The sequence below is a fragment of the Poecilia mexicana genome, unplaced genomic scaffold (genome assembly GCF_051168715.1).
Source record: "Poecilia mexicana isolate PSO_F unplaced genomic scaffold, ASM5116871v1 scaffold_3, whole genome shotgun sequence".
Taxonomy (NCBI): domain Eukaryota; kingdom Metazoa; phylum Chordata; class Actinopteri; order Cyprinodontiformes; family Poeciliidae; genus Poecilia; species Poecilia mexicana.
In genome coordinates, this window is record NW_028263372.1 from 6,944,994 (window position 1) to 7,087,273 (window position 142,280).

Below are 142,280 nucleotides of genomic sequence, written 5' to 3' on the forward strand. Positions count from 1 at the left end.
ACAGAGAAAATCAGTGGTCAATTTTTTAGTCATTTTTTTTCACCATAGTTGTTCATACATTAAAAAATTTAATAGTTTTGAGCTAAATATTCAATTTGCAAACTAAATATTTAGTTCCAAACTAAACATAAGTCTGAGCTAAATATTTAGTTTACAAACTATTTAGTTCTAAATTCAATATGTAGCTTAACCAGAAATTTAGTTACAAATTAAATATTCATTTTCCAAATTAAACATTTTACTTCCAAACAAAGCATGCAATTTTCAAACTAAATAATTATTTTCCAAATTAAATATTTTGCTCTGAGCCAATTAGTTAGCCTGCTAAGTAAGTATTCCACAAGCAAGCCAAATATTTAGCTTACTTGCGAACTAAACATTTAGGTTGCTAGCAAAATATTTAAAGCTAAAGATATTTATTATTAGTTAATTACACTAAGCATTTAAATATAAATGTAGCAGCATAAATGATGCGCTGCCACTTTAAGGCCAATTTCAGCTGCTGCATATAAGCAAGCCTTCACCTGTCATGAGGCTGCTTGCGTTGTGACGTCAACCAAATCTGCTTCCTTTGTTTGCACTGTTCTGGGTAAGCGTGGCTGTTTTATTGTTTGTTGGCTTTAATAATTGCTAGTAATACTAATTGGTTTATCTGCTTAGCCTCCTTTGCTGCACCTCTAATATTTGGACCGATCTGTCCGTTTATTCATTTGCTGACAGTAAGGTAAGGGCTTAGCGTGGCTAAGTAGCGTCTATCCATGTAAACAAAACCTTCACATAGCGTTTTCTTACAGTTGCACTACTTCTGGGTGGAATTGGGGATCTGATTATTTGGCAGTGCAGTCATTTATCAGTTCACAGGTAAGCGGCTGCTGCAAGTTATGTTTTTGTTAGCAGTTGTATTAATAATTTGCTCTATTCTTCTTAGCCTTCTGACTCATCAGCATTGCACCTGGAGTGATGCTCGCTGCTGTTTTGCCTACTTAGAAATTGTTTTAAAATACTAATCTGCACTTTTCTTGGCGATAAAGTGCAACATTGTAAGGCTATTGTATTACTGTTTTACTTGTATTGTTTTATTTTCTTGTCTGTCTTTTAGGGACTAAGGCTTCTGTGGTGGCGGTGGTGACCCCTGGTGGCGGTGTCTTGTCTTGTGTGTTTTGTTGGAGCACCTTTTTTTTTCTTTCTTTTGTTTGCCGTGTTCTTGTAGTGTCCAGGGTGGTCCCTTTTTCTGCACTGGATGTTGCCCCTTCCCTCACTACTTCCCCCATCGGTAAGCCTCAGTTTCCTTTGAAATTTAGACATTTGATTATTTTGTTAAATGCATTCACTGTTTTAACCATTCAATTTCTCCGTAGATTATTAGAAATTAAAGATATTTTGAAGCTTAATAAATTTTGTAGAACTTTCTGAATCTTGTCTCCTCATTTCCAGTAGAACTTACCTGTGTCCTTACTACATTATATTTTCCTGGATTTATTCCAGGTGGCGTTGTTGGTTATCATAACCTTTAATATTTTATATTTGGGTTCATATTAAGAAAATCCACCCCCCAGGTTGCCACAAATTGGCGTTGTTGGCAGGATCTCTGCTGTGTAAAGGGAGACTTGATTCTTTTTTTTATTTTTGGTTTTGTTTTGTTTTTTTGTTTGTGTAGTGGCATTGTGTTTTGTTTGCTTTGGAGGAGAATTGTATTGTGTGTGTACAGGCAAAACAGCAGCGAGTCCATCTAATAAAGTATCCAAATCATGGAGGAGGAGGAGATCCAAGAAATGCGGGACTTGATTGCCCAATTGAAAGCAGACAACGAACAATTGCGTCAGGAACAGTCACGCTCTGCCCCAGGTACTTCTACTGCCCCTTCTACTTCAAGCACATCTCAGAGTGCTTTGCCCGCCCCGGATCCCCTTGTGTCAGAGAGGTTGGTGTTTGTGCCTCGTGACAGGAAATGTCCGATGTTCAGGGGAAGATCAGGTATAGGGTTAAATGAATGGTTGGAGGAGGCTGAGGTCTGTATGAGGGCACGTCACTTATCACCTGTTGATCAGGCTTTTTATTTGTATGATCATTTGGAGGGTGAGGCGCGAGAGGAGCTCAGGTTCCGCTCTAGTGCTGAACGGACTGATCCAGCTTGCATTATAAGAGTGCTAAAAGAGGTATATGGTTGTACTGATTCCTATGTCTCGTTGCAAGAGGCTTTCTTTTCTAGAAAACAGCAAGAGGATGAAACCCTTCAAGAATTTTCACTTGCACTAATGGGATTAATGGAGAAGGTTAAAGCCTCTGCACCCACTAACATGGTTAATGCTGATGTATTGTTGAGGGATCAGTTTGTGGAACATGTTCTAGATGGTCCACTGCGGCGTGCATTGAAACAGTTTGTACGGGAGAAACCTGCAGCTACCTTACTTGATGTCAGGGCTGAAGCTATTAGGTGGGAACGAGAGGGCTCATCTGGTGGTAGTAGGGCCCGGAGTCTTTCAGTTCCATCACTTGGATTTCAGTATGCTGTCCAAGGCACTGCTCAGATTAATCCAAGGGATCAGGGGTCAGAATTAAGGGCACTGCGTGATATGTTGGCACGTCAACAAGAGCAGTTAAATCAACTTACTCAGAGCGTTGCCTCTCTTAGTCAAACTCATCAACGGAGTCGTCCCCCTCGTAATGTCTCTATAGTCTGTAGACGGTGCCAACAGCCAGGTCATTATGCTAGGGAATGTGACGGTGTACGTGTCCCTTCACGTTTTCACTCTCAAGGCTCTCAACAGCCCTCTAGTTCCTTGCCTCATAACTCTGCGGTCTCGGAAAACTAGTTCCCACTGAATTGTTGAGCCGCAGTTCGGGTGGGGTCACTATTGGCTCAGTCGCAGCACCATGTAATGGTAGGGAAACACCAGAGCTTGTTGCATCGTGTCCTCATTTAGATGTGTGTTTGGGAGGTGTTCGGGTGCCCTGTCTAATTGACACTGGTTCTATGGTGTCAACCCTTACAGAAAGTTTCTTTAAGGATCATTTTAGGTCTGGGGGCCCTGATGGTTTACGCCCTTGTCACTGGTTGCAGCTTAAGGCAGCAAATGGGTTAAATATCCCCTACCTTGGCTACATAGAGCTTAGTGTTGAACTTTGTGGCAAAGATATCCCAAACTGCGGGGTTTTAATTGTAAAAGATCCTCCTGGCAAAGTGCCTCCCACACCAGGTGTTTTAGGCATGAATGTAATCCAAAAATGCTATCATGAGCTTTTTGTGCAGCATGGTGCAGGGTTGTTTAATCGAGACAATGTCCCACAGGCTCCACATGAAATCTGGCCTGCATTGCAAAAGTGTCATCAAGCAAGCTTGCAGGATGCATCCGACTCTGTGGGGAAGGTAAAGGTGCGGGGTCGGGCAGCATGTAGAGTTCCAGGTGGGGTTATGAAGCTGGTGGCTGCTACATGCACTGATCAGCTGTCACAGGCTGTACTATTTGAGCCTCCTGAGTCAGGTCTGCCTGGGGGTTTGCTTGCCTCTCCTGCTCTTGTCCGTGTGGTGCGAGGCACAGCCTACATACCAGTTGTTAATGTAGGCTCTACAGACATCTTGCTTTACCCACATACTGTAGTTGGTACTCTGCATCATGTTAATGTTATCAGTCTGCCAGCTGGTGTTACAGAAGAGCCCTCATATACAGCTAAGGTGTCCTCTCAGGTTGTAGTCTCAACTGTGCAGGACCAAATTGAGGCCATTGACCTTTCCCAACTACCCAGCACACATCAGGGTCAGGTGAGGACCCTTCTTAGGGATTATTCATCTGTTTTTGCAGAAAATGATGGTGACTTGGGGTGTACAAATATAATTAGTCATGATATACCCCTTATTGATGAGACTCCTGTAAAGCAGCGTTACCGGCGTATACCACCGTCAGACTATGAAGCAGTAAAGAATCACATCAATCAGCTACTTGGTACTAATGTGATCAGAGAGAGCTGCAGCCCCTATGCATCTCCCATTGTGTTGGTCAAAAAGAAGGATGGGAGCCTGAGGCTGTGTGTGGACTATCGGCAGCTTAACAGCAAAACCCGCAAAGATGCCTTTCCATTACCACGCATTGAGGAGTCTTTAGATGCACTCACAGGTGCTTGCTGGTTTTCTACCTTGGATCTGGCAAGTGGTTACAACCAGGTACCTGTTACAGAAGCAGATCGTCATAAAACGGCGTTCTGCACTCCATTTGGTCTATTTGAGTGGAATAGAATGCCATTTGGCCTTTGTAATGCGCCCAGTACGTTTCAGAGGCTTATGCAGCGCATTTTCTCTGACAAACAGAATCAGTCATTACTTCTGTATCTTGATGACATAGTTGTATTTTCTTCCACTGTGGAACAGCATTTGGAGCGCTTGGGGATGGTTCTTGGACGCCTGAAGAAAGAGGGTCTCAAGGCAAAGCTGACAAAATGCTCCTTTCTTCAAACAGAAGTTAAATACTTGGGCCATGTCATTTCTAATAAAGGTGTTGCAACTGATCCATCTAAAATTGAGGCAGTGGTTAACTGGCCGCGCCCCACCACGTCAACTGAGCTGAGGTCCTTCCTTGGGTTCGCCAGTTATTATCGGCGGTTCGTTGCAGGCTTTGCTAAGCTGGCTGCGCCCCTTCACCACCTAGTGGGACAGCTAAGCAGTTCAAGAGCAAAGAAGCGGCCAAGACAGGACATCACTGAGGGCTGGACTGCAGAACACCAACAGAGCTTTGAGGAACTGAAAAGGAGGCTAACTACCTCACCTGTGTTAGCCTACGCTGACTTTTCTCTGCCTTTTATTCTAGAAGTGGACGCGAGCCATGGTGGTCTGGGCGCTGTCCTCTCCCAACAACAGGATGGGGTGGTGCGTCCTATCGCTTACGCCAGCCGAGGATTAAGACCGACTGAACGTAATATGGATAACTACAGTTCCATGAAACTTGAATTTTTAGCCCTTAAATGGGCCATGACTGAGAAATTCAGAGAGTACTTGTTGGGCCATAAATGTCTTGTATTCACTGATAACAATCCCCTCAGTTATCTCAGTACTGCCAAGCTGGGTGCCACTGAACACCGATGGGCTGCACAACTTGCCTCCTTTGACTTTAAGATCCAGTACCGGTCCGGGCGTACAAACAGGAACGCAGATGCCCTTTCCAGAAAACATCCATCTACTGGAGAACAGGTTGGTGCTCTCGTTCCAGGGAGTAGTCTGCCTGAATCTCTGCAGCTGATGATGGAGAGACAGGATGCTACTCAAGCTGCCATCACTGTTCTTCCTGAACGCACCACAAAGGATATGCAAGTATTACAACATGCTGACCCAGTCTTGCAGGAACTTTGGAGCTTCTGGGCTTGCAAGAAACAACCCGACCGCACAGAGCGAAAGAACTTACCGTCACCTCTGTTGGCCCTCCTGAGGCAGTGGGATCGCTTGGTGGAGAGGGATGGTGTACTCTACCGCAGGACCTTTCGCCCCGATGGTGCTGAGGAGATCCTACAGATGTTGCTGCCCACAGCCTTGAAGGAGGAGGTCCTGACTCAGGCTCACCAAGACCATGGACATCAAGGTGTGGACAGGACTCTCTCACTTCTGAGGACAAGATGTTATTGGCCAAAAATGTCCTCTGATGTTGTTGATTGGTGCAGGTCATGTGAGCGATGCCAAGTGGCAAAAGATACTCGGCCTACTGCACGGACCTATATGAGCCATTTGTTAGCATCACGGCCCAATGAGATCCTTGCCATGGATTTTACAGTCCTAGAGCCTTCTCAAGATGGCCGAGAGAATGTGCTCATCTTAACTGATGTTTTTAGCAAATACACCCTGGCCATACCAACCAGAGATCAACGTGCCTCTACTGTGGCCCACGTCCTGGTGACGGAGTGGTTTTCGAAGTTTGGTGTACCAGCCCGTGTTCACTCAGACCAGGGGCGTAATTTTGAAAGTTCCCTTATCCAGCAACTCTGTCAGTTCTATGGCATCAAGAAGTCCAGGACCACACCGTACCACCCTGCTGGAAATGGACAATGTGAAAGGTTTAATCGTACGCTTCATAACCTGTTGCGTACCCTCCCCACCACCAGCAAGAGGGCATGGACTGCTTATTTGCCACAAGTTGTCTTTTGTTATAACACCACACCACATCAGAGCACTGGAGAAAGTCCCTTCTTTCTGATGTTTGGCCAACAACCTAGGCTTCCTTTAGATTTTCTGCTCAGCCATGTATCGGAACCAAGTGCTGGCAGTGTTAACAAGTGGGTTGCAGAGCACCAGACGCGCTTGAAACTGGCTTTTGAGGAAGCAAGGGAGAAGCTGAAGACTGCTGCAAATAGGAGAAAGAGAAATAATGACCAGCATGTTCAAGACTCACCTCTGCATGAAGGCCAACTTGTCCTACTTCGAAACACCAGTCACCAGGGAAGACACAAAATTCAAGATCTGTGGCGCTCCAAGGTGTATAAGGTCCTGAAAGTACTAGGTGACACTGGAGCAGTTTACACTGTTGCTCCTGCAGATGAATTGAACAGAACAAAAAGGGTCCATCGGTCTCTATTGAAGCCAGTTGTTTGTAGTGATGTCCCAGCATCACCTCGTGGTGAACCACTGTTGAATGATTCATCCTCTGAGGATGAATATGATCCTGATTTGTTTTTGAAGGTGAATGTCAACCCGCCACCACCTTCTTTGCCCGCCGACCCACGAATGGTCAGAAATGACACTGTTCCTCTGTCCTCCGGGGCATCCCTTCATGAAGCTCCTTCAACATCTGCATCTCAAACTCCTAGTGTTGCCAGCTCAAGTAACGATCAGGGCCCTCCGAGGGTGATGAGGAGAACTACACGTTCAACAGCAGGTCAGCACTCCAATGTCCACCATCTCCCAAGACCAATGGCACTAGCTCATGGGGCTGCAAACTCTCCTGATTTAAATTGCAATGCTGTTTCTGTAGTATTTAGACCTTGGTGCTAGTATGTTTAGGGGTCGTCGTCGGGGCGTCGACGCAAGTTGGGGGGGTAGACTGTAGCAGCATAAATGATGCGCTGCCACTTTAAGGCCAATTTCAGCTGCTGCATATAAGCAAGCCTTCACCTGTCATGAGGCTGCTTGCGTTGTGACGTCAACCAAATCTGCTTCCTTTGTTTGCACTGTTCTGGGTAAGCGTGGCTGTTTTATTGTTTGTTGGCTTTAATAATTGCTAGTAATACTAATTGGTTTATCTGCTTAGCCTCCTTTGCTGCACCTCTAATATTTGGACCGATCTGTCCGTTTATTCATTTGCTGACAGTAAGGTAAGGGCTTAGCGTGGCTAAGTAGCGTCTATCCATGTAAACAAAACCTTCACATAGCGTTTTCTTACAGTTGCACTACTTCTGGGTGGAATTGGGGATCTGATTATTTGGCAGTGCAGTCATTTATCAGTTCACAGGTAAGCGGCTGCTGCAAGTTATGTTTTTGTTAGCAGTTGTATTAATAATTTGCTCTATTCTTCTTAGCCTTCTGACTCATCAGCATTGCACCTGGAGTGATGCTCGCTGCTGTTTTGCCTACTTAGAAATTGTTTTAAAATACTAATCTGCACTTTTCTTGGCGATAAAGTGCAACATTGTAAGGCTATTGTATTACTGTTTTACTTGTATTGTTTTATTTTCTTGTCTGTCTTTTAGGGACTAAGGCTTCTGTGGTGGCGGTGGTGACCCCTGGTGGCGGTGTCTTGTCTTGTGTGTTTTGTTGGAGCACCTTTTTTTTTCTTTCTTTTGTTTGCCGTGTTCTTGTAGTGTCCAGGGTGGTCCCTTTTTCTGCACTGGATGTTGCCCCTTCCCTCACTACTTCCCCCATCGGTAAGCCTCAGTTTCCTTTGAAATTTAGACATTTGATTATTTTGTTAAATGCATTCACTGTTTTAACCATTCAATTTCTCCGTAGATTATTAGAAATTAAAGATATTTTGAAGCTTAATAAATTTTGTAGAACTTTCTGAATCTTGTCTCCTCATTTCCAGTAGAACTTACCTGTGTCCTTACTACATTATATTTTCCTGGATTTATTCCAGGTGGCGTTGTTGGTTATCATAACCTTTAATATTTTATATTTGGGTTCATATTAAGAAAATCCACCCCCCAGGTTGCCACATAAAGTTTCAGTGTAAAACCTGGGTTTTTTTCATTGTTCTTTAAGAATCTGAATCTTCTCTATGTCTACATTAATTCATGATGTTTTCAGCGATGGCCTCATTCTACAAACTGCTGCACCTGCAGTCAGTGTGAAAGAAAAACCCTTTAGATTCAAACTGGTCATTTTCACATGATGTCATCATGTTGGATCATGTTCCTGTTAATATTAGCACAGAGCTGCACTGCAAACGTTACTCATTCAGGGAGCTCAGGTGGCACCATAAAAATTATTTGCATAAAACAGATGCTGCTGTGCTCAAAGATGCACAGCAGCATCTTTGAGCGCCTTATTGGAACGTTTCATCTTGTGTCAGCCTCGTCTTCCCTTCATTCTGTTAACTTGAGAAAAAAGCAGTTCTGGCATCTGAAGGCTGAGGTAAGCTTTTTTACTCTGTTGGATTTCTATGAATGCATAAAACATCTTAAAAGTAAGAAGAGATATTTGATACTGCATTGGGTAACACTTTATTTGAAGGGTTGTGAATAAGACTGTCATGTCACTTTCATAAACATGACATAACACCTGTCATGAACATGAATAAGCCTTCATGAATATTTATGACTGTTGTCATAAAGCGTCATTTGGTAATCATTACTGATATAAATTTGTTGTAAAATTATTACTGACTGCACTTTAAAAATTAGGTAACTTTATGTTATTAAAGGTAAAGTTTAAACAGTAATGATTTCCTGGTTAATGTCAAGTTGTCATAACAAAGACATTTTGAATAATGTCGACTTTGTATTAAAAGTGTCATAATTTACCGAATGACACTTTATGACAACAGTCATAAATATTCATGTTCATGACAGGTGTTATGTCATGTTTATGACAGTGTCATGTCAGTCTTATTCACCCCTTCAAATAAAGTGTTACTCTGCATTGTGTCAAATAAAACATTAAGTCATGTTGCCAGTTTCTAGCATTTTGCTCTGCAATGTTTGATTTATCATACTCAAATGTTTAATTTATTCAATAAGATTTTCTTTTCTCTTCATTGCAGCAATCAGATATTAGAATTGTTAACCAGTGTGTATGTTTTCACTGGTATTTACTATTTATCTTTGACCTCCTTAATGTGACCCTAATCTTTTCAGATCAGGACTTTTACGAGGCCACTTTGAAATGTTGGCTTTACTTCTAGTCCGAAAAGTTATACAATAAAAGAACAACTTTCAAATGACATGTAACAGTTGTATGAAATGAAAATCCCTAATATTACGCATGCATGTAGCAACAGTGGAGAAGAAAAAAAAAACCTTTAACAGGAAGAAACCTCCTGGAGGTTTGACCATGTGCCACGACAGACTGGAGGTTCATATGAAGAAACTTTATAAACACAAACACACTCACAGTTTTTTTGGCCAGGCTGTATATTTGGAGAGAGAGATCTATATAGTAAGAATTTTAAATAAATTTGTTAAGTAAAGGAAAATGTCCCTTTACTTTACCTTTCTTGTGTATGTTTTTATTCCATACACACAGAGCATAAACCATGATCCCAGTTCTGATTTTGCTGCTGCTCCACCAGTCAAGGGTTGATGAAGGTACAAGTGCCAGATTATTATTATTTCTTTTCATTACTTGTTTAGAAAAAAAGGCTCTGAGAACTCAGTTTCTCCAGAAGTGCAACATCAGTAACAAGGTAAAAAAAAAGTATTTTTTGTGCTGTCTATATACAATAAATGAGTTTGTTTTGCCTTCTGTCCTCAGTGTGTATCAGCATCTGTGAGTACAATTTAAACATCACGGTGCCTTCTGGAAGCATGACTGAGAAGTGGAATAGTGAAGGTGCTTTATGTGAGAACGATGAAGACTGTTTCTTTTGGTGCATACCCACCAATGTCACGTGGTTCAATGGATCACATGGCTGCGTAAACTGTTCAGTGGCAAATGAAAGTAACATCACTGTGTATACCATACATGGAAGTAAGTAGGAGAATCTTTCTTGGGAAATGTGTTACTTGTTTTTCAGTTTAACCCGACGTAAAGAGCTTGTTCATAATGTGTGCACATAATGTGTGCAAAAGACTCTGTTTGCACCTGCATGCTAATTTGCATCAGTCTTGGTAAATAATTGATTTATATTGAAACTTTTACCCTTCTGTGCAATTTTACCAGCCCAAACTGTGTAGAATGCATATAATTTTTTATAGTGTTTTCTGTTTGATCTGTCTTTCCTGTCAGACACCCTCTGCTACCTCGCCCACTGCAGGGAAGACTCCATCCTGCCACTTATTCACAGATTGAAAGAAATCAACGACGCCCAGAAGAAAATGAAGGCACTCCTGTACATAAAGGATTCATGTCCGAATCTCTTCAGAACCAGTTATGAAATTAAGAAGGTGTATGTAATGTAAGTGCCAGTCTTTTGTTAACTTTTCTTTTCTATTTTTTATTTATTTATTTTCTTGGTAAGCAGAGTAGCCACTAAAGCATCGCCGTTAAAACACTGACTTCCTTGTAGTCTCCTAAACTGACTGTGTGCGTACTGAACAGAACACACCATTCCCTACTGTGAAACATGGTAGTGGCAGCATCATTTCATGGGGATTTAAATCAAGCTTTATTCCAGCACTAAAATAGCCCAGCAAAAGCCCAGACCAAATCCTAATGTAAAATCTCTGCTAACACTTGAAAAATGTTCATAAAAATTTCTGACTTTGAGCTCTAATAGAAAACAGACTGGACATCTGTTTCTATGCGCTGCGCCATGTTATTCTGTCACATAAATCCCCAAAACCTACACCTGACAGAGGGGTGCATGCAAGGCACTGTATTTGTGACTTTTCAATCATTACTTGTTTCTATAAAGCAGACATGTTTTGTTTTGTCCCTTCTATAGACTGGAGAAGCAAATAATTCATAAAATTATGAATACGACTGACCTTGAGGGTGGCAGCTCCAAGACCTACAACCTGAAGTACTTGTCTGTGAAAGTTTTCAAAATCAATGACACAGTCCTCAACGTTTCAGAGGACATGATCCCATTGGAAGCTCCTCAGGTACAACATTTGTAAATATGTTGAGGTATGAAAGGTGTAGTCATGGTGTAATCTGCAGAGGAAGTACATTATCGTATTTCTCCATACCACCGAACACTTTGAGAAATACTGCATGCATACGGTACCTCTCCAAGTACTAACAAGCCTATTTTCTGTTTGTTTGTTTTTTGTAGCAAATTTACTCATGCTTCTATTTAATAAAAGTCATGATGAAAGTCACCCTGGGTGAATGAAATGCTGGAGAGTTTTGCATTAGTGATTCTGACGGATTTTCCTTGAGGCCTTTCAAACAATGTGAATAGACTAGACAAATATTCCTGGTCCATTCAACCATGTTAAGTTACAAGTGTCATATAATGTCATCAAACCAAATTCAGCCTTAGGGTGCATTTACACCAGCCCTGTTTAGTCCACTTTAATTGAACTCTTGTTCATTGGCCTAGAAGTTTTGGTTCACTTGGGGAAATGTGAATCAAACTCTGATGCAGACCAAGAATCGAAGTCTAAAAACTTATCTCAGTTCGGTTGAAGTGATTTCTGGTGCGGTCCAAATCCTGAATTTGAATTCCAATAGGATCAGAGGCCGCTCCAAAAGCAGGAAGTGAACTATGGCGCATGGCATTCTGGGTAAATACAACCAAAATAAATGTGTGAGTCTAGCACTGGAGGGAGAAATTGCTTGTGGTCTTTTGCCAAAGACAAAAGATAAATCCTACAGCTACTAAAATCTGAGGCCACTCCATTTTTGTTTACAATTTGTGAAGAAGGAAGTTGCGCTCAGTGTCTTTTTTTAAAAGGTTTTCATATTGTTTCCTTCAGTGGTTTTTGGTGCAGCTCCCCACAGGTGAGAGTGTGGACAGGCTCATCAAAGGATTTCATGGTTTGACACAGCGCAGTGTGAAAGTGAACCACCCCATCTAAAAATGAATGGGGTGCACCTTTGACCCCCCAATCTAACTGCATCTACTGGACTGTCAGGTGTGAAAACAGCCTTAGTATACAGAAGGTTCTCTGGTCGCCTGCTGGAGTTTTACAGCACAACAGATAACAAAGTAAACACAGAAAGCTTACGTTATGGCCTGAAGTGTCTATGATTTGCATGTTTTCCATTGCTCTGTTACTTATCTCTAACGTCATGGTTGCTATGTTGTTGTACAATGGCACCATAGTCCTAAATTTATATCCTCAATTCTATTAACCTGCAGAAGACCACTTATGATTCAGTAAGTTAAATCCCAAGTGTTGAAGCAGGGAAATATAAAGATCCCTTGATGGGTCTGGAACCCTGGAAACATGGATGACTCCCTGGTTCTGTTTGCCTCACACTTGTTGGCCTTTTTTCCACTCAGTTGATGTTCATCTTCCCACAATGCCACAGGAAGCTTCAGTGAGATGATGATAACTCTTTTTACATGACAGTTAAGATATACATTTTTGATTCTTCTGATAGTCTCTGTGCTTAAAGACTTCAGACCTTCTGAGATACATACAGTGACTTGAGAAGTGGGAGAAGCTCTGAGCCTTCACTTCACTCTAACATTCACAATTTTGATCAAAAGTAGTTCTTCTTAAACTAGTCTATCACCTGTGATACTTTCACCTTTTTATCATCCTAAAACTCTTCAGAAAAAATACAGTATAGGTAGTTAGCCTATCAACCTAATCACTGGCAGTATTCAGAGTAGACACACATTCAGGACTTTTTAGGTTTTCTGTAAAGAAACATTTTGTCATGTTAGGTGATTAAATAGCCGGGACTAGGAAACAGAAAATAGTCAAGTCTTTTCCCAAAAATGCCAAAGCAGATTACTAAGATAAAATCAAGGAGAAAGGGAGTGAAAGTTATTTTCATTTAGAAAAAAGACCCCAGAGAGTGTGAGCAAATACAGTAAAACCTACAAACAGGATTGCATATGGATGATAAAAATAATACCGTGGAATGAGAATGTGCAGGATGTGGCTGCTGTAGTTTAGAAATTGTTGTTTTTGTCTGGTGTTGCTACATTCGTGTTTTCAAGTAGAGTCAGACATGTCTGACAGACAATTTCTATTTATTGCTTCCCTAGAGACAGAAATATAAGTACGTCCAACACTTCTGCACAACAATGAGGTATTCCTGGGGTGCTGGGAACACCTCAGATTTGTGGGTTATGTAGAGGAATATGAGAAATGAAAGTTTATCTGCAGGTGGTGAAGTCAGAAGAGAAAGAGGAAGACGGTGAGAGGTTGAGAAACACCGACAATCAGATATTTTTACATCTGTTTTACAGAGGTTGAACTAAGGATATGTTTATTTTGTTTGGTGTTTTTTATGCTATGAGGTGATTATGAAATATTATGGTGTAATGGAACAGGAAGTTGTACTTTTGCTACATCCCTTTTGCTTCTGTCTGCCATAAAAATACATTTTAATGAGTTTTTTTTTTTTTTTAAGTCAGCTTCTTTTAGTTTATAAAAAATTAAATATGTGTATCTATTTTAAAGTGACTTGACATTATTTTGTGTTTTTATTATTACCAGTTATGGCCCAACAACGGCTCATTTGTCCCTGAGGTTTGGATCCCAGTGAACGCACTGAAAAACATGCCACCAGAGGAGCGAGTTATTGGCCTGGTCAGCTACATGGACCACAGCCACTTCCAGGTTTGACCCGTCCCGTCTGATTTTTATTGAACACTTTCTTCGAACAGTTTTCTGCAACAAATAAACGCTGTGCGCAGTGTCACAGTGCTGAGCTTCTCCTCCTTCTTCCTGTTTTGTCTCCCTACTAGTTTGACAAGGAGGAGATCTGCTCCATGGTTCTCAGGATAGAGGAGTCAGGCGAGTCTCACCTTCAGAATCTCAAGCCACCAATCAAAATGATTTTCAGGGTTGTGAAACCAGAAACGGTAAGACGCTTGGCTCACATTCACCGAGTCAAGAAAATGTGAGAGAAGATGACTCTGCATTGTTTGTGTTTTCACAGAATGATTCCCAGTTACTGTGTCACTACTTTGATGATGTCGAAGGTAGGAGTGTAGAAGATTTGACCAACTTTTGGCAAGCAAGTATCCAGATACATTCTAACAGCCACAACAGCTACTGGTTGATTAGTAAAAGAATAATCTTTAGCAATAACCACTTACAGACGGTGGTAATCATGAGTATCTAAAGAGCTTAAGCTGAACTTTGGCTAAAATAGACAGAAAACATTCAATTTAGATCTGAGCTTTTTTATTAGACTGCAAAATTATTGAATCTTACCAAGTATTTGTAGTTTAGTTTCTAGTCAAAATATCTTAGCGTACATTAAATAAGACAGAACTAACTTACAAGTAACTTTTCAGCAAGAAATAGGAGCCAGTTTTACATTAATAAATCCTTAAAAGTGGTGAAAAACTAGGGAGACAAAAACTACCATTGGCAGATCATTTCACTTATAAAATGGAAAAACAATTATTTTTATATGTAAAATAATCTATCTATGAAACTAGAAGTTTTTCATCACTCTTAAAGAATTAATAGTAGAATTAACATTTCATTCAACTTGGTTAGATCTTTGTCAGAGCTTCAAGGTGGGACTGTAACGGTTACTTTGTGTAAAGGTTGGGTCATAGACTTTAATCCATTAATTTCAATTAATTCATGTAATAGATTTTAATGTATTGAAGCAATTTTTTAGACTAAATTTACTAGAGAATGTCTTAATTTTTAAACACAAAGTTTGATAAGTAAATGAAAATGTCTTGTTAAGAAATGTGCCGTATTTTCTATACCAGTAACTAAAACACTGAATGTTGTTTCAAGATTTTGCCTGGAAACCAGACGGATGTGAAACTGAGATCGACCAAGATCAGGTTACCTGCAAGTGCAGCCATGCAACACCCTTTGCTGTCCTTCTGGTAACAAGGAGCTCTTCATTTGACAAAGTTCCATTTGCTCATAATCAATGGTTATTTCACAATAATTTTAATAAAACTATAAGAAATTAGAATAAAAGAGTATCTTGATTTCATTAATGAGATGAGAGAAATGATGGTGATTTGCACTTCTAATTTGTTTCCAAATGTTTCTGAAAGTAAACCAGTAAGATTCAGAATCCCTGCTGGTATTTTTACCATTTTATTTTATTATTTTATAGATACGTATGCCAATAGATGAAGCCCACTGGAAATTACTGTCATACATCAGTTACATAGGCTGTGGAATTTCTCTTTTCTTCAGCGCTTCGTCTCTCGCTGTATATGTGTTCAACAGGTAAGCATCCACTTTTAAAAAAAAATCTCAGCATCTTATAAAATACTGAACATGTTTTTAACATGTTATGCATAGTTCTATAAAACAAATTAAGTTTTCCTTACTACAATACATGTGGTGATAAATTAAAAGTCAAAAGCAACCCATTGCTTCTAATTAGACTGAATAGTCTGGCTGGAGAAATATTCATCCAAAAGTGATAATGACGTCCAACTACAGCGTAAAACAGTCAGTAATTAAAAAAGGAACCCATCTAAAACTAAAAAATAAAATTAAAAAACCAATATTTAAAGTACGAGACTATAGTGTTGGAGTTCCAATCATCTTCTTCTAAACGTACATGAAGAAACGCTTAAAGTTTAATGTTACACATTAGACCAAAGTCATGTGTTTGGTGGCAGGATGGAGCCATAGAACCAGGGCAGCGTACAGCTAGGAAACCAAATGTGAACTTTTCTGTACAACTATGAAGAATTAAATGTTCTGAAGTACCAGTGAAAACCTGATTACAAATGATATATTCAACATGATAAAGAAATAAAAATACCAACAAAAAAAAGAGAAATTTGACAATCTGTATTATAATCTGCAAGTGAAGGGCGTTCAGAGCAGCAAGATGCCCAGATGAATTTACACCATGACAGGTCACCCTGAGGGCAGATTGAAAGATGTTTCAAGAAGTCCCCAAATGTCACCACGGCAGCTACAGCGGGTTGCTCTTGATGGGAAAGTATGCGACTGTGCAATCAGAAAGATACGGTGGATGGAGTTGTGCAAAGAGATTAGCTCAACTAATGGAGGCAACACTTTCGATAATGAGGTTATGAGCTCATTACCTCCTGCTAGAAACACGTTCTAAAGTGCTGCTAAGTCACTTTATTTTCTGGAGATAAAGAAAGTAGCTCTAATTAGACCTTGATATGTGAACATTTGGAAATAGACATCAAATGTTTATTGGTTTTCTGGTCAGTCTCATCATATTCTCACCCTTTATTTTGTTTCTCCATCTCCTCTGTTTTTGTTTCCCAGCTCAGAATTACATTTAGGAGAAATCCACTTCAGTCTATTGAATGAAGGACCGTATTTTCTTTGTTTTGCTTTTTTTTTTCACTTGCATTGTAACTTCATAGTGAACAGGGACATTTTTTTTTCTGTGGAAATCATGAACCCAGAAGTGAAACCTTGGCTTTTGTTCACTGCTTGTGCACCAGTTTCATTTCAAAGCATCTGTCCACATTCTGTTTAATCCATCTTTGCAACACCTAAACATCAGTGAAAGTCACTCTGCTTTCAACATCTGGTATCAAACAAAAGGTGATCTGGCTTTCACAGAAACTCATTCCAAATTAGCAGCTTAGCAGAAAACTGTGGCGCCCAAAGAGACATTTAAATAACTGAAACTCATCTTTTTTGCTTTACTTTGTGTTTATGTGGTTTTCAGTCAGACAGTCCAATGGATTGTTCTTTTTTTCACATTTATTGTGACATAGTAGTCAGTGGCAAAGACTTAGTTAAACCAGTGAAGGTGTTTTTACCATGAATATTTCCTCAACATCTGGCCTTGTTAATCAGACCAGTTTTTTTTTCAAAGAAACTGTAATCTGCTACAAGTTACAGGAACTTATTGACGAGACGACAGAGATAGAAGATAGAAATAGCCTTTTTGTCCCACAGACGGGAAATTCAGGAAATTATCTGCCTTCTCATCTGTCTAATTGGCTTATCATCAAATCTATCAAACTGCTTTGCTCCACAAGCTAGCGTAGCGAAATGGAAAAGTTTCTGACAAGAAAAAAACCAAAAGGAGCCGTCTGTAAGAACTGTGGAGATTAAACTAAATTTGACATATGACTGATAATAATATTTACAACATCTTCTTATAACCAAAGGAGATATTCCTTTTCTGGTAGAAAGTGTTATTATCAGGTATGATATAATAATATGAACATCAGATTGATGAATTTATAATATATTATCTACAAAACTCATTGCCAACTAAAATCAGAAGGTTTGAGGCAGCACCTATGCTGAACAAATGTAATAATTATTGAACAGTGAATAAAATGTGAGAAAAAAAATCTAATGGTTTATGTTTCTGTACATTATATTAGCATTGTTTATGGATTTGCAAAGTGGTTCCATAATCAGAAGCTAATGGTTTTTGGGGCCATGGCTCAGAAAAATTTGGAAACTCTGGAGTAGATCGTGTTACAGATGGGATTTGGGTTTGTACGAGTTTGATAAATGTCAACTACACTCCAAGGACACTTTAGTAAATTCTGTGTTTTATTAAAAAGCTGAAAAGTCTGTTGTTTATAACCTGTCCAATCACTGCATACTCTTACCAGATCTTGTTTTTCATCCTTCAGGAGCAACACAATGGACACTTCCATGTCCATCCACGTGTCTCTGAGCGGCGCCTTGTTTCTCCTTAACTCTACCTTCCTGCTGACTGAGTGGGGGGCCACAGTGGAGCCGGACTGGGTCTGTGAGTTCATAGCTGCGCTCATGCATTACTCACTGCTCTGCTGTTTCACCTGGATGGCCATCGAGGCCCTGCACCTCTACCTGCTGCTGATAAAGGTGTTCAACACCTACTACAAATGCTACCTGCTCAAACTGTCTCTTGTCGGATGGGGTGAGTGTTATGACACGCTAACGGGTCTCATCGGTTTACTTGAAGAATATCTTCATTTTGGCGACTTTGAAAAAAAAATCAGACAACACTTTTTTTTTCTCCCAGTGTGCGTTTGCTTGAGCATGAGCACCAGAACAATAAAAATAAAGCTGAAAAAAATCATTAAAGTTAATAAAAATATCAGCATCTCTCTGTCTTTCTTGGTTTTTAATGCTCAGAGTGACTCTGTTGCAGCTGGGAGGCAGAGAAGCAGGAGCAATCATCACAAATATTTTACTGTTGTAGACAGAAAAAAACATGTAGCAGAGCGTAATTGTAAATGCAATTATTCACTATATGAAACGACAATATCACACAAACATGATAAATGATCCAGTGACCAGCCTGATCCTTCCGATTTACTTTGAACAGCGATGACCGAGTCTGTTCATCTAAAATATTTAGTTTAATGTGAAAAAGTTCGGTAAGCTTTGAGGGTTTTCTGGTTTTCAGAAGCTCCTCCTAATTAGTACATCAATCAAACAACAAGTCTTAATCCAAAAACAGTTTATAGGATGAGTCCTACTTTTTGTATCATACTCCCCTTTGTTATATTTAATTCATTGTACTTTATTGGTACAATGAATTAAGCCAAACTGTTGTCTTTATGTGGCTTAATTTTCCACAGCCAAATAAGGAGAAATGCACTGAAAAATGTGATAAAACCAGGAGCAAGTCTGTCCGCGAGGCGATGTGAGATATTTATAGATTCTGACAATGTGGATTTTAAGTTTTCTAATACATAAAAAAAAAAAGATATAGCCATTTGAATGTTGGCGTTCATCAATTTCTGTTGTCAACAAATACTAAATTAACCAGACATTTTTGATCTGAATGTGGCGTGTACAATATTACCCATATTCAGGCCGCAAAAGGCCTGGGGAGAAGTTTGGGATTCATTTTAGAACATGCAGTGATATGATTCAAGGGTTAATACTGAGTTCATGTGAACACTGAGTTTGTGTTAGTACAACTGAATGCCCAATGTTCTGTTTTCCAGGGATTCCTGCAATAATTGTGTCAATATCTTTGTGTGTGAAGAACGTTAAACAGTTTTACGGAGTTACAGAGTTGACCATGTCAGACATCAATCAAACCAATAGCATGTAAGTAAAATATAACTTTACTTTTATAATACATTTTATTTATGCTTTTTCTTTATTTTTTGCTATTTATGTTTAGTTGTGATTATTTGTGACTATGCAACATTCTGACAACACTTTAACTGGCTGTAGGTGAATAAGGATCCTAATTTAATATATAAAGCAGTACTAAATGTCATATAATAGCTGATTTATTTTTTTCCATTAATATACCTGGCACGGTAAAAACTCCATAAGATGTACATTTTTAACAGATTGATGTCAGCCTGTCTGATGATAATGTCAACATTATCCCAGTGGTTTCCTTAATCTTTCTTACAACAACAAAGTAGTTTCTGGGAAGTCAATGTGTTTTTAAAAAATCCCAATGGCAATGTATCACTTCCACAATCTATGAAGTGATACAATGTGAGTGCAAAATGTTCCATCTTCTTCCTTTTTCCTGTTACATTCAAAGACCCGCTGCTGTTAACTGCCTATTATTGTCCGTCTGTCTCACAGCTGCTGGATCACAGATGACACCTACTTCTACTCACTGAATCTCGTGTATTTCACCCTGATATTCATCTTTAACTCTGGCATTCTGATGGCAGTGGCCTCAAGCATCTGCAAGATGAAGAAAATGTTAAAGACTAACTCAAAACTTCAAGCCAGTGCTAGCAGAAAGTCAAAGGAAGTTCCACAGAGGTTCAGCGCGTCCTGCCAGAGCGGCCTGACTCTGCTGGGCCTCACCTGCCTGATGGGGACCACCTGGGGTCTGGCCTTCCTGGGTTCTGGTTATGTCAACTACACAGTGCTCTATCTTTTCTGCATCCTCAACTCCCTACAAGGTAACAGTTGCATGTATCAGAGTGTTGTTGTGCTTGTTAGCAGGGGTGGCTCTTGACGTAGGCCTTTTAGGCGGTCGCCTAGGTCACCAACTGTAACAGTGGGGGATGGTAGAGGATAAATAAAAACAAAAGCAAACCAAACAATAAAAAAGTGATGTAAAACATCAACTGCTTAGTGTCTTACAAAAAGTTAATAAAATGTAAACATCAGCGACGCCTCTGTGCTCCTGTTTGAGTCAATAGGTCTCCTTCAGCTTTCAAAGAGAATCTGCTGAAAACTAAATGTCCCTACCGATGTAGTTGACAAGTAAAGAGACATTTAAATGAATTTACTTTTAGCTTTACTATTCAGAGTATGCTAAGTATATTTTACAGATTCTACCTGACAGTCTACTCATCAGTATTAGCAGGCCGGTTCTGTTGTGCCTACTAGCTGAAGTTAATGTTAATGGTGGGACTCCATTAATTTCTTTAAGCAAGTTAACTGATTAATTTATTTGCAATGAATTACATTTAAGCAACATTTTCAAGTTTTCTGCTAAATTACTGAACAAATAGACACATGAGCTCAACTTCTAATATATTTATTGTTTTTAATCTATTTAGGTTATTTAACCTTCAGACTGGTTCAAAGTTCTATTCTACCATTTAGATTTGAAGTGTTTCAGGAACTCTTGATCAGAACTTCTTTATAGATTTTAACTGTGGACGCCGACATTAGCATTAAGGACATCTGTGCTGCTGCTACATGTTTAGCATTGAGATGCTGTTTCAAGCTAGAATAGCTTTGCTGATAGGCTAACTCCTTTTAGCACAACTTGAACACAACAATCATCTTTTCCAGCGTCCAATCAGATCGCTTAATGAAACAAAATGAATCCGCAGTGGGAAGCGGTTAAGTAAATTGTTTAGGAAACTGTCACGTCATTCTGACAAGCTTTCTCACTGTTCAAAAATGAATGCTGGAATAGGACCATAGTTGTCGGGGGGGAATCATAATCTTGCGTAGGGAAGAGAATTGGCTAAGATCGTCTTTTCTTGTTTGAGGACAGTTCAAATTTAGACTTACCAATTTTTGCTTTCCTCTTTGTGAAGGTTTCTTTATTTTTGTGTGGATCTGTCTCTCGGCCAAGAAGCAGCGAAGGAAAGAAATGGAGCAGAAAGTGTCTTCGATCACTGCGGTGCCTTCAGACACAAAAATGGATTAGGTCTCTTCATCTAGGTCTGGATGGATCCCAGTACATCCTCTGACAGAATTGAATCTGCATGTATGGGGGAAAAAAAGCTGCAAAAAAAAAAAAAAGAAAAGCAAAACGCCTTAAAATTAATTCGTTTATGATCGCAACTGGATTTTTTTTTTTTACACAGCCTTACAGTTAGGAGCATTTCTATAAGTTTCTATAAAATAAATGTTAGCAATTTAATACTTAATGTTTTCTTGAGGTATAGAGAGGCCCATTTCTTTCAGTCACTGCTCATAAGTGGAGAAACACAGGAAACGCCTAAAGCAAGAACTCGGGCACCAAAAGTTGCCCATGTCTACAGAAGGAGAAATAATTCAAAAATTTAAAACAACTCAGAGCATGACAAACATGGCTGGAAGTGAACGATACCACACACAGAGAGCAGGAAGGTAAGAAAAGTGAAAACAGAAAATTAAAATCTATTATAAATTAAGTTCTTCCTGTTTTTCAGTGTGAGTTCAGCAACAAAAGGCACAATTATTTTCACACTTTTTTAATGTGTAATACTGACAAGTTAAGTGGTACAACCACAAGCTCTAGCGCATTTATCTTTCTTATTTTCAAATACACACAAACACGCAACTCTTCAGTTTGGTGTGTGTACTCAGCTTTCAAGAATCAAGACACCTTGTGAAACAACTTTTCATTGCAATTGCTGCTGCAACTCTTTTCACATATGTACCAGCTTTGCACATTTTTACCCAATGTTTTTTGCACAGAGCTGTAATTTAGTCTGACTGGAAGGAATGTATTTGTGAATGTGCATCTGAAAATGCATGCCACATTTTCAGACTTTGTGTTGTAAAACATTTTCATAAAACTTGTAATATTTTTGTTCCTCTTTACATTACTTTGTGTTGGTCTGTTCCATAAAATCTCAATAAAATGTGTAGAAGTTTGTGTATTTTCTATGCCATGATTATGGAAAAGTTTTTATGGGTAATAATACTTAGACAAGGCACTGCACATTTATAATCCACACTCATCATACTGGAATGAAAATGTTTTCAAGTCTTTGCAAATTGTTGAATTTAGTTTTTATCATTTTTGGGTGAATTTCAAATTATCTTAAAGTATATCCCAAAACATATGTTATGCCTTTAACTTTAGAACTTTTTTTCTGAAAATCTAATTAAAATGTTAAAAAATATATATGATTTCTTTTTGTTTTGTTGTTTTTTTTCTGCTGGGATCCTGTTGATTAGTTATGTGCAGTTAACATCCTTTCTGCCTATTTATAAAAACTCATATCTGTGTCCAATAGCCATAGTGTTGAGTTAGGATGTGTTCATACCGGGTTTCTGAAAGATTTCAGCCACCAGATAGGGTTAGAGGTTAAGATGAGGGTAAGGTTTAGGCTGTAGAAATGAAAAGTCCCCACAAAGATAGCCACACAAACGTGTGTGTCTGTGTGTGTGTGTGTGTGCGTGTGTGTGCGGGTGTGTGTGTGTGTGTGCGTGTGTGTGATCCTGTAATGTGATTATTATTAATGAAGCTCCTGTCTTGTTTTGCATTTAGTTTCCATGTTGTGTTTAAAATAAAAGACAGCTATGTAGTGTGTGTCACTGACTAACAGACATTTGCATGTCATTCTGTGCGTGTCTGGGTTTTCTCCAGATACTTTCACTTCCTCCTTCAGTCCAAAACCTCTTCATGCAGAGCTGACTGATGATTGCGAAACCGCTGTATGGTTAGGTTTGAGTATGACGATAGATGATCATGGGTTTGTCTTGTGCCTTCAAGCCGTTCATCAAAAGCAGTCTCCACAGAGGCTACGTCCAACCAACTCTCATTGTGGTGTTATGTAGTCAGGCTGGTGAATCTTGCAAAGTTGCATTTTAAAATGCAAGTTTTTAAAAATATGCTTAATTTTGCTTCACAGATGAAGAGCTCCGCCCCCCAAAAGGAATGAGAATTAATCTAGAATGTCCAGCTGTCTTTTAAATCCAATAGTTTCTTTGTGGAAGCAAACATCTGATTCTGATTTCTGATCTTATCTAACTCAGCAAAGATCTAAAACTCAACCACTGTCCTCTTCTGCTCTGCATTGAGAGGTTTGACTGACAGACCGGCCCACCAGGTCGTATCTGTGTGTTTGCCGTTAATAATAACCCTACTGTTGCCAACAGTGGGGTTATTACAGCGACTTTCTTTCTATATTTAGCAACATTTCAGACAAAACAAAAATGGTATCAGTCAAATAAGAATCAGCAGGTCAAGAGTTTTAAAAATATGTAATGAGCGATCAGCCAGAAAACTGCAATAAGTGCACTTCTAATTTTGATGTTGTTTTATCCACCTTTACTTTGTATTATGCACTTCTTTAGCTCCATAGTCCCCGTCTCTGCAGATCTCAACCCATCAAACGGAGGACATCATGATTCACTTTCCATATGATCAGACAGGATGACGTCTTACCACGGAATGTCTAGCAGCCCCGGTCAGTTTGGGGGAAGTGTTTGAGCTGAGGTGGCATGAACTTTTGTCAGACTCCACAGGAAGCTGCTGATGTTGCTCATTTTCCACTCTGCGATCACAGAATATGTTAAGGGTGACAATATTTTCTGAGAAGCCACAGGATGTTTTAATGAAGAATTGTCCTAAGTTACAGCCAATTTCAACAACAATAATGAAATTACTTAGCTAATGAACTGACATCTAACTTGTAAAGTTTGTGGTAAATATGTATTCATCTTGAAACAACTAGAGTCTTAAAACTCTCAGAGCTTCACACGAACATCTTTAAATAGCCCATGGTGTTTATTTAGACAGAGTTCACTGTCAGGGCCCACATCTTCATTCATGAAGGGTAAAAAGAGCTATACAAACCAACATATGTTAAAAATTAATCATCTTTGTTTATTTTTATTATTTTCTCTCTCCAACAAATGTGTTTGTCTTCCAGACAAATTCCAAACTAAGGGCAGAATCATTTTTATCAACATTTATTGTTTTGTTACATCACAAAAACCTGATTGTTCAGCAGCTGAGTGAAACCTTTAGTAACCCCAGTTACACTTTAATATTAGTTATGAAAGTGTACAACTCAATATATTTTATAATTTAAACTCCTTTATCTGACTCGTGTCTGAGTTTTGCTTTTTTCTGTCAGCATTTCATCACCAGCATAACGTGGCTCTTGCTTCTGTCAACATTTGCATAACCTTCTGCTTCTTTTTTTTTTTCATTTTCCAACAAATGAACTAAGTTTGGAGATTTCATCAGAATTTGAATGTTATCATTTCTCTGGTAATTCATTGGATCAACCTCAGAACTCCTTGGCAAAAAAAACAAAAAAACGTTTGTTTTGTTTGTTTTTCTGTTAATAAAAAAATCTCGATAAACATAAATCTAACTAGTCCACTCAAATGACACAACTATTTTGAATTACTTCCTCCTCTCTGCCACCTCTCTCTCAGCATGTGATCAAACTAGATGTGAAACTCTGTCTGCTGCAACAAGCAACTCTCAACCACCAGAGCAACACAGCACCTCAGTCAGTGATCAGTATCAGTTTGAGAAAGTCCAACATGAAGTGGATTACTCTTTATCTCCTAACACTCTGCTTCCCTACGACCAGAGCTGGTGAGTATTCTGGGGTTTTGTAGTTTGAATATCGACTTAGTTGTCAATATATCCATCTAGGCTCAGTGGTTCCTGTTTGGAAAACTTTTTATTTCTTACCTGCATGAATGATATTCAAATTGTTACTCAAATTTATCTCGTACCTCTGACTAATTTTGTTGTCATTTTTGTTTGCTGTGAAAAGTTCTGACTTCTTCACATTCTGTGTCCATTTTACAGACTGTAACCCTCAGGATGTTATTGATGAGTGTGTACAACAAGATCCTGTAAAGTGGCCCAGGTAAATTATGCTGCTGGGGTTGATTTTAAGCTCTTATTCTTACTCCCTAATAACATTTTCCTTTTCCCATTAATACATTTAATGGAGGGTATTATGTATTTTCCATTTCATAGCACAATCAAGTAACTATTCTACTTTCAGTTCTTATAAAAATGCTCTACACATCAAACATAACTTTAAAACAAATTAACTTGTCAATTTCATGCCTTAATGTTGGCATAAAAGGGGCAATTTTATGTATTTTCCAGCCACATAGAATAATCTTATAGGATAATCACTTCAATTTTTATAAATATGTTTAATACATCGAATATGACATAAAAGGCATTTTAATTCAAAATTCAGCACCTTGAATTGGGCCTCTGTCTCTTTAAGAGAGTCCTGCTCCTTCTGACTTCAGGAAGTCATCACAGCATGACTTCTATTAACCCTTATTCAAAGTTTTTAGCATTGAGAAATATCTCCTATTTTGAGCTCAGCAGATGTGCAGTTTGCTAATTGCTGCTGCTGAAAGTCTAGTGAAGCTGTGTGGGGGCGGTTTTTGTGCTTAATCCATTGTGGTTACAGTAGTTCTTGTCCTGCATCATTATTTAAATGATTGATGTGAAGCATCTCCTGATAGGTGCTATGAAGATAAAATTGTGACATGTGAACCAAAGCGCCGTACACTTGGGTTTGCTAATGTCAACGTGAGCTCATCAGACAAGGTGAGGTGAACAGAGGTAAAACCTTTATGTATGAAGCATCAACACATGAAAATTGATTGGTGTTTTTTTCTACAAAATGACACATTTTTAAGTTCATTTTGAAAATTAACCATAAAAAAAATACAGTTGAAACCAGAAGTTTACAAACACCAAATAAAAACACCTATAGCATTTAAAAAAGGTAATTGCTGAAGGAGTTAGTTATTCAGAGTTCTTTATCCAAGCATACCAACAGAAAATTAAGTGGACTGAGGACGTGTGGTATAAAAACCTACACCAGCAACTTGGAGGACCACAGAGTTGAGGGGATTGTCAAGTAAAATCTATTGCAGAAGAGCTGTCACAAACATAAATATGAACATGAACTGAAAATGTCACATTCCTTGTGTCAGGCCACTCCTGAACCAGACACAATGTCAGAGACGTCTCACCTGGGCTGAGGAGAAAAGGAGCTGGACTGCTGAGCAATGATTCAGAGTCCTGTTTTCAGATAAAAACTCTGGATCAACTGTTTTGGGTTTCCAAGCTTCTCAACGTAGCTTCCTGGAGTTCTGGTCCATTCCAGATAGAACTGCAGGATCGGTTTGCAGGCTGCCTCGCCTCGCCTCGCCTCGTTAGCATGCACCTTTTCAGATCTACCTAAAAATTCTCTCAAGGATTGACATCAAGGCTTGGTCATGGCCAAGCCAAAACACTGACCTAGTTGTCCTGAAGCCACTTTCTAAACACTTTGGCTGAATGCTGAGGGTCACTGTCCATTTGGAAAACCAATCTGTGGTCAACTTTAACGTCATGGCTGATGTCTGGCTGATGTCTTTAAATGTTCCACATAATCCTCTTACCTAATGATGCCATCTATTCTGTGAAGTGAACCAGTTCCTCCTACAGCGAAGCAGCACTACAATATGATGCTTTCACCTTTTCTCTCCAAATGTAACAGTGGTTCATTACAGCCAAACAGTTCCACCTTAGTTTCATCAGACTACAGGACATGTCTCTAAAAAGGAAGTTCTTTGTCTCTGTGGGAATTTGCAAACTGCGATCTGGCCTTTTTATGTTTCTTTTTGAGAAATGGCTTCATGTAGGACGTCTGGTTTCAACTGTATAACCTTCTTGACTCTTTGAAAAATAAGTTTCTCTTATTGAACTGAATTAATAAAGTTAGTCTTTTGACATTTACAGGATTGACGTGTCTCATGTTTATGTTTATAAGCTGTGTTCAAAGTTTGATGGAATGTTCGTAAACGTTATTAGGACAAAGTAAATCAAGAAACTGTGGATTAAAGGATTTTCTTTGTATAAAATCCTAATTAATCTTCTGGTTTTAAGGCTGAATTAGGGGTCACATCCAATCACAGGGTCCGAATCCCATCATCAGCTCTTCGGAAAAAGAGAAGAACACAGTCGGAGGAAAATGTCCAGGTGGTTTCCTCTGTGATCAACAGCAGATTCTTTCAGGTGTGATTCACTGAACAACCAAGCATAATGTTCTTTCTAGTTACATTTAGCTGGACTTAAGATAGCATGTCACTGTGAACACACAAAGTGGTTCTAATACACAATGCAGCCTGTAGAGACAGAATATCTATAGAAGAGGTCACAAATGCAATCCTTGAGGGCCGGTGTCCTGCAACTTTAAGATGCGTCTGTTGTCCTACACACTTGAATTAAATGTCTAAACTGTTTCACTAGCATTAGAAGAGCTCTCTTAATGAGCTTATTTTGCAGCTAGGTATACTGAAGCAGACCAACATCTAACACTTGCAGGACACCGGCCTTGGAGGTCAGGAGTTTGTGACCACTGATATGCAGACAACAGAAACGCGGTAAGATTTTTATGAAGTTTTAAAAGAGAGGTCAATTGTATCTCCTCTTTGCAGCAAATTCCTCGGAAGATAGGAAGGACGAGAAATTCCCAGCCGACTGTCAGATTAGAGGGACCTGTTTTCAGAGACCTGGTCCTGTTTGTGAAAGCTGGAAAGCAGTCAATCAGCAATCTTTCTGAGCCGGTCCAATTAATCTTTAATCACAATAATAAAATGGTAACTAAATAAACACAATATTATACACTTAAAAAACAAGAATTTTCCTTCATTTTGATTCCCTTTCTATGTTTCAGGAGAACAATGAAACATGTGTGTTTTGGAAGGAGGATGAAACAGGTGCAACGTGGATGCAAACAATGTTTCTACTCTTAAATAAAAGCATCAAGTCAGGATTTACATGTTTGTTTTTCTGCTTTCTTAGTGTGGAGCACTGAAGGCTGTTATACCACTAAAACTGAAGATGAATTTATCTGCAGCTGCAACCATCTGAGCTTTTTTGCTGTGCTTGTGGTAAATTGTGTTTTTCTGTCACCAGTAATCAACAGTTTTACATTTCCATATAGTGACTTCTAAAAGTATTAGCATATTGTCACGTTAACCTAAAACTTAATTATTGTTGGAGGATTTTCGGTAACGGGCAAAAACACAAAGTAGTGCATAATTCTAAAGTGGCAGGAATGTGATGGTTTTCAACTAACTGGAAAAATCCCCTTGCATTTACATTCTGCCCCAAATTTATGAGAAACTTTTGCTGCAGTTCCTGCACTGATTAAACACACTGATCAGATTTAACTATAAATAGCTTAGCATGTCAGAGGTGAACATCAGAAACAGCAAACAAAATGTCTCAGAATTGGTATGAAATGCATTTCAGCTAAACTTTATTTTTTCCCTGTATAGAATCCAGAAGTGAAGGTGGATGAGGATCATGCTGAGGCTCTCAGCTACATCACCTACATTGGATCTGCGCTCTCTGCCTTCTTTGCTTTCATCAGCCTTTTCATCTATGTTGGTCTGCAGTAAGTTTTTACTTTAATGAAATGTGCTTTTTATGTAAAGCTGAAAATTTCTGCACCAGAGCAGCCAACATTTGTTAGTGTGGCACAGAGTGGCAGCCTAGGTGCTATGTGGCTCTCAACTGAGTGAAATGCACCTGAGAATGTGGGGGAATTTAACCAACTATTTCACAAATCTGGCTATTATGGAGAACTTGGGAGAAAAAAAACTTGGTTTAAAGAAACCTGTGAAATGGTATGTTTGGAATTTGTTACAAACTATTTTGGTGACGTAGCAAACACATGGAGGACGGTGCTCTGGTCATATTAACTTTTAATATTACCTATCAGTGGCTGAAAAATACTATGATAGTAACGCCCCACCCCACCCCAAAAAAAAAATCAAAGAAAACCTGCTTCTTCTTTTTTCTAAAGTTTTTAGGGGGAAATAAATTATAAACCGTTCTACAGCTTCCACTCTCACAAAAAAGCTTCTTCTGAACTACCTGAAAAAGCACATGCATTTGATCAGATATGTGATCTTTATATAATTTTATGTTGTTCAGAACAAGGTCAGCAAGGGAAATTGTTTGATTGCAATGGATGAGAAACTATGTCTTATATGTTCTTTCAGCTTAGACGAACACTAACCACAGATTATAACACCCATTGCAACATCTGTTGTGTAGAGGCAGAGTTATTCTTATATTATTGTCATGTGGTGTGGTTGGTGGTGGTGAGGAGAGACGCAGAAACCCAGGTAGTAGGAGAAAATGATGATGAATTTAATGATGAGAAGCTCACAGTCCGGTATCAGGCAGCACGGCAGCAAATTAGCACATAGCTAATACCGGTAGCAACTGACATAAAGACTGTACACAGAAACAAGCAACCTCAGAACTTTACAGTTCAACTGAGGAAAACTGACTGACAAGCGACGTTAGACATACATTAGACAAGGACCCAACGACGAACACAGACAACAGGTGGGACTAAATACACACAGGGGTAATCAAGGGAACGAGACGCACCTGGGAACAATCAACGGGGAAGACGCAGAGACAGAGACTCACAGGAAGGAAACTGAACACAAAGAACTCCAAAAGTAAACACACAGAAACACGATCATGACAATTATGAGACGTTTGTCACACACAATCATGAGATTGGGTTTTTCTCATATTTTTATGGAATCTTTGAATCATAAGAGGGATCTCACACTTGAAGAAAGAAACAGAAGACCTAAAGTGACACAGTTACAGTATTTGACTAATAGAAGTGTAAAAATCTAGAATATATGCTTTACTTTAAACTGTCTAATAATTTTAGACCTTAACTGTCAGTGAGTCATTCTCACACCACCAAAATACTTTACACTCTGTTCTCAAAACCCATTTCTCACAGGAAGATGAGTCACATTGAACAATCTCCTTTCACAATCTCCTTGGTAAATAATAATCACCTTATTTGGAACTGAGCACCAAATGTCAACATCACACTAGTTTAAAAAGTCAAAGTAACATTCACACAAACTTAATGTTTTGAAATTGCTTTAGTCTTGGCACTTGTTGAATTAGCTTCAGCCTCCAGGTCCAATCAATAAGGACATAGACTAACTAAAGGCACAAAGAGAAAAATCTACTATAGAAAGACTAATAATCTTTCAAAAGAAACTTACTAAAGAACTCTAGAACTATTAAATCACAGCATAAGCACCCACCTACTGCTGGAACAAAACAAAAACTCCTCAAATGATTCTTGGCTCATTTTTTGTTTAGTTTGAGTGCCAACAGAAATATGGCAGGAGTTTAGAGAAATTGTGGGAGTCCTGGAGACTCACAAGAAGATTCATGACATCTTTTGGTCAAAAACTGTGGAATGCAAAATAAGTAATCAGTTCTGACCCAGTCAACTGTCGCAGGTTACTGTGGTGTTTGGTTCAGAGAACTCATCCTGGGACTTCAAAGGACGTTCTAGATACAACTTTAAAGGTTTACTCTCTGAATCATGAGTGATTAACCAACTCCAATCATTTGTTTTGTTGCATTGATACCTTGATACCAAGATATCAAGGTGAACAGTAGTCATGCAGGAAATGTCAGAGTCAGCGAAATTCTTTGCATATGCATTATAAAACTAACACATTTCTGGGTGCACAGATAAAGCCTCCATGTATGGAGGCCTCAGTCCTCTACACAGCCATCACAGGCTACATGTCTTATCACTTTATCACAACCCACTTTTCTGTCTAGTCGCTAGTAAATGAAGGCCACTAGACCCAAAAATATCCTTTAAAATGAAAAAGCAAACAATGCATTTCTGTCATGTCTCCCTTAGTCGACGACGTTCGGAGAAGGCCCTCAACATCCACATGCAGCTAACGGGGGCGTTGTTGTGCCTCCACCTCGGCTTCCTGAGCAGCAGTTTCTGGATCCTTCTGCTAGATGAGAACAAGTACAGCTGGGTTTGTGGAGGTCTGGGTCTCTTCCTGCACTGGTCTCTGCTGGCCACGGTCACCTGGCTGGCCCTGGAAGGATTCCACCTTTACCTTCTCCTCATCCGAGTCTTTAACATCTACGTCAGACGATACCTGCTCAAACTCTGCCTGGTGGGATGGGGTGAGTTTGGGACTTTGGTTGGGAGCATGAAGCTAATTGCTCCAAACAATTAGCAAATTTGTATAGTCACTGTTTGCACAAACCTCTAAACAGTGACTAGGTTAGGTTTTGTTTTTGACTTTGATTCTAATGGCAGCTGTTTGTCCTTCCTCTTGCTTTCTCCTCAGGCTTTCCTACCCTTGTTGTGGTAATTTGTGGGCCTTTAGGTGTCTATGGCAGATGCACTCTGGAAATGAGGGATTCCAACAACCAAACATCAGAAATGTAAGACATTTCCACAAGTTTACATGTGCAAAAGAGTCAGTCAATGAAAATCCTTAACGACCACAGTCTCTGTTTTGTTACTTCTTGATAAACAGATGCTGGATGAACAGTGGCAACCCACAGACAAAGTTGGTCACGTACATCACTGTGGCTTTTCTTTGCCTGGTGGTGCTGTATAATTCCTGCATGCTGTTGCTGGTGGTGTTTAAAATGCGGGAGTTACGACGTGGCAGAGGAGACCGTGAGTCCAGCGACTGGAAGAAGATGAGCAAGGAGAACGAGTCCAGGTTATGGAAGGACGGTGCCACAGTTCTCGGCCTCAGTTGTGTATTGGGGTTACCATGGGGACTAGCCAGCCTCACCTATGTTAACATAGCTGGAATCTACTTGTTCACCATCTTTAACTCTCTGCAGGGTCAGTCAGTATATGCGACACTACATATTGGTATCCATTAATAGGTGTTGATTCACCTGAATGATTTACTGGATCTTTTGTCTGTTCAGGTCTATTTATGTTCCTGTGGTCAGTGGCTTTATCAAGCAAGTCTCGATCAGAAAACAACTCTTCAGTCCGAGATCCTTCCACCCAGAAAATGATGACAACCAGCTTCAATAACTGAATCACTGATTTTTGCTGTGTAAACAAAGAGCGCCTATATTAGGTGTTGACTGTATATTGGTCTTCTTGTACATGCTTTATAATTTTACAAACAATCACTCTTTTTGCTAATGTTAAACTTTTCTATAAGATTTCTTTAAAAAGACAGTGCTCCAGAAATATTATGTTCTTTGCATGTATTTATTGTTCAGTTTTTATGTTTATTAAATATATCAGGAAATAAAAATATATGTCAATATCTATGTCCATCCAAAGTTTTTCAGTTTTCCTGAAAAGCCCAATCAAATGACCGCTTCACAGAGCCCCGGCTCCCAGCTTTACACAACTCTGGATCAACACCCACACAAGAACTCAAACCCTGGAACCCAATCTCTCCCTCCAAACCCTACTCCGGAGGCAGGGAGGCGCCATCAGAAATTGTGGGCCCCCTGACAAAAAATTAGATTGGGCCCCCCTGCGCAGCTGTTATTACAATTTTTTGAGTCTATTTGACCCATACAAAGCGTCACAATTTTAAAGGATTGCATCTGCCTTGCTTTCTTTGATTCAACTCTGATAATTAGCACAATATTTACTGCTCATGAATTTAACATCCAACAGTCCACATCCAGTATGCAAGTAGGTTGCTTATTTTTTTTTCTATTAGTTTTAGATTACTGAAATGTCTCTACCAACGAGCAACAGTCATAGACAACATGCAAAATATACATAAAGCAATCCAGACTTCTAAAAAATGCTATTTATTCAAGCTGCAGTATGTAACTTAAATAAAAAATATGTTTTTTTCCCATATTTGTTAAAGTTGTCACAGTGTCATAGCAGTTTGTTATGAGACAAATAATCTGTGAAAAATCAATCTCCTCCACCTCTTTCCTGAATTACTATTACTGGTTAAAGTAATGCACAGTTCTAACCAAAACAACCAATCAGAACCAGGAGGAAGGTCTTAGTGCTGTCAATCAACTTCATTTACTCACTGCTAAATGTGCTAATGGGGGAGAAACAACTTATAACAAGAAACCGTTCATCTGCCGTCACTGGTAGCTTATGCTAACTTGAGACACTGAATACATCAATAGAAGGATGATGAGGATGGACCTGTGTTACGGCCCACAAGGCCCAGGGCCATAACAACCTGACAGGAAAGAGACCTAGAGGAAGACCAAAGAGGAGATTTATGGATGGAGTGAAAAAGGACATGAAGGTAGTTGGTGTGAGAGAAGAAGATGCGGAAGATAGGGTTACATGGAGACCGATGACTTGCTGTGGTGACCCCTAAAGGGAAAAAGCCGAAAGGAAAAGAAGAAGATTGGTAGCTATGCTAACTAAACTGAGCATTCAGTTTCAATCTGCACAGCTCTGTGCTATGCTAGCTGTAGCACGGCACAAATCAAGGGTTAGGAAGGATGAGCAGCACCACATGAGATTGTGATTGACAGTACTAAAACTCTCCTGTCACTGACTGGTTGTTTGTAGCACTGGGAGAAACCAGGGGAAATAGATTTTTCACAGATTACCTCTCATGCCATACTGTTAAAACATAATGACAGTTTTAAAAAATATGTGAAAAAATATTTATATAAAATACTGCAGTTTTATTTTCATTTAGGAGAGGGCATGTCAGCGCTGCTACCGTCTCATCTGTTAAGTGTGGTGAAAGGTACAAGGGACAAGTTAAATATATGAATATGTCGGTAATTTTTTTCCTTAATTCATTAAATGCTAGTGAAATGGAGGCAAACAGTAGTCTGTAGCTAAGCTAATTATGCTAAATGGTTTGTAATCTCACAGTCTACTCACCTCTTGGAGAAAGACTGGGTAATAAATCAACACTCTTGCCTTTTTCTGTGTCTCCCTCTCTCTATTTTGTTTTTGAAAACTTGATTTTATAACTTTTTTTAGCAGCATAGTAACTGCCACAGTCGTTTCGTGGCAGCTGTATTCTGAACAGTGTCACAGTCTAGCGCTCCAAGCAGGAACGAACCATTTCATGCAGATCCAGAGGGGTTCCGGGCAAAATCGGATGTGGGTTTTGGTCTGAGAGGTGCAACATTAAATTTTTACTGCTAAAAACAATCATTGAAAATACAATATGATTAATTTTGTATTTGACAGGACCCCGATTTATTTTTTATTTTTAATTTCTATGAACAAAAAATAAATTATTAAATTGTGGAAGGCCCCCTGCTGGTCAGGGCCCCTAGAATTGTCATCACTTTTCACCCCTATATTGCGCCCCTGTCCGGAGGACTATTGTTCTTCGTCTCCATGAGTATGGGCTCCATTCCACATTAATCATCAGTGACTCTGCTACTTACCCCAGTCACCAGGCTCCCGGACGAAGATGCACATTCATTATTCATAGCTCAATAAACTTTATTAACCTTTTCTTTGTTCCTCTAAGGCAGGGGTGTCAAACTCCAGTCCTCAAGGGCCACTGTCCTGCAGTTTTTAGATGTGCCACAGGTACAAAACACTGGAATTAAATGGCTTGATTACCTCCTTCTTGTGTAGATCAGTTCTCCAGAGCCTTGCTAATGACCTAATTATTCTATTCAGGCGTGGTGCAGCAGAGGCACACCTAAAAGCTGCAGGGCAGTGGCCCTCCAGGACTGGAGTTTGACACCTGTGCTCTAAGGAGTGTTCTGCATGTGGGTCAAATGCATAGTGAAAACCAGGATACGGACTAGTTATTTAAAATAAAACGCTGCACTTTAAAAAAAAAAAAAAATTGAAGCACCAACGATCTTCGCCATTGTCAACAATGACGTGGTATTTCTCCAGGAGGAAAAAGGCAAAGTCAGATCAAAGGAAGTCAAGTGTATTTATGCAGCACATTTCAGCAACAAGGTGCTTCAAATTGCTTTACACCACAAAAACAAAGAACAGTAACTGTTACAAAACAACAGTAAACATTACATTTTGTTAAGTGGCATCAAAATCAAACAAATCTAAATAAAATGCATTGATAGGTTATTAATCAAAGGCAACTCTAAACAGGTGGATTTTAGCCTTGATTTAAAGGAGCTCAGTGTTTTTGTTGGGAAGCTGGAGTTTGAGTTGTGTGTGGGTCTTGTGCAGTTCTCGCAGTCATCCACCAGAGGGAGTCAGGAGGTGACCGTTCACCAGAGGTGGACCTGAGGAGCTATTACAGCACCTGCAAATCATCTGCCTCGTCAGCTAGAGTTTAAGAGGAGCCTGTTTCCAGTGCCTGAGTCTTCTTAACATGGTACATTTTGCTGGACATTGTCAAACATTGAGAAGTTCATAATGTTATCAAACACGCTGTTTTGAAGCCAAAAACCTCTGAAATATATAGGGACACATCAAAAATCAAGTAATTTAAAGTTGAAATTTTACTCTTGGCACCTGTTCCATTAGCTGTTAGCTTCAGCCTCCAGGTCCAATCCATAAGAACTTTCACTAACTAAATGTCCCAAGAGAAAAATCTAAATAAACTAATCTTTCAAAAGAAAATTACTAAAGACTCTTGAACTATTCTTTTAAATCAGCACAGAAGCACCCATCTACTGCTGGAACCAAACAAAAACTCCTCAAATGTCAACATAAATGTTGAATTGGACCGTTCCAGGTCGCTATCAAGCTAATTTTCTATTAACATCTCCATAAATCTTTTTTGATAAACATGACCTGATCTTGTCTTTTTTCTATTCTCTCTCTTTTCTCTGTCCCTGAAGGATAAGTCATTTTTGTTGTTGTTTTGTTTACTTCTCCTCCACCGGTATTTTGGATGAGCACTGCACATTGCATGGCAGGTGGACCCCAAGAACAAGTTATTTTTTGCGTTTGAAATTAAATATTTACATAGGTTATAAAGACAACTTTTTTTCACTGACTTAAATCTCAGACTTTCCTGTTGAAGGTAAGTTAGGATTGTCATAATCCAAATATTAATAACACTTTCTTCAAATCAAAAGTGTGCATATATTTACTTTATGTTTGGTAAAACATCCTGTGATCAAATGTTTTAGCTCTTCTTTCACAAGCTTCTCATAACAGCTTGCAGAATTTTTGGTCCATGCCTCGGGACAGAACTGGTATAACTGAGTCGGTTTTAAAGTTCACCTTCAATCAAGAGAATTTCACTCAATCCACAGCCGGAATTATAATATATTTAGAATCCAGAGAAACTCTTTTTAGTTTATGTGGAGAAACTTCTCATTACTTTAGAACAACATTATCAGAACAAGAATCCAGAGAAACCCCTACTAGTAAATCAGTCATGGATTATTTATCCTTATTTGTTTCCTTTCTTCTTCTTTTGCTCTATGGTGTGTTGTTTTGTTGCATTTCCTTCTAATTCATGCAAAGCACTTTGAATTGCCTTGTTGCTGAAAATGTGCTATAAAAATAAAATGGCCTTACCTTGTTGCAGTTCACCCATTTCCCTTCTGTGCACCATCCAGGTCTGTTTACCAGTTTCAGGAACTGACCAAAACCCCTCAGTGTCATTACCTTGAGAAATAATGAGATTTGGTGAAGTATAAAAACGTGCCCTATAAAAACGTTACAAGTCATTCAAATGGAACAGACAGATACAAAGTGACATTCACTGTCCACCACCAAGTGAAGCAAAGGTTGTAGTGCGAGGTCTGCTTTCATCTTCTCGTTCTCCACCTTTAGTAGCTAATCTGGTGGTATTTGCTTGGGGTCACTGTCCATTAGGACACATTTCTTCCTGGCTGTTGTTTTTGTGAAGTGTATTGGCAGTCAGTAATTTTTTTCAGTTTTTTTGAATAATGGCTTCTTTCTTGGTGTGTGGTCTTACAGCTCATGTCAGTACAGGATATGCATCACTCTGGGTAACAACACTCTCATCTTCACCACAGCTTTGCTCTGGTTTCGTGGTTGAGTTTCATGACTTTTTCACATCCAGGACACAGAACTCATAACCGAACGTTATGACAGCTGAAGGCTTCCATGATGTTTATACTTGCATATAAATGGTTTGATGCATCAACGTTTTTCAAAAAGACCAAGGATTGTATTGAAATGTGCTGATCGCTCATGATGAAGTCTTGGATGATTTCTTTTAGATTTTTCCCAGATATCATGCAGCAGTGTGTTTTAGCTGCTGTCTCCTATTACATTCACAGCCACTCCTATATTTATTTAATGTGTTGTGAATCAGCCAATCAGTGGCTTACAAAATTTTGACATGATTTATATTTTATAAGTTGGTTAAAAGTAAACTAATTGTAGTTCATGTAAACATTTGCAATACGAAAAAAGAAATGGTTAATCTTTTATGTCATTTCCTGTTCTAGCTCATAACTGAGCTAGAACAGGAAACATCTGATTTAATGTAAGATGGTGAGAAAACAAGTTATGGGTCTTTTGATATAAACTGTCAAATCCAGTATAAAAAAAGCTGCAGGTTAAAGACACAACTTAGTGCAGATCAAGAAAGATGACCAGGCTGATGAAAGCAAAGGGGGCAGAGAGCACCGATCCAGAGCAGGCGATGTGGCTGAGGTTCACAGCATGATGGTCAATCACACTCAGAGCTCCATGATGGAGAGAAATAAATTTTACACAAGTTTTCCAAAGTTGTTTATTTATTGCAACTTTTTCAGCCTTTTACCTCCCAGATGCTGAGCTAGCTAAATTTGATCAGGGGGGAATGGTAGTTTTTTTTGGAAAAGTGTTCCTTCTTGTTTTGGATGATGGGTAGTTGAACAGATTTTTGGCAATATTTTTCATACTTTGCTGTTTTGGTCTGATGCGTGTCCATAGCAACAGGGTGGTTTACAACAGGGAGCAGTTGATTAACATTGGAAAAACTGAAATATGTTTTTATTTAATTGCCCTTTGCGATAAATATATTTTTGAATTTGTGCCTACAAAAAGTGGAGAGGATCATTGGGACTCCACTTCCCCCTATCCACAGCATCGCACACAGACGCTGCTTAGCCAGAGATAACCAGATCCTCTCTGTTTCCACCCATCCTCTCCATGGTCTGTTCTCCGTTGGCCAAGCGATGTGTCTTTACGCAACGACAATAAAATAAATCTAAGTCTGTAACTGCAGCAAAAGTTTCTACAAAGTATTGATACAAGAGAGTGGAAACTGTTGGTTACTGGTGACAGAAAAACATAACTTATCTGCACAGCAAAAAAACTGCAGATAAGTTCAGCTTCCGTTTTAGTGGGATAACAAACTTCAGTGCTCCTCTCTAATGAAAGCAGAAAAACAAACATGTAAATCCTGATTTGATGCTTTCTTTTAAGAGTAGAGAAGCTGCTTCCATCCATATTGCACCTGTTTCATCCTCTCTCCAAAACACACATGTTCCATTGTTCTCCTGAAACGCAGAAAGAGAATCAAAATGAAGGAAAATTCTTGTTTTTTAAGGTTTTATTATTGTATATATAGTTACCATTTTATTTTTGTGGTAAAAGATTAACTGGACCGGCTCAGTGAGATTGCTGACTGGCTGCTTTCCAGTGTTCACAAACAGGACCAGCCCTACTAAAACTCTGACATTCGCAGGGCCGTGCAGAGACCTTTGGAGGGGAAGGGGCTTAAAGTAAAAAGGGGCACTTTGACCTTAAAACACTGTAGATCTCTGTCATTGTGCCTTTGGCCAAAACATTCACCTCCCTTGCCTGATGCTGGTGATGCAGCTGTGGTTACTATCCAGTAGCACCACCATTAGCGCACGAATGACTGAATGTAGTCTAGAGTGCTTTGGAGTCTGCTGGACTAGATGAAACGCTGTAGAAGAAAATGTCAAAATTTGGACAGAAACATAAAGATAGAACCATGCATAACATATTTAGATGGTTTATCAGCAAAAAAAAAAAAGCAAAACGTACATTTGGGGGTTGGTTGACGTTTAACTATTTTACTTATCCACTTAAACAATCACTTCCTTCCTTTAGGCCACCTCTCTCTCAGCATGTGATCAAACTAGATGTGAAATTGTTTGCTGCAACAAGCAACTCTCAACCACCAGAGCAACACGGCGCCTCGGTCGGTGATCAGTATCAGTTTGAGAAAGTCCAACATGAAGTGGATTACTCTTTATCTCCTAACACTCTGCTTCCCTACGACCAGAGCTGGTGAGTATTCTGGGGTTTTGTAGTTTGAACATCAGCTTAGTTGTTAATGTATCCGTCCAGGCTCAGTTCTGCCCATTGGGAAAACATTTCTATCTTGTCTGAATGAGTGATATTCAAAATATTAGTAAATTTTTTTTCTCGTACCTCTGACGAATTTCATTGTCATTTTTGTTTGAGGTGAAAAGTTCTGACTTCTTCACATTCTGTGTCCATTTTACAGACTGTAATCCTCAGGATGTTATTGATGAGTGTATAAAACAAGATCTTGTAAAGTGGACCAGGTAAGTGATCCATGCCATGCTTATGGGGTTGATGTTAAGCTTCTATTCTTACTCCCTAATGGCTTCTTCATTTAATAAATTCATGTTATTGTAAGTCTTTTTTTTTCCTTTTCTTTAATTTCAACTTGTTTTGGGGATTAGTTATGTTCATACCAGCTTTTGGACACTGCTTTATTGCTCATAGAGGAATACATTGTGTCTTCATTCTATTTTTGTTCTTGTGTTTAAATTGTTGTGGTTACAATAGTTCTTGTGCTGCATCATTGTTTAGATGATTGATGTGAAATATTTCCTGGTAGGTGCTATGAAGATAAAATTGTAAAGTGTGAAGAAAAGCAGCATAACTGCTCCCAGCTATTTTGCAGGATGGTGAAATCATCAGACCAGGTGAGCTCATAGCTGGTGATCATAGGTAAAACCTTTATTTGGGAACACCAACACGAGAAATAAGGGTTTTTTTTTTGTTTGTTTGTTTTTGTTGTTTTTTTGTTTTGTTTTTGTTTTGTTTTTTAATTTCAAGCATTTATTTAAGTTAATTTTGATAATTATTAATACAGAAATTATGGCCAGCCTTCAAGTATGTGACTGTACTGTACAGTATAGGCACCAAGTATTTTGGGGTTCTATGCATTGAATGAAGACGATTCTCTGGTTCTGCTGAGGTGTTAAGGAATCCCATGTTGCTTATGCGTCTTCATTATTGGGTCCAGTGTCTCATCGTCCTCTTGACCATAATGGTTCTGTGGTACATTTGGTAGTTCCAAAGGATTACCAATTAGCTTCATTTTAACATGAATTTTAGCTAATACCTGCTAAAAAAAAAATAAAATTAGCATCTCCATCAACCTTGTCAGCACAGAGAAGGAAGGAATGCAATAAAATTTCCTGTCAGATGACTTTGGACTTGGTAAAGTCCAAAGTCATCTGACATGTTTGTCAGATATGGATGTTTTGTATGGACCTATCCTAACATGACCTCTTCAAGGAAGCATAATACGCCACTACTGACTCAAACTGTAAAACTCATAAATGGTGTGTTTTTCACCATCCTCTCAAGGTTTTCTTTTCCAACAACATTAACATTAACATGAGTGTGAATCTTCTTCAGCTGTGACCTTTTCTCCCTACAAGTGTCAGAATCCGTCTACTGAAGCTGCCCTGTTAGTCTTCCTCATAATGTTTCTGTAAAATTCAGGTTATCTGAGAAACTGAATGGTGGGTTTCAGTGAGATAAAAGCCATAATCATCAAAATGAAAATAAAATATTCAGTTGAAACCAGAAGGTTACATACACCAAATAAAAGACACAACTTTTTTTTCTCACCATGTGAAGTTAAATCAAACCAAACTTCTCTGGTTTTAAATCTCCAAGATTATTTCTATTTGCTAATTGCCACAACAATGAGAGAGAAAATATGTCTGAGGTTTATTTATTCAAATTCAGGAGCTGACGTAAATTTCCTTTGCACTGCATGACTTGAGTCAAACATTTTGGGTTTCCTTCCACAATCTTTTCACTGTAGCTTGCTGGAGTTCTGGTCCATTCCTCCTGACAGAACTGGTAGAACTGAGTCAAGTTGTAGGTTGCCTCTCTCACACACACCTTTTCAGATTTGCCCACAAATTCTCTCTGGGATTGGAATCAGGACTTTGTGTAGGCCACACTAATACACTGACTGTGGAGAATGACACAGTGAAACATGTCAGCGTCAGGCAGCATGTTTGGTCTTATTGTTTTGGGGTTGATTTGGACATGTTATACCCAAACACGTCCATATTTGGGACATAAAGTTGTCTCCTTCCTGAGCAGTATGATGGTTGGACATTTCCATAAACACAGCACCTTCAACTATCTGGAAATTGATGAACCAGACTGTGCAGCTCTACAATTCTCTTACTGATCTCTTTGCTGATTCCTTGTGAAACTACAGAGTGATGTGTGGCCTTAAAGGACATCTACAGGTCTCCTCTAATTACATCAAATATCTCAGTTTAACCTATCAGAAGTTTCAAGGCCATGTGGCTCAACTTATAAATCTCCAACATTCTATCATTATTGTGGCATTTAGCAAATAGTAATAATTTTGGAAATTCTGACTGACCTAAAACATGATAAATGTGGTCTGATTTCACTTTAGACAGTAAGGGAAAAAAGACGTCTGTGTCATTTTAATTGGCATGTGTAAATTGTCTGGTTTCAAATGTATAAGTCTGTTGACTCTGTAAAATATAAGTTTCAGTTGTTGAATTGCATTAATAAACTAAATTAATCTTTTGACATTTACAGGATTAATTTCTCTTGTATTTATGTTAAACTGTGTTCAAAGTTTGATGGAATGTTCATAAATGTTATGAGGACATAGTAAACCAATATGCTGTATTTACAGGACATGGTCTGAAACATAACTGATTTTCTCTTAATAAAATTCTAATAAATGTTCTGGTATTAAGGTTGAAGTACGTCCCACATCCAATCACAGGGTCCAAATCCCATTGCCACACGTTCCGAAAATGAGAAGGGCACAGACGGAGAAAAATGTCCAAGTGGTTTCCTCTGTGATCAACAGCAGATTCTTTCAGGTGTGATTCTCTGAACAAGCAAGCATAATGTTCTTTATACATTTACCTGAACTTCGAGCTTAAGCCAGCATGCCATTGTGAATGCACCAGGTGGTTCTTTCCTTCAGACTCATTTCTATTAATTTACATTGTGATTTTTTTATAGTAAAAAATGGAGGCTGTAGAGGCTGTCCCTCTAGACGAATATTACTTTTAAAAAAGAGGCCAATTCTGTCTCCTCATTGCAGCAAACTCCTCAGAACAACTCTGGTACGCAGCCGACTTTCAGAGAACAGGGAACTGTTTTAGGAGAGCAGGTTCTGTTTGTGAGCGTTGGAAGCCAGCAAATCAGCAACCTTACTGATCCGGTCCAGTTAATCTTCAACCACAATAAAACGGTAATTGAATAAATACAATTAAAAAAAGGAATTTTCCTTCCATTTCCATTTTGATTCCCTTTCTATGTTTCAGGAGAACAATGGAACATGTGTGTTTTGGAAGGAGGATGAAACAGGTGCAATATGGATGCAAACAACTTTTCTACTCTTAAATGAAAGCATCAAATGAGGATTTACATGTTTGTTTTTCTGCTTTCATTAGAGTGGAGTACTGAAGGCTGTTATACCAAAAAATCCGAAGATGAATTTATCTGCCGCTGCAGTCGCCTCGGCTTTTTTGCTGTGCTTGTGGTAAATCATGTTTTTCTGTCACCAGTAATCAACAGTTTTACATTTACATATAGTGACTTCTAAAAGTATTAACATTTTGTCACATTAACCTAAGATTTAATTATTGTTGGAGGATTTTTCATAACAGGCCAAAACACAAAGTAGTGCAAACTTGTAAAGTGGTAGAAATTTGATAGATGATTTTCAAATTGTTAATAAACAGCCCCTTAAATTTACATTCTGCCCCGAGTGTTCGAGAAACATTTACTGCAGTTTCTACGCCAGTTACACACACTGATCATATTTGGCTTTGTGAATACCTTAGCATCTCAGAGGTGAAAGAGACAAACGGCAAACAAAATGTCTCCTGAGGATTGATGTAAAATGCATTTCAGCTAAACTTTATTTTTTCCCTATATAGAATCCAGAAGTGAAGGTGGATGAGGATCATGCTGAGGCTCTCAGCTACATCACCTACATTGGATCAGCGCTCTCTGCCTTCTTTGCTGTCATCAGCCTGTTCATCTATGTTGGTCTGCAGTAAGTTTTTACTTTAAGTTAAACCTTTTTTATTAATGGATTGACATAGCTTGTATTATGTCTTCCTTCTTCCTTCTATCCAGGACTTGCACAGGTTTAGAGTCAGGAATAGTGCAGCTTTTTCAGTTAAAAACTGAAGCTAAGAATCCTTCAGTTTTTAACTGCTCTCCACACATGTTGGACAGAAACTATTTAGATGCAAATTGTTCACCACACTTTACAGTCAGGGAGCCCATCCTCTTTATTAAAAACACCAGCAGAGGTTGCACTTTGTTGTCCATTGTTTTGATTTGACAGAATTAAAAAAAATAAAATCTTGTCATAATCTCTCTTTACTCATTAACTTTTAAATTGATAATAATGAAACATTCAGTGGCATTTAATTTTCAATGGGCTTCTTTAGTCAACAAACCGAACAGAGAATCCACATCAAGCGAATACATGCAGCTTCTTGTGCACTGTGACAACCAACTTTGGCCCCAGTTACTACATATGAACAATGAAATTAAACAATTAAATTATGAATGATTCCCCTGCTGTGGCCATCACACCAACCAGAATTGCATACCTGGTTGTTAATCAAGCCTATAAATGTTTTGATGTTGATCTGGAAGCTGCTTCCGCACTGAAGACTGGAATTATAAGTGCCATTTTAGCCAAAGTTTTAAAATCGTGGAACATTTCTCCAACTAAAGTCATCAGAAGATGAAAAGACTCTGAATAAGAAGTTTTTGTTATTCTAAAATCCCTCGCTTTTAGCAGAAGCTCCTGCACCAAACGAGCTCCAAAGAGACCTGTCCACAACTATTCAAGGGTCAGCTCCCGGATAGCAAGATGCATTTAGTTAAGTGTGCAGGTCAGAGAAGATACTCAGATATTTTTTTTTATTATTGATTGATTGATTTAGTTGCCTACACAATCTGCTCTGTACTTAAAGTTGAAAATGCTTCTGCATCTGCACCAACTGGTCAGGGGCCTCATGTATAAAGCGTGCGTGCGCACAAAAAATGTGCGGTCCCATATTTTAAGCAAAAGTCAAAACTCACCTAAATACACTGTAGTCTGACTACATTCGGTGTTATTTATACCAAGAAGCATCAAATCGATGTTTTTCATGATTTTAATATTTTATTGCTTAAACGTAATCGATGAAACTGAACCGCATTTATCCTCAGATAATAAGCTAACACGCACACAAAATAAAGAAAATTTAAAAAAGTATGTGAAAACCTCGCTGGAAGTACTTTTCCTCAGTTTTTGTCTCATAAAAGATGTAACGCCTGGAATGCATCTGTGGGGTAATTTAATTCTCACTAAAAACAGAAAACAGGGTTGGATCAGCAGATTAACTCAAATCTGCTGATTAAAAGTAATCAACAAACTTGATTAATTTTAAGGTGATCAAGGTGTGTATGCAATCACACGTACAGCTGCTCAAAGGTGAGCCGCGTAATTGTGGAGCCCTTTGGTTCTGATGGAGTACATCCCCAATGGAAGGATTCAGAGGGAGCGTTTGATCATATTGATCTGCTGGGAAATGTTGAAGATGGTTTATTAGATTGCTCAGACTGATCATCCTGGATTTCTGAGCAAAACTTAAAGAAGGCGTGCGATACCGGTACCGGTACCGGTCAGTGGCAGACATCCTTCAGTTGAGCCGCCCGCTTTGTGAATGCACTTTATGGACATAAAGCATATTTATTCTGTAAATGTACAACTTATACACATGATTCTACTATTTAGAATAAACATCCACTTTCCCCACTCAAATGATTCAATGACACACTGTCTGTCTTTAAATCCTGACTAAACACGCTGCTGTTCCAACAGGCATTTGCACAATCTCTTTATTTTTTATTTCTTTAATTTGGATGTTTTTTCTTTAAAATGTATTTTTATTTTTGTGAGGTGACATTATGTGCCCTCAAAGTACCTTTTAAATTAAATATATAATTATTATTATAAATACTTATACTGCTTCAAACGATTCAATAATCACTTGGTGGTGGCAGACTTCCAGGTATTTATACTAATTTACATATGAATGTAAATTAGGATTTATAAAGGAAAGGTGCGCGGCCACGTGCGCGCACGGTTTTATACATCCGATTTTTTTTGTGCGTCGAACTTTTCTAAATTTTTCCATACTCCAAGTTTCAGTGTCAAAACTGCGCAGTCCTTTATGCATGAGGCCCCAGATGACTAAATTTTGACCTGACAAAATGACAGATGATGTTGGGGTTTTTTCTGTCAGTGTTACGAAGAACAAAGGTGGAGAATATTCCATTAATACAACCCCTGCTTCATATGTACTGTATTTACAAAGAAAAACTTTAATTCCATTCTTATGTTTAGTATTTTAAATGTCTGAATTGAGAGTAATGTGGAACTGAAGTTAAATTCTTTGTGTTGCACAAACTGGGTGATAATCAGGCTGATTCTGAGAACTGTGAACCTCCACCAGTGGTTTTACATGGGTAGAACTGTGTCACACACCGTACCACAACCATTTATACACAAACATAAATGTCATGAAAGCCTTCAGCCATCATAGTGTTCTGTTATGAGTCCTGTGACCCAGACAGGATAGGATATGGTGTGAGTGTTCAAATCAACCACAAAACCAAAACAAACAAATATTTTTGCATTTTTACCCAGAGAGACATGTCCTGTGATGAAAAAAGCTGCAAGGCCACACCTAGGGTTGCCACCCATCCCGTGAAACATGGAACCGTCCCGTATTGAACCGATACGGGACGCGATTTGTTCCGTATCCTTCAAATGTGTATGTGTAATAATGAAAGTGTTCCCCGAGTACGTTATATAGTAGGCTGCCTCAGTCATTGTTTGACTCACAGTGTTGGTGTTTCGATTTTATGCCCAACTATTTTACAGATATAGGGACTGGTCCCTTATTTTACTTTCTGAAAGGTGGCAACCCTAGCCACACCACAAAAAAGAAGCCATTACTCAAAATATATATAAAAAAAATAGCCCTTTATGGTTTAAAGCAGAGGTTCCCAAACTGTGGGGCGCGCCCCCTAGGGGGGGCGCCGTGTCATTGCAGGGGGGGCGCCGGAAGCCGTCTGGATGAAAAAAAAAAAAAAACATGAACACTGTATGCGCTGGGTTTTTACCTTAGAATGGCCAACTCTCTGTTATTCCTATGTCAATTTGATACAGTAGAGGCTTCCACGCTTCCCATATTTGTGTCCTCTGTCACTTTTATCAGCAGTTAAAACTGTTTAATCCGTTGTTGACATGTTGTAACCTGTTTTTCCGAGCCGCCTTTAAACGCAACATGAGCGCTACAGCGCTGGGTTTCCACCTGTGAAGGAGACCTGCTGCTGCTGTGCGGAGCTACGTAGGTTTGTGTTAGAATCACGGCAGCAAACCAGCAAAACGCAAAGAACTTTTCACAGTTTCCCCTCCAAACTAACCGACTGAGTTGAGTAAAGCTGTTGGATGCAGGTAATGTTAGCTAAAAGATGACTAGCTAATATCAATACAGAACCTTAAGCTTAACAAGTACCTTGTAGGCTACCGATGTTGGTGTCTATTTTCAGCTACGTACATTCATTTTGCCCCCAAAAAAGTAGATGCCCTCCCCCCTCCCCCCCCCCCCCCCCTTCCGTCACACACGGTTTCAACCAGACAGCCATTTGTAATCCATAGAGGGGGGGGGCGCAGAGAATGTTTGGAAGCCACTGGGGGGGCGCTGAAGAAAAAGTTTGGGAACCACTGGTTTAAAGAAACCTGTGAAATGGTATGCTTGGAATTTGCCACAAACCATTTAGGGGACGTAGCAAACACATGGAGGATGGTGCTCTGGTCAAATTAATCTTTAGTATTACCTATCAGTGGCTAAAAAAATACTATAATAGTAACCTGAAAAAAATCTAAGAAAACCTGCTTCTTCTTCTTTATCACTAAAGTTTTTAGGGGGAAATAAATTATAAACCGTTCTATAGCTTCCACTCTAACAAAAAAGCTTCTTCTGAACTACCTGAAAAGGCACATGCATTTGATCAGATATGTGATCTTTATATAATTTTATGTTGTTCAGATCAATGACTGGGAAATTGATAAGCAGCGATGGATGAGAAACTACATGTGTCTTATATGTTCTTTCAGCTTCGAAAAACAAACACTAACCAAAGATTTGAACACCCATTGCGACATCTGTTGTGTAGAGGCAGAGTTATTCTTGTATTATATGAGAAGTTTGTCACACACAATCATGAGATTGGGTTTTTCTCATATTTTTATGGAGTCTTTGAATCATAAGAGGAATCTCACACTTGAAGAAAGAAACAGAAAACCTAAAGTGACACATTTACACATTTACAGGTTTTGACTGATGGAGTTAGGCAGTGTAAACATCTAGAAAATATGCTTTACTTTAAACTGTCTAATAATTTTAGACCTTAACTGTCAGTGGGTCATTCTCACATCACCAAAATACTTTACACTCTGTTCTCAAAACCTATTTCTCACAGGAAGATGAGTCACATTGAACAATTTCCTTGGTAAATAATAATCACCTTATTTGGAACTGAGCACCAAATGTCAACATCACACCAGTTTAAAAAGTCAAAGTAACATTCACACAAACTTAATGTTTTGAAATTGCTTTAGTCTTGGCACTTGTTGAATTAGCTGTTAGCTTCAGCCTCCAGGTCCAATCAATAAGGACATAGACTAACTAAAGGCACCAAGAGAAAAATCTACTGTAGATAAACTAAAAATCTTTCAAAAGAAAATTACTAAAGGACTCTAGAACTATTAAATCACCACAGAAGCACCCACCTACTGCTGGAACAAAACAAAAACTCCTCAAATGACTCTGGGCTCATTGATTGTTATGTTTCGGTGCCAACAGAAATATGGCAGGAGTTCAGAGAAATTGTGAGAGTCCATGAGACTCACAAGAAGATTCACAACATCTTTGGGTCAAAAACTGTGGAATACAAAATAAGTAATCAGTTCTGACCCAGTCAATTGTCACAGGTTACTGTGGTGTTTGGTTCAGAGAACTTCAAAGGATGTTCTAGATAAAACTTTAAAGGTTTACTCTCTGAATCATGAGTGATTAACCAACTCCAATCATTTGTTTTTTTGCTTTGCACAACAAGACATCAAGGTGAACAGTAGTCATGCAGGAAATGTCAGAGTCGGCAAATACTCTTTGCATCTGCATTATAAAACTAACAACACAGATAAATCCTCCATGTATGGAGGCCTCTGTCCTCTACACAGCCATCACAGGTTGCAGGTCTTCATCACAACCCACTTTTCTGTCTAGTCATTAGCAAATAAAGGCAACTAGACCCAAAAATATCCTTTATAAGAAAAAACCAAACAATGCGTTTCTGTTGTGTCTCCCTTAGTCGACAACATTCGGAGAAGGGCCTCAACATCCACATGCAGCTAACAGGGGCGTTGTTGTGCCTCCACCTCGGCTTCCTGAGCAGCAGTTTCTGGACTTTTCTGCTAGATGAGAACAAGTACAGCTGGGTTTGTGGAGGTCTGGGTCTCTTCCTGCACTGGTCTCTGCTGGCCACCGTCACCTGGCTGGCCCTGGAAGGATTCCACCTTTACCTTCTCCTCATCCGAGTCTTTAACATCTACGTCAGACGATACCTGCTCAAACTCTGCCTGGTGGGATGGGGTGAGTTTGGAACTTTGGTTGGGAGCATGAAGTTAATTGCTCCCATCAATTAATTGATTTAATTAACAAACAGTGGCTAGATTAGTTCTTGTTTTTTACCTTGATTCTAATGGCAGCTGTTTGTCCTTCCTCTTGCTTTCTCCTCAGGCTTTCCTACCCTTGTTATGGTAATTTGTGGGCCTTTAGGTGTCTATGGCAGATACACTCTGGAAATGAGGGATTCCAACAACCAAACATCAGAAATGTAAGACATTTCCACGAGTTCACATGTGCAAAAGAGTCAGTCAATGAAAATCCTTAATGACCACAGTCTCTGTTTTGTTACTTCTTGATGAACAGATGCTGGATGAACAGTGGCAACCCACGGACAAAGTTGGTCACGTACATCACTGTGGCTTTTCTTTGCCTGGTGGTGCTGTATAATTCCTGCATGCTGTTGCTGGTGGTGTTTAAAATGCGGGAGTTACGACGTGGCAGAGGAGACCGTGAGTCCAGCGACTGGAAGAAGATGAGCAAGGAGAACGAGTCCAGGTTATGGAAGGACGGTGCCACAGTTCTTGGCCTCAGTTGTGTACTGGGGTTACCATGGGGACTAGCCAGCCTCACCTATGTTAACGTAGCTGGAATCTATTTGTTCAACATCTTTAACTCTCTGCAAGGTCAGTCAGTATATGCGACACTAAATATTGGTATCCATTGATAGTCGCTGATTCACCTGAATGATTTACTGGATCTTTTGTCTGTTCAGGTGTATTTATGTTCCTGTGGTCAGTGGCTTTATCATGCAAGTCTCGATCAGAAAACAACTCTTCAGTCCGAGATCCTTCCACCCAGAAAATGATGACAACCAGCGTCAATAATTGAATCACTGATTTTTGCTGCATAAACAAACAGCAAACATGTCTGTATGTCTGTAAATTACTTAACATGTTCCTATATAAGGTGTTGACCAACTATTAGATCTCTTTTATATGCCTTATAATTTTATAAACAATGACTATTTTTGCTAATGTTAGACTTTTCTATAAGATTTTTTGGTAACACTTTATTTGAAGAGGTTTGAATAAGACTGACATGACACTGTCATAAACATGACATAACACCTGTCATGAACATGAATAAGCCTTCATGAATATTTATGACTGTTGTCATAAAGCGTCATTCGGTAAATTATGACACTTTTAATACAAAGTTGACATTATTCAAAATGTCGTTGTTATGACAACTTAACATTAACCAAGAAATCATTACTGACATAAATTTGTTATAAAAGTATTACTGATTGCACTTTAAAACTTAGATAACTTTATGTTATTAAAGGTAAAGTTTAAACAGTTCTTCAGAGAAAAGCAGACGCAGAGGCCTGTCAGTGTCTGTTGTATCTTATTACCTCTCTGCTTAAACCACTGAAGCAGAAACGATACTACGTTTTCAGTCATCTGACAAGTAGCAAGTCTACTCCACTTTATTCACCAAAAACGTTTATTTATATATATATATATATATATATATATATATATATATATATATATATATATATATATATATATATATATATATATATATATATAATTCACCAAAAACTGTCCTGTAATCTGGATCGTTCGCTACGTTCAGCTCCAGTTAGCCACCTTATCTCACTGTGCGAGAGGCAACTGTGTCATACGTCACAGGCAAAAGGTCAAAGGTGAAGGGTTAGGGTTGTTTGACAAAGGTCAAACAAGGTGACCGGAAGGTTTATTATGTTGTACAAAAAACCATAACAAAACAAAAAAATAATTTTAGTACATGTTATTATGCGTCAGAAGAGGGCTTAGGAAATAATACCAACAAAAAAAAAATAAAAAATTGACCAAAAGGGCACTTTGGGGCAAGGAGCAAAAAGGGCAGGTGCTCTGCACGTGCCTGACGTATAAAGACCTCCAGGACATGACAAAACCTTTATTCATAAAATGCTCAATCTCATATTGGCTGAAACATCTGGTGTTTTGATATGTGGAGGGGCCTGGAATGCACAACTGCATCCTTCCTTGGATTCCTCAGACCCTTTAAAAAAAATCAACCCGGAATCTCTGTATATAAACAAAATGATAAAAAGGATTGGCTTATTTGATGTCTGGAGGGAATCCCACCCATTGGCTAAAGAGTTCACCTTTTTCTCTCACTCACATGGCGTTTATTCAAGAATTTACTATTTTTTCCTATTCAGAACAGACAGATACAGGGTCCTAGACTGTAGTATTGGTACTAGGGATGTGTCGGATCACTCAGGGGTATATTTGACACTATATTTAGATTCTCATCCTAAGACAACAATTTGGAGACTTAACACAGCTTTGTTGAACGATAACAAATTTGAAGAATTTATTAACAAGGAATTCACAGATTATCTAGAATTTAATAACAGCAATGAATTGTCCCCAAGTATATTATGGGATGCGGCAAAAGCAGTACTGCGTGGGAAAATTATTATGTGGGCATCAAGGAAGACAAAAGAAAAATCTGAGCAATTCAATGACCTGACTAAACAGCTAAATATTCCAAAGCAGAAGCATATTGAAACCAAAGACCCTTCTCTGCTACAACAAATTGCAGCAATAAAAGGGGAGCTAAATAGGAAACTCAATGATAAGGTGATACTTGGTCTCAAATATATAAAACAAACTTATTATGAAAATGGACCTCGAGCAAAACAAATATTAGCCTGGAGACTAAAACAACAACTAGACAGATCTATCTTTAAAATTAAAAACACCATTTCCAAGCAGATGAGTTTCTCCCCAGAAGAAATACATAAATCATTTGAAATATTCTACAGGAAATTATATAGTCAACCCAAATTAACCGACCTTTCCTCAGTAAAGCAGTTCCTAGACTCTTTAGACCTCCCATCAATTGGCATAGAGCAAAATAATTGGATATCTGCGGAAATAACACCGGCAGAGGTCGATAAAGCCATCTCAAAACTGAAAACAAGTAAGTCACCAGGTGATGATGGATTACCAGCTGAATGGTATAAAATGTTTAGGAGTTCTATAAGACCTTTTTTGCTAAATTGTTTTAATCATGTGCTTAGAGGAGGTGAGACTCCACCATCCTGGAAACAAGCGATAATATCTGTTATACCTAAACCAGGAAAGGATAAAAGTGAATGTAGCTCATACTGGCCTATTTCGGTCTTGAACATTGATTATAAAATATTCACTTCAATTATTGTCAGTAGACTAGAAAATATCATCCCCGAACTGATTGATACAGACCAGACAGGATTCATTAAAAATAGACGTACACAGGATACTTGCAGCTCAGGCACCACAACATTAAAATATTCTTATTCTTAAAATATTAAAATATCGGAGAAATATGATCAGGACCTCATTAACGTCTTCATTAATGCTTACAAAGGTAAACCCTGTAAGAAGAGGCTGTCCAGACTATATGTGTGTTTAGAAGCTATTAAAAAAACATCAACATTATATATTCAAATTTCATGGGAAAGGGAGGCAAAAATATCACTGACAGAGGATGAGTGGTTAAACATATACCAAATTAACTCCACCACCACTAGCTCAGGATGTTGGAGGGAATTTTCTTGGAAGAATATTGTTAGGTTTTTCATTACCCCCAAAAGAACATTTTCCCAGACCGGCAGAGCTGAATCTGGGCTTTGTTGGAGACGATGTAATAATGTGATGGCTGACCACTTTCATATTTTCTGGGACTGCCCATTGATTTATTCCTATTGGTCAAAGGTATCCAAAGAGATAAGTGTAATTCTTGGTTTTGAAATTGAACACAACTTTAAAACTATATATTTAAGTAATCTACCAAAAGAACTCAACACTCAGGATAAGTACCTATTGAAAATACTACTGATGGCAGGGAAAAAATCAATTACAAGAAAGTGGCTTAGTAGGACCACTGGTCAGCGATCGTTGAAGAAATTTGGGAATTGGAAATGCTCACTTTCTCCATAAGACTTCAGGAAAACAAAATTAAAAAATATTGGTTGAAATGGGGGCTGCACAGTGGCGCAGTTGGTAGAGCTGTCGCCTTGCAGCAAGAAGGTTCTGGGTTTGATTCCCGGCCCTGGTCTTTCTGCATGGAGTTTGCATGCATGGGTTTTCTCTGGGTTCTCCAGTTTCCTCCCACAGTCCAAAAACATGACTGTCAGGTTAATTGGCCTTTCCAAATTGCCCCTAGGTGTGAGTGTGTGTGTGCATGGTTGTTTGTCCTGTGTGTCTCTGTGTTGCCCTGCGACAGACTGGCGACCTGTCCAGGGTGTACCCCGCCTCTCGCCCAGAACGCGAGCTGGAGATAGGCACCAGCACCCCCCCCCGACCCCACTGAGGGACAAGGGTGAAGGAAAATGGATGGTTGAAATGGTTAACATATAGGAACTCGAGAGCAAATTGAGCACCATTATTTCATCATCAGGTGTGATAAGAGGAGTCAGGTGTTGAGTAGTCTGGCAGGACTTGGTAAATATGGAAAGAAACGACTGTCTGACTCTTCACAGAACTTTACATACACTGTAACCTGTTTATCAGTTATCTGTCAGTTTAGTTTTATCTTTTTGTATGGTATAGCCGTCTCCCTCCCTTGGTGACCTCTCTGTTTTTTTTTTTGAGTGCCGTTTATTGTCCTGGTTGTGATATTTTATTTTATTTATTTGTATTTTATTTGTATCTTTTCCTTCTTGTTATTGTTATGGTTTGCCCTGTATAAAAATCTCTTCAAAAATAAAGTAAAAAAAAAATTATAATGATGGAAAACTGGCTTAAAACCAGGTTTCTCAAACATGTTACTTTGCTTGGTAATGAATGATGCTCTGCTTAAATGTCTACAGCTATTGTTATTTTTACTTGATTAAATTATTAAATGAAATTAATTAAATACATTTAATAAATACAATTGATAGAAATGTGTGGATTATTTTTATATTTAATAGTGCAGAAAATGATTTTTTGTTTCTACTGAAGCAACTCAAGTCTATTTTCAAGTGTTTGACTAAAAAAATACTTAAAGTGCAATTGGCCCTCTTCCACTGTAATGTCAACAGAAGTTAAAAGAGAAAAAAATGAAGAAAAAATACAATCTGTTGAAAAACAGAAACACTGGCCGAGTAATCGAACCTGCCCGTATTGCAGAAAATATTTTGACTGAAATCCAGTTTTGGGTGGGTTAGTTTTAAGAAGTAATTAGCTATAGTTACTAATAACTGAGTTACTATATGAGTAAGTAATTACAGGAAAGTAACTATTCTGTCACTTTAAAGAAACAAAAACAAAAAAGATTTTTATATATCAGGGTTGTCAATATTAGCACAGGCAATTAATCTAAATCAGGGGTCCCCGCGGTCCTCATCTGGTCCGGCCCCCTGAACAATACCAGAGAGCGTTCAGTGTTTTTATATATATATATATGTGTATGTGGATTTTCAACCACCAGGGGGGCTCTTGAGCAGATACGAAACTTAGTTTCCCTCAATGGAATATATACTAGTCAGTACCAGCCACCGTTTCGCTCACGGTTTTTTTTCCTTTTGCATTCTGGGTAAAAATCTATCTACAAACGCGAATATGTCGTCGGCAGTAATCATAAGGCGGAACCAATGAATGTACACTGAACAGAAGAAACTACAAATAGGAAACTAATACTGTGGCTACTTTATGGATTGGGACGATGGTGGCGACGGTGGTAGGAGTTTGTTCCTCAATCAGTGGGTTGCTGGTTTGAGTCCATCTCTGTCTTTGTGTCCTTGGGCAAAACATTTAATCTCCATGGTGGTGGAGCTTCTGTCAGACTGCCTCAGGGCAGCTGTGGCTACCGCCCAGTAGCTTATCACCATCAACGTGTGAATGACTAGATGTAGTGTAGAGTGCTTTGGAGTCCTCTGGACGAGATAAAACACAATGCAAGAAATGTAAACATAGAAACATAAAGATAGGACCCTAAGTAATCTATTTAGATGGTTTTTCAAGCGAACAAAGTTGATTTGGGAGTTACTTACATTTTTTAACTACATTATTTATCCACTTAAACAAGCACTTCCTTCTCTCAGCCCCCTCTCTCTCAGCATGTGATCAAACAGAAATTCTCTGCGTGCTGCAATAAGCAACCCTCAACCACCAGAGCAACACGGCACCTCGGTTGGTGATCAGTATCTGTTTGTGAAAGTCCAACATGAAGTGGATTACTCTTTATCTCCTAACACTCTGCTTCCCTACGACCAGAGCCAGTGAGTATTCTGGGGTTTAGTTTAGTCAGTTTAGTTGTTAATATCCATCTAGGCTGTATTCAAATTGTTAGTCAGGTTTTTCTCGTACCTCTGGCTCGTTCAGTTGTCATTTTTGTTTGCCGTGAAAAGTTCTGACTTCTTCATGTTCTGTGTCCATTTTACAGACTGTAACCCTCAGCAAGTTATTGATGACTGTATAAAACAAGATCCTGTACTGTGGACCAGGTAAATGATGCTGCTGATGCTGTGCTTATTTGGTTGATTTTAAGCTCCTATTCTTTCTCCCTAATAGATTCTTCTTATTTTTTCCATAATAATTTCCACAATAAATTTGCTTTGCTGTAAGATTTTTTTTCCTTTCAACTTGTTTTGCATTCACTGCTTTACTCATAGAGGAGTACAAAGCCACTTTTTTCTCTTGTGTTTGTTCACTGTTAAATTTGTGCTGAACTTGTGGTTACAGTAGTTCTTGTGCTGCATCATTACGTAAATGATTGATTGTGAAGCATTTCTTGGTAGGTGCTATGAAGATAAAATTGTGACGTGCAAACCAAGGAATCGTATGTTACGTGGGTTTGCTCGCCAGGAGGTCAACTCATCAGACCAGGTGAGCTCATAGCTGGTGATCAGTGGTATGGCCTTTATTTGGGAAGCACCAACACATGAGAAATGAGGGTTTATTTATTTATTTATTTATTAGAAATTTCAAGCATCTATTTCAGTGAATGTTGATAATTATGGCTTACTGCTAACAAACTCAGTTTTTCAGATAAATAAAACTAATAAAAAAGAAGTTTTAATACAGAAATGGTGCCTAGCCTCTAATGTGATTGTACTGTACAGCAGTGGTCCCCAACCTGGTTCTCAAGGTCCGCTGCCCTGCATGTTTTTGATGAGGACGCACTAATACGTCACCTTTAACTACCGACTCCAACATCAGTCTATGTGTTGTGATTCTGTAAAACTCATGAATGGTGTTTTCTTCACCATCCTCTAAAGGTCATGATGTTGCACACCTTTTTTCTTTCCCATCAACCTCCTATTAACATGAGTGTGAATCTTCTTCAGCTGTGACCTTTTCTCCCTACGAGTGTCAGAATCCGTCTACTGAAGCTGTCCTGTTAGTCTTCCTCATAATGTTTCTGCAAAATTCAGATTTTCGAAGAAACTAAATGGTGGGTTTCAGTGAGATAAAAGCCATAATCATCAGAATGAAAATAAAATATTCAGCTGAAACCAGAAGGTTACATACACCAAATAAAAAGACAGAACTTATTTTTTTCTCACCATGTGAAGTTAAATCAAACCAAACTTCTCTGGTTTTAAATCTCCAAGATTATTTCTATTTGCTAATTGCCACAACAATGAGAGAGAGAATATGTCTGAGGTTTATTTATTCAAATTCAGAAGCTGACGTAAATTTCCTTTGCACTGCATGACTTGAGTCAAACATTTTGGGTTTCCTTCCACAATCTTTTCACTGTGGCTTGCTGGAGTTCTGGTCCATTCCTCCTGACAGAACTGGTAGAACTGAGTCAAGTTGTAGGTTGACTCTAAAATATACGTTTCCCTCATCGAATTGAATTGATAAACTAAGTTAATTCTTTGACATTTACAGGATTAATGTGCCTTGTGCTTATGTTTATAAACTGTGTTCAAAGTTTGATGGAATTTTCATAAACATTATTAGGACATAGTAAATAATTAGGTTGTATTTACATATTCTGAAACTTAGTTGATTTTCTGTGTATAAAATCCTAATTAATGTTCTGGTTTTAAGGCTGAATTAGGCCCCACATTCAATCACGAGGTCCGAGTCCCATCATCAGCTCTTCAGAGAATCAGAAGAACACATTCGGAGGAAAACATCTTGGTGGTTGCCTCGGTGATCAACAGCACATTGTTTCAGGTTCGATCCTCTGAACAAGCAAGTTAACTTTTAGCTGGACTTCCAGCTTAAGCTAGCATGTCATTGTGAATGCACAAAGTGGTTCTAGTACACAACGAAGCCTATAGAGACGGATTGTCTATAAAGAAAGTAGAAACACTGTTAATTTTTTTAGAAGATTTTAAAAAGAGGTCAATTCTGTCTCTTCATTGCAGCAAGCAACTCCTCAGAGCAGAGGACGGAGGATAATTCCCCAGCCGACTGTCAGCGTAGAAGGAACTGTTATAGGAGGGCTGGTCCTGTTTGTGAAGGCTGGAAAGCAGTCAGTCAGCGATCTTACTGAGCCGGTCCAGTTAATCTTCAAACACAATAATGAAATGGTGACTAAATAAATACAATAATTACAATAATAAACACTTAAAAAACAAGACTTTTCCTTCATTTTGATACCCTTTCTATGTTTCAGGAGAACAATGGAACATGTGTGTTTTGGAAGGAGGATGAAACGGGTGCAAAATGGATGCAAACAACTTTTCTACTCTCAAATGAAAGCATCAAGTCAGGATTTACATGTTTGTTTTTCTGCTTTCATTAGAGTGGAGCACTGAAGGCTGTTATACCAAAAAATCAGAAGATGAATTTATCTGCCGCTGCAGTCGCCTCGGCTTTTTTGCTGTGCTTGTGGTAAATCACGTTTTTCTGACACCAGTAATCAACAGTTTTCTAAAAATATTCACACTCAATTTTAACAGTACTGCAACCTAAAGGGCGAATGTTTGAGGGTTTTGTATAACACAGCAACACAAAGTGCTGGACATCATGAATCAATCAATCAATCAAATTTTATTTGTATAGCAAATTTCAGCAGCAAGGCATTTCAAAGTGCTTTACATAATTAAAAAAAACAGCATGTGACATTGAATAAACAGTAAGAAAGAGAAAGAGATTTTGAAAAAAAAGATTAAAAAAGATAAAAACATTAAAACCCGCACCCCTTTTCAACCAGGGGGGGCGACACCCTCACCCCTGTCCTTATCTGGGACTCAAACCCAATCTGGGACTTTAGTCAAAACGCCGTTTGACATGAAACAGTACTAAACATATAAGTACTAAAGTACTTTCAAAGATAACAGGAAGTGATCCGACAGGCGACATCAGTTACAGAGACTTTGGAAATATTCACACCCTTACTGATAACCAGGTCCAGTGTGTGCCTCTCCGGGGGGGCGACACCCGCACCCCTGTCCTTATCTGGGACTCAAACCCAATCTGGGACTTTAGTCAAAATGTCGTTTGACAAGGAACAGTACCCGCGCCTCTCCGGGGGGGCTTTATATTATTAAAAACTAAACAAAGCGTAAACAGTGAGAAAGAGGAATAAAAAGAAATTAATAAATAGATAAAAAGTAAAGATAAAAACATCGAAGACATCAAAACCCACACTCTAACCCTAATTTAGCCATAAGCAACTCTAAACAGGTGGGTTTTAAGTTGAGATTTAAAGGCACCCAGTGTTTCAGCTGTTTTACAATTTTCTGGAAGTTTGTTCCAAATTTGTGATGCATAGAAACTGAATGCTGCTTCTCCTCGTTTGGTTCTGGTTCTGGGGATGCAGAGCAGACCAGAACCAGAAGATCTGAGGGGTCTAGACGGTTGGTACAGCAATAACAGACCTTTAATGTATTGTGGTGCTAAACTGTTTAGTGATTTATAAACTAACAACAATATTTTAAAGTCAATTCTCTGAGCTACAGGGAGCCAGTGTAGGGACTTTAAAACTGGTGTTATGTGCTCTATCTTCCTGGTTTTAGTGAGAACACGAGCAGCAGCTTCTGGATCAGCTGCAGCTGTTTGATAGATTTATTAGTCAGACCTGTGAAGACGCTGTCATCTACCAACTTATCTACGTTATTATAGCTTAAGGGCGAGGAAGAAGAATAGATTTGATTAAATGTTTCTGCTGTGTTTTCTGTGAAAGTACGTTTTGTGATAGTAGCTGTTTGTCCAAGTGGGTCAATGGATAAAGAACTTTCAAAGATAACAGGAAGTGATCCGACAGGCGACATCAGTTACAGAGACTTTGGAAATATTCACACCCTTACTGATAACCAGGTCCAGTGTGTGTCCATGAGTGTGTTGCTTGTTTGACATGTTGTGTTAAACCAAAACTCTCTCATATATTAAACAGATTTTTTGCCCCTTGGTCTTGGGGGTTGTCAACATGAATGTTGAAATCACCGACAATTATCAAACAATCGTAATCAATGCATATGAGAGATAGAAGTTCATTCAAGTCCGTAAAGAAACCTTCCACATATGTTGGAGTTTTGTATAAAATTAGTGTCAAAGTTCGTTTGTGGCCTTTTACCTCAATTCCAAGATATCCAAAAAATGTGAAATTACCCAAAGAGATTTTACTACAATTTATGGTATTCTTAAATATTGAAGCCACGCCTCCTCCTTTTTTGTGTTTTCTATTCTCACTTAAAAATTGTACATAGGATGCGCTGATTCAATTAGTACGATTGGTTCATTATTGTCATTCAACCATGTTTCTGTCAGAAATAAAACATCAATATTATGCTCTGTGATGAAATCATTAATTAATCATTAATACCAGAGAGATCTGGTATTTAAAAGAGCCAGTTTAAGTGACTTGGGGACTGAAAGTTCTTCAGTCTGAGGTTTGAATTAAGACCACTGTATTTTGTATTTCTGTTTTTTGTAACTTTTCTTGTAGTGATCTGGACAGGTAATGTCCTGTTATGCGGTGCCGGGGGGCCAGACACATTCTGGAGGAAGATGGGTGTAAAGATAATATCTGGATCCTGAACTCAGACCCCAGAAACGCAGAGTGCTGGATCCTCTGGGAAGTCAGAGGCAGGTGGCTTAGATGAAGTGAGATCTGCTATGTCAGCGCTAAGGAGAGTCGTGTCGAAGCGAACCTGTTGATCCATTCCATCCGTAAATTTGAGAAACTCTGGTCCGGAAGACATTTCTTCATAAGGTATCTTGTGAGTGAGTGTAGGAGTAGAGAGGGAGGAGGGAAAGAGGAGGAGAACCAGTCATTCTGTCCCCAGTCGATGTTTTATCAGTTTGTTTTGGGACACTTTGCTTCTGATACGCGGAGGGTTCCATCCTAGTCAGACATCCTTGAGCCTGTTCTTCTGAAGCGATGGTCACATTGTTGTTCTTGTTGATAAAATGAAAAATGTTTGCAGTGAGCAGCCTTATTCCATGTTTGTTAAGATTGCGTCCGCCTCTTCCAAAGAGGTGAAAGTGCTGCCAATAGATCCAGAGGTTATCAATGGTTTAGTTGAACATCTCTGGAGAACTGGTGTAAAATTCATTTCAGATAATCCCTGTTTTTCCTCTGTCCAGAATGAAGCTCAGAGTGTGATTGACCATCATGCTGTGAACCTCAGCCACATCGCCTGCTCTGGATCGGTGCTCTCTGCCCCCTTTGCTTTCATCAGCCTGTTCATCTTTCTTGATCTCACTAAGTTGTTTCTTTAACTTGCATTAAAAGACACATAACCTGTTCTCTCACCATCTTGCATGTTGTAGCTCAGTTACTGGTAGCAAATTTAATTCTGTTTGCCAAACAACATAAAAGATTAGCTGTTTCTTTGTTCATATTGCAGAAGTTTCCATAGACTACAGTTGGTTTACTTCTAACCAACTAGCAAAAATAGAAATAATGTCATGGTTTTGTAAGCCACTGATTGGCTGATTCACAACACATTAAATAAATATAGGAGTGGCTGTGAATGTAATAGGAGACAGCAGCTAAAACACACTGCTGCATGATATCTGGGAAAAATCTAAAAGAAATCATCCAACACTTCATCATGTGCAATCAGCACATTTCAATACAATTGTTGGTCTTTGAGGATTCTTCAGACATCATTGCAGCATTTTATTGCTTCTATTTTTAAATCCTGGTTTTTACTGTTTTTACTTCTAGGGTTTGTTTCAATATTGTATCACTTTCTCAGTAGTTTTAGTTGTGTGCGTTGCTAGCTTAGTGAGTTCCTTTTATAAAATATTTTAACTGTGAAGTTGAATTCATTTTGTTAATAAACTCTTGTATAATTGAGTGAAATTGTATGTGTTTATTTCATGCACAGGTGTAGCATGCTGCTGTTCAGGTAACACCAGTGATCCATTAATCTATTATTATTTTAAAACCAAGGCCTTATCAGACAGGTATGATAAATACTAACTGAGACCGAACACTTTTGCTATATTGTATGTATATTTATTTCTCTATTTTAAGAGTGATTCCCAGACTTGGTCATTTTTTACTTACTGGTTTTATTAAGCATTCCCACAGGCAATTATGATAACTATTCATAGCCAAAGTTGAATCCTACTCTAGCACATTTCGATGCCCCTGTAAAAAATGTTGAAACAGCAAACCATTAACGTGCAAGTATAAATGTCAGCCGTCATAGTGTTCTGTTAAAGTTAGAATGTGCACATCAGCCACAAAACCAACGCAACCATGTGGTGAAGAGGCTGTTTGAAGATGATAAGCATGCCGTGACCTAAGGTAAGATAAGGTATTGTTATTTATACAGCACATTTTCAGCAACAAGGCAATTCAAAGTGCTTTACATGAGTTAGAAGAAATACAAACAACAAAGCAACAAAAAAGTAAAATAAATTAATAGGAGTTTCTCTGGATAAACGAACAGTAAAATTATGAAACTACATACTGGTTCCCTGTGTTTAATAAGAATAAGTAGTCCTTAAGTTATAAACTAATAGGGGTTTCTCTAGATTCTTGTTCTGACTTTCTAAGTTTGTTCTTGGAGTTTCTCTAGCTCTTGCTCCGATATTAAAAGTATTAGTATCCATCGTTTTCACTGCTCCTGCTCTTAAATAACCCACTCTTCCTATGGTTTGTCTAGATGTCAGACAGCATGGCATTGTGATCAACAGCGTTTTTGACATCTAATTTTAAAGTATGAGCCTCCCAATTTGTGTGATGCAAGCGAGCTTCCTTTGCCATACATACTGCCCCATCAGTCATAAAGCAAGTAACTTTGTGAGTGATTCCCCACTCTGACATGAGCGCTGCTGTTCCTTGTGGCAAATTATTAGTAGGTGCGTTAGGCAAATGCAGCACCACTAAAACAGCAGAATGCAAGGACGTGCTTGAATCTATGAAATGGCATGTCTCAGCTAGATATACATCAGTATTGATAGAGATCCACATATCTATGTCAAACTGACTTTCAATGATTTTGGCTTTTTCCTGGGATTCTATGTGTCCCTCAACTAGAGCAGAGGTTCACAACCCTGGTCCTCAGAGTGAGGCGTTTCCCCGGCTGCTGCACACCTGGACTAAACAAACGGGATTAACAGCTGCTGCAGCAATTGGAAGCATACTGCGGAGGTAATCATTTGAATCAGCTGTACTGAAGTGGGGACATAAACATAGAGAGATTGTTTGATTGTTTTTTTTTAATGCACACGCTTTTACATTCTGAGAGTTGAACTAAAGCAGAAACACTATCATGCATTTTAGAAACAAAAACCTGAGTAGTAAAACATGTCTCACAGTCTTTTTAACTTGGAGCATATTAACATAAATAAAAAAGGACTGCAGATATCAGCAACGCCCCATACATGCTTCCGGCCCACTAAACACAACGGAGACCACCATGGATTTTACAAGATGCAAACTGAAGATAAATAATCTATTTTCAAGAGGGAATGAAAAATAAAATTGATCAATATAATATGATAATACTAATAAGACATTTTGAACCACACCCCGTGCCAGTAGATGGCGGTAATGAACACTTAAGGTTTTTTGACAACCGCCAATAAAAATCAAGAAAAGGAACACAGCGGAGAAGAAGAACCAGCGCGACAGGTCTCGCGATCCTTCTGATCTTTTGAGTGCCAGACACAAACCAGAGCAGACAGACAAGCAGACGCTAGAGGACTGAAGGCTATCATGGACCCGAACACGACAATTCTGCGAGTGAAAAGAAAAAGGGGGACAGACCCCGCAGATGCTTTGTTGCTGGCGTGCAAGCGTATCCGGCCCGAGTCGTCCCAGAGCTCGGGGGAGACGGTACCCGAGCCAGACGAAGCTGAGGTGGAGAACTCTGTGTTCAAACTCGTGGCGACTGTAGCGACCCAGGTGAGAGGCCCGCCGCGGTGACCACACAGTTAGCCCAGGCTATACACGCAGCTGGTGGTGGGCATGACACGGGCAGCTCTGTGAATATGGAGTCGCCGTTAGTGGACAGTACAAACGCAGAGCTGATGTCGTGGCTGAGTGGCCATTAGTAAGTGTGCCATCATAGCGAACAAGCTGTAAGGTGTTTGGAGACAAAGCCCGCTCTGCTGTTGGTTAGCATAGCGTAGTCGCTAGCCTATGTGCTATGCTAACCGAGGAAGTGCTCGTTTTGTTGACGTTGAACATTTAATGCTGCGGGAAGCTAGCCTGTACTTATAAGCATATAAATACAAAATATATTGTCAGAAAGCATTTTTTATTAAACTTTTTGACAAGAAATACACTTTTATGCAACACAATTTTACTTCCACTCACTGTGGTCATAAATATTATTTGATGTTTTGTTTTTATGTATTCTACTAATTAAAAAGAAAAATGAGCGAGTGCACAAGTTTGTTTCTGGGTTTTTTTCTATATTTGACCAAGATAGTCAGTCTATTGTTTTTGTCAGTTTCAGTTTTATTATTTGTTTTCCATTGGCTGTTCTACTCCTCATTTCACTGACTGAACAAATTAAAGTTTTTTCCATTTTTGCCCAAGCTTGTGAAGCTATTGGTGTATTTCAGTGTGCTGTACTGGTGCAAGGTTATCAAATAAATTTGTAATTAAGTACGAAAAAAAGAGAAACATTTAAAATGAGTTCTGCTGTGTTTATTTATTTTTTTTTTTTTTTTTATCAGATCGGTATCAGAAATTAAAAGTGAATCAGTGCATCCCTAGTTTGGTTCATGTGAACTGAACATCAGTCTCTCATTGCAGCTGTTCACATGTCAGTATTGTTTCCTTCTAGAAATACTAAAAGTACGTTTTTGTTGTCTTACTTTCTTGATGTATTGAAGAAGTCAATACGTGGTTATATTTTCATTTAGTATGAAGAACATAAAGGACCATGTCTAGGTTTTCTTTATGTATGTATGTGTGTGTATGTATGTATAATTTTTTTTTATTTTATTTTTTTTACACTTGTTGCTACGGTAACAACATGTGTCCATCTCGCCCCCTCTTCTCGTCAGGATGCTCCGGTCCAGACCCAGGTCCGGCAGGCCCTGGCCCGGCCCCGCGCGGCCCACGCCCTGCGCCCGTCCGCCTCCAGCTCCCAGCGGATAATGGGCGACCTGCGCAGCACCAAGTGGAGCACCCGCAGGGAGGAACGCTACAGAATCCTGTCCAGCCACCGCACGGGGCTGCTGCGGCCCGCCGAGCAGGAGACCCCCCAGACTGAAGCCTCAGAGGATGGAGAGGATAGCAGGACGGCCAAACGGTGCAGTCTGGGAGAAATCCAGGTGGTGGATCTGGTCCAGGAGGACGAGGAGGATCCAGACAAACCACTGAGGAAGGTGGGGAGGAGTTTAAGTTTAAATACTTAAACTGCTTTACAAAAGATGAGGCCTGAACAGTCATGGTGGAGATATGTTGAATTAAACCACAATACTCCAGATAATTGGCACCTTTTTTTACTCGATGGGTATATGAGTTTTATATAGCTTATGGTTGTGTTTCTATTTGCTAATATTTAAGGTTTTAAACCAATTTCTACTTGTGTCAACAGAATATTCCTTGTACTTTATTTTATGATTACTCTAGTAGCATTCATACTAGGCGTGGACGACATTGACATGAAGTTTTATCACAATATGTTGTGGTATTAATGTGATAAGAACCATTTAATCCTTTTTTATGTAACTTTATGGCAGCAGTCAACTCCACAAACAAAACCTTTCCATTGGAACAGAAAACACCAGTTACATGAAGATGTTTGATTTGAATCACTAAACTAAACACATTAACCGCATTTAATCACATTTTCAAATGGATTAGTATTTATCAATACTTTTGTTGAACAAATGGTGGAGAAAACTGTAACATTAACAAACCAGGCAATATGGATTGTTTTTCTTTTATATTAATTGGAATTTATCCTGACAATAAAAATTCTTATAAGTTCCCACCCTAACTTAAATTTTTTTCTATATATTTGTCATATTACTACTGCTAATGATTAGCTTCAGTTTATCAATTCACTTTCAGTAGTAATACTAGGGATGTGCCGATCAGGTTTTTTCCTCCCGATACCGATCACATAATTATTATTATCATAAACACTACTGGTTACATTATGTGGAAAAAGGAACCATGAATTCACCTTAATTTAGACAAAAACTTGTTTTTAATAACTTTTTCCAAGAAGAAAACTAAACAAAACAGGCATTGTGCAAATTGTACAGCTATTGATAATACTATCTTTAACAGACTGATAACATATGAAGGCTCTGAAGAGGCTAAATAATACAAAGAGCCAAAATAAAACCTCTCAACATTGCCAAGAAGTTCAAGTATAAAACTTTACATTCAAAGGCAAAAACAGGATCCATTACAATAAACAATCCAGAGTTACTGAATGAAAACTTCCTGATAGCATGGCGGCTAGCTGATTACTGCTAGCTCTGAGTGGCTGTTTCTGACTGAGCGGAGTAATTATGCAGATCAGGGAGGAGATCGATTATTTTTTCAGAGATTATCTGTCTCATGTTAGGACAGCGAAAGTTTTAATACATATGTAAAATTTATTTTTTAAGTTAGATGCTGCAGCTTTAAGCAGGTTCGGTGTGAGAGTCACTACCAGGTGGAGCAGAAGCGAAGCTCCGTCTGTCAAATATTACTACCTGTAGCAGCGGTTTAACAGGAGAGCAGAACCAGCGTCTTACATCGCAGCTCGAAGACTTAAATAATTTCGCGGGTTATTTGTTTAGCTTTCTGACCGTCATGCTAATCCGGGTGAGTGTTTGTAGCTGTGCGCTGCTTTACCTGCTATCTGATCCTCCGTATGTCTTTTTTACTGCAGTGAGCCTCGATGTAGCCAATCTCCGTCAAGTATGGCTTTGTTTTTATTCCATACTAGATTCGTCGTGTTGATGCATTTTGACCTGCTTCAATTTTCCGCCGCAACACGCAAACTTCCCCATTCATTCAGTGCGTTATAGTTCCACATCGCTTAGGATTTGTTGCTGCGCGTTTGCGCAGAGTGAAAGAAAGAGGAGACCAGCTGCACAGGCAGGTTGGAAATGAGAAGCAGGTGATCGGTATCGGTAAAAGAGACAATGATCGCCGATCACCGATCATGCACTTTTTCACGAAAATCGGCCCGATTGTGATCGGTGACCGATCGATCGGCACAACTCTAAGTAATACTTTTTTTTTATATATATTTTATCAAGTTTTACCAATTTAACAAAACCATGACAACAGTAATCAACTTGCTCCGTTAGAATGCTTTATTGAATCCTTTATGTGACCCAGACTAAAAGAAGTGAGCCTAGAGGAGAACACAAATGATTAATTTGTGTTAAACTGCATCATTGTCTGTGCTCCTGCTGACTCTGTCTGTTTGTCCAGACGCTGCCTTCAGACCCAGAAGTGATTCTGTGCAACAACACCAAGCTGCTGCGGGAGCGGCTGGCCGTCTCCGGGGAGAAGCCGGGGGCGGAGCACCGGGAGCACGACGACGACTACGTTTATGACCTTTACTACCAGGAAACGGTCACACCAGGCTGGATCCAGGACATCCTGTCTGTCAGGGCCTATGCTGACGACGGAGAACTGGTGTGTGTGGATGGATGGACGGACAGATGAATGAGTGCTGAAATCTGAGTGAGTGACTGAAGAAATGGGCTCAATTACTGCAGAGGGGCTTTCCCTGCTGCTGCCTTTGTTACTGAGTAATTGGTGTTACATTACCCAGTATTGTTTTAGATCTGTAGGATATCAATTTTTCATTTTAACAATAGAACTCCTTGAAGCGTTATTTATTCACAAACCTTAGTCCAAATGTGAACATTTTAGATTTGAGCCTTCATCAGGCTGCCACATAAACACTGCTTCTCCTCCTCAGGTTCCAGATCTGGTGGTCCATGAAGAGGAGGTCTATGATGATGAAGATGATGAGAATGAAGAAAGCAACTGGAGGAATGACTACCCTGATGAGGACAGTGGTTCAGACAGCGACAGGGAGCAGCGCTATGGAGGTAGGCCTCTCAGTGCTGAGATGATGGGAACCTCAGCTCTGCTCCTGTGTGCCAACGGCTTTTACTTTTTGTTTCTAATGAAAATTTGTTTACATGAACCTGATGGTGTTTATGGTGACATTAAACCAGAAATGGACGATCTACTAATGTAGCTGTGGAAAAAAAGCCTTTCTGTCTGCGCTGTGGGACGGAGTTTAACTCTTTAAAGCTGCAGAATATTAAGCATTTCTAAACTCAATTTTTTCATCTGTGATCCCAACTCGTAGACTTTATCATCATAGTCAGTTGTGGCCTTTATGGCTAATGGATATTGCGCTCCAATCAGTCCTTTGCTCTTTTACTTCTGCACATTACAGTTTGTATAAAGTTACAATATGCAGTTGTGTATAAAAGAACCGGCCTCTGATTTTTAGATTTCTCTTATATTCACTGACAAGTATGTCAAACTTTAATGTAGTCATTGGCAAAGAGCATGACAGAATGAGGCAACAGGATCCTGGAGTCGAACCCACACATGTTGCATTTAAATGTTTCAGATCATTAAAGAAGTTTTGCTGCTAGAGTAAATATAAAACACTCTTAATGTTTAAGGGATAAATATCTGACCAACAGACTTGGCTGTAAGGTGAACTGTAATTGGCACCTTTACTAAATGTTCAAATTCCTCTGATTTATCACATTTTTGAACAGCTGAGCTCACATTCACCAGTCACATCCAGAGATGATTACTACCAGAATAAAAAAGTACCTTAAATACAATATATAAAGGGTTTATGTCAAATTTGCAAAAAAAAAAAAAAAGATGATCTTCAAAACATCTTCTGTGGACTGACTCATTACCACTGACTTAGAACTGTCAGAGCAATTCAGGGAACAATGACTGAGTCAATTAATGTCTTTGTATCGATCTGGAATAGCTTTGATTGTGTTCATCTGTTATGTTTTTGTTTTTCTGTGTCCAGACTACTGGGAGGAGGAGCACTCCTACTGCAGGAGGAACTGGCAGCGCTACCAGAAAGACGTGTTGCAGGAGCTGGGCTGCAGCGGCGAAGACGATGACGAAGACAAATATGATTCTGACTGACTGCTGCACCGCAACTTTCCAGCTTCCTTTTCCTCAAGATGCTTCGCTCTACGAGCTTCTGTGTAGCAGAGAGTACGGAATAAAGAAGAAAAAAAAAAAAACTATCAACAGTTTAGATCTCCCAATGTTGGTGTGGTGTGCCAAAGTACTGCAGCATTAGTCCTGATTCCAGAAAGCTTCCTGCAGGTCGGTCGTCTCTCTGCTACACAGGCTCAGGGAGGGAAGGCGTTTCCAGAAGGAACCAGAGCGTCTGTCTTTATTTTTAAGCTGTGCTAGAGTGAATCTGTATGTGGGTGTTTGTTCCACGTGAATCGTTGCACATTAGTGTGGTATGCCTCGTACGCTTCGTGCCGTTCAATACTTCTGTTAGCGAGTCGTCTCCAGACGTACGTGTGTGTGTGTGTGTGGTTGCAGTTTTTAGGGTGTTTGCATTCTGTGCATGGTAGCGCGTACATAAACTAGATTTTTTTGTTTTCTGCATAATGTGAAAGGCTGGTGCGTAACTTTCTGTTGTGGATGTGTGAGTTTGTGGTTTGGATAAAAAAAAAAAATCCAGTTTGGAGTTTGGAACGTTTCTGGAATGCTTGTTGAAATTGAAAGTTTCTGTAAATATGTAGATGTGTAAACAAAGAAAGCTTTGAAAATAAATGAGTCTGTTTTTGTTTCTGTACATGAAGAACAAATGGCTTTGGTAAAAGATTTTTGAAAGTTTATTTCAGAATAAAGTGCAAATACTACATAATTAAAGGCAGGAATAGTGAAACCAGCCATTCAATATAAAAGGAAGAGACTTCTCTCAATTTGAAGCAGCAATATGCTAAACAATAGAAAAGTACCTGTATGATTTTACCTTTTGGACAATTTTCCCTAATTTCTTTCCCACTCATTGCCTTGCTATAGTAGAAATTGCCTTTACTTTTTTTCACATTTCACTTCACAACCACAAACATTTAATTTGAATTTTGGGAGAAATAACAGCTAATGTGACTGTTATCAAATAGTTTGTGAAAGGTGTGAAAACTTTTGCAAGGCAGTGTAACAGTTTTCAGCAGTTCTTTATATTTAATACATGTTTGTCTTATTTAGCTTTATATCAGGTCAGTTCTTCATCAAAAACATAACCAGAGCAGTCTTTTATATTTTCAAGTCTTTTTTGGTGTGCTATAAAATGGCACTGTGTTCCTAGAAAATTCAGCCACCAGTGTGATTGTAGTAAGTCATAATGGGTCATTATGCTGTATGTTTCTCCCTACATAAATCTACATATGGCAGCATTTTCAGTGCGTGGCAGCAGCATGGTGAACAATACAAAAGATGAGCCCTGCTTGTTTCCCAGCAGAGTTTCCTGTCTGGAAGAAACGGGCTACTGGCTTTTGTCCGTCTCTGTCAGGACGCAGAAGCAGGTGTACTGAGTGAAGAGAGTCAGAGAACCTGCAGGAAGACATGTTAGCAGACCAGACATATTGAGATATTCTAATATCTTACAGTGCCTACAATTGGATGTTTTAGCCTTCTATTGCTTTTACAAATCAATCATGATCAACTTTTTGTTTTTAATTAAAAAAAAAGTGTTTCTGTTAAATAAACATTTAAAATCAAGTGAATAAGTTAGTGCAAGTGATATGTCATTAAAAATATAGATCGCCAATCACTTCCTGTCATCTTCTTTGTCTCTATGGTGGCAACCAAAGACTCTGTCTGGTTCTTGATCACATGACTTGCATGATGCAAAAAATTTGTTTCCGTTGCAGTTTTACCAAATACATTAATTTTGATACAGCTGAAAAACCATCTCATCCCAGCACTTTTTTTTCAAAATTAGCATTTTTCCATTTAGTGCATTTATTTTCATAATTCCAATTTGCACAATTTTAAGGTCGATGGAAAACGCAGTTACTGCCACCGGCACTTCACTCAGGTGACATCTACTCCACGCGTGGTCAGACCACTAACACCATTCGGCTGGACCTCTGTTGAATTAGGTGCTGAATATTTATATAATCGTTTATTTTACATTACTCTTTTTGACTATACAACTCTTTTTTTATAGAAATCAATTTTACTTTACAAAAATAAACTGTCATGTTTTTTGTCAAAAAAGTCAAATTTTGTTGCTCATGAATGAGTTGTAAAACCTCCCAGGATGTGTGGCATACTCACGCAGCAGCTTGATGATAATCGGAGGTCTTTTGGACTCCGGCAGATAGACGCCCAGGAAGTAGACGGGAACACCAGACAGGGCGATTGCGATCCCGATCAGGGAGTTCAGGGTGTCGCTGTACAGAGGAACTGCCACCAGGAAGACAGCACACAGGCAGAACACCACGGGGTAAAACAGTGTGAGCTACAGAAGGGCAAAACAGGAGAGAGAGGGGGGCAAGAGTAAGAATATTCTTTATGTAAGAAAACATGTCAAAGCACTCGGCTTTAATCACATTACTGTTTTTAAACTAGACTGAAAAATCTTGTTTGTGTTGTTTTTGTATAGATTAGTTCAACCAGATTCTGCTTTAATCACATCTCTCTTCTAATCAACCCCAATTTAGATAAATTAGTCAATAATGTTACTTTGAGAGGTCTGGGTCTGTCAGGCTGCTTCCAGCGAAGGTAGATCTGCCCGGCGACAGACAGACCCATGAAGAACCAGTAGCTGAAGCTGTAGTAGTTGATGAGTTGGAAGACGTCTTCCACTGTGAGGTAGATCAGCGACATGATACACTGGGCAGGCAGGGGAAGAACGAAAAAAAGAAAGAAACAGGACATGTTTTAGCTGGAGATACAGTATTTAATCACAATCAACAGGCAAAAAAGGTCCTTAAAATCCCTTGTTTATTTCCAACAGTGTACAACAATGCTTGTGAGACTTTTCATACCAAATATCTCATCAGTAAATGCAAAAATGTCCATCTACTGCCATACTAAAAGTAGTAAAAGACATTTGGAAGCAATAATAGCATAAAATAGTAAGAAACATTCATAGTTTGCTTGTTTTGTTGTTTTGTTTTTTCTTCTAAGACAAAAAACTATTTTCATCCATTTCAAAACTAAGTTGGGAATATTTTGTTTTATTGGAATTGGAAAGTGCTCTAAGATGGCATTTTCAGCTTCAGCAACGTTTCAAACAGGGGCAGTCATATATTTCTGCCACTAGGTGTCACCAAATCCTCCAAAGTCTAACTTCCTCCCCTGTGCTTTTACCATTCAGATTAATTTAAGGTTGATTTTTTCTCTTACGTTGAAAATCAGCGCAGGGATTGGAGTGAATCTTTGAATATGGATCATGGACAGAGCATCTGGAAGGTGACCCTCCCGGGACCCTACAAAGAACAACCTGGACACAACAAACATGAATAGTTTTAATGCCAACATATCTATAATGTTTGTTTTTACTTGATGTTTATGAGTGGATAAATGCGCAGTACCTTGAAGCAGCTATAATGGAAGCATTCAGGCCTCCATAACAGGACAGCGCTACAGCAATGGGGATGATCCAGTTCATGACACCCAGCGTGTGATCTGCAAACGTCTGTGGAGAACACATGAAGGTAACATTATGAAAATATTCTCATTTCCATAACTATGTCCTGATCAGACGAAGACTGTTAGCTCACCACCGCCACAGCATCGCTGGCCAGTATGGCACTGCCATCCAGAACAGCATAGTAGGCCACGTTGGTGAGAATGTAGATGATGGTGACAATGGGCATGGAGATGGCAATGGACAGCGGTAGGTTCCTATAACATTTAGAAATGTTCAGACTTAATTCTTTCTGAATGGATGACAAAGAATTGAAAAAAAATAATAATAATGACCTCTCTGGGTTTTTGATCTCTTCTGTTACAAAGTTGAGTGTGTCCCAGCCGGAATATGAGAAGAGTGCCGAGTACAAGGCCAGAGCAATATCACCGGGGTCTGTGGACGAGCCCTGGAAGGATGACTTGAAGTTGTCTGTGTAGCCTGAAAAGCCAAGGAAGCCGTTTTCAACTCTATCCAAATAAGTAACTGTCATCACATTGTGGACATAAGGCAGGTCACGACTTCTATTGGTAACCTGATTAAGGTTTGCAGTAAGAATGAATGCCAAGTCATTGTCTTCCAAAAGCTGGCAGACTAGGTCTGACTGTAAATGTATAAAACACAAGCAAATTGCATCTTAGACTTTAGTGAGGCTTGTTAAATGTCACAGTTGGGGAGTGCACCAGTGCAGGAGAAAAAGAAAGCAAACTGGCTTGGCTTGTTTGGGAAGATTGCCAAGATAAAACCTCCTTTTCCCTGAAGAGAACAAGCCCTCCTGTATTTGTTTACGTGATTCTGAACAAAACACTTTGAGTTGAGTTATGCACAAGTTTCCATAATTTTGCTAGTTTGCATAAAAAAACCCTCAATTTATACTTATTATAGCCTTTTCACTACAGTTAGCCAAAAACTAGCCATTTAAATTAGAATCAACTTGACTGAAAAAATATAATTTGTTAAATAAGTGACAAAATTAGTGTTTGGTTTTAGGTGTTCACAGATACATCCTGGGTCATGGTTACCACTTGTATTAATTAGTAACATATACTTTTCAACAACATTGTTATTTTTCCATGCATCCATCCATTATCATACATGCTTAGGATCGCAAAGGATGCTGTTACCTCTCTTCAGCAGTCAACAGACGATGGGTTGAGCACGTATGATAATGGATGGATAGAATTATAAACTTAAAATTACAGAGTTGTTTATAATTACTGCCCTGCTTAGGGAAGCAGCATGTTGGAGTAACTCTGCTACGATGCTGTTTTTCTTGACTTTTGTTTATTATTTTTTGGGTTGAGCCATTGATTGCTTTAGTTTTGCCTGGTCTCTCTGTCCAGCTTTCTAACCCTTAGAGATAGACATGAGAGGAAAAAGCAAATAACATTGATTAGTAACGGTGTCATCCAGGATAGGTTTTGTGGTATGTTGGGTCTGCTATCTGGACACTGAGGTGTTAGTATGCTATGACAGTTATGCCATAACTCTACTTACCCTGGCACAGTTTGACAATACCAGTAATGATAATGACGATGAGCGCCGCCACCTTTGCATAGGTAAAGATGTCCTGTACACGGGTGCCCCACTTTACATAAGCAGAGTTTATGAATGTCAGTAAACCTGAGGAAAGAGAAAAACTTCACACATAACCCAACAAGGACATGAGCAAATAACAGAGGGACATTGCACGATTTAAAGTACTTACATATGCATGCAGCAGCGACGAGGCGGGATGCTGTGTATGGGGGCTCACAAGTTGGGAACAGTGGTTGTACCAGGTAGTTTGCGAACGTAATGGCTATAACGGCTTGGCTGGTGGGTTCAATGATCAACAGTGACGTCCACAGACGAATGAATGCAATGAAGCCACCAAATGACTCCAGGATGTATGCATACGAAGCCCCTGATTTGGTGATTGTGGTGCCTAGCTCAGCATAGCAAAGGGCCCCAACAACCGAGAACAGGCCCCCAATGGCCCAGATGACTAGAGACAGCCCATAGGAGGCGCTGTAGATGAGCACGCCCTTGGGGGAGACGAAGATGCCAGAGCCGATCATGTTTCCCACGATCAAACTGACCCCGTTGAGAAGCGAGATCTCCTTCTTGAGCTTCATGTGTTCTTTGGAATGATCCTGATGAGAGGAAGACTGACTGGCACTGCCATCCGATTTGTCAGATCCTTCACTGCCGGCCATGATATTGGTCTTGGGGCTGAACCAGTGGGACCTGTGCCAGGATGATCCTGCCCTCTTGTTCCTAATTGACAACCTTGGGCACAAAATGTCCAACAGATCCGAAATACAGTCTTTGTTATTAAAATGGAGCTTAAATGTTCAGTAGCAGCTTACAAAACAATAAAGGCCTCCTGTATCATCTACACTCCACAAAGGGGCAGCAGTGTTTAAAAGAAATGGAGTTCTTGAAGGTGTGTTGTGCGTATCATCACACTTTAACTTTTATCTTTGCTAAAACATTAGAAAACACTGTAATTTTAGATGCTTCTATAAGGCTCACCTGTCATTCATCAAATCTGTGTCATGTAGACATGACAAATGCACCAGGCAGACAAAGGCATGATCTTTGTAGACATTAGCAAGACAAGACATGGCATGCGCCTGATGTTCTAAATTTTGAATTGAAATCATGTCCCACCCTCCCCTCACCAGATTTCCGTATGAAAGGCACACAGTACCAAAAATAACTCCTGGATACAAACAGGAAGCTGATTACATTGTTTATTGCTCATTCTTGAGGAAAAAAAAGTCAACTCTAGGGAGAAGGCTTCAATGACACAATGTTTTGTTTTAATGTTGCGTCCTGTTCAAATAATCAAATGCAGAATCACTTTATTTGGAAATAAAGTGGTTCTGGTCCTTAAGCTTTTACAATGTGGTAAATGTTTGGATTTGTGAACAGCAGACCCTTATACAGGATACAAATATCTATATTTTTGCAACATAGCTCCAGCTCTACACTGGTTGGAGAAAATCAGTGGATATGAATTGTCCAACTTTGGCCACAGATTCTCAGTTGGACTTAAGCTTGGACTTTGACTGGACCTTTTAATACACGTATGCATGGTCTTAATGTTCTTTATAGCTCAACATGTGGAGAAAAATTGTTCACCGACATGTTAAATCTTATCAGCAGTGGACACACCGTCATTGCATGACCAGACCCCCAGTAGCCCATGGCACATGTAACACTGTGAAATAAACAGAGTGCGGATGGATAGTTACAGAGCTGTGACTATATCCATCTCAGCATAAAAGAACAAATTATTTTCACACAGCAACTTTTTCTCTTTAAAACATAAATAATGATGGTGAACAAAGTCTTAAAATCCAACATTTTTCATCCCAAATTCACTATTTTTCATACTTTAGATTTAGAAAAACACTCAAATCAAATTTCATACATATTTCAGTGTTCAGGATGTGGGGACCTCACGGCTTTGTGCCATTTGTTTTTCAACTCAGTGAGTAACAAGGAGTCTATGAGGAGACTCAGATAAACATGAAAAAACTGGCCTGTGTTTGTCTACCTTTCTTCGAAGGAAATCTCAAAACTACTTAAAATAATGTACACACATAAAAGCAGGCACTCATAGTTTACATTTCATTGATATTCAGTCCAGGATAAGGAAGTAGATCCCAAAACCCCCCAAACAAAGTCAGGACATAACACAGTACTAATAACGTAGATGAATTATTTCGATAAGTAAAAAGTAGAGCGGAAGTTATATAATTGCAACCCCAACATTGTTGGGTTCTATTTTTCCTCCTGCCAATAAAGGCTCAAATTTCGCCGAACATCTGCCGCGAGCGACTTGAAAACAAACATGAAAGAAAACGAGCCGCAGCACCCGGTGTTTTCTGTCTGCATTAAGCTAGCAGGCGTCACATTTATTTTCCGCTCATGAATTTCAAAATACAACCAAATAGCGTGTAAGTTTAGAGTATTCAATTTTATATCTCCTATCTATTCAATTATTCAAACGGAACTTGTTCTTTTATTTCAAACTTTTTTCATATTTAGTTTAAACCTCGTCTCCAACCATTTGCAAAAGCATACAACCTAAGACAGTGTCTAACGATATTCGTGTAATCTTTTTCCTGAACTCACTTCCTGTCTCGGCTTTGTTTCGCTTGCTTGTCGCAGACCTATCTCTTTTGTCCCGTTTCTCAAGCTAATAAAATGAAAACAGTCGTTAGAGCATCAACCACAGACAGCATAAACCCAGGATGTAAATGTTCAGGACTTACCTTAGCTGTTTGTTTTTTTCTTCTTCCAATTATTATATCCTCCGTTGGTGTTTATGACCGGCAACCAGCCCTGCGCCGCACCGCTCACAGCTGATCCATCTGCAGCCAGTAAACAACAGCCTGATGCTGCTGCTGCTGCTGTTAGGGGGAGCGTCATGTGACGAGGCATCCTGTAACACAACATGTACTATGTGTACAATACACCTTAGGATACATGATGATACTTAAAGAAATTATGATAACAAATCCAGATTCTGACACATTTATTCACAAAAAGAGAACACCACTCTGTGGTGACAGATAAAAAAAAGAATAAACTAGGAGCTTCAAATATTTGTTTTGCAAATAAAACAAATCTGAAAATTGTATTGCCCATTAAAATTCATCTCCCTTTACTCTGATAGCCCAAAATAAAATCCAATGAGACACATTGCCTTACAGCATAGAGGTGAGGCCCAAGAGTAGATTTAAAAGTGTCTGCTTTGTTGTTCATAAAAGAACATTTTGTAACAGTAGATGTTTTGCTATGTGGGTCATTGTACTTTCAAAGAAATGATCAGACAGGGTGTCATCAGTTACAGAAACCTAGGAAATATTCACATCCTTTCTGATAACCAGGTCCAGAGTGGGTCCTAGATTATACGTTATGCTTATTTGATATGTCGAGTCAGACCAAAGTTTTCAAGCACATCACACAGCATGGGTGTTGAAATCTCACATAATTATCAAACAGTCATAATCAATGCATATGACAGATAAAAGCTCATTGAAATCAATTGTAATTTTTTTCATATATTTTGGGATTTTGTATAGAGTTAGTGTCAGAGTTTGTTTCTGGTCTTTTATCTCAAGTCCCAGAAATCCAAGAGTCATCATTTCCCAGGAAGGCTTTTTACATTCAATGAGTGTAAAAAAAATACTGTTTTTTTAAACACTAGTGTTTAAAAAAGTACGAGTTAGCAACACAAACTCATACTTTACTCTGCATTTTGCTCTTTCAGACACAGCAGCAACATGTTCACTAAACAATGCTGTGTACTATCTGTGTGTGGCTGATATGAGACACTTATTGGTAGAAGTGTAAATGAAATGTCTTTTGCTGAAACTGTTTTAAGTTGTATATGCTAGGCAGTCATTTTGGATTTTGACATCAGGCCTAGTGGGAAACCTACATCTCTTCCACTCAGAATCTTACCAACTCTAAATCTGTTTTGTGTCGTCAGTACATAGAAATTTTATATTGAGAAAAGCATAAGGAAGACTTTTTATCCAGTTGAATAGTGGCAATGGTACAATTACTGTTTTTACTGAAACCTTAAATGTTTTAAAAAGGTTGAGAACAACTAAATCAGACAGTTTTCATACTTCAAAGTCCAGGCCTAAATCAAATTAAGTTTTTTCTCTAAAGTTTAAAGCATAATAACTTGTGTAGCTCTGTGGTACCATAACCATAATGCTACCAAATGTTTCATTCAAATAAAAAAATGGTTGTTTTATTTTAAGTTTTCCTATTTGCCTTTTTTATTATTCTTTTAGATTTATTTACAAATTAACATATATTTTTTCTCCATCACCCAAATGATGGTAATGAAATAAAAAAACAGATGATCCTTCAACCCTGTGTAGGTGATGGGAGATAGATGAACTCTGGCTAAAGCAACATCACTGTTAGACAATGTCTTTGCATGACTCTGTAGTTGAACTGGAGAGCTCCATCAGTGACAGACTGCTGCATTCCACGTGCACAAAGTAGCTTTAAAGGAGATCTGTCCTCCCAGCAGAGGTTAGCCTTCATAACCATCACTGCTCCCAGTAAACTGTAAGTTTTTGCTTGAAGTTTTTATGCTTATTATAAATTGTCTATTATTGTTATGCACACACAATTCTGGAATCATTGACTCATTCCATATTTTCTTATTCACCATTGTTCAGAATTATATCAAAAGAAACTATAAAACAGCGGTTTCATTTTAATAACAGGGGGGCTTTTTGTGCGAGATTCTGCTGTTACTTTAAAAAAAAAAACCTTACGGTTAGTTGTAGTGTACAGTTACTCCCACTAGATGTCACCAAAGATCCCAGATGCGAAGAGGTTAAGACTTTTCCACGTTTGACCATATTCACAACACAAACACAAGTGTATTTCATTTGGATTTCTATGAGATTAACACAATTTAACGCATGTTTATGAAGGGAAAAATGATTCATAGCATCACCTTCAGCTGTATGTCTTTTGGACTAGGTCTCTACAAGCATTGTACATCGAAATTTTCTTCCATTTTTCTTTTCTTTGAAAGAACATCTGAGAAGCTATTTTCAAGTCCCAGATTCTCAGTCGTATTTGGGTCTGGACTATACTAACCTATTGCTGTACTTTGGCCAAAACCATCCTGCTGTAGAACTGGTTGAATGTTCAGCATCTTTGTCCTGCTAGATGAGCTGAGACCCAGATTGGAGTCCTGTGGAACATTTTCCGTCAGATTTAACAAAATCTAAGGGAGAGGGAGTCATGTTTAATTGGCTGAGATTAAAAGCTATCATGGATTAATTATTATTTATTGAGATGTATGTGTGAACAAGCCAAGCTCAAAAATAAAGATTACTCTTCTTTCATCAAATTGTAACTTTATTTAGACAAGATTATTCTTTACACTTTTACAAACTAAATTTGCCAATTCCCTAAAATCATATTCTTAAAATCTCTTTAATTTATCTCTACTGAACCAATCAAATCAAACTGAGTCATATTCTCATTCTCAATAAAAACATAAAACTTTTATATCTGTGATCTGTGTTAAAATACAAGCGTTTATGGGAGGCCCCTGATGGTATGGGGCCCCTAAGCAGCAGCTTAGTTCTCGATGCGTTGGGCCACCAATTATTCTTTACATTTCATGGTGCAGCCCATATCGATTTTTACATTGGAATTTTTGACCAGAGCGTTGTTTTAGCGAAGTCCATTTACAAATTTAAAGCAGCTGGTTACACAACATTTTATTTGGGGGTATCAGAGTAACACATTGTATCCATAGGATCCCCACTTTTTAGATTACTTTTCAGATAATCTATAAAAACAAGCTTCTCGATTATGCACCACTGTGTCGGTTTCTCACCTAAAATCCAAATAAGATGCAGCCATATTTCCGCTCATGCTCTTAACACCTTTAGAGCTTTAACGTCTTCATGTAGACAGGAAATATGCAAATAATATTATGACTGGGTTTAAGAGATTATGTCAAGCAAAAACAAAACCTTCCAGAATAAAGCAATACAGACAAACTTCTTTACTAACTATTTAAAGTGAACTTCTTTTGAACTGAAATATATTTTATTGTTTTAGTTTTATCCTTCATTCTGCTCTCTGGTTTTCACATAGATGATAAAAAAACAGTCAGCAACTTCTGGATCTGAAGTGTTTATTTATTTATGAAAAAGCACAAATAAATGGGCAAGGAGAATATGAGCCAAACACCAAAACAAGATCTTCTTTAACCAAAACATGTTTTATTAATATTCCTTGCAGACATATACAAATGGTCAGATATACATAAGGATTTGACTGAAAAATATTCTTTCAAAATTAAAAAGTGCAAACATCACAGCATCTAAAAAGTGTGTGTTCTTCTGGGAAGGAACATAATTTATTCACCAAAATTCTAAATGTGGGGGTTTAACTATTTCTGCAGCAGTAAATTGTTTTATTCTAACTTAAAACACATTCCATACTTTATTATTCTTCCTGAATACACCAAAACATATCACATTTTCTGTAGAAAACATTTCATTTTTCATTACTAATGCCCACTGGGTGTACATCAAACTAACTGAGGCTAAGCAACACAACAGCAGTCTAAAGTGCTATTTCACTATTCAACTATCAGTTACAAAAGCACAGAACAAAATGAGGAAACATCTGAAATGTAAAAGCTTATCTTCAACAACAACATCTAATCAGAGCACAGTAGCATACAAACATTAAGCTTCATGTTTCTGTGTTGTAATAAAGCTTAGCGACGTTTCTAAATGATTCTAAATCTGAACCAAAGCAGTTTAATTTTCATCTAGAACCAGCCTAGGGATTCTGCAGCTCAGGCTCCGGGCCTGAGTTTGGACTTCCTGAGGAACTGGGAGGCGGGTTCTTCCATACGAGCAACAAATCAACTACTTCTACTGGTTTACACCTGAAGTAATGCGCTAGAACCCCGCATATTCTTCTGTCATATTTTCATCAGACGGAACATTCGTTGCACAACCTTGATTTCCTGTTTATTCACAAATATCCGTGTGTAAAAATATCACCTGCATCTCAAATGAGGAGGTCAGATTATATATTCAATGTGAAACTGACACCAATGAAGCGGAGAAAATACAAACATTTCCTAATATTGTGTTTTCAGTTCTTTAATCCCAAACAGAACCAAAACTACTGAAGGGAACAAAGAAGAATTATCTTGTAGCTTCACAGCAACAGACCCTGCAGTGATGACTTTCCTTATTACCAATAGGAAAAAACACATCTGTTAAATATTGTTTCTCTTTCTTAAGAGAAAGAGAAGCAATAAAAATTAATAAGATAACTTCCCATCAGTGTTTTCTTTAAAACGTCTGACCAAAGTCATTCCAGTCAGATGTGGTTGAACTAGACGTCACATCAGCATTCACATCTACAGTAACCTTGCGATGCATTTCTACAGAAACCCAGATCCAGATGATACTTTTTAACCTTGTTGCTAGGGAAACGTTTTTTTTTTTTTTCCTTTTCCTCGGCTTTTCTCAGCAGAGGCAGATTTTAACTGATTCACGATGTAATTATAGAATTGTACATATTTATACAACCTTCCAGCCAGAAACAATCATCGATTATTTATATTCTCATCAGACATAATGTCACACTGTGTGGGTGTTTGTGAGCGGACATTGAAAAAAGACGGCGCTACTTTAAAACAATCACTGACTTATTGTGGAGGGGATATTTGAAACAGTCTTATATTAGCATGTAGCATCACTAGCAGTCTCCTGGTGAATTCCCCTGAGAATTTATCCACACCAAAGAGTGCGATCAACATGTTTGTGGTAGCCGTTATTCTAACATTAGCATTACAGATAAAATTAGCATTTTAGCTACTTTTTTCGTATAATAGACTTTGTTATGGTGCGTTCACTGACTGCAAAAACACTTTGGGACTCAGCTGTCAGCGTCCCATCAAGCTGAAAACGGTCAGATTCTGGTAGTATCTTTATTTATAAACATCTGATGGTTTTCACAGACCAGTTATAGGCCACAAGTTAGATGATGTCACTTACAGCTGACTGGTGTCAGCATGTGAAGCTGCTATATATGCTGGTGTGTTGTGAAAAGCTCCAGGATCTAAATCTACTGGGACTTGCAGGAAGAAGGTCCATTAGAAAACAATCTGCAGTCAGAACCAAACCCACACGGGACACAATCAGTTGTTCTTTGCTGCAAAAAAGTGATATAACTGATAGATTATTATAAGGTCCATTAAATAAAATATGTTGAAAAAAATTGATATAAAAAAGCTTAAATATAGATTTTGGTCTCTGAGAAGCCCTTCAAATGGAATAAAATATTATCAGTAGCATGTTAGGAGCATCATACCATTTCATCATCACAACCTTGACTCTAAGTCAGTGGTTCTACCACTTAGCTCTGCCTCAAAGTGATTGTATCAATCTTATTGGTTCAGCCGGTGCTCATTCTGTTTATGAACATCACAACGTAACAAACTGACAGAAAACCTGAGCTCACAAGTCTGCCTCTGGACTGATTCTTGTCATGTACAGTGATCTGAGTCTCACAGTCAACCTCACACCTAGAACTCGGAGCGGCTAGCTCTTCTCGCTCGTCTGCAGCATGTGTTGCTTGACGGACCCGGAGCTGGTGCTGCCTAGAACCGACCTGCTGGCCTGTTTCCGGACCCAGTTCATCATGCAGAACCTCAGCATCAGGAAGAAACCTGGAAACAGAAAGAGGATTCAGTCACTAGGTCACAGTTTTGGTTCAAAATGATTTATGAGTAGGTAATGGAAGCAGAATAATGAGAAAGAACGGACCCAGAGCAATCCAAAGGATAATATGGACAAAAAATATAAATGTTGACTGCATGCTAAATACTCACTACAGTTCTTTCTTTATTTTTTTACTTGTTGTATTCTGTTTGTGTTCAATACATTCACAAATTCAGTTTAAGGAAATATAGTGCTAATTATTCTAATGAAAAGGAATGTTGCTGACAGAAAGGGAACTGAAAGTAACTTTTAGATCTGGATGAAAACCTTGTGTGGTCCATGTGAGAGGAAGCAGTTTTTAGTGACCTTGATAAGACCCGAGCACTCCATCATTCCTACACTGATACAATGGAACTTATCTCTCTGAGACAACAATGAGTGTCCCTGTGCATCAACAGATTAAAATGGTAAAAAAAAAAAAAAAAAAAAAAAGAATTTAATCACGCAAGATAATAAACCCTGAGCTTTAGCAAAAACTAACCATAAAAAGTGCAAACAGGACAGGATGGTCACCACTGACACAAACCTTGAAAGGAGTTCAGGAAGCAGGAGAGGAAGAGGATAAAGTCTGACAGTGGCTCAATAGTCAGGAAGGTCAGACCCCAGGTTACTCCAAAGAGGCAGCTGAGACCCCAGATGCTGAGGAAAGCCACCCGGTTCTGCTTCCACTCGTCCCTGGTGCGGATCTCCCGGAACACCAGGAAGAGCATCACGACCCCAGAAGACACCAGGATGGCCAGCAGGGCCATGGTGGTGAAGCAGTGAGCTAGTAAGGCATTTTGTTCATTCAGTTTCATCCAGCACCTGCAAAAAACAAAAAAATAAGTCAAAGGGAATGATCCTGAATTCAACTTTTATGGGTTCTGAAACTTTTCCATTCCACAGCCTCCTAAGCAGCGTTAGCTTCAGGCTACGGACTCCCTTTGGTAACCCACAGCTCTTGATTCTTTTATTTACCACCCAGAAAAAGTCAGATGTTATGTTGGATCAGATGTGAGAAAGCTTACATCCGATAAGGATCATCTCCGTCATCATCCGGCTCAATTTCTGCCATTCCATAAATATCCCCCACACCAGCCAGGATACCAACAGGAACAACTGGGAGGACTGGGACAGAATGTTTAACAGGTCAAACATGAACATGGCTTCACCTTTAAGACAAAGGTCATACTGTAAAATAATGCTTTCCACGCTCACCAAAACCAATCAGGTACCACACGTAGGGCCGTGGGGAGGGTCTGAACACCATGTAGATCAACCAGAAGGTGTTAAGCACTTCTATCCCCATCCAGGTGAGGGAGCTGAGCAGGGCGTAGTGGAGCAAGGCCCCCACCCAGGTGCACACATCGTCACCTCCCACGTTGGCCAGAATCCCAGTAAAGAAGAAGAGCAGGCTGAGGAGGGCCAGGGCCAGAGCTAGGCCCAGGTGGATGGCTACAGCCTGCTCCTTGGTTCGTCTCCTGACCGGACACAGGAAGAGACAGGAGCAGGTTAGCAAAGAACAAACACAGGAGAAAAAAACAGGGGGAAAAACATCCAAGCAGACCAACGTTTTATTTTGTTTAGTTTAAGTATTTCTAGAGGGTCTGTTGACATGAATGTCACACCAGATGTAAATAACAACCCAACTAATCCACACATACCAGCAAATATAAATAAACAAGTGAATAAAGCAGAATGGTACAACAAATATACAAATAAGATAAATAAACCAAGCATTAATTATTGCTCATTGATGAGGTATGAGAAGGTTTCTCATTCTCCAAGTCGAGAGGTGATGTGTTCTCTCAAGATTTTCACAACTTTGTAGATGCAAAACATAGCGATGGCCTTGGTTACAGAAATGCATTGATGTGTGAATATATCAGTGATTTAAAAGAGAAAAAGACATTTGGCCATAAACCAGTCACAACTAGGCATTCTATTTCTGCTGCGGTATTTCTGACCAATCAGAAGGCTTGTCACAGAGGTACGGAGCTCTGCTAGAGATTTAGATTTAACAGCTCAAAGTACCAGATAGTGGTTTTCCATGAAAGTCACTGGTGATGCACAAGACTCCACTGATTTGCTACATAATAGCAAAGGATAGAGTTAATTTCCTGAAGTCATTTTTCCCAATTCATGTAGATCCTAAAATAAATTAACCATGAAGTTTGAAAAGTCCTAAATCCAACTAAGTGAAACTTGCAGAAACTCTGGATTTATGTCCATGTGCTCAGAGTCGGTTCACCTGTTCCTGCAGAAAAACACGATGAGCCCGACGCAGCTGATGAAGGACGCTGCACAGCCTACATATGTAATAGCAGTAAGTGCCAGTAGGTGGCGCACCGGTTTAGGCTCCAGTTGCTGCAAGAAAACAGTGCAATGAGTAGAGAAACAAGGTGTTGCGCAATAAAAAAGAAAATCTTCATTGTATAAATTCATTTTTATATATAAGAGAAGTAAAATTCCCTCCGATTCTTTGTTTTTTTGTTGTTGTTTTTTTTAGAAGAGTCTGAGCAGCATGTCTCACCACCAGCACTGTGAAGTAAGTCAGATGGTCACACTGGCACTCCGTGTGCCATGATCCTTTCCTCTTTGTCTTGCATCCGAACGTCGACCAGTTCACCTCCAAAGGATCTGCACCAATGAGTTGATCATTATTGGGATCAATAATGGGATCATTGTTGAATAAAACACAGTGTTACATGATCAGTTTGTAATCTTGATTCAAACATTTCCAACCTCTGCGAGTGTCCCAGGAAACACATTTTCTTCTGAGGTTCCACTGGAAAAAAAAAAAAAAAAAAAAAAAGAAGAAAAAACACAGGAAGGTTTATTCACACAGATAAAGTTTTGGACTCATGTTTGCTGCAAACTCAGCTACAAATTAACTGCATGTTTCCTGTAACAAAAAAAAACAAAACAAAAAAAAAAACTAATGTGAATATGGCAGTCTGATGAGCAGCCGTGTGGCTGCACAGAACAAGCAACAGGTGAAGTTGCCGCCTGGTTTTGCACAAGCAGGAGAGAAACTTGCCGGTGGTTTTTGCGTGTTCTCTAAATCGCTCTGAGTGATAAACAAGACGTTTTTTTTTGTTAACAGATTTAGAGATAAGCCACATCTGTAGTTTTCTCCGGTAACACACTGCACACCAGGTCTTGGAAACTAACACAAAAACCCAATAACTTATTTACGATCTAACTAAGTCTTACAGCCACAAACCTCTGTGTGTTTTTTGCTTGGTGATAGACCAAAACAAAATTGTGCATTTACTGTCGAGTGGAAGGAAAATAATAAATGGTTTTCAATTGAACTTTAACAAAAAAAACATGAAGTGTGAAATGCAAATGTATTTCCCTGCTTTACTCTTCCACCAGTTAACAGCTGGTATAAACGTTGGCTGAGACCAGCATTGTTGCATGGTTTATTATAAAAGTGTGGGGAAAATACACTATTAGAGAGAAGGTTTGACATCAACAAAACATTCAAAGCAACCAAACAAACTTACAGGTACGTATTCATGGTCAAAGAAAATCTTGACCGGCTCAGGCAGATCAGTGATGTTCTCATTCTCCACTGAGATTTCCACCACATCCATGAGAGGTCTGGCCTCCTCGGAGCTTACCTGGAATTTACCCACAGAGACACGTTTACCATCCAACAACCACATTACACAGAGAACCAGGGAAAGTGGACTTAGTAGGGGAAACAAAACAGCAAACTAAAAGCTTATTGGATCTCCTTACAGTTTCATGTGCTGACAGAGAGAAAGCCGGGAACATGGAGATATTCTTAAGGAATGTGACGGACATTTTGCTCTTTGTTGTCTTGGGTGGTTTCAGGTCAGAAGGGATGTCAACGGTGACAAATGTCTACAGACAGAAAACATGAACACAACGCAAATATGTTACAGAGTTGAGACATTTACTTCCTACACAATCAGGAAAACACCCTCACAAGTCAAGACCTGCCACATAAGCAGAGTACTGCTTTTCTACAAGCGAATGAAGACATTTCTCAGCCTGTCAGACCATCACTGTGCCACCCTGCAGCTGTGTTTGTTGCTGTGTACACTTGTAATGAGTAGATGTGTCTGCTGATTGCCAGGTGCTTCTTTAAATGATTTTATTTTAAGACACTTTGCTTTGCAAACCTCTCACCTATTTCTCTCCTCTCCATCACTACTGCCCTCTACTTGAGTGAGCAGTAAGTCCCCGCTCGTTTAAACCCTGCGCTCCTCTGTGACAAAGTCAACCATTTTCTCAGCGACTAATAACCTTTAGCTGTAGTTTCATGCAATCCGTCTTCACTCCCCCAAATCATAAGAAATGTTGTTCTAAGGTGTGAAAGTATGTTTGATCCAGAAAGATGCAGGTGAAATGTGATGTCTGTGATAGAATCACACTGCTACCGATGTGGTTGAAACGCTGCAGTCTGTAACAAATGGACACGTAAAACCACCATTTTCATGTTGCGTTCTTCAGAGCAACAAGTTAAAAACACAAAATACTTTTAGACGACTGACGGCTGTCAGAGCAGAAGCAACAGAAGTTACGGTTTACGTATGAATTGATTCCATCACACAGAGCTGCAGCTGCTAGACGTTGATTATGTAGGAATTTACAATAATTAAGCCACTGCACACTGTATTTATGATTATCAAAGAGAAGAAGTGTTGTAGTGGGCTCATAGTGAAACCAAACTGGGGGGAGAGCGACCTGCAAACTGTGGCTTTGGGTTCCCACATGTCTGGTTTGTTGTTTTTCTCTTTCAGTGACCAAAAAAGTAGTAAAATCTGGAGTAAAGCTGCTCGGTTTACAGTTTCGGTTCTAATCTCTAATTGTATCTCATGACTAAACTGCTAAATAAGTTTGTGTTATGAAGGATTAAGATTCTGCTCTTGAAGATCAGGATGTTTTAGAAAACAGTAGTTTGGTGGTGGTGATCCGACTACAGTCAACTGAGTAGAAAGTACCAGACTACTGCTAATTGTAAAAGAGATAAAAACAATGACGTTGTTTTATTTGCTTTTTATAACTCAGAAAAAGTTTCACATTTTAAAATTATGTTTTTTATTACAGATTTGTAACTAAAGGCTGAAGGTTTTGTGACAGCTTCTACTTCAGTGTTTCTCAAAATATCAGTACGAAGAAGCAGCTGTATTATTGTAATCATATTTTCTTCTTTTATATTACACATGAATTTAGCGGCACACTTCTATGAAAATTAAATTTCCACATCTGCAAAAAGGCAGATTTCCCTGGGGATGATGCCGTCACCACCATGTTCCTCATAGTGTAGTTATACAAAGGATACGTTACATCGCGGTGGACTCTATTAACCAAATCAGGTAACAGAGGGAGGCGACTGCTTCAGCTGGATTTTATTTAGCTGCATCAGGGTAAATGGGACTGAATGTATACGTATGACACTTTCCTAATTTTTATTTCTAAGAAAGTTTGAAATGTATGATTTTCTTTTAATACAATTATGTATCAAATATGTACTGGTCTCTCACATAAAACCTAAAAAAAAACATTAAAATTTGTATTTGTAACAAAATGTAAAGAATTGAAGGTGTATTTTGGATTGAGTTACTTACAGAGCCTCTAAAAAGTATTCACTCCCCTTTGTGTGTTTTATTCTTTTTTGTTGTTTGTAATTGCAACAAAGAGGGTGGAACATGCAAGAGTGGTGAATACTTTTTAGACACACTGTAAATTAACTTATGAGAAAGTTATTTTAAAAAAAATTATAGCACAAAATAAGCAAACTTTTGTTTTGAAAAACAGAGCATATGACTAGCAATCCTTCAGAAAGTCTAAATATAATATTGATATGAAACCTTTTGCTTTGGTCCACTTGTGAAGACTTTTTTCCCTTTGAAATCTTTCTTCATCTCTTGCTCATATCTCTGAGCGCATGGATGTTCGGTGTCACGAAACCTGTCCCAGAAATATGAACAGAAACATCTTCAAACTCAAAAGAAGCAACTTTATCTCAGAGGCACAAACAATGCTTCCTGTTTTACAATAGCATTCCAATCAGTGAAATTAGTAGTCAACACAAACGCAGATGAGGAAGGGTGTCGTCTAAAACACTGTCATGAAATTTGGCAGAGGGTGAAAAAAAAAAAACGTACCCTTTGACGAGCCCTTTAGCCTGGTCACACAACTTCTCTGTAGAGGAAGAAGTTATAGGGTTGGGTCACTTTGTTCACATTAACACATTTAAACATTGAAATGAACAAAAGTGCATAAAATAAACTAAACAGCTAAACATGAACAGTTTATGTCGCTAATTTAACCCATTTCTACACCTTTCATTTAATAAAATCCATCCGTCTTACTGCAGTTGGTGTGATGTCCCGTGAAGTTGTAGCCTTCCAATGTTTTCTCTTGCAGTGGATCATTCCGGACTGTTCCTTTGGCGATACCATATTCTGCTTCAGGCATATTGGCCCCATTACTTAAATCTGTGCAACAATTTTGTGCAGGACTTGAAGGAGGGCAAAGAATAAGATTTCTTTTTCCAACCTTAATAAGAAAACAATAAAAACAAAACCAAACAACAGGCTTTTAAAAGACAGATAAAGGAATCTACAATGAAATGTGAGCTCAACCAATCAAAACACAACCAGCATGGTCTTCTTTTACTGACGCACCTTAAGCATCATCTGGTCCAGCAGAGGCTCCCAGTGCAGACAGAAGTTCATATCTGGGTGAATTACATATTTGTCGAGAGAAATCACCTCAGTCCTATTACACTCGGCAGTGATTTTTCCTCTGACAAACAGAGAACTCTCATTGGCTGAAACGCTGAGCCCTTCACAGCCTGGAGAGACGTCGATATCCAGGTTCAAGGGTTTGTTGCCGTGGCGCCATTTGCCACAAAACTCCAGAAAAAGGTCATGTTCACTTGAACCTGTTGAAATGACAAATATGTTTATTATACATGTGAATTATGAGTTTAGATAAACTTTATTCACTTTCTAACACATTTAAATTATCTGAGTTGCCTACAGTTACCTCATTTCTTCAGAATATGGCTGCCCTAACACTATCAAGAAAAATAATCAATACATGATAACTATGTTATTTTATTTTGTCATTTAAGTTTTATTGTGTTTTAGTAACACAATACTAAATACTACAGAGTAAACTCAGTAGAAGATTAATTTAGTATGTTTTTCTCCCAAACATACTAAATTAATCTCCAGCTGCAAATATATGAGAAATATATCTCCAAATAGACACAGCCAGGGTGATTTAGGTACGGATAGTCCAGTACATTTTTTTTAATTTACAAAGACTTTCATCCAAAGAGAAAAACACAGGGGGATGCTTCCAAAAACATGAAGATAAGTACCAGCGTCTTTTCCACATTTCCAACATTTATCGTCTCACAGTCGATCATAAACATCTTTGATGACATATAAGAATACTGAGGTTAAGGGTGAACAACTTTTATCACAACATTACTGTCATAATGACAAAGGTGATAAGAACTACTGATTAATTTTTTTAGGTAAGTGCATGACTATGACTGGGTGTTACAGCACCTATAGCCCCACAAACACAAATAATGCTCTTGAAAAACATTGCCATTTGTAATGTATTTCTTTATGACACCAGTCATGTAAAGAAATGTGATTTGTATGACTAGACTGCACACAATAACTGTATTTTCAAATTTATTGGTATTTATTTGTGCTTTTAGTGAAAAAAAAAATACAGTGAAGAAAATAGTAAAACTAGCAATCCCAATAGGAAGGGCCATAAAAGCTCTAGAAGCTGAGTTGTTGGCCTACGATTGGAGATTAATATATAAAATGAATGACGTGAATTCAGCATATGAAGAATTTTTAAAAACATTTAAAATATTATATAACAAGCACTGCCCAATCAAACAATATAAGAGGAAAAGCAATCAAAAAAATGAACAGTGGATCACAAAAGGAATACAAAAGGCATGTAAAAAGAAAAACAAACTTTATAGAGAATTTCTAAAACATAGAACATCTGAATCAGAAAACAAATATAAGAAATATAAAAATAAGTTAACTAATATTATAAAAACATGTAAAAAGGACTATTATCATAAATTACTGGATAGTAATAAAAACAACATTAAGGAAACATGGAATATTTTAAATAGAGTTATTAGAAAATCTAACAATATCAGCTATCCAGACTATTTTATAGATAATGAACAGAATATTACTGATTTGGAAAGTGTCGTCAATAAATTAAATAGTTATTTTGTTAATATAGGACCTCAATTAGCAGAAAAAATACCGACTACAAAAACTGCAACTCAGCAATATCAAATTGAGAATAATCCCAGCTCCTTATATCTCAACCCTGTACTAGAAGAAGAAATCATAAACATTGTGAATAAATGTAAAAATAAGACATCCACTGACTGTGATGATCTGGACATGAAAACTATTAAAATAGTAATTAAAGGAATCTCTAAACCACTAACTTATATTTGCAATTTATCATTTCAAACGGGATCATTTCCCAACAAAATGAAAATAGCTAAGGTAAAACCTATGTATAAAACTGGCAACAAACACCTCTTCACTAACTACAGGCCTGTCTCTCTTCTCCCACAATTTTCTAAAATCCTGGAAAAACTCTTTAAGAAAAGAGTGGAACAATTCATAGAAAAACATTCGCTACTTAGCAGCAGTCAATATGGATTCAGAGCAAACCAGTCAACATCGCTGGCCGTAACTGACTTAATAGAAGAAATAACCAACGCAACAGATAGTAAGAAACTAGCAGTAGGGATATTTATAGATCTAAAGAAAGCTTTTGATACAATAAATCATGAAATCCTACTTAAAAAATTAGAACGCTATGGACTTAGGGGAGTAGTTTCTGACTGGATGAGGAGTTATTTAAAGAGCCGAAAACAATTTGTGAAATTGGGAGATATGGAATCTGACTGGCAGGAGACTGTCTGTGGAGTACCACAAGGATCAGTATTGGGACCAGTTTTATTTAATCTTTATATAAATGATATCAGTAAAGTGTCCAATGTATTAAAATTTATCTTATTCGCTGATGACACAAATATTCTAGCCTCTGGCGACAATTTAGAGCATCTTCTCTCAACAGTCACTTCAGAGATTAGTAAGTTAAAGATATGGTTTGACCATAATAAATTATCCCTAAATTTGGACAAGACGAAAATCATGGTCTTTGGGAACTGTTATAAAAATACTGAAATCCAAGTTCAAATAGAGGACGTAACTCTAGAAAGGGTTTTTGCTAATAAGTTCCTCGGTTTAATAATAGATGACAAAATCAGTTGGAAACCTCATATTAAACATTTACAGAGTAAACTCAGTAGAAGTATATCCATATTGGCTAGAGCTAGACATGTACTGAATGCTGAATCTCTTCATATTCTATATAACTCTCTGATTTTACCATATCTATCATATTGCTGTGAAGTGTGGGGAGTTAATTACAAGAGCTCTTTACATCCGGTAACTGTCCTACAGAAACGAGCCATTAGAATCATCCATAATGTTGGTTATTATGAGCATACAAACCCGCTCTTCATAAAATCCAGAATTCTCAAATTTGACGAGCTTGTAGAATTTAAAATGGCTCAATTTATGTTCAAAGTATCTAAAAAGTTGTTACCTGAGCACATACAGAGCACGTTTTCTGAAAGAGAAGGGGGGTATAACTTAAGGGGTCACTCAAACTTCAAGATCCGCAATTTTAGAACAACAAGAAAAAGCTTCTGTATTTCAATTAAAGGTGTAAAGTTATGGAACAAGTTACATGAAGATTTAAAACAAAGCATTAGTTTAATACAATTCAAAAGAAAATACAAGGAGGTAATTTTCAATAGATACACATATGGGTGATAGAAAGCAATAAGGTGTGTATTGCAGATAACTTGGTGTAAGGGTTTAGAAAGACAAACCAGCATAAAATGGGAAAATGTATAGGTAAATATTAGTAACTGTTACTTCTGACTGCCACTTTGACTTTGATTTTTTTAATGACAGTAGGACTCTAAAGTTTCAAGTGTTTAGGGGTAGGAGTTTATAAGTTCTCACTTCTTCCTACCCCATTTTGAGCATGATATGTTAACTGAAACAAAAAACCTGTATTTTCTCTTCTTTTTTATGCACTTCTTGTTACTGTGCACTATTTTATTTTTATATTTGTATCTTGTTCGAATAAATTTCATTTCATCATTTTAACAGGAATTAATCTTGACAATGATAAATTAAAATTCTTATCACGATAAATGATAAATGTCACCCCTAAAGTGTAATATTTAGATCCCACTGCCACACCAGTCTCACACTTTCACAGATCCTGTTTTGTGTATAAATATTTTTAATAAAACAATGATGGTGACTGTAAATTGCCAGGCGAGTGATCATATTATCAGATCAGTTTTAGATACTATATTAATATAGCAGAGTTCAGCTGTAAATACTTCCATAAATCCCCTTAAACTGTCACAATAAAAGCTTCTTTTACCTTGTACCTTCCATAAATATGTCATCCGTCCTCTGCACTCGTTTAGCCTACTATAAGAACTACTCAGTTATTCCACCTTAGATATGCCACTTCCCTGTTCTGTCTAACATAGAGAAGTTGTGAACACCCCGCAGCTGAAAAATGAATCACAGTAATCAAGTAATGATTAAATTAAAGCATGAATGTAAATGTCCAGATCAGTTCAATCTGCTTAAATGAAATGTCACATTCCATATATTTCTGAAATATTCAAATGTAATCTGCATAAAAGTCAATTAGAATATTTTCTGATCAGATGGATGCAGTGATGACAATTTACATCTGACACATCCACATCACGCTGGTCATTCTTAGTGATTACAAAGCGAAGTAACATATACTGTACATGCTGCAATGTTTTATTATATTTAGTCATTTCCACCTCTGTCTGATTTGATGCGACTTTAGGGAAAGAGCGTTTCCTGACGTTTTGAATTAGTGAGTAAATAATAGTTCTGAGTGGTGTGAATTCCTATTTAACTTTCACTAAAGAAAGAATAAAAAGATCGTTTTGCAGATAATTCTTGAAATAGTGATTACACAAGCGAAAGAGCACCGAGGTCAAGAAGATTCCAAATGTGTCAGCAGAGCTACTGACCACACCTATTTCTGAGGACAAGTTAGAAAAGCAAATCATAGTAAACAGGACTGTTCTTTCACAACGCTGCCTTTTGCTGACAAAAATAGTTTGGTTATTTCATTTCTGTGTGATATTTAAAAACATTGAGGATACAACACAACATTATTTCTGTTCATTTTTATAATGAAGGATTCATATTTTTCAGAAACTTTGAATCTTACAAAGACAAGGTCAATAAAAAAGGGAGTTTAAATACAGAAATGTGTGTTTAATGAATATAATGTAACTCAGTATGTAGTTGGGACTCTGTTTGCAAGAATTCCTGCCTCACTGGCATGAAGAAGCTCATCCCGGACTCTGCTGAGGACTTCAGGAAGCTCAGGTTGCTTAAATAGCAACATGTGTAGTCATGCCTCAGATTCTCTACGGGGTTCAGGTAAGGTCTGTTTGCCAGCAAACCATGCAAATGACAGCATGGTCATTAAAGTAGGAGGTGGGTGCCTTGGCAGCTACTGCCTCCATAACGCCTCTGAGCATGAAGTGACTCCTTGTCTGACTTTGGGGAAACAGTGAACCAACACTAGAAATGCTCCTCAAGTCATCAACCCATGTGGATTCTGTTCCTCTCCACTTTTCATACAGAATTTGATTTCCACATGAAATACAAAGTTTAGTTTCATCTGAAAAGAAGAATTTGGACTCCTGAGCCATGTTCTTTTTCTCCTTAATCTTGGTAAGACACTTCTGATAATGTCTGTGTTTCAGGTGAGGGTGAACAATAGAGCGTTTTGAATGTTATTTACTTCAAAATGCTCTCAAAGTGGCATTGCTTTTTCCCTTCCACTAAACCTTTTATTAATATGTTTAATAAAGGGCTCAGTAAATGACCTTTGGTAGCTGAGCCTTGCAGTCAGGGTGTCAGTGACTGTCTACTGGACAACTGTCTGTCTTCTCCATTATTGTGTCGCCATAACAGAACATTTCTAAATAAAAATGTTGTTCTATTGGTTGCATGTGCTATGTTTATTAGTGTTAAGCCATCAAAACCCAGTCAACCACACTAGTCTGCATGCAATAAGTAAAAGTTTCCCAGTTTGAAATTATTTGAATGCAGATATGAGAGGAAACAGCATAAGCACAAAATAATGGAAAAATATAAATACCAAGACTTTTTTCTGTTATTTCTCTTTTTTTTCCCGTCAGTTTTTTCTGAGTTCATTGAAATCACTAATGCCAAAAGTCAACAATGTTTGGATTTGTTACATAACAACACAGTAAGCTGAAACTACACTATAGCAAGAGTTGAGCATGGACAAGTCCACACTGAGAAAGGTGTTGTCTTACCAGCTGACAGGAGGCTGATGATAAAAAACACAGTCGTTAGATGATCCGCCACTCGGGTCTTCATGGCTGTCAGCTGTGATGGAGAAACAAAAAAGGTGAAATACAGTGAGAAAAAAGGAACAAATCTGTGGTTTGCAAGTAGAGTGACATTCAGCAAATAAATTAAAAGTGCCTGCTCATCAACCACAGGGTTCAATGAAAAAAAGCCAGTCCCTGACTATACAAAGGCAAATCAAAAGAAAAAATCAAAAAAATCTAAATTGCCTTTTTGTGCAGACACACTTCCTGAATAAAACAAAAAAGTATTCTGGGGTTCCTCATATTTGACATTTTGTTAATGATACGATTGTTATCCAGCAGCCTGACCTGCTATCTGTCCTGTTGTATCACTGAATACAAATGAACTCAGGCTGAAAATACACACAAGGACCCTTATGAGCTCTTATCAATGGAAACAGGCCTTCCCTTTACCGGCCAGGCTCCCACATGCATCAGCAGATCGTTCTCGCCACCTCCCTTTAGCAGGCAGCTTTTACTTTCTCAAGAAGGGTGGTAGTGTAGCCTGATAGCACTTTACTGCAAAAGCAGAAGTTTCCATTGAAACCTCAAGCTGTAAACTGAAAGAAAAAAAAATAGACAGGTCTGCACATGTTCCCTCTGTAAGAGGAGAACCAGTAGAGTTAGAGCGCATTACCAGTGACGTGCTTGGTGAATTGGGCCTTCTCTTGGTGATCCCTCGTTCTAATGAATGACCCTACTGTACTCGGAATTGTTGTCTGAGTATCAAGGTGAGGTTAGATAGATTTACTTTCACAAGTGGAGTGTTACAGCTTTCACCATGATGTACTTGATGTACATATGAAACTGCAATAGAAACAGCTTTTAGTTTATTTCAAATTTAATGGACACAGAGACAAAAAAGAAAGGAGAAAAGAAAGAGTGAAAGGTGAAGGAAAAGGTTTGAAGTAGGGCTGTTGTAAACGAATATTTTAGTAATCGAGTAATCTATCGATTATTCTTACGATTAATCGAGTAATCGGATAAAAAAAATTATAAAATGAAATATTGGTAAATCTGCCATAATACCGGTGTTACTATCAGATATCAATATCAGTCCAATTTTTCATATTTGAGCATCCCTAACAGTTGCTTTTTTGTAGTTTAGAAAACTAACCTGTAACAATAATAGCTCACTTTCTAAGTTAACCAGAAGAAAAGTTATAGAAAAATCTGAAATTATATTGAATTTAATAACAAAGAGGCAGGCTCACAAATATGCTTATAAAAAATGTCTACAATCCAGCTTTTAGTTTATGTATTCATCTTCAGTGAGTTTAATAGATTAATTAAACTCACCTTGCTACCTAACCTGTCACGCTTTGGGTTTGAAAATACGGGAAATGCCGCCTGGAGTGGGAGGAGAGGGCGAATGAACGAACATAAGATGGGGTGGAGGGGAGGAAATAGACCAGCGGACTGACGAACCGTTAGACCGGGGGACGAACACGGGGGGAAGCAATACGGGATATTTACAACACCTTCACTGGTCACACTCAGAAACTCATCTACCAGCCATGTACGATGCGCTCCGCCACCCGTTTCTTCAGACCGGGATATGAAATTTATTGTGCGGTTCGTCGGTAAAGCTACATTTACACGGTAAGCATCAGCTACTCAGCCGCCCGCCCTGTTCAGTCTATCCGCTCACCTCAGCGCTCTTCCCGCCGTTCGCTTTCAACCAGCAGCCCCGGAGGAGAAATGCTGCCGTACTCCAGGCATTCCCCCAGTCATTTTAAGGATGCTTATTGGTTCCCCAAAAACGATAAAAAGTCGGGCATTATCATCAATCAATAAAATCCCCACGGGCCAATCTTGAAGATTGGACTTTATGCCGCTGAGACTTAGCTTTTGTCAACAACTCAGAGGCGGAAGTGAGAGCTCCGCGCAACGCAAATTAAGTCCCGGCCGGAACACGGTGCGCTAACTAATAAAACATCAATTAACGAAGCTTCGAGGCAGGTAAATTTTCCTCGAGGAATTTTAGTAATCGAGGTACTCGAATCATTCGAGGAATCGTTTCAGCCCTAGTTTGAAGGGAAAGAAGGAGAGAAAGAAGCATAGAGAAAACACAAGCCGACATCCTAGACGTCTTTACTGTTGTGTTTTGACCCAAACATGTGACGATGATGTCATCCAAACCCCTTAACTGTCATGAGGACACCGCTGTCCACATGGACTCATTGGAGAACATGTAAATATTTTGAGGAAGAAAGTTAAAAAAATTTTGATGAGGATGTGAAAACTGGGCTGAAACCACGTCTCCCTCAAGAACTACGAAGAAGGCCTCTGAAGAAAACTACGTCAGGTTGCGTCATATTTTCAGAGAATCATATAGTTCCTACCAGACGTACTTGCAAATTGACCCGTCAAATACAGTCTGCCACTTGAAGTGTTCTCGGTTTCAGCCAAAGACGACAGCTCAACAGACTAACTTCCAAGTGCGACGGGCTAGACGCTCATCGCCAACGTGTTGGTGAACAAGCTAGCCTGAACTCCACAAACAGCTGCAGGTTTGAGACTGAAAAAGCAGAGGCTGCTTGTGGCAGCACTCTGGGTTTCTGTACAATGTGCGTGACAGACGGCATTTGTGGAACGAGACACAGACAGATGCTGACGATTGTGGAGGGGAAACGGAGCAGTTACAGATCTTCAAAACATCACAGGACAGGCAGGAACTGGTTGAACCACAGACAATGCAGAAGGGCAGGCAACAGAAAGAGAGAGAGAAATGAAAACCTACGGAGACAAGAAACCCTACCTAGTCACTCAGACATGGAGGGGCCAGACATCTATATATAGACAAGTACACTAGGACACACACCTGATAAGTGAGGAGAACCTGAGGTCAGGTCAAATACATATTGGTGAAAGTGCTTCTTGGTGACATTGAAGAAAAACATCTCCATTCTCATTAATGAATGGATTTTTACTCAAGACGCATGCTTAATTATTATTCTTCATGAGGCTGACCTACAGTGAAAAACCATAAAACACAGATTACTATACGTCTCCACCTGTGTGTAAAACTTTACCCTACTACTATACACCCTTCCAGTTTGTTATTTCCTCTGTTTAATATGTGACCTAGTGACGCCACTTTAGGTGGTTAAAGATTGAGAAACGGCTGCTTTACGAACCCACAGACAGAGACAAAAGCCTCCTGAGAAAGCAGAGCAGCGGTTTCATACAGCACAGCGGCTCTGGTCCAAACCGAGACTTCTCCACGTATAACCAAGGTCTACATAGCAACAGCTCACAATACCAATATCTAACTCCAGTCCTAATACTTATATTGGTCAAATTCATGGGGCGGAACAGATTTGTTGTGTTGTCAAAAGGTGCGTATATTTCTTCCACATTGTCATTTTGATGAATGCCTGAGCTGTGAGAGTGGTCATCTAAATTTGGGACAACATTGGTTTCAAAATGCTATCTGGAGTTTATATTCAAAGGAAAATTCCCATTGTCACTTCCTGTGGTTGTTCTGTCTCTGTTGTGATAAGAAACGGTTAGAAAACAGTCACGCTAACTCATAGGAGCCCGTTAAAAAAACCATGTGGGAATAATGAAAGCATCTTTGCAAATAACTGAAGCTCAGGTCTTCTAAGTTAAACTTTTAATAAGGAACCAGTGTTACAAACTGCACTGCAGAAACACAAGATCTTTGCCAAGTGTTTTTGGCCTAGTTTTGGCCTATTTAATATCTTAGTACAATTCAAATACGGTAAAACAAACTTATAAGTAACTTTTCAGAGTTTGTTTAAAGTAAATAAGTCATTAATATTGATTTTAAAAGCACTAGCAGGTTATTTCACTTATAACAATTCCCATGCTACAAGTGAAATAATTTGCCAGAACTCATAACATATAAATTAAACTGACTCATTTTATTATTCCTATGCTTTTAATTTTTGAATGAGATAAGAGTAGTCCTTTCTCTAATTTACCATTTTCCCCATTCATTTCTGTATTTGTTTATGTACTCACACCTAGTTAAAACAAGGGTGGCGTCAATTCATTTGACCTTTACGATGAAAAAATACTATTGTCAAAACATCATCTTTACACTGGAATCTATCTGTGAATGTCAGCAATGTTCTTTGACTTTGAAGTGGTTGGAACGTGTTAACGCTCTGTAGGAATCACAGGGTTATGGCTAAAACTCAAAGTTCTCAATTCCAACCGCAGCTGTCGCTCTGGAGAACGCAAAAGACTGTGTCCCGTGAAACTCTCTACCAACGCACTGTTTGGTCGGCTCTGCAGTAACCCTACAGAAGTTATAAATTACATTTGCTGAATCAGAAATAATGAGTCAGTTTCACTGTCGGTCTTCCACACTCAGAGTCTGGGTATAACCTCGACTGAGTGATGTGTTGGACTCCATGCTGGAAACACAGTAAAAAGAAATTCTTCTGGATCTTATAGATGAAACACAAACTGAAGATGTGCTTGCACATCAGCCTCCTTCACAAGGATTTCTTGCTACTAGACGTGTCGCAATAAGCAACAAATGAAATAATCACAAACTGAAACAAACTCATTAATTTCCATTTGCAGAATTTTATTGTTTTTCTCTTTTCTCTCTTTCTACCAAAAACTGGATGACAAAAGTCTTCAATCTGGTGCTTTGGTTTCTACTAGCCTATTTTTTTTATTATTTTTTTTTTTCATAATCTTGTAGAACATTCCAGGTCTGTGCAAATTTATTGCATTGTCTCTGGTGTACTTTGGTAGCTCTGTTTCATGTTGGTACAGCAGGATATCTTAGTCTTTACGTTCAAATGACGTTAATAAAAATTACAAGCTATTGATTTTGTCCGTGAGCAACTTACACAAAATTGAATTGAGGACGGTCAAACAGCACTTGCTGCATTTCTCTGAGTCCCACGATGCAAACACAGCCTCGCCTTGCTCAGATGCTGGTAACGTAGAGGTGTCATTCCACCCACTCACAGCTTGTAAGTGTGAACCCACTGAGTTTCTGCATTCGTTCCATAGGACACTTTGACAAGAAGCATGAACCACCTTATGCGTGTCTCTAGAATTGTGCAAAACAATGCACAATTCTATTGGTATTTATTGTTTTGGTATTTATTCCGCACCAAAACACATCCCATAATTAAAAAAAAACAGCTATTATCATATGCAAATGGGAAAAAATACCCACTTATTATTTTGATCATTATGAAGTATTTTCAGTTTCTAATGACTCAGGTGGCGTATTCTATAACTTTAGTCTCCTCCCACACCAACTCTATCATCCTGAAGGGTAGCCAGGCATTTATTCAGTACAACAACTTCTCCTTCTCTTTTACTTCCCAGGCCCTGCCTGTGAGAACGAGCGGCTCTGAAGCAAAACGTGCACATGTGAAACTACGATATCGGCGCACAGACGCACAACTTCACAGTTTCAAGTCTGGCATGCACACTTATCTTGAAATGCTTCGCTTGTTCTCTTTCACACATCAACGCGCCAGGACAGCGATCCTCTTACTATGCCCAGGCAAATCACAAAATCACCCCAGCTCCCCCACCGCATCGCTATATTAAGCTGAGGGCTTTCCAGTAAATCCTCCCTTCTGTTGTCATCGTATGGGGGTCTGACTGACTCACACATGCCTACTGTCTTCACAGGTTTCTCTGAACATCAGGCTGTGGGAGCAGCATGAAAGGCAGGCAGCACACAGCCGAGGCAGGAGTCAACTCCACTCCAGTGGATGTGTGAGATATTTCAAAATAAATGAAAACAGATTATGTTTGTTTTCAGGTGTGCCTATGGTAGAGTCGGTTTAAAAGTTACTCATCTTCAGCTTAAAAATGTCAGAATTATTGTATCTTGGGCTGCACAATGGATTGCATTTTTATCATTGCTGCAATGTCAGGGTGTGTAACAAACCCAAAGGATTGTAAGTGTTAGATTTTTGTAAGTGAGTATATTCCTTTTCTCATTTTTAATGTTTACATTTATCTTTCTCTTTTTGTTTGGGAAAATATATTCCTTTTTTCATTGGTTTTTACATTGTTAAAATATTTTTATTTGTTTTTGGTTTTGTTTACTTTTGTTTTTATTTTATTTTCTTAGAGAATATACTCCCTTTTAGTAAAGCACCTAGCAGGGCACATGCACTAGAAGATGGAAATGTCAGACTCCTTCCTAGGCAGCACAGAGGAAGGTGGCACACTTCTTTGTGGTTTGTGTCACTGAGATAGTGAGAGATGAAATTATCTACTTTCTCTTTCTCTGGAATTCTGTGACTAGTCAGCATATTTGATGGGATAAACAATAAAAAGCTGTTGCCATCAATACTTTCACTGGAGAGAATTATTTTGAGTCTTTTGAACTTCTGTCTTAAAAGTCTGCAAAGATGTGTGTGTGTGTGTGTGTGTGTGTGTGTGTGTGTGTGTGTGTGTGTGTGTGTGTGTGTGCGCGCGCATGCGTGTGTGTTTGTATGCTGCATATTTCTGTCGCTCCAGTCATCTGTTGCCTCTTTCTGACGTACATTTGCAAAACAGAGCAAAGCGTCCCTATCATGCGATCTGGGGCATAACAGCTTTAAACCAATGTGGTTTAAAGTTTGAATGAAGTTCAAGTTAGGTAACAACCGAACCAGCAGCACATTGGACGACATCCTGGAGCTTCTTCTGAGCCCTCAAAAAGACAAAGCCTCCATATCTGCCTGGTCTTTCCTCTAAATTAGTGTTTATGATGTACAGCAGGCACTTACAAGCATTTTCATTGGAGGGCTCTGAAAATGCAGAACTATTGTGGCAGATCCTACCAGAGCTATCCAGGATATTATTAGAGGGTGCACAGAAAACTCTGACCTGACCCACATGACTACAACCACATCTCCAACACCAATCGTGTGTGGCGCACAAACCTTACCCACATGAATACAGGTTACATGATGATGTGCTTGGCACTTGGCCTGTCACAATAATCAATAAATCAATTAATTGCATGAAAACCTGAAACAAACTCAATAATTTCCATTGGTATGATTTATCACTTAACTTTTTTTCTCTCTTCCTACCAAAAAACTGGATGATAAAAGTCTTCGGTTTGGTGCTTTGGTCTCAACTCGTTCGTATTTTGGAGCACAGTTTTGTTTACAAAGACATCAAAATTCATTTTATCTGTGTTATTTATTTTGGACATTTAAATGTTCATTATAATTTAAAGTTTTTTGATATTTTAGAATGTGCTCTTACGTTATTATTTTTGCCATTACTTTTATATTCCTTGAAAATGGTCTCAAAACAATATTATCGTTTATTGCAAAATGTTAGGAACAATTTATCGGCCAGCAAAATTTGTTAACATGACAGGCCTACTTGGAACACAGAAATATGCCACAAAGCGCACTGCCCAGAAAAACAGCAGATCTGATACACACAATGTAACACACACACACACACACACACACACACACACACACACACACACTCATCTGCCTGCATAGCCTACCTTTTTACAAATTAGATTAAATAATAATGACAAAAAAGCAAATCTTATTCGTCTGTCTGCTGGCTCTCCTGGTGCAGCCTCCTCCTCAACAGGCAAAGTCAGGCTTAGGAAAACCTAAAAGTCATTTATTTTCAATTTCATATATTTCAAAAATTACAATATGAAACAAAACAGCTTTATTCTTGTCCTAATGATACTGATGATGCAGTATCCTCCTTTAGATGTTCGTAGATCAAACAGTCCTTATCACATCTCTTACATGAGAAAACAGCGTGAGTTCTCGGTCAGCTCGGAATGCGTTCAGTCTCGACAGTCACCACCTGATGTACTCAAAGTCCCGCTGTTTTAGGGCTGAAACGATTCCTCGAATGATTCGAGTACCTCGATTACTAAAATTCCTCGAGGAAAATTTACCTGCCTCGAAGCTTCGTTAATTTATGTTTTATTAGTTAGCGCACCGTGTTCCGGCCGGGACTTCATTTGCGTTGCGCGGAGCTCTCACTTCCGCCTCTGAGTTGTTGACAAAAGCTAAGTCTCAGCGGCATAAAGTCCAATCTTCAAGATTGGCCCGTGGGGATTTTATTGATTGATGATAATGCCCGACCTTAAAATGACTGGGGGAATGCCTGGAGTACGGCAACATTTCTCCTCCGGGGCTGCTGGTTGAAAGCGAACGGCGGGAAGAGCGCTGAGGTGAGCGGATAGCCTGAACAGGGCGGGCGGCTGAGTAGCTGATGCTTACCGTGTAAATGTAGCTTTACCGACGAACCGCACAATACATTTCATATCCCGGTCTGAAGAAACGGGTGGCGGAGCGCATCGTACATGGCTGGTAGATGAGTTTCTGAGTGTGACCAGTGAAGGTGTCGTAAATATCCCGTATTGCTTCCCCCCGTGTTCGTCCCCCGGTCAAACGGTTCGTCAGTCCGCTGGTCTATTTCCTCCCCTCCACCCCATGTTCGTTCATTCGCCCTCTCCTCCCACTCCAGGCGGCATTTCCCGTATTTTCAAACCCAAAGCGTGACAAGTTAGGTGGAGAGGTGAGTTTAATTAATCTATTAAACTCACTGAAGATGAATACATAAACTAAAAGCTGGATTGTAGACATTTTTTATAAGCATATTTGTGAGCCTGCCTCTTTGTTATTAAATTCAATATAATTTCAGATTTTTCTATAACTTTTCTTCTGGTTAACTTAGAAAGTGAGCTATTATTGTTACAGGTTAGTTTTCTAAACTACAAAAAAGCAACTGTTAGGGATGCTCAAATATGAAAAATTGGACTGATATTGATATCTGATAGTAACACCGGTATTATGCCAGATTTACCAATATTTCATTTTATAATTTTTTTTTATCCGATTACTCGATTAATCGTAAGAATAATCGATAGATTACTCGATTACTAAAATATTCGTTTACAACAGCCCTACACTGTTTCCATTTTTGCATCAGGTTTTCACTTGGACAAGCCCCAGAGAACCATGATAAATGTTTCACAGCCAAACCGCTGCATGTCATTTCAATCTCCAGCATCTATGTTTTTGTACCATGGGGAGGAAATTAAAGTACCTGAAGGAAAAACCATCCAGAACAAACAATCACTACGGAATATCTACAAGGCCCACTTCTGTTTCTAACCCTACTGTAGAGATAGTTTTGAGTTACCAACATTAAACTGACTATAGTATTGGATTATAACCCAGATCTGAACAAATTGAACAAATGTCTCCTCTGTGTGTCTGACATGAAGTTCCTTTGGCATGGTAATCGACTTCCCCTTGATTCATACCTGCGGTTAGAAGCGTGACATGCCACACGGTTTTGTTTTCCTGCAGACACTTCAAGTTATTCAAATTCAAGCATCACTTGAGAAATGTTCAAAGCTTGACAAAAAACACAACCACAATAACCATTAAGCAGAAGTGACCAAGCTTGTACATCAACAGTCATGAGTTGCTTATGATAAAAAAAATATATAACATGGTCTACTTGAGACCAACGGACAGACTGAAGACTATTGCCATCCAGCTTTTAGTAGGAAGGGAGAGAGAAAAGAGAAAATCAATTAATCATGAAAATGGAAATTACTGAGCTTGTTTATTTTGGTTGATTTACTGCTTATTGTGATTATTGTAATTAATGCAGATGGTGGGAAACGGAATTTGTCAAGAGAAATGTAGGCAAACAGTATGCTGGACTATGAGATCTGAGCCGCAAACCGTGTGAGTCTGTGCAGCATACTTACTGCACCAAGTTAAGAGGAAATTATGGATAAAAGACGAAAGGTCACCTCACCAGTTTGGCCGCATTTTAGACACTTAAAACAAAAAAAACTAATAACTAATTATGGATATTGACTGATATGAATTGCTTATATTGTGATACATTTTTCAGACATATCGCCCAACCCTAACTGCACTTAATGCTCTCTGAAAATTTAAACATCCACGCCTTCTGATTGCATCTGCCTCTATCTTCACAGGCAACACATTTAATCTCCTCCTGCTACACTACCATGGCAACCCACTGAAACCAGTAAGCATTTCATCTCAACTGTGTAAGTTTACAGAATGACAGAATGTGCCTGATAGGTGATCTCAATATCTCTCTGCTCTGGCACCTCGCCGACATTTTCTAATGTTTTAGGACCCAAGATTGTAACGTTGCCCAGCCCTTCTTTACAGTACAAAGTGTCTGGATGACTGCACTGGAGCAGTTTTCCAGTCTACACAGCGGTGCAGGGAAGAATGCATGAGGAAGAGGAACCCAGGGAACAAAAGCAGCTCTTTGTTGTCAGGCATTAGAGCCGAAGTGACAGCAAGCGTGAATAAGGGTCAAAGATCACGGGCTGATTCAGAGCCTGTTTAAAAGACGAGCTCAAACAGCACAGGCAAACGCATGCAGAGTCCTCAAACACTGCACAAGGTGTCCATGGAGAGAGGGTGGGGGAATTCAGCTTCCTTCTTGTACTTTTTATCTCTTTAAAGTCATACTTATAGCAAACGAAAGTAGTACTTTGTAGAGTTGAAGAGAACTCTCTCCTGAAGGAAAGTGCTGAGCTCACAGTGCTTCAGCCAGAGGCACCGCTAAGGGAGGAGTGCCGATCCCTTCTACATGCATGGTTATCAGATAAGTTTGGCTTTCTTTGGCTGATAGCGTTCCATGTGACAATGACACCAAACATCTTCATGAAAGTCAGAATTTCAATGATCAAAGTGAACATTTACTCACAATCTCTTCCCATGCAGCAAGCAAAACAAGACATTGCTGCCAAACTGGGCTAAGACAGAAATAAGTGTATTTTTTCACCACAAAAACTCAGACATGGAGCTCTAAGGTCAATGTTGTCGGCGTGGGATGCACCCTAGGATGCATTTGTGCTGCATTCTTTGGGAAAGCACCATAGTGATGCACAGTGCACTCTGCTCTGCGCCTTTGGGGAGGAAATTGAAGGAGCAGGTGGAATGCTGCAGATAAGCCCTTTGTGGCTGAGAATAAATCAATAACTACCTCGCTTCCAGACAAAAACCAGCAAATTATTAGACCTCAATCACTCCCAGAGTGTACATAGGTGTGGATCAAAGAGTTTTTAGTTTGCCATCAAGAGCTCTCTTTCCCTCACTATAAAAAATGAAGTCAGCACAAAGGAAAAGAGGTGATCTGCTATGAGTCACCGCTAACGCTTGCATTTCAAAAGATGGGATTTTTTTTTTTAAACATTTGTTCACTTTCGGTTTCAAGCGACATCTCTGATCTGCATGTGCTCCTTCAGGAGTCTTTTAAATGGTAATTGCCCTCGTTTTACACTTACGTTCACACCTTTTTGTTCTTGATGTTCCTGCGAGTGAAGACTTTTGATTCTACACCTTGGCACAGACAGAAACCACATCCTCCAGCTGAACGAAGAGCGGAGGTTAGAACCGTATAGACGCTGCTCAATTCCTTTAAACACATATTTATGTACCGTGTACAAATGTTTTGAGTGTGTACTTGGTTTCACCCCGAGCTTTTTATTTTTGGCAGTCAGTCAGGGGTCAGAATGGACCGGTTATAAACTAACGTAGCTAATGCTGCTAAATGTTTTCACCGTCCTTGTTCTCTATGCAGCATCATTTTCTCTGTCAACTCAATTACATAACTTAAAACACTATGAACTATAAAAAGGAAAATTTGAGCAACTAGGTTTCTGTCCCTTTTTAAGACCGTATATCATTAGTTGGTTGAAAACCTGGAAATGCACCCTTATATTTAGGAGGCATATTTTTATAAGTATTTATTTAGACATTTGCCTAATGTCACTAATGTTTTACCTAGAATAATGAAAAAAGAAGAAAAGTAAATAGTTTTTTTATTATATGACAGCCCCTGCCACACCTGCTGCTGCACAGTCCTGGTTGGCTGACAGTTTTGGACAGAAATGGTATGGAAGGTGACCCAGTGCAGCCTAGCTACAGCAACAGATAGCCCAACTAATTAAGCAGCTAATACCAGCTTGTTATACTACTGTTACTTAATAATAGTAGTCTGCACAGTAAGTGCCAAATGATTATGTTGTAGTACAGTGGTGCCCAAAGTCGGCCGGCATCCTGCATGTTTCAGTTCTCTCCCTGGTTTAACGCAGCTGGATCAGATAATGGCTCATTACAAGACCTAAGACGAATACTGACATGCTGAAAAGGTTGTTGCTACCACCAGAGAGAGAACTAAAACCTCCACTGTTGTAGTAGCTGTTTTCTTTGTATTAACACTCCCAAAAAACTAATAAATACCATAAATTGTAGCTATTTAGCTATTACGTTCTTTATTTGACAGCAGACTAAACAATTTTATTTTTCAGTGTTAAATAAAATAATGCGTCTTTGCTCACATTTTATGCAGTTTACTGCTCCTTTTATGTATCATAATAAATGAAAAAGTACACTAAAATTCGATGACTGGGGATTTAGAAATGTCGACAATAACAATACACTTTTACAGCTAGCAGCCATTTCAATAGTGAGCAGGCTCACCTTGAAGTAGGTCTCCTTTCTTGTAGCTTCTTTCTTTGTGCTTCACCTGGACGTCTGAAGCTCAGAGCCTCCTGGTAAAACTTTCAGTCGCTGATGTAAACCAAACGAGCCCGGGGAGAGTAGAGCAGATGCGGCGTGAAGGAACACACGGCGCGGCTACAACTTCTGATGAGAACGCAAATTAATTCATTTGACTAAGAGCGAGGCAGGTTGACCAGAGCAGAGGGAGGGGGGTAATTCCCTGTCACTTGCTTATTGCATCAGTTGAACATGCTGTATAGTTTCTAAATAACGTGGGGAAAATGTTCGAACAGAATTAAGAAATAAAAAGTCTCACGGAAAAGCGCGTGTGTGAAGTGTTTCATTCGGGACGTGGCGAGGACCAGTCTGCGTCCGAGTAGAGAAGACGGTTCGGTCACAGCGGTAAAGGAGGGAGAAGTCAAGGCAGATTCAATACAGATGTACTACTTTCTTTTCTGATTTTCAAAATAAAAGTTTCAGGTCACAAACAGAATAGCGTAAAAAAGTAACTTCCTCGAGGCGGCTGCTCCTTGGTAAATTAAAAATGTTCACTTATTAATTGTTTTTCAAAGTTTTTATCTGTTTAGTCATTGAAAAACATGTACTTTAAAGGAACTGACATTGTACGTATGATATATATTTGATTTAAATAAGAGTTGCTTTTTAAATAGGCTTTTGTCATTTGAATAGATGTGAAAAGGTCTTTATAATGTAAAAATAATAATTAATGACTGATGTTTAAAAGGATTACATGAATAAAATAATTCATCAAGATTTCAAGCTCCATTTTTACTAGCCTGTGTTTGCTAGGTGACTGGCCATATACAGTATCATTAATAAATCTAGAAAACCACCCAATTTTCATTTCCCGTTTTTGCCTTGGACAAAGGATCTGGACTTTGTCGACCCGGTGGGCAGGTCCTTCAAAGAATGCAGCCCCTGAATTTAAACACACTGTGTGTTTTGTGCATGCAGCCACACTAGATGTTAAACTTATTACTCAAGAATCTTCTTCTTTTCCAAATCAGAATTCCAACTTCTGGGTTGGTCCAGTTCATTTGTTAAAACTTGAAACTTCAAAATTCTTACCTCTCAGTACAAACAGGTTTTAAACTTGAATGAGCTTGCCGACAATAAGCATCATTGTTTGGAACTTAAACTGAGACCTTTCTCTCCTTAAGCACAATATGTTTGCTAAAGGTTGACCTACTTGTGTTCTATATTTCTAGATGAATAAATTAAGCTAATTTAAACTTAGTCTTCTCTTCTGTTTCTTCCTTTCTTTTCTCAACCAGCTCGCAAGTCTAATAGATTTCCCTGTGGCAAATTTGAGCTCTTATTTTGCTAAAGACAATCCCTATTTCCTGTTACTGCTACGCTGGTCTCTTTTGACTGTCAGGTGTAAACCAGAGAGCCATAACTGGACGTGAGAGCAGAAAAAGGGGGCTGAGTGTTAAATAGGCCAGAGGGCAATGAGTCACTTACCTTTCTGAGGCGACTAAATTACGCAGCAGAAAATCCAAACTTGGTAATTGAACTGTTATGGCTCCTTATTGCATTAGGTTATGCTATCACACCTCCTAATCTATTTAACTGGATTTATATAGATTCTTTGTAAAAGGGCATCTTCTCCTAAAGATCTCCAGCACAGCTTGGAGGTCAAGTGGGGATACAGCTAATGGGAATTTCCAACTGGTGTTCAAATACTCCTTTGGGGCTGTTCTAAGTGACATGTCATCTTCTCTGTGGGACAATTAATACGAATATTAATATGTAGAGGAAATAAAGAGGTTTATTTCACTGTCTCTTGTGCTCTTGTGTCAGTGGGTTACAACAGACTGACGTCGGATCTGCTTGTCACTGCTTCTGTAAGATATAAGCTCAGAAAGGTGCAGAAGGGGAAACCACTAAAGCAGAACAAATTATGCTAACGGTAACTTGTCTTCTATTTCATTATGCAACAGATGTGTTTAACCGTGGCAAAAGAGACTTTGCAACCAACTCCACCTGAGATAATTCCTCTCATTGCTTACAGGAACTTTAGCAGCTACTGTTTCTGTAACTGCTGTGCACCTGTATGGGTCTGTATGATTGTTTTTAAGCCAAATTTGTGTCATTAAAGGGAGTTCAAACCACTTTGAGTTGTTTTTCCATTTCTTATTTTTAGCTAGACATTACAAAGAGTTAAAAAATAATAATAATTAATTATTTCACTGACTTTCTGAATATATGAGCAGGTGTTTGCTTGTTCTGATCACTTTGGAAATAAACAGCGACACCACAATGTCGTTCCAAGCTCCTAGGTTTCCTCAAAGGAAATGCAACATGCATTATCTGCAGATGACTTCTCAAAGGAGGCAGCAGCATGTGCCAAGGTCTTGTAAACTTTGTAATTAAACTAGTTAGACATGTTGGATGTTTCAATAGTAAAGGAAACATCCTTTACTATTGGATAAATAGTAAAGGATATTATGGATAAATAACCACAATACAATTTTTATGTGGATAAAAATCCACAGTCCAATATCTATTGGATTGTGGATGTTGGAAACTTGATGGACTCCAAGTTTGTCAAAGAGAAAGCAAATATGGCACCATTGTCACATATACTTAGATTACTAAATTCTGTCATTTCAAATTACAAACATGGCAGAACACAGTATAAAGGGAACAGAGTGAGAGGAGAGAAAGAGGGAAGTGCACCTGGCTCTCCTCTGTCTGCTGTTCCAACAGTCGACATGAGTGGTTTATTGTCTGCAAGGAAATGTGCGGCTCTGTCTGTGTGTGTGTGCGTGTGTGTGTGTGTGTGTGTGTGGGAGAGGTTTGTTTGTACTCAGGGTATGGTAGGGTATGACGGTTGAATCGCAAAGAGTAATAAAGATCCAACTGCCATGTGATAACAAGTGTGCTGAGAGTAACTCTCACACATTCACAAACACACATGGAGACAAACACTAGAAATAAATGGCGGTTTGCTGATTTCCTGACGGCCTACCTCTTGAGCTTTTGCATATCATAACCACAAACTTCAGAGCATTTAAAGAGCCTGTGTGGCAGACTAACACAAAGAAGTTCATAATTGTAAAGTGGAAGAAAATTATGTTTTCAAATATTTGTACAAAGGGGAAAAAAGTGCATAGAACTTTCCTCTAATCCAGGGGTGTCAAACTCATTTTCGTTTTGGGCCAAATCAAGGTCCTGAATGCTCTCAAAGGGCTAGATGTGCCAGGATGTATAGATAAAACTTGTTCACAAACTGTTAAAATATCAATGAATTCTTAAAATTTAATGTCGTTTCAGTCACTCCAAGATTTCATGATTCTTTTTGTAATATTTGAAGTAAAAAATCAAAGTGTTTATGGTACTAATTTGGAAATATTTGCTATATTTGCGCTTATCCATGCAACTTTTTATAACTCGCTGTATGGATCAAGGACTATAATCTGACATCAATTAAGGCTGAGGCAGCTGTTTAGTACAAATAAGAAAGTTTGACAATTTTTGAGAAAAATCTGCAATAAACTCCCAATTACGTAATAATGCAAAAAAGTGTATGGATTTCTTGTTTTTACATACATTTCCACGATAATTCTCAATTAAAGCTATGGTGGGCCAAATCTGGCCCTTGGGCCTTGAGTGCTCTAATGCACTCAAGTCCAAGCTCTAGTGCTCTAATCTGATGCTGAAAGCTGGACTGGGCATCAGCTGTATAGGGTAATGCCCAGTGGGATGATGCATCATTGTGAACTTTATATCATGTCATAATGTTATCTCCTCATCAAAAACACACCTGGAGTGTGTCTTGATACTTTCATGCATGTTTGAGAAATCCTTTAATCTTCCGTGGCAACCATTCAGCTCCTTAAGACTAGCCCGTAGCAATTAGCAAACACCTGGTGGGACTTTGCATCTGCTCAGCTCATTATATAAGATGCTTCTCAATGAAACACTGGTAAAATAAAAAAAATAAAAAACTTGTGATGGTGTTAATAAGGAGCCATGTTGTGATGACTTCATGAAGGGAGAATTTCAGAAAAAGCAGGAGTTTTTAAAGAGGCAAAGGCCCAATTTCAAAGTCAAATCTCTTTTAAGTCATATTTGATAGATGATGCATTTTTATAACAACTGATGTTAACACAGTTATAATATTGTGCTATAAAATGGCACTAAATGCCTGGAAAATACATAATACTGCCCCTTTAATGATGACACTTGACAAAATCTATTATCTGTTACTGGTTTCACAATTGGTGACTGTATGATATGTTTATGATGTTTTTATGATGTAATGCACTTTGAACTTCCTTATTGCTGAAATGTGTTATACAAACAAACTTTTTTGACTGATTGACTTAACCAAAAAAGTATATTACAAATAAATCTTATCAATTGTGATGGTCTATTGGTTGATTTTCTTGAAGCACATTACTGACATACAGTTGCACTGAATACATTTGGATGCATCATTTTTCAAATTTTGAAAAAAAAAAAAGCTGTTTGTCATTGTAACAAGACATGGTTTCCCAAAGAAAACTCAGTGGTTGAGGCACTCGGCAGTCAATGATCCATTTTTTGAGTTAGAAAATGTTTAAAGTTGACAGGAAATTTGAAAATATCAGTTGATAATTATGTGTTATTGGAAGATTGGAAGATTAATATCTGAACACCAACTATAAAGTCTTAAAAAATGCTAACATAAAAAAAACAACTTTAATAAATAAGCAACGCTAAGCCTGGTGGGGGCACAACTAAAGCCTAGTGGCCCACCAGGTTAATGATGCAGGAAACCCTGCAAGACAAATTTGAACGGAGTAAGAATCCCCCTCACTTAGAATGGTGAAAATGAGAGCAGATAAGTACCAGTTAAATGAGACTTAAGCAGTCAGTCTCACGTCTACACATGTTTCTTATCTAATCATCTAGCTTGATAAAAAACCTGAAAACACTGAGTGTCTGAACTCTTAATGGATGAACTATTAGGGGTTTTGGCATTAACAGGGAATGGCCCACAGCAGAAAATGTTTGCTCATGCTTGTCAGCAGCAAGTAATATCCTGTCCCATTAGATTATTGACCCCTATGTAGGTCTGTCTTGTCAAAATCTCCATATGTGGTCAAAAGAATCCTAGGAAGTCTGAACTCTGAACACAGTACTGAAACTCAGCCAACTTTTAACCCTTTAACTCTCACACGAGGAAAATACAATGGAAAAACAGATCGTGAGCGATCAGCTGCTTGTTAAAGCGTTTTAATATCAAATAGACAGCATAATCTCCCAACTGTACTTAGTGAGGTAAATAAAAAAAACACCAGTTAATGTTACAAATGCCATGATTCTTGCATCTTGTGGGTTTTGGTTTATGGTTTTTGTTTTGGATTATTTGTGGATCATAGTTTTTGCATTATTAGTTCTTTCTGTTAGGTCTGTTTTCTTTTGATATTTGTTTAAACTGTCACCATTTGAGTTTAGTGTGAGACAGATAATCTGTGATAATCTAGTTTCTCCCAGTGCTAACTAGAAACAACCAATCAGAATCAGAACCAGGGTCTTAGTGCTCTTTCCCATATGCAAGTTGCTATGTCTAGTTAGTATGGCCACCACGAATGCATACAGAAGATTTCACTGTAGCACATCAAGCAGCTTGTTCACAAGGATGATTGACAAAGCTAAGCCCCACCTCCTGGCTCTGATTGGTTGTTTTTGATAGGGAGCGGTGCATTTATTCGGACGGCTATAGATTACATGGAGGAGGTGGAGGAGAGCAATCTTTTTGCAGATTGTGTATCTCATACTCTCATGCTCATCAGGTTTTATCATGGCGTGTCTAGTTTCATAGTTTATTCTTTAGCCCTGATTTTTTTTCTTTTGGATTATTCCTGCCATGTTCTTGTATCAGTGTTCTTATTCATCATTAGTTTCATTTGTGCTGTTTAGATGTGCTGCTCATTTCTTTATCTAGTAAATGTTGCTATGGTTAAATTTTTCTGGTGTTATACTTCTTGCATTTGTATTTCTTGTGTTAGATTACTGTCAGGCTTGTTTCTCTCTGATTCCAGTTACATTTTTCCAGTAGTAAAGCCTGTTTACTATTGAACCCACCTGTGATTCCTCATCTTAGTTATCTGTTTAAGCAGCTTTCCTTTGTTCTCTGTTCTGTTTTGCTGAGTTCAGGTCTGTTCCCAGCTAACGTCAATCCGGTTTAAATTTGTGCTTCTTTTTTTTATGAGAAAATAAAACAATCTAATGCCACACTTCAGTGGTTGGTGTTCTGTGAGTTGGTTTCTTTAAGACCCACCATGACAACAATCAACTTCAACACTGCTATATCCTTAAATCTATGAAAAACATGCAGAGTAAAAAAGGTTATTAATACTCTGGCCAGGCACTGTAAAATGGTAAATGGCTTGTACCTGTATAGCGCTTTACTAAGTCCATAGGAACCCAAAGCGCTTTACACTACATTTAGTCATTTACCTATTCAGTAGCCACAGCTGCCCTGGGACACGTGCAATAATGACACATAATGGGGGAAAAAAAAGAAACAGCGATGAGAAGTTTCACTAGGAGCTAAATACACAAAGAGGCCACTTTATAATTTTAACCACCAGGGAAGCACCTGTTTTTGAAAGGATTGTAGTATCAAAGTAGGGGAAAGCCCTTAAGAGGAAGTACAGTACTCATGTCCTCTAACCAGGAACAGGTATATTCATGGGGAGCTACAGTTTACCCAGGTTAGATCAGCTAATGCAATTTCAGATCTACAAACAGCACCCAGGTTTGAAAGGAAGTAACAAGTGGTATTTAAAGTCTGCCTCTTAGATTTTAATTAAAACTACTCAGAACTTACATCAGTGGTTCCCAAACTTTTCTTCTGCGCCCCCCCAGTGGTTTCCAAACATTTTCTGCGCCCCCCTATGGATTACAAATGGCTGTCTGGTTGAAAGACGCGTGTGAGGGGGGGAGCATCGACTTTTTGGGGCAAAATGAATGTAAGTAGCTGAAAATAGACACCAACATCGGTAGCCTACAAGGTACTTGTTAAGCTTAAGGTTCTGTATTGATATTAGCTAGTCATCTTTTAGCTAACATTACCTGCATCCAACAGCTTTACTCAACTCAGTCGGTTAGTTTGGAGGGAAAAACTGTGAAAAGTTCTTTGCGTTTTGCTGGTTTGCTGCCGTGATTCTAACACAAACCTACGTAGCTCCGGACAGCAGCAGCAGGTCTCCTTCACAGGTGGAAACCCAGCGTGAGCGTCCTAGCGCTCATGTTGCGTTTAAAGGCAGCTCGGAAAAACAGGTTACAACATGTTAACAACAGATTAAACAGTTTTAACTGCTGATAAAAGTGACAGAGGACACAAATATGGGAAGTGTGGAAGCCTCTACTGTATCAAATTGACATAGGAATAACAGAGAGCTGGCCATTCTAAGGTAAAAACCCAGCGCATACAGTGTTCATGTTTTGTTTTGTTTTTTTCATCCAGACGGCTTCCCGAGCCCCCCCTGCAATGACACGCGCCCCACAGTTTGGGAACCTCTGACTTACATCGTTTACATTGGCTAAATGTAATTCTCTCTCTTGTTTTTAAAGCTAGAACTTGTTAAGCTCTATGGTATACGAATTTTAAGAATTGTAGTCAAATGTTTCTTTAATTAAAGAACATGATGAAATAAGCTATAAGCAAGTATCACAGAGTACATGCTCACTTCTGAGTATACCGTCTCTATAAATAATTTTAATTTTTGATCATTGATATTAAATTTAGTTCAACATTTAACCAAACATGGATCTTCTGTTTAACACTACAGTAGTTGTTTCATGGCAGTAAAGCGAATATTTTAGTGTAGTCATCCGCAAAGTATTGATCATATAGAAAATATTTTATCAGAGTTGTAAACACGTAAGAGAGGACGGTGGCCTGACTGTTTTAGAACAGTTTGGTTAGGATGAATGGGCAAAATTCCAGCAAATTCTTTATTAGAACGTGTTAGAGTACCCAAAAACATTTGACAAAAGCAGAATTTTCCAAATATTGTTGAAAGTATGTAAAATTCAGAAATTCTCTCACAAATTCTCCCTTTTGTTGTTTTGGTATTTAAAAAATAAAATTAACTTTAGCAGTCCTGATTGACTTAGAATAGGGAACATTTGGTCTGATTTGATATCAGTAGTAGTAATCCTACTGGTTGTGTGTCTTTTTTTACTCTGTATAAAAATATCTGGTTTCAGTTGTACACCACCAAAGGAAATACCAGATGAGAAACAGCTGTGAGAATGAACACAACTGAGGTGTGAACTGTCAAAGATCAAGTGAAAAAAATGGGAATAAAACAGAGAATATACATTTAAACACCAAACATAAAGCTGCAAAGCAAGAATGAAGAAACTGCTGCTTTTTGATCTTGTAAAAGTAATGAAATGAATAACTAAAAGACACCAAGTCTTAATATTCTCACGTTTCCCCAAAATAAAACTGGTTTAGACATTTACAGAAAATCTTTTAGGTTTAGTTTTCATTTCAGGTAAAGATCATGACAAATGAGACTTTAGGACAGTCTTATTGAACTGCCCAATAGTTTTTAGCAAGTCTCCCACTGGAGATTGAATGAAAGCAAAAGGAGTATACTTTCTGAGTATCTTCAAAATGTATTCCTATGACTGGAACATCTTCACATTTTATCATGTTACAACCACAAAGTCATATTTTTCATTTGGATTTTCAGTATTTATCAAGCAAATATATGGAAGATTTTTCATTGTAATGTTTGCAGTTGTTTTTCTGCCTCCTTTAAGCAGGTGGAACTACACATATTAAAGGTCTGACTTTATTTAACGTGGGAAAAAGTAAAATGAGCAATCTTGAAAGTGCAGAGGGGAAATTTCAGCAATATCCAGCTCTTGTTTCACTACGAAAACACATTGTCTGGGCCTCGCAAAGTCTTTTCACCCTTTAGCAGTCAAGCGAAGCCTCAAACATGACCTCATGGTGTGAATTTGTTCCCCCTGACAGTACAGCACTTTGCATTGTAATATTTCTGGTCATTCCCGTGTCATGACAGTTTCAATTCCCAGCGGGCCACACCAACTGTAACATGCGCAGAGGCTTTAAAAGACAAGAAGAAACTTAGCCAGTTTTTAGTAGTTTTCAATAAATTGTTATATGTCAACTGGATTCAAATAGGAAGTTTTTTAGCTGTGCTTTTGGTCACTGACTCCTTTCAAAATCCATCCTCATTTATAATCTCTTGTCAAGAGAGTCCATGTAAATTTTTCCCTCCAACCTTCCTTCACTTTTATCAGGACCACATCATGAACACCGTCCCATATCATGATGCTCCCCCCTCCAAATTCAATTGGTGTGCCATATTTGGGTTGATGTGCAGTGACATAAGGTTTTGGTCTAATTTAACTGCCCAACAGTTTTTAACAAGATTTTTCTTCAGCGGTGGAGTGTTATGCTGTAAGGAGGAACAGAGTCAGTGGATAAGTACTTCTTGTTTTCTTGGAAAAAAGCAGTTTCTCCAAACTCCAGAACTTTCTTCTGCCCTGTTTACACTGAGCCGGTTTTCGGTTAACATTTTTGTTGTGATCAGTTTGTTTGTTTACCAGTGACTGGGTTCTCTGATGGCGGCACTTTTTGAAACCAGGTCTCAGAGTGAAACCTTGTGGGAACACCCGCCGCGGCAGTGTGACGTACTCTGTAGGTGTGAAAGCACACATACGCAGAACAGACAGCTGTAGGGTTTGTTCTACGCTTGCATGGGTAGATAACAATAAAAACAATGGCCGACAGCACTTTGTTGAACTCAACCTGTTCAGTTTAGCAGAAATTATACAATGAATATGTCTGCTACCTGAGTAGTTGGTTCATCGGAGACTGGTTAGTTTTCTAAATGTGATGGAAGCAAACATGCACATTTCGACAACATTCTAAAATCATCACAGTGCCATCTAGTGCCCTGGCATGACAACTGCAGCGGTGCTGTCTTAGCAAGGAACTTTTCCACAGTCAACATCCGAAAATACTGTCAGTTTCCAGTCACTGGTCTCCTCTTTTTTTAATGGAGGCGCAATGAGGGGTGAAAGTAGTTTTATATTCTTGGGCGGACAAAAAATAAATAAATATATAAAAAAAAATTCCCCTCTCACCCTCCGTGGGTGGTCTCTTTCATCCTCTGAGCTCGGGTCCTCTACCAGAGGCCTGGGAGCTTGAGGGTTCTGCGCAGTATCTTGGCTGTGCCTAGAACTGCACATTTCTGGACTGAGATGTCTGATGTTGTTCCTGGGATCTGTTTGAGCCACTGCTCCAGTTTGGGGGTGACTGCCCCGAGGGCCCCGATGACCACAGGCACCACTGTGGTCTTCACCTTCCAGGCCTTCTCCAGTTCCTCTCTGAGGCCCTGGTATTTCTCCAGTTTCTCATGCTCCTTTTTCCTGATGTTGTGGTCACTTGGTATTGCTATATCCACCACAACGGCTTTCCTCTGTTCTTTATCCACCACCACAATGTCCGGTTGGTTCGACATTACCATCTTGTCTGTCTGGATCTGGAAGTCCCACAGGATCTTAGCTCGGTCATTCTCCACCACCTTTGGGGGTGTCCCCCATTTTGACCTCGGGGCTTCCAGTCCATATTCTGCACAGATGTTCCTGTACACTATGCCCGCCACTTGGTTATGTCGTTCCATGTACGCTTTCCCTGCCAGCATCTTGCACCCTGCTGTTATGTGCTGGACTGTCTCAGAGGCCTCCTTGCACAACCTACACCTTGGGTCTTGTCTGGTGTGGTAGATCTGAGCTTCTATTGCTCTGGTGTTTAGGGCCTGTTCCTGGGCGGCCAGGATGAGGGCCTCCGTGCTGTCCTTGAGTCCAGCTTTCTCCAGCCATTGGTAGGATTTCCTGATATCAGCCACTTCAGTTATTTGTCGGTGGTACATCCCATGTAGGGGCTTGTCTTCCCATGATGGTTCCTCCAGCACCTCGTCCTCTGTTCCCCATTGCCTGAGACATTCGCTGAGCACATCGTCCGTTGAGGCTTTGTCCTTGATGTATTTATGGATCTTAGATGTTTCATCCTGGACAGTGGCTCTCACACTCACTAGTCCTCTGCCTCCTTCCTTACGGCTCGTGTACAGTCTCAGGGTGCTGGATTTGGGGTGGAACCCTCCATGCATGGTTAGTAGCTTCCGAGTCTTAACATCCGTGGCCTTCATCTCTTCCATTGGCCAGCTAATTATTCCGGCAGGGTATCTGATTACTGGTAAGGCATAGCTGTTTATTGCACGGATCTTGTTCTTGCCATTGAGCTGGCTTCTCAGGACTTGCCTTATTCGTTGGAGGTATTTGGCTGTGGCTCCTTTCCTTGTGACCTCATCGAGGTTGCCATTTGCTTGTGGTATTCCCAGGTACTTGTAGCTGTGCTCTATGTCTGCTATCGTTCCCTCTGGGAGTGAGACCCCTTCTGTGCGGACGACCTTCCCTCTCTTTGTAACCATCCGGCCACACTTCTCTAGTCCGAATGACATCCCAATGTCAGTGCTGTAGATCCTGGTGGTGTGGATCAGTGAGTCGATGTCTCGCTCGCTCTTGGCGTACAGCTTGATGTCATCCATGTAGAGGAGGTGACTGATTGTGGCCCCATTCTTAAGTCGGTATCCGTAGCCAGTCTTGTTGATGATTTGGCTGAGGGGGTTCAGGCCTATGCAGAACAGCAGTGGGGACAGAGCATCTCCTTGGTATATGCCACATTTGATGGACACTTGTGCAAGCGGTTTGCAGTTGGCTTCAAGGGTGGTTTTCCACAGCCCCATCGAGTTTGCAATGAAGGCTCTTAGAGTCCTATTGATGTTGTACATCTCTAAGCATTCAATGATCCAGGTGTGTGGCATTGAGTCATAGGCTTTCTTGTAATCAATCCAAGCGGTGCACAGGTTGGTGTGTCGGGTTTTGCAGTCTCGGGCGACTGTGTGGTCTACAAGGAGTTGGTGTTTGGCTCCTCTACTATTTATGCCGATGCCCTTCTGTGCCGTGCTCATGTATTTATCCATGTGTCCGCTTATCTTAGCCGCTATGATGCCTGACATGAGCTTCCATGTTGTAGAGAGACAGGTTATTGGCCGATAGTTGGATGGGACTGAACCCTTTGAGGGATCCTTCTGGATCAGGATTGTGCGCCCTTCAGTTAACCATTCAGGGTGAGTCCCATTCTGTAGCAGCTGGTTCAGTTGAGCTGCCAGTCGCTCATGGAGGGCAGTGAGTTTCTTTAGCCAGTAGGCATGGATCATGTCAGGCCCTGGTGCTGTCCAGTTTTTCATACCCGAGACTCTTTCTTGGACATCTGCCACAGTGATGGTTACCGGGGCTTGTTCAGGGAGGTTGCTGTGGTCCTCTCGTAGAGAGGTTAGCCACTGTGCCTTGCTGTTGTGGGACGCCTCCCTTTCCCATATGCCTTTCCAGTATTGTTCAGTCTCCAGCCTTGGTGGGTCTGCTCTGTTGTTAGTACCCTGCCATTGAGAGTACACTTTAGCTGGTTGGGTGGAGAAGAGCCGGTTGATCCTCCTGGCTTCATTCTCTCGGCTGGCCAAGGCTTGGAGCCTTTGTTTGGCAGTTTCGAGTGCTTCAGGTATGGGCATCTGGCTGTACTTCTTGGGTACTGATCTTTTCATTGCACCCCTTAGGAGCTCTGACAGCTGGCTCACTTCCCTCCTTGTTATCTTGATCTTAGCCTCTAACCGTCTTTTCCATGATGGATATTGGGTCTCATGGTTGCTCTTATAGCCGAGCATTTCAAGGATCACTGATGCTGAGTTGTATATCAGCTCATTGGTTTCTGTTATGGTGTTGGTAGGGATTGTTCTCAATGCTGCATTCACATCTTCAATGAGACTTTCTGATGGTACTTCACTCAGCCGTTGTAATTGGCGTCGGGGTTGCCTGGTGTTCATTCGGGCCACGATTCTCTCTCTCAGGTCAGTTGCTGTCTCGTTCAGCTTTGATAGTTCGTTCATTACTGGGGCTGCATACCCAGTCTCGGGGTGGGGAGTAGTTAACTCCCCCCTGACCTTACCTTTGGGCTCCTCCCTTATGCCGTAGCATTTGTGTTGTACCTCGTCAATCTCAAGTTGTGATAGCAGTTGCCGTTTGCGGATGTTGGAGCACTGAGCTACTAGTTGTTTGGCAGTCATTGTAGACTGTGGGTGTCGAAGTAACCATTCCACCCTCAGTCTTTGCATGTAACCCCTCTGACTAGGGTTACTTGAGTAGTAGCATTCCAACAGATCCATGTTTTCGTCTCTCGCCCATTTCCGTCTTGTTCCAGTAGCCCATTTTTCATCAAGGTGCTCTGGTTCCCCAGCACCTGACGCAGACCTTGTTTGGCCGGGCGACGTCTGAGCCGGCATGTCGTGCTTATCAATGTCTCTCATGATATGAGGTAGGCTATATAGCTGTAAGGGTCTTGCCTAAGGACCCACACTGCATAGCTCAATTGCACTGTTGTAACTTGCCCCAGCCCGGATTCGAACATATATATATATATATATATATATATATATATATATATATATATATATATATATATATATATATATATATATATATATATATATATATATATATATATATATATATATATATATATATATATATATATATATATATATATATATATAGTTTGGATATTTAAAATGTCTTCCAGTTCAAGTGTTAAAGGTTTGTTAGAAATTAAAGATTATTAATCTTTGAGTGGGTCTACTTTCATTATTATGCCATTACCATTACATTACTTGAAAATGGACTCAAAACAATAATATTATCGTTTATCCCAATAACTTCAAGAGCAATTTATCGCATAGCGAAATTTATTTTCTGCATGACAGGCCTAACCCTGTCATCCGGAAAATGATAGGGTTATTTTCTGGATGCCCATAACTTAGGGCACAGTTATTTACTATAAAGCTCACTGTAGATATGTTGTGAAATCATATTTTCATAATGTGGCAATCCTAAAATGCAGTGTGTGACGGAAAGTTTTCAAAATGTCCTGCAGACGAGGCGTCAGAAAGACTGTCAGACTGCTGAGACTAACAGGAAGTGGTATTTTCAAGACTTGTTAAAAATAGGAGTTCTTATAAGAGGTGGTGCAGGGGTTGTGGTGGCCCCTGTGGTGGGCAAAGCAGGCAGAGGGGCAAAGCATGACCCACATATTGAGGCCCAAGTCCTCGTGGCAGTGGTCACAGGTTCGATTCCCGGCCTGGCAACATTTTCTGCATGTCTTCCCTCTCTGTCTGATTACCCCGTTTCCTGTCAAACTACTTTCAAATAAAGGCCACTAGAGCCAACAAAACCTTAAAAAAAAAACTACTTGCACCCCTGCTCGAGTAAAGCATGAATAGTTCAGAAACAATATGAAATGGGAAAAAAGCTATTTATTTACTGATTAAGTCGTGGTTTAGATTGCTCTTGAAAAACTAATCAGCCACGGCTGATTAGTGGGTGCACTCACAGCTGCACAGTGAACCCATTGATGTTTTACAGCAGACAGCTGCTCCCCTCTCTTGCTGGTACTGCGTACCCCCGCTAAATCTTTTAGGGTTTCAGAACCCGACTGTACCCGCCTACTTTCACTGCTGGGCGCAACAAATAACTTATTGGTATGTTAGAACCTCTTGGTATGAAGGGTGGTTTAGCCTTTGAGTTGCAGCGCAGTCTAATAGGAAAGTCCAGCAGAACAGTGGTATTGGTTTGGAGTATCGACTTGTTCTTATGAGTACAAGTGCTTGATGCTAACAACCATTAACTGTATGTTCACTTTATTAAACATTCTTTGCTTTCACCCATTGTCAGAGGCTTCTCCATACGTCTTGGGTGACACCTCAATAATAAACATTTTTATGGCCCATTAATTGGGACAAAACAAACAGATGTTAATTAGCACTATTGAGGGCAGGACTGTTTTCTATATACTGAGCAATTTCAACTTTTCTTTAGCTATTCTTTTTAGCACCTACTTCTTTTATCCTTCCACCTTCTTACACATGATTTATGGACTAAATTCCGATTTATTTGTTTGGCTTACTTGGGTTGTTACCAACGCGAAGCATAAATTTCATATAAATAATCATGTCTACTGAGAAAAACCTTGATGCCTTCACTTATTTCCGCTACTACAAACACTGCTCATCAGCCATCGTTTCTTTGTCTGGAATGTAGACACAGAAATAGGCTATGACACACACATACACACACAGACAGACAGACACACACCCACACCCACACACTCAGGTCTACCTCTATGCATTATTAAAACCCTGTTAAAACGACATCACGCACAGGCAATAAAAGCACACACATGGGTCCTCTTCTGCTGGGCTTTGTCACCATGGTGACCAGTGCTTGTTCTGCATGAAAGCAGCTGGTGGGCTCCGGCTGTGATGCTGAAGCAGGAGACTGTGCCAGGATAAGAATGAGGACCTAAACAAAGAGGGAATCCCCCAACCCAACCCAACCCCCATTCAGATGTCTATTCATTAAGCTACCTGCATCTGATCCTGGTTAAACCCAGCAGGGAAGAAGAAACAATGGCTCACATGCACTGTGTATTGATCTTTATATTGATTGTTTCTTTTTCCCTATCTAGTGTCTTTATTTTTTGTACAGAAAAGAGAGGCTTAGACCCTGCAGACATGTTTGTGTCTGTTTCCAGACGTCTCGTGTAGAATGTAGGGAACATGCTGAGGCATGGTAGGAACAAGCAGAGCCGTGCGTCTGTCTCATTTAACGGGATTACAGACTTTCTACAACAAAAACAAGCGGTCTGTCATTCCACACTGGCTGACTCACTCCCTCTCTCACTTAGACTTTCTTCTCTTCCATCCCTGAGTTGTCGATTTGGGCGAAGTGTAGGATGGGAATGCGGGGAGGTGAACACGCTCAGACTTGTGGTCAAACAGGATGCTGTGGGAAAACTACAACTACTGGTTCTAGACCAGTGGCTTAACTCGTTAAAGGCTGGTACAAGAAACAATTGTTTTAACTGGTTCATTTCAGCAAAAAAAGAAAAGAAAGAAATAATCAATCAATGATTTTCACAGATTTTCTTCTGTTTGCCATTATGTACATAGAACTTACTTCTTGATTGAAATAGTGATTGGGAAATAGAGAGAAGAAGCATTACTACTGCTTAACCACTCTTAACTCACTTCAAAATAAGAGCATGAATATAAACGTCTGACTGCTCGTGTAAGGATGTAGTTAATAGTTGATGACCAAACCTTCATCACAAATGTCAAACTTTATTCAACTGAAAGTTTACAAATTGGCCAAGTAAATCAGCGCTTCAGAATTTATCTAGAAAAAAAAATATTTAGGCGAAGCAAAGAGCACTAAATGTCTTCCAAGTTAGCACAATCACTAAACAGCCACACAAAAATATTAGCTCCACTATTAATAGATTAGTGGAAGAGTGCCCATCACTGCAGTTCAGTCTGTACATGTGGACATAATCTGAAACATTTAGCAGTTGTAACTGCACAAGGAGCTTCTACAAAATGTCGAGTCACTGCAGCCGAAAAAACGAAAGCCACAATATTCGATCTTATTTATAGAAAATGTTTGAAAGTCATGTACTGTTTTCCACTTCGCAATTAAAGACAGCTTCATGTCAAGTCAGTTAAAAAATTTTTGCAATGGTGGGAAACTTTTTGTTGTGTTCATGATGCAGTGACACTATAGCTTAAATCTACTTCCAGCATTATTCATTCCGTAAATTCTCCACCATAGATGTGACGCAGTCTGGTCTCAAATAACATTATCATTTATTAAAGAATCCAAAGAAAGTAAGAAAATCACAGTAAAAGTACAGTTTTCCAGCTATAGAGAAACATTGTGCACAAAATAAGAAGAGATAAAATATTTTATAATGAAGGAACTCTAACTTCCAATAGTGTTACAGATGTCTTTATTTACATGCCGCTTAATTTTACATTTAACCTTCCTTACTATGCAACACATAGTTGTCCAATCAAGAAGGGAACGCCACCTATTGTGTAAAACTGGTGTAAGTTGTCCCAGAGCTCCCTCTAGAGGACGCGCAAGTCAAAAGACAGAGGCTGGAGGAAAAGGAGAAGATCAAACTAATTAAGAAGGTACTACTTCATTAATATACCCGCCCTGCCTCCAACTGATGCACTTTTGCTACTGCTGGATCAACTTTACTGCGTAAGGAAAAAGGGGTTTGGGCGTGTCGGCCCTCGTGCATCACTGGTGGTCGATTCGGAGCTGCGGTTTTATGCGCCGTTGTTCCCTAGCTGTCCTCAGACTGGAGCATCTTCTCGATCTCCTGGTCCCACTGGTCGTCCTTGTTGTCTGACTCGGTCACCACCTCGTACTCCTGGAGTTCTTGCTGCAGCTCTTTTTCCCAGTCTGCTGCCTCATCTGGATGGGAAGCAATGATCAGAACAGTTTGGGATTTACAGCGAAACTGGTTTCATTCAGCATGAAAAAATAAAAATAAAAAAAATAAAAAATCGACAGCAAAGGAGCACTGAGGAGGCTGACCGTCTGGAGATGGGACACTGTCCTTCTTGTCCAGCACCAGCTGCTCCATCTCTTTCCTCAGGTCTTCATGGTTGATCCCCGTCGAGTCGAAAGCGTCGCTCACGAACTCCGAGACTCCAGGACTTGTTGAAATCTCTTCCTCCTCCTCGTGGGATGCCTGAGGTTTGCGTATGCAGGCAGGTTAAAGTTAAATGACTGGTTTTCCTCTTTTTTAAACACGATATTAAAAAAAAAAAAACAACATTATTCAGGGTCAAGTTTTTACCTTCTGTATGTCGCTGATGGAAACTGGTGGAGTTTTTGGTCTAACATCTGCAAAGAACCAACATTATGTTTAACTTTCCAGTTCATGAACTTTAAAGTCATCTGCCTATGTGGGTTAGGGAGCAGGGCTGCTGTAGACTGTTGTTAATAGGCAAGTTTAGCAATATTTTAAAATGCTTCTTCTAATGAAACAAGGATTCAAAACCATTTTAACAAGAGACAGATTTCTTTTCTCACAAAACTTATCTACATTAATATTCAAAAGGCTCTCAGTCCAGTGGTTTACAATATTTTAAGTATAATTAAAATATAAACTAGAGCTGATCAATATCAAAAATAAATCTAATTTTGATGATTATGACAACACTGGTCAACAGCCAAGAAATTGTCTGTTGTTTTTCAGCTGTTTTAGGGTCATTTTGATTTGCTGAATCCAAAAATCACATTGGTTTTGCTCAATCAGGTTAACTCTCTCTGAACTATGGAGCAACATGAGCATCAAAATGCGGGACTTGTTCTCACATCTGGATCAGTTTCCTGAGAATCTGATCAATGAGTGAAGAGCAGGAGGAGAGATTCCATCAGGACAGGAAAGAGACGGAGGATTTTACACAATGAAGACGTAATGTTCAATTCACATGTACTTACCTTATCAGTGTTTATTATTCAACTTACAGAAATCTTCAAGTTTGTAAAAGTATACTCTGTTAGAAAACAGTGTTTTTCTCCTAAAAACTTTTATGAGCAAATTAACTAATAATGCCACAAAATGTCATCAATTTAGTCAGAAGATCTGATTTCTCTAAATCAAATTAGAATTAAAAACCTGACCTGATTGAGAAAAATGGATGTCATTTTTGGATTCAGCTGTGCAAAATAGTCCTAATTCAGCTGGAAAAACATAGACAACTTCCAAAAAATATTTTTTGTAACCCAGTGTCATGATATGATCTTAGCCCACATTTTAATAAAGAATTTCAATGTATGGCACCTGAAACATAAAATTCAACCAAATATTGCATATAAGGACCTTCAAGCAATTGCAAAACTGCACACATGGATTCTGTGATGACTACAAATAAATACATTGTGCTTTATTATTATTATTATTATTATTTGAAATATAAAAACTAAACTTTAAGATGAATTCATGCCAGATGTTTCAGCAGTGATCAGGTTGGTGATACGCAACTTGCAAAACCCACAAACTAGAGAAATCTATAGAAAGACAAGTTTAGGAACATTTTTCCTGATTTTCCACACTAATCCAGACCTGGAAAATACTTTCTTTTTTTTTTTTTTTTTTTTAGAATTTTCCAGACCGCCTTGTAACTCTGTGGCTGATTCGGCAAAATTTTAATAGTCACGAAAAATACAGAAAGGAAACTAAAGCAGGACCTTTTAAGACAATGTCGTCAGGTGAAACGCTGTCCCCGCCCTCCCCGCCGTCCTTCTGCTGCTGCTGCTGCTGCTGCTGCTGCTGGTGGGCAGCCAGCGCTGTGAGCTGCGCCGACTGCTTGATCAGAGACACCCTGTAGAAGTAATTCCTCCAAAACACGTCCTCCTTCACCCTGTAAGAACGCAAACCCATGACAGTATTTGCACATCTTCACATATTGTGACAATCAAGGAGCAAATCATTAGTAGTTCCAAGACAATTGGGGCATGACATGAAGAAGTGACGCCTGCGGGTCTGCTGGGGATAAGGTGTAAAGATATTCTGGTCTTTTCAGCCTCTCCGCCATTTTGTATCTTTGTAGTTTTGGTTGGAGACATTGACAACACTATGTTTTAATGAATAATGTCAGGAAAGTGATTGTTTTGACTGGATTGGTAGTCATAACCCATCAGATGATTGTCACTACCAGTCAAATCAAATGTAATGTATTGCAACACTTCAAAGTAAAACTAAACTATTTAAAAAGATAAACTATTTTAATATCAAACTATTTCCAGATGTATCTTGATTCCAACTGTGCCTCTTCATCTTCTTCTTACATCAGAGAAACAAATGGGCTTCCCTACCAACCAATGGCAATGTACACAAAAGATCATAATTACGTCATGGAACTTTAACTATTTTGACCTGATTGACCAGTTTGTGACTTCTGTTCTTTCCTTAGCAGGTTAAAGGGAAAGGTCCAAAATCAGCAGCCGAAAGAAGAGGAGACAGAGTGGCCTGCACCTGATTGGTTCTTGTAGGTTTGAGTTTTCGTACAGGAACTGAAGGAGCCCTTACTGTTTTGGAACTAGGTCGAAGCGCATGCGGTTGAGAAGCTGGTCCTCCTCCAGCATGACGGCCGCCAGAGGGTACATGTGCTCCATGTCGAAGTGGAACTGGACACCAGCCGGAGGGTCCCGCAGGAAGTTCCGCTTGTCCTGGAACCAGACGACCCAGAGGTCAAAGGTCACTGAGTAATGGACTGATAGACCCACCATGTTGTGCGACAATAAGTATTAAACATGTCGACACATTTGTTTGCAAGTGGTGTACAATGCTACACTGCTATCAAACTTGTTAACTTGTTTAATATTTAAACACTGCAAATTTAGTGTTTATCAGCTGATGTAAGTTTAGAATAGTTACAATTAGATGGCACACTCTGCATTTCAAAGTCCAAGTATTATTTTTTTTTGTTTGCTACTCCTGTAGGATTAAAATAAACAGCTATAATAACATTGGTACACTGTATGCTAAATACAAATAACACTAATGACAGTACTTTTTTTTTGTACACAGAGTAGAATTTGCTTACAGCAGACAGAGCCAGGATCTGCTGCTGGATGGTCTCCTCCTCATTGTAGCCCACCCAGGGAGGCACTGCTGCTTCTACACAAACATTAGCCAACAGAGACAGTCAGTCAGTCACAGTATTAACAGTATAATACCAAGTGACACCGGCCATTCAGATAAGGCAACATCTCTGCTATCTCAATACATTGTGATTTCTATATTACGTTTCTAAAACTAAACATTTTACCAACAGATTAATTTTGGAGCAAAATTTAAAAAAATGACTGATGAGATATCTGAGAACAATTGTTGATGTTTCTACACAGCCCAGCAGGTAGGGGCACACCATACTCTTCAGATTTGTATTAGTAGAACATCTTGAAATCCCTGTGTGTTATTTTTTTCCCCCATTTTAAAAAACCTTAAACTTTGTGTTGCCCCTTATAATAAAATCAAATACATTGCAGAAGATGGAATAGATTTCCAGTGCACTGCATGTGTCTGCAGGGCTTCGCCTTAGGTTTGCTGCCAGAAACACAGAGGTCTTTCTCTCACCTGACTTTTTGGCCTTCTTCTCTTGGACAAACTTCTCTTGCTCCTTATGGAAATCTCCCAGAATAGTCTGCAAAAAAACACACACACAAACAAGTTTACAATACAATCAGCAGAAGACCAATTAACTGTTTTAAGAGAACAAATGGTAAGTCAAACGCCGCCCTTGAAAAAAAACAAATTCAACCATCTGTGAAGAAACGTTTCCTAAAAGTCCCTTAAGCCAGAAGACCAAAGTGCCTTATCTATGATGCCATCGATCTTCCCTTCTTCCACCGTCTTCTTGATGGTCTGAGCGGTCCCCACCATAGACTCTGACAACTTCTTGGTGGCACTGGAGGCGAAACTGAAGATGAACTCTTCAATTGGTGGAAGCAGAACAGAGAACAGAAGGGTTACACAAGGTGTGGGAGACTGACACGGTTTTTCCAAAACACTCAGAAGTTTACATCCACTCTTTATGGGTAACACAGGTTGTTAATATTAAATTTTAATGTTTTGTTTCTGTGTTACTGTGGTCTTTTGGCTGTATGACCATTCCACTCGTGGTTTTTACCCAGAGGCTCCTATATCTCCCTGTCACTATCCTTCCCTTTCTCCTGCATTGTTCCTTTAAATAAGTTTGATTGGGATAATTATTTTTATGCTTTGGCACTCCATGGCTTTTAACTCTCCTTCATTCCATTCCCTGACCGTTTCCACAAGAAAACTGTTCCAGTTTGTTAGCCCGTTTCAACTCATCTATGACTGGTAGAAAAAGGCCCCCAAACTCAAAAGATAAATAAGTGATAATCAATAACATATTTCCTTTTTTAAAAATAACAGTTTTACAAATTGAAGATAATATTTTAGCTCCAAAAAGCTGGCATATATACAATCAACTGAAAGGTGAGGCTATAGCTTTTAGTCTTTGTTTGCTCATGCAGCTGTCTTCAAACTGGTTTACCTGTTCCCAGTAACACTGGTGATCCACCAGTTTCCAGTTTATGGTTAGTTGTTCAAAAGCAGCTTAAACAAATTCCTTTGATCCTACAGGTCTTTCTATCAGATCATGGCAGAATGATTTTGAAGAATTGTTTACCTGGTACTGGTTAATGGATCACCCTGGACTTGGCAGTTCTTCTTAAGAATAAATCCAAAGGACTTTTACAGTTTTTATAAAACTACAATTTACCCAAGATATGTTTTAATTTGAGAAAATCCTCAAGAGATTAAAATGTGAGGGACTAAAACGGTTGAAACTGCACGTTAATCGTTCCACTTTGCGAAAATAGATCAAACAAATACTTAGAGCTCAAAATAAACAAAACATCCATCTTTCATGACCATTAGGAGTGGATCAAACCTCTGACCGCATCTAGCTATGATCATTCAGAAGAAAATAGAAACATCTGCCCCTCACCACCGAGTCCTTTGCTGTGATCTGGGGTTTCTTCTTTCGTCTCCGATGCCTCATCATCCTGCTCAGCTGCTTGCTGTTTGTTTACCTCGTTTTGGGCTTCAACCACCTTCTCTTCCTGCTCCACACTGAGGCCTTCCTTCTCCTCTGACGTCTTCTCCAGACCCAGCCACGTCCCGAACCCTTTGAACATACTGGTCAGAGGGAGAAAACGAACTGATAAAAAGAAAATGACAGACGGAAACTGGCTGCGAACTCACACCGTGTAAAAATGTTTTTAATGCAACCAGGAACTAGAAGCTTCTTCGTCTTTACGTTCTTTTTGCGGTGCTCGCTCGATGCTGCCACTCAGTGGCCACAAGGCTGTAATACGTTTATTGAACCCTTTTAATGATTTTCATTATCATTATTTTTTGTTATTGAATAATAATGAAATAATCATAATATCAATGATAATAATTTTATGTGAACTTTACAACAAGCATAAAACACAGTTAAAAGAAATCAAAAGGTTAATTTACCTTTGTAAAAAAAATAAGAATATAAGAAAAAAATATATATAATAACGTGACATTCTGAAGAAACAGCCAGAAGGGGGCGGTAATTAGCAGAAAACAGGTAGATGTCCGCACAGCGCGAGCCAGTTGAATGTAGAACCGACTGCTTGATGACAGGAAGAATACGGGTTAGTTTCGTTCTCGTTTCACTTGTTTAAGTTGAAGTTTGTGTAAATTGAGCCAAAATATAGCGTAGAGAAGTTTGTATAATCCTCGTTGGGTCTGCTAAAATCAAGTGAAAGTGCGGACACGGGAATTTACCAGGTGTACTTGCAAGAAAACAAGGTTGCACCAGACGTCCGGTAAATACCTAGTCATTTTAAAAACAGAACACTCAAACGGAGCTTTCACGCACTAATACAACATACAAAAAATGAAAAAATGATTAGTTTAACGTGGTTTTCCGATCGGCCTGAAAGATTCGATGTTTAACTGCGTGTGTTTTATCGAGTCACTCAATATTGATTTGATTTGGAAAGACAAACGTGGCCCAGTAATAAACATGTAACGTACATGTTCTTGAAGTTGATGAATTCTCCTTTTCCGAGGCAGGCTGTTTGAAAGTCCGGCTAAAAATGAAGATTCTGATGGTGTTTGATTTTGACCACACTGTGGTGGACGAGAACTGTGACATCTGGGTCATCAAGTATGTATTAAAAGTTTTTTATATATGTCAGAGGGTACAAAGAAACTGGGTGTTTTATAAGCATTGTAAGTGTCAGTTTATTAACTGGTGATCTTTATTTTTCCTGCTTTAAGGTGTCTTCCGAAGCAGACTCTCCCAGATTCTGTGGAGAGCACATACAGGAGGGGCCAGTGGACTGACTACATGGGCAGAGTGATGGCCTACATAGGTTATAACCTATTACATAGTTTTTCTTATGTTTCAGTTTGTCCTCCATTGTGCTCAGTGAGTCTTCCACAGAGGTGGTTCAACAAACTCTGAGTCTATCCATGAACTCTACTTTAACTTGAAAGTTAACTCACCCCTAGCAAAAGTTTCTGGTTCCATAACAGTTTAGATATACAACCAATCAGAGCCAGAAGGAGGATGTTGGCACTGTCAATCTTGCCCTTGTTTGTGCTGCTCACTCCTGCTACAGCTACCACTTTTTCCCGTCAGCAGAGCCTGTGGTGAATGCTGAGGCTAGTTAGCATGGCAGATAAATCGTCTTCCTGAAATGGTAAGTTGCACATTTCGGGGCACGTTCACAAGGATGATTAACAGCAATAATACCCTCCTTCTGGCTCTGATTGGTTGTTTTTGGTTGGGAGCCGTGCATTTCTTCAGACAGCAGCTCATTTGGGACGTGGAGGAGATTGATCTTTTCACAGATTACCTGTCTCATAACAAACTGTTATGACACAGTGACAGTTTTAACAAACAAAGACATTTTTTTATAAAAGTTACATACTTTAGTTTTAAGGGCCAAAGAATATGCAGAGGGTTAGCAATACCCTAGGTAATGGAATTCAGCCTTGGCCTTAGCTCTCTTTCTGTAACTCAGATTACATAAAAATTTACAGAGTTTTTATCTAATCTGCGCCCCAGTTTTCCATTCTGATCATTTCTGTCTTTGGTTCTAACAGGAGACCAGGGGGTCACCCCCGACAGGGTCCGCAGCGTCATGGAGACCATTCCCTTCACACCTGGCATGCCGGAGCTGCTCACATTCATATCAGAGAATAAAAGCATGGTGGACTGCATCATCGTCTCCGATGCCAACACCATGTTCATCGAATGGGTCCTCCAGGGGGCGGGACTCTGGGAAGCTGTGGACCAGGTGTATTCCAACCCGGCCAGCATCAATGAGTCCGGCTACATGGAGCTGCAGCACCACCACTTGCACGAGTGTGCCAAGTGCCCCGTCAACATGTGCAAGAAGAAAGTCCTGGAGACGTACCTTTCCGAGAAGGCAGATGGCGGCGAGGTGTACGGGCGAGTGTTTTACGTGGGGGACGGTGGTAACGACCTCTGCCCCGCGTTCTGTCTGAGTGCGGGTGACGCTGTGATGCCCAGGCAGGGCTACACCCTGGATAAGAGGCTGACCCGACTAAGAGATCAGGAAGGCAACTGTTCTGTTTCAGCTAAAGTCATTCCATGGAGCAGCGCCACTGACATCCTGCAGGAACTGAAAGACAGTCTGCAGTCTCAATGATCCACATCCTCATCACATCGTACCCCAGACCCAATCAAAAGATTCAGTATTTTATTACTGGTCTTGTATTTTTAATTAGAACTGATGAATTTGTAGGGATAAAGTGATTTTATTATACTAACAACTAAGCCTGTCGCAGTAAACAATCAATTGATCGCATGATCAGTTAAAATGAGCTTGATCATTTCCATTCTGATGATTAATATTTTTTGAAGGGCAATTTTGTTTACAGAGATTTCATAATCCATTTTAGTGATGATTTTGTTTGTGTTTTGGCTTTTATTTGCTCTTTATTTATTGTTTGTGGTTGTCAGGTTTTATTTTGGATATTTAAGATGTCTTCCAGTTCTAGAGTGAAGTATTTTGTGCAAAATGAATGTTTATTAGTCTTTGAGAGGGCAAACTTGCATTATTATGGGATTACCTATATATTAGTTGAAAATGGTCAGGGTGGTCAGGGTTGTCCATATTGCATTTGGAGCATTCAAATGAACATTCGTCTGAGTTTATTGCTGGGTTGTGTGCAGCCATGATCTTCAGACTGATGTAATGAATTTCATAACACTACCCTCAGCCATAACTGACCCATTTGGAGCAATTGTTGTGATAATAAGAACTTGGCTCATGTGTACACACGTCATGTACACATACAGAATATTATTTTTATTATTTTGTCTGACCTGTCTCCAGACAACATATAATGACCATTTTAACACTGGATATAGATTTCTAAGCCAGATAAACAGTTTTATTTTTTTAGGAGCTCCTTGTCACTGGAAATTTAGGAAAGGCCATTTGTATCTGCTTATTTATGTAGATGCCCAGTCTTTAAACTATGAATTTTATAGATGTAAATTTCTACTCTTGGCTGTATCTGGGAGTATGAAGGTATGCATTCATACTGCAGGATTCACTGATGGGGTGTCAGAGTAGTTTTCACTGTGATTCTGAAAAATTGTTGAGCTCAAAAGATTTTAATTTGATTACCCGCGAGTGGAAACATATTTTTAAACATCTGTAATACTTTTTAAGTGTTAAAGTTATGTAAGCAACGATTTAAGTTTAATAGTTCTGATAAATATACCTTATTTTGGATATTAATAAAGATAAAACGTTCCTGTTCAGCAGCATCAAAGATTTGTAAGGGTGGGTTGTTATAGAAGGGTAAACCACTGGTTGTAGTCTTTTTTTTTATTATATGCGCATTATTGGTACAATCTAAGATTAAAGGTGTTTTATTAACTATTAAAAACTCTTCAACACAGCCTATAGCTCTTCAATTTATGTTTCCAGATGTTTAAGAGTTTATGAGTAGGGCTGAATTAGTCGAAATTAAAATAATAAGATAAAATGAAAAACTTTTGACTTTTGGAATTTTTTCCAGTGAATTTGGATTTTTAAACTCTGAAATTTTCCAAGTTGTGTTTTTTTTTTTTATCTAGGAAATTTCTGGGATGAATTTCAAAACTTGGCTGCACAGTGGAGTAGTTGGTAGACCTGTTGCCTTGCAGCAAGAAGGTTCTGGGTTCGATTCCCGGCCTGAGTCTGTCTGCATGGAGTTTGCATGTTCTCCCTGTGCATGCATGGGTTCTCTCAAGGTTCTCTGGCTTCCTCCCACAGTCCAAAAACATGACCGTTAGGTTAATTGATCTCTCTAAATTGTCCCTAGGTGTGTGTGCATGGTTGTTTGTCCTGTTTGTCTCTGTGTTGCCCTGCAACAGACTGGTGACCTGTCCAGGATGACCCCGCCTCTCGCCTGGAATGTTAGCTGGAGATAGGCACCAGCAAAACCTCCTGACCCCACTAAGGGACAAGGATGTACTGAAAATGGATGGAATTTCAAAACTTCTGATTTTTCTAGCAAATGTACAACTTTTCAAGCTAAAATTTCCTCATTTGTTTAGAAAATTTGTTAGATTAATTTTAAAACTACTGATTTTTCTAACAATTTTTCAACTTTTCAAACTCAGAAAGTTAAAAAAAATTTTGGGTTCTAGAAAATTTCTGAGATTAATCTCAAAATTTCAGTTTTGTTTTTTTTGCCAGAAATGCACTCCTCCATTTTCTTGTTTCTACCTCCAATGACCCTAATATGGCGCAATGATAACAGGTGAAAAAAGATTTCACTCCTGGGACAAAAAGTTTGCCTGCTGGTTCCCACCCTGCCTGTGTTAGCTGTGTCTGCCCTCCAGGCTTGTCCAAACTCTACAGCTCATTTACTCCAGAACACACTGTGAAGGTACAAACTTTAAGTGCAAATACTAAAATTCACTGTAGTGGAAACAGTGCTGAAATATTAATAAAAAAATGTCATGGTCGGTTTTGACTTACTAACATCACCTGAGGTGATATTAATAATTTCCCCATATGTATGCAGTTTGTGTTGTAGCATCGGTTATTAAAGAAAAAAAAGCTGATCTAGCAGGAAATTCTGTTAAAAGATTTAACAGCACAAATAATGTAAGCTAAAGACTTATGTTACTGTAAACATCCATTTGATTTGGACTAAGATAAATCAGGAAGCAGTCCTTGATTCTCTCAACTAACATTCACATTAATCCACTGCAAAAAGACAAAAAAGCCTCCATGCTGGCATCAGATGCCAAATTAAACCTCATTTTTAATTGCATGTAATATGAAATCTTTGCAATGCCCTAGATTTAAATATGCAATGTATTTCTGCTGCAGATTAACTTCTTGCAAGTGTCTATCCATCTTTTTATCATATGTGGGAAAAATAAGTATTTGATTTCCACACTTACAAAGAATGGAGTCTGGAGCTCTTTACAGAACGACAGCGTTTCCATCACAACGTTGTCAATATTCCGCTAATGTTGCAAAAAAAAACAAAAAAAAACAGCATTTCTCAATGTTTTCATTAAATAAGAAACACAATTAAAATCCCACGTGAATAAATCTGTTCACACGCTAACATGCCGCGTCATCATCCTACTTCCTGTTTTCTTGTTCATTGTTTGCATAACTAGCTACACATTTCACATGTTGAACATGTGAAGTGTGTGATAAAAAAAGATGTTTATAGTCATACCCTAATTTACAGCATATGTCCCTAAAATACCTTTAACAGTAGGTTTAAATGAAAATCAACAATAAATAAAATAAAAGTATAAAAAATAGATATAAAGCAATGCGTTTAAAACTACAGAATCAAAACAATTACAATTTTTTAAAATTTGTACAATTCTGATGAGCACTAAGTGAATATTTAAGATACCGTCTTTCAAAATCGAGGTGACCGTACAACAAGATGACAGAGCTCTCCATTGTTTGGAAGTGGAAAAACTGAAAACTTCAAAACCCAGTGGTGTATCAAATACTTATTTCCCCCACTGTGCCTGTCCATATGCCACACTTTTTTCTGATTTATATTAATAACCACTGCAGATTTGCATGAACTTACAATATTGACAAATAAGTAGGTGGGGTCACTTCAAACCCAGTAACATCAACAGGCATATTGATTCCTGCCTGTGTGGAACATTGCTATACTTCACCCCCCATCTGCATAGTGAAGGACATCCCGCTAATTTAAGGATTTAGTGGCTTTAAAAGCCGCCATTTAGGCAAGCAACTTTGGTTCATGTTCTACGGCACGCAAATTACGAAGCCTTAAGGGAGACACTTGAGGAGAGGGGTGGGGAGGGGGAGGGTCTTTTTTTTTTTTTGCTAAATTAAGAAACCGAAACATAAATCCTTCCAAATCCAGCATGGTGCAAGACACTCCTCTCTGTGTAATCAGTTTTTAATAGTCATCAAGGGAGCTACTCTCCTCTCTATCGTCCCCTATGGTGAAATTATACGTGGATGAACCAACGACTGCTCGGTTGATTTCTGCAGCACTTCAGGGAATTGGAAGTCTCCCGGCTAGCAAGACGCTCAGGAGACTAAATGGAAGTGCTGCTCTGTTTCTTTTGTATGAAGGAAGTGAAGAACCACAACCACGTGAAAAAAACGGCTCGGTTCATGTACGGTTGTGGCCCTAAAAAAAATAATACAAATTTGCCTCATCCAGCAAAGGTGGTTGATGGAGACTTTTATTTTTTGTAATCAGGGTAAAATGATCACCAATGTAATTTTCAGACAATGTAAAACATTAAATGCTATACAAAGTATTTGTCTTTTTTAACCACGCTTTTACAAAGTGTAGAACCTTGTCTGTCCAGATTCTTTCACTGAATAGTTGACTTTGATGCTCCCAAATAAGATTTTCTTTTTTATAAAACTTGGCCAAAAATAGTATGCACTTTGAAAATGAGCTCAGCTGATGCACAGTCGTGCCAGGTGTTTGCTAATTGCTGCTGGCTAGTCTGAAGGAGCAGAGTGGGGGAGGGCTGCTCTGAGGCAGAGGCTCAGCTGGGGACTGAAGCTCTGAGAAGGAGCTGCGTCTCAAAGGCAGCTCCTACTCAGTGATCACTCTGGTTGCCATGGAGATTAAAGGATTTCTCAAACATTATTATAAAGTTTATTTGATAGGGACAGACACACATTGACATAGACAAACTGAATAAAACAGCAGTCCCATGTTTGCATCATGGTGCAATAGCAACAGCTAATTCACAGCACTTGTCCCGAGTTGGGCTTTTTAAAAAATAACTCTAAAAGAATGTATGAAAAAAGCAACACTCCAGGTATGCTTTTTTTAATGAGGAAATACAATTATAACATGATGTACAGCTTAAAAAAGTCCTGTCTTTTTTGGGGGGAGGTTCTGTTCAATGATTTCAACTTTTTTGTATAATAATGTTATGGCAAAAATAAAACTAAAAAAAAAGTGCAACTTTGGCCACAACTTTTTGAAAAAGGTGCCGCAAAATCAGTCATCTTAGTTTGCAACAATCACAAAAACAAAAACAAAAAAACATTGACTTTTTTTGTTTTTTGGGGGGATGCTCAGATCTCATAAATCGTCCAATGAGGAGATCTTCTCCTGGTTGGATGCTCTTGCTGAAGGCTGCTGACCTGCTGCAGTCAAGACAGGTTATGTAAGGTCTTTCTCTTTATCTGCTAGCTCCAACCTGCTGTCTTCAGCCAGACGTGGACCCATGTGTGCATCCCCATAAACTAAGGAAGACCCTAGCAACTGCAGCTAGCACTTGGCTGCAGCATGTGGTCAGCTCCTTGCCCCGTGAATATTTAATGCTGCAGTGAAATAGTAACTTTTAGAGTTTTTTATTTTATTTTATTTTTTTTAAAACAAACAAACAAAAAACAGTGAAAAGCCCAGCCGGAGTTGGGTTTGACTATACGCCGCATTAGCAACCTGCTCAATTATTTAGACTGAGCTTGCCAGAATAACACTTTCCACTGCTGTAATTAATTTTAAGAATCCACGTTTCAGATTTTTATGTATAAATATTTCTTCTAAAGCAACAACTCCCACCGTTGCTCTGTTGTAGTAATTTAATATCACTTTGCTGCAGGTTACGGAAGGCAATAAAAGCTTCAAAATGTTCAAAACTCTATCCCAGCCGCCCGAGGAAGCAGGCGCTGATGGTGCCCAGATGGCTGAGTTATGATCCCCACGTCTGAGGGAAGCATCCCCGCTCTCTGACAGTGGGCCGTTACCCAAGAAAACACCGGAATACCTTGTTAAAGCCGTGCCTGCTTTGAGCTAATGGCTTTGACAGCCTGCTCTCTGTGCCCACCTTAGCACATATGTGCAAACAGTCCCTTATGTGGTGTAACAGGATGAGCTCCAGCTCCGTGATCTGAGAGAAAGAAAGATACGGGGGGGATAACTGCTGGCATCCTCTGTCCTCCACGGCTCAGAGCCAGCTGAGTCAGGAGTGAAGGCAAAATGAAGACACGTTCCTCTAAATGTAGCAGCTGCAGTGGGCCGAGGCATTCAGGTGTAGAACTGACACCACTGAACTGCTGAGGACCTCAAATCTTCTATTTTGGCCTCCGTACAGTGTGTGACAGATACTTTAAGAAAAGGGTCTGAAATCCCAAAAACAGACAAGAATTATTTTACAGAAAGGGAAGGAAGATACAAGTTAATGGTTGATATGAATTTAAAAAAATAATTACAGAATAAAAGCATGTATATATCAACCTGTGGAGTGACTGTGTGGAACAGTACAGCTAAAGAACTGAAGCAATGTTCTGTAGGCAATATCAAGTTAGAGGGCGTACATTTTATTAAACATGTTCAATAAAAAGTGTTAAGAAAATAAATTTAAAAGAAGCTAGTTTTAAAACTTAACATGTCTTGATTCAAATGGCCTAATTGTGGTTTTAAAATCAGTAACGTATTCTGGCTTTTTTGACCTTTAAGTTACCTGTAGTTACAGCAGATGGTTTGCTAGGATTATTTGAATTGCCTTTTATCTGTGTGGGAAAACAATACAGGAGAAGTTCCAGCTTTTCACACTCATCTGTGAAAAGCCGTAAACACGGCAGGGGTTTCTGGCTTGAGAGAGGGTCAGAGATAGCTCCTGGTTGGATGAGCAAAGATACGCCTTATTTGAATAAATTAAAGATAAGAATACACCTTCACTATAAAACTTTCTACACAGAAGTAACAAATTAGATTTGCTCTTGCAATTCTCCAAAGACGTCTTTGGACGTCTTTGCTTTTCTTTCTTTCTTTCCTTCTTCTTCTTTCCATTTATGTCAGGTAAATGAATGTATGTCTCTGTTGTTCTGCAGTTTCTATTGTAATTTTATGCGTTGCCTTCTATTGGATTAAACTACAATTCTGTGACGTCAACACGCATTGCTGTTTTCTTTTGAGTGACTACACGTGGCCGTCGCGAGAGGACCCAGGATCATAAAAGAGAGAGAACCAAACTTTTTCCAAAATTAACTAATTCAGAGAAATCTTCCTTAACAAAAGGTACAAGAAATATTTCTAAGTAGTTATATGGAAGATGGATATACACAAACAGTAAAATGATAAGGGAAATAATATGACAAGAGATATTCTTAGATGATTCAGTTTAATATAGTATTATTTGTGTGTGTGTGTGTGTGTGTGTGTGTGTGTGTGTGTGTGTGTGTGTGTGTGTGTGTGTGTGTGTGTGTGTGTGTGTGTAATATCTGAAAGAAAATGCAGCTTGGGAAACTGAAATACCTTGGTGCAAAGATGTTTATCATGCTACTAGCTAGTTTCATGACAATAGTCCCTTTACAGTAAAGGTGAATATTGTCAGACTATTATCAGATGAAAGGTCTGTGGCTTGTTAAAGTAAGATATGTAAACAAAGAAGCAACACAGTGCACAGCTCAGCTAGCGCCGCCATTGTGGTATGACGTCCTCCCACCATGTTGTACAACACCCTCTGTTGACGACGAATGCTGGGTTCCCCAGTCTGGTGGAAACGGGCGTCGGCTTTCAACGGAGCACCACAGTTTGAAGGCACCGAACCAGTTCAGGAACAAGAGTTCTCTCAGTTAAAAATGCTTGAATGGGTCTGGCTAACAGCGCAAGTCAGTCATTTCCCTTTAAATGACGTCTACTTTAGTCGTACAGCTACGTCTCACTCAGTGTGTCGCGGTGTCACAATCACCAGCTGATGGTTTGACTCAGTTTGTCATTACACTATTTACTGCACAGCATGACACACAATCACTCTGCTCCAAATCTGCTGCTTGCTTACCTGCCAAAATATTTTCTGTTTTGATCCGTGTCTCTGCTTGTGCTGGAGCTTTTGGAGAGAAGTTGAGAGGTAGGTGCTGTCAGTTTGATTTGAGTTTTACTTGATAAAGGAGCACAAGTAAAAGAAAAATAAATGTATCGTAAGGTGCTTCCTGAAAATAAGGTGTGTCTGAATTTATACAACTTCAAATCATAGTTCTACAATTAACATGCAACCAAATATCCCCTATTACGGATTCCTTTGCTACGCTATAAAAGATTTAAAAAAAAAAGACATCAGCGTGTCAACTGCTCTCCAGACAAGGTGAGTGGCTACAATCTGTTGTCTGCTACTGTTTCTGATATTAGGTTGTAAATCAAATCCTTTTGTAACTAAAATAATGTTTTTGGTAATATTAGTTTTGTTGTGTGTATTACAACTAGCACTTGTTTTAATTTCATAAGGTTGAGGTACAGTGCAACACTGAGTTCGGTTGGTAGGGAAGTGAATCTGAAAGATTAGATAGGAAGGGAAGATTGTAGTCGATCACTTCCATTCTGGACATAAACTTCTGAAGTCTTTTCTCTCTAGGAGCAGGCTGCTGTCTATCAAGATGAAAACCTCACAACACAGGAACCGTTCCCTCCCAAATGCATCTGGATTGGCTGCCATGCACCTTTCCTCTAGAATCCATGACAGTCACTACACAGTACACCATCACCGATTATTATAACACTTTAGCTGGTTCCCTTGTTTGCACACTCTCTTACCCTTGACTGTAGCTGACAAACTCCTAGGAAAGTCCATTCGCTTAGAGTTCTTTTGAAAACACTTCAACTTACATAAAACGACTGCAGTCATTGTCATTGTCCGAGCGCTGAATGTGCCTGCTGGTGTTTTCAAGAGTGACCTGTACCTGATCAGAGATGAGCTGACCGTCTGAACACCCAGGCCCAGACACCCAGACATATTACAGTTTTCTCTTTGAAAAGCATAGGGTGGCAACATCTCAGCTATACTGGAAGCTAAAGCTGTATATATTAACAAAGAGGAAGTTATTTTTTTTGTAAAACAGTAGGCAAGAAGTTGCTTGACAAGGTAGGGCAATTTCACTGACAAAAACCTTGGTGATTCAGGCGACATCCAGGCAACCATGGTCTGTTATTTATGTTTCACTCCTTTTTTCTCCGAGTCTTCCTGGATACTGAAGGTGTCCTTTACCTTTGGTCACTGTGCCCAAAACACAGCAGCTGAGATGTGGTTATACACCTAATACATATATGGAGATATGATAAAGGCTGATTTGATCTTTTCTTAATCTTGAAACCTGTCTTCGTTACTTTATTGACCATATAAATGTATTTTTTAATTGTGACATACGCATACATTATTGGAGAGGCTTTTGGAGGCTAAAACAGTTTCTCTTCTAGGTAAGTTTTGTGAGTATAAGTTTGCTGATTGCCATTTCACTTAATCTCACAAAACTTTCCTAAAATAGAAACTTTCTTAGGCTCCAAAGAGCCTCTCCAAAAGTTTCAATAGGCTTTGCACCATCCAGTTATTGGCTTTAAGGAAGTCCAGGCAGTGGGTCCCAATCAATTAAGACAGTTATTTATTTGAAAAACCGGGCATTGCGGATTGTGTGAAGAATGAAATCTCCGAGCTTGAGAGGATGGAAGTCTGTCTCTCGATGTTTTTAAGAAAAGCTAATCGTTAGGATTAGAGAGATGACTGTTATGGTGGTCTGGGTAAACCTCTGACAACCTAATGGAAGTCAATGTCCTCCAAAGCAACAGAGGATCCACTAAATGTTGGCAGGTGTGTGAGTTTACTCAGTGATATGGAAGGATAAACGACAAGATAATGAGTCCAGTAGACTCTAACCAGACAGAATGACACAGACGGCTAAACTTTTTCTTGAGTCTGTTTCATCCTGTGTTTAACTTTCTGTCAGAGTTTTATTACCAAATGCGTACAAGATCTCCAATCTAAGTAAGGGAAGTTATGAAGTTTTATGTGTGACTACATCAATGTGACAGAAGGTCACATTTTCTTTGTAGATGCCTTTCTTGACACTCAAGGTCACATCACATAACTTAACATAAAAACACATGCAATATTAAAACAGACAACAAAAGTAAGTACAAAAATAGAAT

At 39.0% G+C, this 142,280-nt stretch overlaps 9 protein-coding genes across 14 annotated transcripts; 6 read left to right on the forward strand and 3 right to left on the reverse strand.

Moving 5' to 3' along the window:
• Nucleotides 1-9,665: 9,665 nt before the first annotated feature.
• LOC106908481 (adhesion G protein-coupled receptor G3-like) lies at nt 9,666-22,825 on the forward strand. Of its 2 annotated transcripts, none has more exons than XM_088004113.1 (13): nt 9,666-9,717; nt 9,884-10,099; nt 10,358-10,526; nt 11,016-11,175; nt 13,696-13,818; nt 13,947-14,063; nt 14,141-14,189; nt 14,962-15,056; nt 15,296-15,411; nt 17,781-18,049; nt 19,089-19,194; nt 19,693-20,021; nt 21,117-22,825. In XM_088004113.1, the coding sequence occupies exons 1-13, from the start codon at nt 9,666-9,668 to the stop codon at nt 21,227-21,229; spliced, it is 1,914 nt and encodes a 637-aa protein (XP_087860239.1). In that variant the 3' UTR covers nt 21,230-22,825. The 2 variants fall into 2 exon arrangements, with proteins under 2 accessions (XP_087860239.1, XP_014830086.2); XM_014974600.2 differs by having other exon boundaries at nt 14,141-14,183.
• A 1,882-nt stretch (nt 22,826-24,707) lies between these two features.
• On the forward strand, nt 24,708-32,397 carry LOC106908482 (adhesion G protein-coupled receptor G3-like). Its single transcript, XM_088004114.1, has 12 exons — nt 24,708-24,850; nt 25,070-25,130; nt 25,753-25,837; nt 27,167-27,295; nt 27,718-27,879; nt 27,957-27,999; nt 28,085-28,173; nt 28,564-28,682; nt 30,996-31,276; nt 31,444-31,540; nt 31,636-31,955; nt 32,045-32,397. The coding sequence occupies exons 1-12, from the start codon at nt 24,796-24,798 to the stop codon at nt 32,158-32,160; spliced, it is 1,557 nt and encodes a 518-aa protein (XP_087860240.1). The 5' UTR covers nt 24,708-24,795; the 3' UTR covers nt 32,161-32,397.
• A 6,372-nt stretch (nt 32,398-38,769) lies between these two features.
• LOC106928602 (adhesion G protein-coupled receptor G3-like) lies at nt 38,770-49,979 on the forward strand. Its single transcript, XM_088004115.1, has 12 exons — nt 38,770-39,245; nt 39,466-39,526; nt 39,826-39,913; nt 41,978-42,106; nt 42,334-42,483; nt 42,557-42,599; nt 42,686-42,774; nt 43,175-43,293; nt 48,684-48,964; nt 49,112-49,208; nt 49,304-49,623; nt 49,713-49,979. Exons 1-12 carry the CDS (start codon nt 39,191-39,193, stop codon nt 49,826-49,828), a joined length of 1,548 nt encoding a protein of 515 aa, XP_087860241.1. The 5' UTR covers nt 38,770-39,190; the 3' UTR covers nt 49,829-49,979.
• Nucleotides 49,980-55,062: 5,083 nt separating this feature from the next.
• Nucleotides 55,063-61,192, forward strand: LOC106928595 (adhesion G protein-coupled receptor G1-like). 2 transcript variants are annotated; one of them, XM_088004117.1, is made up of 8 exons: nt 55,063-55,205; nt 55,370-55,430; nt 55,725-55,812; nt 56,986-57,114; nt 57,309-57,473; nt 57,560-57,602; nt 57,689-57,777; nt 59,834-60,447. In XM_088004117.1, the coding sequence occupies exons 1-8, from the start codon at nt 55,151-55,153 to the stop codon at nt 59,834-59,836; spliced, it is 633 nt and encodes a 210-aa protein (XP_087860243.1). In that variant the 5' UTR covers nt 55,063-55,150; the 3' UTR covers nt 59,837-60,447. The 2 variants fall into 2 exon arrangements, with proteins under 2 accessions (XP_087860243.1, XP_087860242.1); XM_088004116.1 differs by lacking the exon at nt 59,834-60,447 and adding an exon at nt 60,475-61,192 and having other exon boundaries at nt 55,067-55,205.
• A 1,773-nt stretch (nt 61,193-62,965) lies between these two features.
• On the forward strand, nt 62,966-69,106 carry slc7a6os (solute carrier family 7 member 6 opposite strand). Its single transcript, XM_015004958.2, has 5 exons — nt 62,966-63,253; nt 64,366-64,689; nt 66,746-66,952; nt 67,242-67,374; nt 68,337-69,106. Exons 1-5 carry the CDS (start codon nt 63,065-63,067, stop codon nt 68,456-68,458), a joined length of 975 nt encoding a protein of 324 aa, XP_014860444.2. The 5' UTR covers nt 62,966-63,064; the 3' UTR covers nt 68,459-69,106.
• Nucleotides 69,107-69,145: 39 nt separating this feature from the next.
• On the reverse strand, nt 69,146-76,385 carry slc7a6 (solute carrier family 7 member 6). Its single transcript, XM_015004959.2, has 10 exons — nt 76,244-76,385; nt 73,684-74,246; nt 73,473-73,598; nt 72,272-72,416; nt 72,070-72,193; nt 71,881-71,984; nt 71,693-71,789; nt 71,027-71,176; nt 70,619-70,802; nt 69,146-69,889 (listed from the first exon to the last, which is right to left on the reverse strand). The coding sequence occupies exons 2-10, from the start codon at nt 74,171-74,173 to the stop codon at nt 69,822-69,824; spliced, it is 1,488 nt and encodes a 495-aa protein (XP_014860445.1). The 5' UTR covers nt 74,174-74,246; nt 76,244-76,385; the 3' UTR covers nt 69,146-69,821.
• A 3,342-nt stretch (nt 76,386-79,727) lies between these two features.
• Nucleotides 79,728-107,710, reverse strand: adgrg1 (adhesion G protein-coupled receptor G1). 2 transcript variants are annotated; one of them, XM_015004956.2, is made up of 16 exons: nt 107,616-107,709; nt 107,279-107,443; nt 94,740-94,812; nt 88,921-89,180; nt 88,606-88,792; nt 88,399-88,435; nt 88,102-88,201; nt 86,003-86,128; nt 85,765-85,881; nt 84,998-85,040; nt 84,786-84,892; nt 84,504-84,619; nt 83,471-83,733; nt 83,281-83,380; nt 82,800-83,077; nt 79,728-82,221 (listed from the first exon to the last, which is right to left on the reverse strand). In XM_015004956.2, the coding sequence occupies exons 3-16, from the start codon at nt 94,801-94,803 to the stop codon at nt 82,094-82,096; spliced, it is 1,926 nt and encodes a 641-aa protein (XP_014860442.2). In that variant the 5' UTR covers nt 94,804-94,812; nt 107,279-107,443; nt 107,616-107,709; the 3' UTR covers nt 79,728-82,093. The 2 variants fall into 2 exon arrangements, with proteins under 2 accessions (XP_014860442.2, XP_087860244.1); XM_088004118.1 differs by having other exon boundaries at nt 107,279-107,710.
• Nucleotides 107,711-124,094: 16,384 nt separating this feature from the next.
• syap1 (synapse associated protein 1) lies at nt 124,095-130,118 on the reverse strand. Its single transcript, XM_015004962.2, has 9 exons — nt 129,811-130,118; nt 128,649-128,767; nt 128,412-128,478; nt 127,879-127,952; nt 127,362-127,501; nt 126,521-126,693; nt 125,124-125,170; nt 124,859-125,015; nt 124,095-124,735 (listed from the first exon to the last, which is right to left on the reverse strand). The coding sequence occupies exons 1-9, from the start codon at nt 129,998-130,000 to the stop codon at nt 124,605-124,607; spliced, it is 1,098 nt and encodes a 365-aa protein (XP_014860448.2). The 5' UTR covers nt 130,001-130,118; the 3' UTR covers nt 124,095-124,604.
• Nucleotides 130,119-130,191: 73 nt separating this feature from the next.
• On the forward strand, nt 130,192-133,787 carry phospho2 (phosphatase, orphan 2). 3 transcript variants are annotated; one of them, XM_088004119.1, is made up of 4 exons: nt 130,192-130,666; nt 130,913-131,010; nt 131,124-131,218; nt 131,955-133,787. In XM_088004119.1, the coding sequence occupies exons 2-4, from the start codon at nt 130,940-130,942 to the stop codon at nt 132,521-132,523; spliced, it is 735 nt and encodes a 244-aa protein (XP_087860245.1). In that variant the 5' UTR covers nt 130,192-130,666; nt 130,913-130,939; the 3' UTR covers nt 132,524-133,787. The 3 variants fall into 3 exon arrangements, with proteins under 3 accessions (XP_087860245.1, XP_014860440.2, XP_014860441.2); XM_015004954.2 differs by having other exon boundaries at nt 130,193-130,666; nt 130,917-131,010; XM_015004955.2 differs by having other exon boundaries at nt 130,193-130,492; nt 130,917-131,010.
• The last annotated feature ends 8,493 nt before the right edge of the window (nt 133,788-142,280 follow it).

Excerpts from the sequence above, each read along its gene's own strand:
- LOC106908481 (XM_088004113.1), top strand. The coding sequence starts at position 9,666 with ATGATCCCAGTTCTGATTTTGCTGCTGCTCCACCAGTCAAGGGTTGAT. Across the intron at positions 11,176-13,695 it reads TCCCATTGGAAGCTCCTCAG|TTATGGCCCAACAACGGCTC; the intron begins GTACAACATTTG and ends TATTATTACCAG. Across the intron at positions 13,819-13,946 it reads TGGACCACAGCCACTTCCAG|TTTGACAAGGAGGAGATCTG; the intron begins GTTTGACCCGTC and ends TCTCCCTACTAG.
- LOC106908482 (XM_088004114.1), top strand. The coding sequence starts at position 24,796 with ATGAAGTGGATTACTCTTTATCTCCTAACACTCTGCTTCCCTACGACC. Across the intron at positions 25,131-25,752 it reads GATCCTGTAAAGTGGCCCAG|GTGCTATGAAGATAAAATTG; the intron begins GTAAATTATGCT and ends ATCTCCTGATAG. Across the intron at positions 28,174-28,563 it reads GCTTTTTTGCTGTGCTTGTG|AATCCAGAAGTGAAGGTGGA; the intron begins GTAAATTGTGTT and ends TTCCCTGTATAG.
- LOC106928602 (XM_088004115.1), top strand. The coding sequence starts at position 39,191 with ATGAAGTGGATTACTCTTTATCTCCTAACACTCTGCTTCCCTACGACC. Across the intron at positions 42,600-42,685 it reads TTGGAAGGAGGATGAAACAG|AGTGGAGTACTGAAGGCTGT; the intron begins GTGCAATATGGA and ends TGCTTTCATTAG. Across the intron at positions 48,965-49,111 it reads ACTCTGCCTGGTGGGATGGG|GCTTTCCTACCCTTGTTATG; the intron begins GTGAGTTTGGAA and ends CTTTCTCCTCAG.
- LOC106928595 (XM_088004116.1), top strand. The coding sequence starts at position 55,151 with ATGAAGTGGATTACTCTTTATCTCCTAACACTCTGCTTCCCTACGACC. Across the intron at positions 57,115-57,308 it reads TCAACAGCACATTGTTTCAG|CAAGCAACTCCTCAGAGCAG; the intron begins GTTCGATCCTCT and ends TCTTCATTGCAG. Across the intron at positions 57,474-57,559 it reads TCAAACACAATAATGAAATG|GAGAACAATGGAACATGTGT; the intron begins GTGACTAAATAA and ends TCTATGTTTCAG.
- slc7a6os (XM_015004958.2), top strand. The coding sequence starts at position 63,065 with ATGGACCCGAACACGACAATTCTGCGAGTGAAAAGAAAAAGGGGGACA. Across the intron at positions 64,690-66,745 it reads CAGACAAACCACTGAGGAAG|ACGCTGCCTTCAGACCCAGA; the intron begins GTGGGGAGGAGT and ends CTGTTTGTCCAG. Across the intron at positions 66,953-67,241 it reads ATGCTGACGACGGAGAACTG|GTTCCAGATCTGGTGGTCCA; the intron begins GTGTGTGTGGAT and ends TCTCCTCCTCAG.
- slc7a6 (XM_015004959.2), bottom strand. The coding sequence starts at position 74,173 with ATGGCCGGCAGTGAAGGATCTGACAAATCGGATGGCAGTGCCAGTCAG. Across the intron at positions 71,177-71,692 it reads TCCCTGCGCTGATTTTCAAC|TGTATCATGTCGCTGATCTA; the intron begins GTAAGAGAAAAA and ends CTGCCTGCCCAG. Across the intron at positions 69,890-70,618 it reads GATTATCATCAAGCTGCTGC|GTTCTCTGACTCTCTTCACT; the intron begins GTGAGTATGCCA and ends GTCTTCCTGCAG.
- adgrg1 (XM_088004118.1), bottom strand. The coding sequence starts at position 94,803 with ATGAAGACCCGAGTGGCGGATCATCTAACGACTGTGTTTTTTATCATC. Across the intron at positions 84,620-84,785 it reads CTTACTTCACAGTGCTGGTG|CAACTGGAGCCTAAACCGGT; the intron begins GTGAGACATGCT and ends GTTTTCTTGCAG. Across the intron at positions 83,734-84,503 it reads GTGTTTTTCTGCAGGAACAG|GAGACGAACCAAGGAGCAGG; the intron begins GTGAACCGACTC and ends GTGTCCGGTCAG.
- syap1 (XM_015004962.2), bottom strand. The coding sequence starts at position 130,000 with ATGTTCAAAGGGTTCGGGACGTGGCTGGGTCTGGAGAAGACGTCAGAG. Across the intron at positions 128,479-128,648 it reads TCGATGGCATCATAGATAAG|ACTATTCTGGGAGATTTCCA; the intron begins GCACTTTGGTCT and ends GTTTTTTTGCAG. Across the intron at positions 125,016-125,123 it reads CCATCAGCGACATACAGAAG|GCATCCCACGAGGAGGAGGA; the intron begins GTAAAAACTTGA and ends CGCAAACCTCAG.
- phospho2 (XM_088004119.1), top strand. The coding sequence starts at position 130,940 with ATGAAGATTCTGATGGTGTTTGATTTTGACCACACTGTGGTGGACGAG. Across the intron at positions 131,011-131,123 it reads TGTGACATCTGGGTCATCAA|GTGTCTTCCGAAGCAGACTC; the intron begins GTATGTATTAAA and ends TCCTGCTTTAAG. Across the intron at positions 131,219-131,954 it reads CAGAGTGATGGCCTACATAG|GAGACCAGGGGGTCACCCCC; the intron begins GTTATAACCTAT and ends TGGTTCTAACAG.